Raw genomic sequence first — 140,977 nt, 5'->3', positions numbered from 1 at the left:
TCCCATGAACCCTCAAGCACCCTAGCAAGAGTATGGAGCTCGTCCAGTGTTCCATGGCCAGTGTTCCTCCTGGATCCGAGGTTCGACTAGCGGCCTAACTCTCCTCTCCAGCACTCTGGAATAGACTTTCCCAGGTCAGGTTCAGATCAGGGAGGCCGTTCCTCCCAATCACGCCCCTCCAGGTATCACTGTCATTGCCCACGTGAGCGTTGAAATCCCCCAGTAGGACGACAGAGTCCCCAGTCGGAGCACCTTCCAGTACCCCTTCCAGAGACCCAATGAAAGCCGGGTACTCTACACTATTTGGCCCGTAGGCACAAACAACGGTGAGAGACTTATCCCCTACCCGAAGGCGCAAGGAAACAACTCTCTCAATCACCAGGGAAAACTCCAACACATGGCAGCTGAGCTGGGGGGCTATAAGCAAGCCCACACCTACCCGCCGCCTCTCACCATGGGCAACTCCAGAGTAGAAGAGAGTCCACCCTCTCTCAAGGAGTTGTGTTCCAGAGCCCAGACTGTGTGTGGAAGTGAGCCGACTATCTCTAGCCGGTACCGCTCAACCTCCAACACAAGTTCAGGCTCCTTTCCACCCAGTGAGGTGACATTCCATGTCCCAATCGCCAGGTTCCTTGTCCAGGGATTGGGTCGTCGAGGCACCTCCCCACGGCTGCCACCCAATCCACACTGCACCGGCCCCCTATGCTCCTTCCTGCGGGTGGTGGGCCTACAGGAAGTCGGTCCCACGTCGCTACTTCGGGCTGAGCCCGGCCAGGTCCCGTGGGAAAGATCCCGGCCACCAAGCGCTTGCCTACGTGCCCCAACCCCGGGCCTGGCTCCAGGGTGGGGCCCCGGTGATGCTGATCGGGCAACGTAACAGTCCTTGATTTCATTTTCATCGTAAGGGGTTTGTGAACTGCTCTTAGTCTGGCCCGTCGCCTAGGACCTGTTTGCCTTGGACCCTACCAGGGGCTTAAGCCCCCGGCAACATAGCTCCTAGGGTCATTCGGACACGCAAACCCCTCCACCACAGTAAGTTGGCAGTTCGAGGAGGGGCCTTTCATATTCTCCACCCAGTATTAGTATGTGAAGGGGATTGACTATTAGGTACCGGCTTTTGTTATGTAGTTACAGGATTTATTTTTGGGATGTTATGTGAGAGTTTTATATAGATGCATGCCAAGTATTAGTTCATTGTGTCATTGCTAGGTTTAAGATACCATTATCAATGGTGTTCAGGGGCTTGAACCTGAACCTTGTTGGTTTGGAAGTACAGACCACAGAACCAGGTTTTGAATCAACTGCATGACCAATCTAGAGACTTTAATATGTGCTGCTGTTGGTACTGTCATACAGTGTTTCTGGTATTCATCCTACCTTGACTGACATAAATGTTTGACACCATGCAATTCAACATCTGACACTACATCTCCACAAAGTACTTTGGTATCTCTCTGCAAATGTATGAGATTCTGATATTATGTAGGGTGTCTTGAGATACTTTTGTTGTCATTTGGTGCTATATAAATTCAACTGTATTGAGAATGTCCTACCACAGTGTCATGCCTTGTTTTTTCTTACACAATTACTTTCTACACGGGACAGATTATTCCTAGTATGATAGAGGCCGTGGACCCAACAAGGGGTCACTAGTCAAATAGGGACTTCGGTATTTGCTGTTGGTCACTTCCCATTCAACTCTCTGTTGCACGACACGTTTAGTCTACTCGAAATGAAATTAAGGCAGGAATCCAATATGTACTGACAATATAGGGACAGTGAGACTGAGAACAGCTAATGTCTCGTTAGTTTTGCGAACGATGCTACATTGTGATAAATATGCTGAAAAGGTGGAGGTGCTGGCTGAGTGGTTTAACTCACTGCAAGTCCAACATTTTTTGAGGGTGACTGGTTTGTGATTTTCATGAGGACAGAGCGGTGAAATATACAGGACTAGTTCCTCATTACAACAGACCTCACAACAACAACGGAACTCCGAACAACGTTTGAGATTTATTTATTGTACTTTTCGGACATGACACATTAATGTAGTGAAACCCAGACCAACCCTGAAGGAGAAACACTGTCAGTGTTCAATAGAGACATTAAAAGAAGCTGAAGTTGTGTGGCTGCTGCTGCTGTTCAGAGGGACATGTGTCTGGATGCTGTGGAGGTTGAAGATGGACAATCAGACGATAAGCATCGGTCATCTACTGGATCAGTTGTTTTCATCTCTCCCCCTGAACATTTTCCTACAATGAGAAGCGGGTTTGAATCCCGAAAAACCATTTTTTCTTAATTTGTTATTGTAATGAAGTGCGACAGAATATTTGTGTAGTTGACATTTATTCACTTAAACAATGCTCCAAAGACGAAACGCACAGGTTTGATGTTTGAGTGAACACAGAAGAGTCACGAAGAGATTTCTTCAGTCCACCTAGGATCCTCTGATTTCAGACACTCCCGTAACACAGTACAAGCAATGATCAAGCTGCGTCGGACTAGTGCTGCACGTTCTCGTCGAAATACTCGTTAGCGTTGTGTTAGGTTTAATGAAACAACGATAAACAATCAAAGCGGCATTGACAAGGACAGCTAACGAGCTCTCTTCTCATTTCCAACAGCTGCGAGCGATGCCTTCGGAAGTTGGTTACCAGTTAACGTGGTCACTCGTAAATTTGGAACACTGGCTAGTTAGCTGGATAGCTGCATCGGGGATCAGCGGGTTTAGGGATTGTGTGTTGGTGAAGAACATACTCGAAAGAGGAGACCTGTGGGAGTCTTTCCTCAGTCTTGCTAGCAGGCCTAAGCGACAACCTGACTTCTGCTTCCTGTCTCTCCTCTGTCTCTGTCTCCTGCTGGCACCGACAACAAACCAGGGGGCACCCGATGCTCTTACAATCTCTGTAGGAATGCTGGGGGAACAGCGAAACTCGTCAGTGACAGTTGACTGCGTTGTAAAACCCATGTCCAATAATGTCTGTCAACTGTAGTGGTTATTAACGTGCATAGAAAAGCACAAACGGCACAGAAAACACAAAAGTAACACCACAGTCCGGGAATGCTCTCACTTGTACTTCTACTCCTAGTGAGTCCAGTATGGACATAATTGCTGGAGATTTTAATCTTCACTTTGTGAATTTGCAGATTTCCTCTCAAACCTAATCGTTTCTGTAGACAAAGCGTTAAATGCTGTTCTCAGAGGGTCTTCTGGATTCTCAAAGAAATTCAGAGTAGGGCCCTGGGGGTCTGTAAATGATAATTAGCGGGATCGGCTGAGCAGACTTTATTTGTATCTATACATGTTATGTTACTATAGAGACATTCAAAAGCTTTAAATTTGTGTACATGTTTTTGTATGATATTCAGATTATCATTGTAAATAACTGCGACACCTCCTCCTCTACCAGTCAGACGAGGCTGGTGAATGTAGCTGTATCCAGGAGGAGTTGCTTCATTTAAAGCTACATACTCGTCCTGTTTAATCCAGGTTTCTGTTAAACAGAGTATATCAAACTCCTGATCTGTGATAGTTTCATTAACAGTAAGAGCTTTAAATGTAAGATCTAATATTTAACAGTCCGAGCTTCAGATCAGAGGTGCTGGCTGCACAATCAGTGTGCTCTGAATTTGAGGTCTCTATGTTAATTAAATTACTAAAACAGACTTTCTGGGTTTTTCTAACTTTTTGTTTAGCTCGGGGAACAGAGTCTCAATATGTTGAACCCTGAGTGACGACTCTGTGCAGCTAGCAGACGCTTGGTTTAGCCTGTTTGTCTGCTCCCTGGCCTGGGATCTAGGTAGTCACCGACTAACTAGGCCTGTTCTCAGACTATGTGCTATGCTGCAAGAAATGAGAGCAGCATCTTCCCAAGTGGGATGGACATGGTCAACAAGCCAGGTTTGCCCTTGAAGGTACTCCAATTGTCTATAAAGCCCACATTATTTTCGGAGCACCACATGGGCATCCAGCGGTTCAGCGACCATAACCTGCTGGGCCAGAGCATATTACATCTATGGCCTCCTTCGCTAATTTAAACATGTCTTTAAAGTTATTCTTGGTAACCTCAGACTGACGAAGGCGTATATCGTTAGCTCCAGCATGTACCACTATCTTTGAAAACCTATGCTGCCCTAAGGCCCTGAGATTACCTTCTATGTCCGGTGCTCTGGCTCCCGGGATAGACCTGACCAGTGCCGCTGGAGCCCCTAATGTTACAAACTAACAACAGGAAGAGGGGGAACGAGTACAAACAAAGGGTTATTTATTAACAAGAAGTGCAGGGGACACAGGGAATTAACAAACACTAACAAAGTATCAAGGTAAAGAGACCCAAAAACATGTTGGATAAATACAAACAAAACCATAACCTGACATTGAAAGTCAAAACTGAAAACACTACAATAAGGCAGGCAAAATACGAACTTCAAAAACCAACACACACAGAGAACCGACTAACCTTACAAAGTACGACTCAGCACACACTACAACTCACTAAATAGGCAATACAAAGACAAAAAACAAAAATCACTGCCGAAGGCAGGAAAACGAGAACAAATATACAAATGAAACAATACAAAGCAACAACGAAAAAGGTACTGCAGTAGCAGGCAAAGGACAAACTCACAAAAGGGAAAAAAGATCAACGAACCAAAAGAGTCCAAGGGGATCAAACGAACACACGTGAAGAGACTTCATGGACGGACATACCTGAGTCATGGAGGGACAACAAACCATCAAAAACCAGAGGACTGAGGGGTGCTTATAAAGCAGAGGGAGGTTCAGGTGAGATGAGTCAGTAATCAGTCCTGTGAGTGGATAGTGGAGGAAAAAGAAGGCCATATACGGGCTGGCAGGAGAGTGATACAAAAAACAAGAACCGAACACAACAAAAGCCACAGACAGGGGCAAAGGGAGGAATCGTAACACCTAAAGTGTGCTAACACACACCTGTGACATATAAAATTATCACTAACGACAGAAGATGATGTCTGAACATCCTGAACTCCACACACTGAAAAAGCTGAATATTAGTCATTTAGCGTACCTGAGTTGGAGTAATGTTGTATAGAGTTAAAAAATTCCACTGTTGTTCTCAGACGAAAAAACATGCGTGCCCCTGCTGCTCCCGGTTCTGCCCCTGCTGCTCCTGTTTCTGTTCCTGCTGCTGCAGCCGTTCCTGATCTGGCTCCGGTTCCAGTTGCCAAGGCCACCTCAGCTCCTGCTCCGGCAGCTGCTCCGGCTCTAGTACCTTTCAGAGCCAGCTCTCAAGTTGCTGCCGGGCAGTCCGCCTGGGGGTCTCCTGCCTCATTTGTCGCCTCCTGGCCATCTGCCTGGGGGTCCTCAGCCAGGTCTTCATTCACAGCTGGGCTGTCCTCCTGAGGCTCCTCGGCCAGTCACAGGTTCTCCAGCTGGCTGTTCAGTCGCCGCCAGGCAGTCCGCCCAGGGGTCTCCTGCCTCGTTTGTTGTCTCCTGTCTGGCTCCCCGCTTCCGGGCCATCCACCTGAGGCTCTCCTGGTCTGCTGCGTCCAGGCCTTCAGGCCCTTCTATGGGCCCCCGCCTCCTGCCCATCCTTGTTTGCTTGTGGCCGTCTGAGATCCGGCCCTTGCCAGGGGAGTTCTGTCAGGGTTCCTGCCTCATCTCCGTCCTGTTGGGATTTTTGTCTCCCCCTGGTGTTTACCTGGTCTCACTTCCTCCACTCACCAGACTCATAATGACTGATTCCTTTCACCTGTGTTTCCTGTTCCCTTTATAAGTTCTCCTCAGTCTTTTGTTTGTTGCTGGTTTGTTGCTCGTTACACGCTACACTTTCCATGACTCTGGCTTGTTTCTTCGTCCATCAATTTGTCAATCAAGTACTTTTCCGTTCGTTTGCTGGACCCCTGGACTCTTCCTTTGTTATATGCTTTAGTTTCTTGGTTTATATTTATTGCCTGCATTATTGTGTTTTTAGTTGGTCCTTTGTGTGTCAGGTTTATGGTTTTGTTTGTACTTTTGTGTCCACTGTGTTTTCGGGTCTCTTTAAGTTGGTACTTTGTTAGCTCCCCGTGTTCCTTGCCTTTTGTTAATAAATTATAACCTTTTGTACGTTCCCGTTGGTCCCGTCAGTCAAATCCTTACATGTACGCTATATGGACATACCAGAGGGAGGGACACAATTAATTCTGTATTTATTTATTTTTATTTTTAATATTGAACAAAGCTGTGTATGTCACACAAATACGGAGATAAACAAGTTCTATGCCTTATTCAAATAAAATAATACAAATTCAATTAAAAAAATGTATAAAAAATATTTTAATTTACTCTAATTCCAATCTGTTATGTAAATTATGCACATAAGTGGCACGCTCAAATTCTTTGCACCCCCCTCACATCCACAGCCACCAGGGACCATGTCGGACAGATTTTGGAGAAAAATCACAGACATTCACTATAGGCTGAATGCCCAGTTCAGCAGGAAGAGAACTCTCTTCAGCAAAGGTAAGAAATTACTGTGCGGAATACATTAGTGTATGTTGAGGTAATATAAATGTGTATCTACGCTCATCGTTACAATAACATTCAAGGACCTCTTTCAATTATAAAATCAGGAGCTGTTAAGGTTTTTAACTATCAACTATCGTCTCCCTTTGGAATAACATTTACTCAATGTATGTAACTTTTGGAATTCCCCCCAGAATCCTAAAAGGCGAAGTGATTATTAGAGTTTCGGCGCCAAATTCCCCCATGCTCTTAACTAAATCTACAATGCCAATTTGAAGAGTTGACCCTATCAGTAACATAACATAATAGTAAAGTCCTTCAACTTAATGTTAAACATGGGAGGTAATAATGATTGTATGTTACGTGTCCACAAACAACAGGTAATCATACCTCGAAGGCTTTGATTTTACATTGTAAAATCCAACAGCGACATCTACTGCACCTCAAATAGTGATGCAAAACCAGAAAGAACTCTATCTGGGATACTGTATAAACTGCAAGCTGGAAAGAGGTTTACAAGTTAAGTTAATGTACTTCATTAAAAAGATATTGTCATATTTGCATACCTGGTATTACCTGTACAACTCCAAAAATATGTGTAGAAGTCATAATGCGTGATGTGTAACTGTATTCCATGTAATCTCTGTAATCAATTTACAGTGTGGTTACTTGAGTAATAGTACAGCCTTGGATCATCAAAAAGAGTTAGCAGAGCCTCAGGCTTCCCTAGATAAAATGGATATTTTCTTCTCTTACTATTTGTGACACAGGTTTTTTTTTTTTTCTTCAGCTGCCTTTGACGTCTTTATTACTTTGATGTTCAGTTGCTCTTTGACAATACTCATTGTCAAAGAATTGTAGACAGCAAAATATATTCCTATTGGTATTGTTATTCTGCTACAGATGCGAGATGTTCAGACAGGAGAGAGGTGAAGGGGCCCTCCGGCAGAAAAGACGTGCCAGAGGGAGGCCACGCATGGTAACATTCAAAGTTTTAAATTCAAAATATTATTATTAGTAATATTATTATATTGGTTTTCAAATTAGGCTCACGAAAGTGAGACACAGACCACCGCTGAGGGACCAGCTCTTTGGCAACCTTGGCCGAGGTTGCGGAATAAGAACTAAGTGTATTTTGTTATGGCTGTGTCCCCGGTGTAATCGTATAGTTGAGTGTGGTGGTATTTGGATGTTTTTATGTCATGTTTTATGATTCCTGATTATCTAACATAAAATATAATTCTTTCTAATTTTTGTATGTGTTGCTGTGTAAGTTTGATACGTTGGCCAGACCAACAAAGGGAACACACTATTGTTCACAGAGGTGTCCACCTACAATGAGAAAAGTGCACAGGAACAACGGAAGTAGTCAGAGCCATTTGTGTCCATTGTTTAAATACTATTCCTAGCTGCCTGTGTCTTTACAGATTGACCCTTCCTCCACCCTCACCTTTTAAATGCTAAAGTGTGTTACAGTTTTAATCTATGTAAATTTTTGTTCAGAGAGGGTAATCTGACGCGGAAGATGCATATTTTTTGTGCTGCTTCTTGTAAAAAAATATTGTTTTGTTTTATTACTTCTACTTTTATATTTATCGATTTTAAAAATAAAATTAAAATCAAATGCATCATTTTATAAATCGTAATAAAACTTGTGCTCTTCTTTGATTGTCTTTTTTATGTTTACAACTAAATATTAGTTATATAGTTATAAATACAAGCGCCCCTCCTTTTCTGTTCACAATCATTAGCATCCATGTCAAGTTGGACAAACTTAATACACCCCTCCTCAGAAAATGGCCAAATGAAAGATGTCAAGGGCACAATTCACTAAAAAAATTCAGCGTACTCCGAGTTTACTGGCGATTTGCCAACTTTGAATCCCAGAAATGCAGATTGAACTCCAGTGTAGTACCATGCTCAAGTCAATCAGCTCCATTTGGAGGTTGGTTGTTGCGCTTTCCACTTCAACTGCAAACGGATTACTGAGCAGTTCAAAAGTATGAGTCTGTGGGTGCTGCACAGTTTCCATGTTTCCTCCCCAACACACTGCACCAACTCTGTGCCCACACTGCTCAAATGCTCAGCAGCACTTATCTATGTTGATGAAGATGAACAAAACACCACTCAGGAGTCGTCTCACTGATACTGAACACCTTCACTCAATATTCAGGATTTCCTCAGCTCAGAGCCAAACCCCAGACATCTAGGAAGAGATGTCAGGTATCTGACTTGAAGCAATGTGCATCAGAGTAAATCAGAGTGTAGCAAACTGAACTTGAATGAATGCTTTGTCTCTTTGTCTTTGTCGTTGTTTTGTTGTTGGCTGTTTATTATTTACTGTACAGTATATTAAAATCTATTGCAGTTAAAGTGCAATGCAATACGGCAACTACTGAATTTTACAGTGTAAAATTGTAACTGTAATGGCGTAATTCTGGCCCTTCTTTATGATGAATGTTATGATGTTTGGATAATGAGTTTGAATAAAATCTTTCATAGATAAATTTAATGCAAGCCATTCAACATGCAAGATGTTCTGAAAGGATATCACAAAAACTTTAACGGTCAATAGGCCAGATTCACCAGAAATTCTTAAGATGAAATTTCTTCTTAAACCCCATTTACTCAGTTTTTACAAAGCCACCAATGAATGAATGATACTGTTTAATTTCATACTTCAGCTGATACTTCTTTAACATACACACACACACACAGACAAACACTAGGTTGAGATTTGCTAAGTCCTCAGTAAGTTATTTGCTGGTTTATTCATCTCAGAAAGCTCAGTACTAAAACAGAAGTGTTAGATATACATACACTTATAGATAAATATACAAACACTGTGATTTCTATTGTTTTTATCTGAATTGATTTATGACTCATTGACATACCAATATAATAATTATATAATAAAAAACCACAACATGTGAGAGTATTCCTTTCTTTCAGTGTTCGGGTTTCATAGAAAAAAGGATCAGAAGGGGATGAATCTAGTTTTCTCATTTCAATATATAATTTGAATGAATTTGATAGACATAAAATATTCACCGAAATTGCTTTGAGCAGAGACAATTGACTGTTGGTTTAGTTTCTGTATAGCGATCATTAAAAATGCTTTAACAATAGAAAACTATTAATCTTATCTTCATTGTGAAATAAACGGAAAATCCTCCAAAAAATATAGAAAATGACTTACATGTACACCCTAAGAGGTCAACTGGTTTAGAAAATAACAGATCAAACTAAGTCATATCAAGCTGCAGGTGGTCTCCTTAGGCTCTTCTTTTCTGTCCAGAAAGAAAATCTTTGCATGCTGCTTTCTCCACGTCAGCTTCGTGCTTTCACTCAGGCCTTTGCTCTTCAGTATCTGACTGAGCTACAACGAACACACACACAGTCTTTATTGGGTGCTGTACAAATGTTATATTGTGAAAATAGAGAAGATAGACAGGACGTTTAACCCGACATCTTGTGGTTTTGTAATGTGTAACTCTTACTTACTGTTGCCTACTTTTGTGTTTTGTGCTCTTGATAAATTCCACTCGCCCTCCATGATTATTTTCAGTATTATTATTCTGACAGAGCTGATAGTTAGCGACTGTTATCCTGAGGTTTTGTAAATGCGTAGTTTCCCAAGTTATCCTTTATACACACTACTGTACCCCCTGCTAACTGAGAAGCCCATTTAAAATTTCTTTACCTAACTGTTTCCAGACTTTGCCTTCTATTTATGCTCGGTAGTATCAATGTAAGTATGCTGGAGATCTACATGAATCAGTACCTAACACATTCTAATCCCACGGCCTCACATAATGACATTTCCATTTCTTGTTTTCTCAATGCCAATGCTAAATGTACTATTTAGCATCACTCCTTGATGACACGGTAAGGACGGCAGCTGCCTTCCAGACCTCAATATAATTAACATATTTCAAGTAAATGAATAATTAAAATGTATACAGTATTACTGTGCTAAACTGGCCATTATTACCTGTTGTAAGATGTCTTCCGATGCATCCTCCAGGTTCACAGGGGACTTGTTTTTAGCTACTTTTATCCTCACAACCTGTTGAGTCACTGCAACCTCTTAAGGAAAAATTTGCATTTTAATATTAGTCATGCACAATATGAAATTCTTTAACTTATTACAAAATTAAAAGTTTAAATGTTTAAACAATGTAACATATACATAACATATGTTTCTCAAATGACTCACCAGCATAACAGACATAGAATAGATTATCTTTACATGTATGGGCTTCCCACTGGTCTTGGTGTAGCACCACACAGGAGTTATTAATGTAGGAGCTTTGAGAGTAATATGGCGGTATCCACTTTGTCAATGTAATAGGGCTGCCATCTGACCATTTCCACGAGTCCCTGTGAAGGCCAATCCACGCGGAATTGTTCTGGACCAGCTGCTTTATCTCTTCATGCTCGGTTTGGTTCCTCACGCTGACCAGGTCTGTGTAAAACTGCCTGCAGTGGCTCTGAGCCTCGCTCCATGTCTTAGGCTCAGTAACTAAGACGTAGCTGTAGGATTCCACTGTTTCTCCACTGCCTTAAAAGATGTTTCAACAAAACGGAAAATTGTTAGCCATGAACCTGAAGAAATACTGTACTGTCCTTATAAAGAATTAGAAATAACACAATTGTTGTAAAACAAAAAACTAAACTAAAGGACTTCTTCTTCTCACCATTACAGCAGATAAATTGCTGTTGAATTTGGCAATAACCATCGTTCCATCCATAATTACGCATTTCTACACAGTCTTCCAGTCCCCCATAGTTATTGGGTTCTCCACCGTTCCACATCGAGAACTGTCCTCCATAAAAACCTTCGTTCTGCAGGGACCACCTCCAGCTGTTAGTATCATCATACAGTCCAATCCAAACACTGTCATTATAATTCTTTTGAACAGCCAGCAGCTTATTAGACTCATCCTCACTGCTGACTGTAGCAAGATCAGTGTAAACTGCCCTGCAGTAGCTCTGAGCTTCAGCCCAGCTCATTGCCTCTTCTAGGAGGATGTAAATATGAGGAAAACAGGCTGGTAGGAAACACAGTCCTGTGTAAAAAAAACAAACAAAAAGAAAACACCTTTTTTAATGGCTTCATTTCATCAATGTCAAAAAATTATTTTATTTCACACCCATATATGTCAGCCATAGAGACATTATTAAATGACCAATTCATTTATGTCTCAGATACAGAGATGGTTTAAAATTATTCTTCTGCAAATCACAAAAACAGTTTCATGTTTTGTCTATAAATCCCAGATCAACAACGGCAAAGTCAAGTCCGGATTCAAGAGCAACAAGTCAAAGTCCTAGACCTTATGTATTAGGTTCTATCATGTGCTACACACCAAATTGTTGCCATTTTTTAAAAGTTGTAGGAAATATGTTTGTAAATGTTCAGTTACTTGCCTCAAAATAACAGTTAAGACACATTTATCAAAAATGATTCTTGTGATTCAAGTTTGGATTCAGTAACATGTACATTTAGTGATTGGGCAGATCCTTTTATTACAAAAACGAGTGAGGTGAGGTACAAGGCCAGCAGAACATACACGCAAAGGAGAAAATCATTTCACATTTCATGGGGTGCAATTGCAAAGTTTGTTTTTTTTTAAGATTTTAAGATTTAAGTGGTGGAGGTTTGAGTTAATATTATATATTATATATTTCTCTTATATGCAGGAAGATATGTTGTTATTATAAATTTAATATTTTCCCTCAACATTTTATTATTTTTCTTATCTAAGAATTTCATATGTCTATTTTTTTCTCATAAATAGATTCATACTTTTCTGTTTGAAGGTACGCAACAGTGTTATTCAAATATTAACCTCCAGTGTTATCCAAACATTATTACCTTAACATTAATCTGCTGAAATCTAATTTTAATTTAAAATATTTAGTTTTCACAGTGATATTCGGACAACTTTATAAGCATTACTAAAATAGTTTGTTAGGTTTTAGGTAGAGCTGAAAATGACGGGTTAATATTTGCAGCACCAATCGCACGAAGGTAAATAATATTTGCAATATAGCAGGGCAAAACTAATAAAAATAAGAAATATACATTTAAAAAACAGTTTAAAACAGTTGTTAAAATAATCATATAATGTCTGAAATTAATGCCACATGTATTTTTTAAATATTTATTCATTTAAAATATCATATCATTTCATATTGTGTGATGTTTTTCCAAGACAACTCACAAAGACAAAGTTAACAACTTAACTTCTGTAACCACTTAGAAAAGTACTTAATGTGAAGTGTGTTCAAGAGAAATGTGCATGAAATCACACTAACCTGGTAAGACCACGAAGATGAAAGTGTTCCCCTTCATGGCATTTGTTGTTTTGCCTTCAATGTGCTCGTTTGCTGTCGTTGGTCTTTATTGTCTTCCCAATTTGCATTTCATGGAAATATAGACAAATAATTTGCATTGAGACAAAGACTGAGGTTAACTCATCAAGAGAAAATTCAAATAACAACCGCAGCAATATGAGTGAAGATTCTCAATCATCCATGTGAAGTTAATCTCCTTCTTCAGCAATACAACAGTTTTCTTAAAATTGTTATCATCAGTCATCACCAATATGTAAGTTAAAGTGAGGAATTTCAACAAACCAAAGCAAATCCAGTTCTGGCTACTGTAATACAAAGATTTAGTACCGTTTGGAAAAATGCCACAAATATTTGCATGCTGCAAATTTCACTTGAACAAACACACTAAGCAGGATTGTAGGTGACCAAGTGCAACTAGCAACGCAAACTGCACACCACTGAGTGCTTAACAAATCAAGAGGAAAACTATATTAGATGGTTTAGTTTGAGAAACAGACACCTCAATTGGCAGCTTAATTAAATTGTGACCGCGAAAGACCACCTTCAAGAGGTGACTCCAGTATGCTGGCCTTCTAGGCAGAGAAAAAACTACGTCTCCTTCTGGACAATACAAAGAAAATTAAGATGAGCAAAAGAACACAGAAAAGGGACAGAGAGCTTCTTTAAACTAACTTTGTCATTGACTGAACTTCCTCTTCGTTTTACTCCATTCCTTATTTAATATCATTGAGTGAAATATTGTGAATGTTTTTGTGGCAAACAAGGAAAGTGCCCAAACCCTAAACTTTTAAATGGTTTAGTTTAGCAGTGTTAGTGTGGGATCTGGAATGAAGATACATGTGTATAACCACCAGCCAATCTTAGAGAACAGTGAAGCAAAATTATTACTTTTGTTTTGAGTGAAGACAAAGATGTTATGGAGGAACATTCCATTTAAGGGGAACTCTTATTTATTCACTCATTTTTACAGTAGTGGTTAAGGACTTGGTGTTAAAGGAAGATGTTGGGGTTTTAAAATTGGTCTTCATACAAAATTCAAAAACAGCTCTCTCTCTCTCTATCCTGTTTTATTACTACAGTGTACCAGTTGTATTAAGTTCCAGTTATCTATAAATAAAATGAAACCCAACAATTAATACAAATACACAGAAAAACTGTATTACCATGTACAAAAGTAAGCTATATTTTAACACGGCTGATTGCACTACGTACTGCTCAGCACAGCAAACAGGTATTTAGAGCACAGTGCAGGTGAACTATTGCTCATAATGAATTATAATAATGCTGTTTTCTAACAAATTAGCAACTACATGACAGCACAGGTCTACTGCTGTTACTTCCCCTATTCTGTGCATTCATTGAAACCCTCGTATTATCTGCCTCTGTGCCATTAATCACATTTCACATACACAATTATAAAAAAATGTCAGAGTTATACACACAAGTTATTGAAAATGTCCAAGTAGTAGAGCATAGAGTAGAAGACTTTAGCACACAAATTCCATTTCTAAATTATATAAAACGTGAATGAACATTTCCTAAGAGAAGTCAAACACTTGCAAAAAAAAACAGGAGGTGAAGTGAAATCATTTAAAGTTGCACGTGTTCTCCTCAGGATTCTTCTTCTCCTCTTTTCGGTCCGAGTAGAAGATCTTTCCATTAGGCCGTTCCCTCCATGACAGCCGTGTGTCTTCACTCAGGCCAGTCTCCTTCAGTTTCTGGCCAAACTAAAAGAATACAATATTTATCAGGTCTTATCCAAATACAGCATGTTTGTTTCCATATCACTCCAAATGCTCAGTTTTTTTGTCATGTGTCATATTTCGGACCTGTTCTGTACATTTCGCCCCGTTTCTCTGCCTACGGCCAGTTGCTCATTCAACCACCAGATGTCCTCAATGCTTTCCATTTCCCTGGTCCACTTGTGCCTTTTCTAGTTTTTCCTAATCAAAGGGGCCAATATATGTGTAAACAGTGGATATATGGTTGGAAAACGTACCGGTTTCACTTTATCAGATTATTTCTATTCATCTGGATCGTTTGTCTGTAAACTCAATACCTGCATCTTGCCAGTATGGTAGTTTCCTGTTTTCATTCTTCCATTCTTTCCAGCTTTGTCGACTAGTTTTAAGTCTGACCACCACATGACTGCCCTGCTTGTACACTCCAATTTTTGGATCCTTTCTGTCTGCTGTTTTAAGCACACTGTGACACTTGTTGTGTTTTTTCACTCTAAGTGTTAGAGGAGTCTCCTCAACAGTTCCTAGTGTGCCAAGTTCACCTGTCACTTGCTCATAATTAACAACGGGTGAATATCTGAAATCAGTTCCACTTGTATCGCTGTCTACGACCAGGATACTAAACTTCTTTTTTTACTCGTTCACATTGCTCTCTGCACTTACAGGATTTCAACTAATTAACCTCCTATTACTGTACAAAACCAATAATTATTACCTGTTGTAAGCTGTCTTCCGATGCAACCTCCAGGTTCACAGGGGACGGCTTTTTAGCTATTTTCACTCTCAAAATCTGCTGAGTCACTGTAACTTCTTAAGGAGTAAAGATGCACTTTAATATTACTTGCCATGCAATACATGCAACATTTTAAGTTAGTGGTCCACTTGTTGAATGAAGCAGGGTTCCCATCAGACCATTTCCACGAGTCCCTGTGAAGACCAATCCATGTCCGGCGCTTCTGGCTCAGGTTCTTTATCTCTTCATGCTCAGTTTGGTTCCTCACGCTGACCAGGTCAGTGTAGAACTGCCTGCAGTAGCTCTGAGCCTCGCTCCATGTCTTAAGCTCAGTAACTAAGACGTAGCTGTAGGATTCCACTGTTTCTCCACTGCCTTCAAAGATGTTTCAACAAAACTGAAAATTGTTAGCCATGAACATGACGTTACTTAAGATTAAACTACATAATAAATATAGCCTTTTGTTAACATAGTATTTAATATTATATTGTGTTATAATGTGTCTTACCATAGTAGCATACAAACTGGAACAGTCGTTGGCAACTACAATCAGCCCATAAGCCTGCAATGTCCATTTCTACACAGTCCTCCAACCCTCCAGCATTATTGGGTTCACCAGTGCCCCACATGCGAAACTCAGGCTCTCCTTCACTATAAAAACCTTCCTTCTGCAGTGACCACCTCCAGCTGTTAATATCATCATACAGCCCAATCCAGACACTGTCATTATAATGCTTTTGAACAGCCATCACCAGCTTATTAGACTCCTCCTCGCTGCTAACCGTAGCAAGGTCATTGTAATTTCCCCTGCAGAAGCTCTGAGCTTCAGCCCAGGTCATTGCATTTTCTACGAGGAAGTAGAGATGGGCGAGACAGGCCGGTAGGAAACACAGTCCTGTGTTAATAAAGTAGGGTTTTTTTAACAGCTTTAATAGTGAATGTATGAGTATGTGACAAAAATGCATACATAAGCAACTCAATTTTTAAGTTAACAATTTCTTAATGAAAGATATAGTAGCTTTTAATTTGTATTTTGAATCAAGATTCACTCTCAGTCTAATATCTGCTGAACCCTTTGGTGTCTCTCAGCTGATTGTTTCGGATTTCAAGTCCATCCCTCCATTTTCTTAACCACTCGTCCACTGAAAATAGGCTGGAGCTTTTCCCAGCAGTCATTGGGCAAAGGGGGGGTAGACCATGGACAGGTCGCCGATCCATCACGCAGCAGACATACAGAGACAGACAACCATTCACAGCTATGGGCAATTTAGAGTCACCAATTAGTTTTACAGGCATGTCTTTGAGGTGGGAGGAAGGTTACAGGCTTTGATTCACTCTCCCTCCTCTCATTTGTACTGTTTTATGTGGAACAGTGAAAGTTGAATCAGCTGAAATGTTTTAATTAACTTAAACCCTAAAGCCCTAAACAAAATGGCGGTTGCCATCTTATATAATGGCACCAAAATGCAGTATTTTGTAAGTTGACTAACTTATTTTAGTGATTTGAAACACCTTGTTCAATCTATGCAATCTGTGTTCTTTGACTTCAATTATTTAAGGTGACTATTTCACTCAATTTTTTGTTTGAACAAGATAAATTTTACAGTGAAATAAGGAGGTGTATCCAATTAAAAAGCTTGAATAAACATGTGTATATTAGTAGTAGACAGAGCTGACAGACCCAAATGTTCCCACTCAATGTGCCAGGTTTTTAACATGAGGAATTGGTAGAGACTAAAACAGAGGTAAAAGGAGAGTGAATGTTGGAGTAAGATTCCTCAAATGACTGAGTAGTGAGGTAAAACTGATTGCTTGTGATAACGAACCAAGAGAGAATTACTATTCAACTCTGCAGTTCCCCTCAGCTATTTTTCTTTTTCAGATTATTGTTTTTCTTTTATCATTCTCACCATCCTTGTTTGCAGCAACTCACCTGTTCTCTCTAACCACATACAATGGCCTTGTTATAAAGTGGGTCAAATAAAAATGACCATTAAATCCCACTCACCTGGTAAGATCACTAAGATAACAGTTTTACCCTTCATTTCCTTAATTGTTTTGTTCTTTTTACTGTTCTGCCATTACACTGTAAGAAATGTTAAAAGCTTTACTTCAATTTACAAATAGACATTCATCATTTGGTCACATTAAACATGTTTGTGAAGTTGTGTTTTACATGGTAGACATTCTAGTAAATGAACATTATTATTGTATATTATGTTATACACAACATATGTTCTGTTAACCTTTGCTGAAATGAACTTACAAGCAAATTATCCCTCCCATGCAAAACATCAGCTTGTCATCATTACACATTTTCATGAGCAAGTATATCAACTGAGTCCAGTGAAATCAGTGTTTCAAATGTTCTTTCAAAGAAGTGATGTCTTACCCGTGATATGATAATAAACACAAACCACCGACAGATATAAAGAGTGTAGTAAGTGCAATGAAAATCTGCAGTTATATTCACTGCAGTTTCAAATGAGCTGTTAGCTGTCATGGTTCTTTATTGTCATCCCCAATTTAAATCTTATGCAAAGATATTAACAAACAATTTATTTGCATTGTGTCAACGAGTTGGGTTGACTCCACTCTCCGTCAAGGAAAAATTCAAATAACCTAATTTAAGTTACTATTTAATAAATAGTGGCACACCCTGGTAGTCTAAGGGTTCCTGGTTTGTGTCTGACCACTGATCATTGTTTATTCCCTTTCTCTCACTTCTCATTTTCCCCACTGTTGCTATAAAGTGCCCAAATAATAATATCACCTAAGAATAAATCAAACATATTGATGGAACAGTTTTTTGGTTTTATGGTCCGATGCCAAAAACATTTGCATGCTGAAAATCTGATTTGAATGAAAGTGCAAAGCAGGACTGTAGCTGATCAAGTGCAATACAATACAAATAATGATACATAGAAAACAACCTTTTACAAGCTATAGAAAACTAAAAATAATTATTGAGATGTTGAGAACATAATCTTGTTACCTTCAGTCAGCTAGATTGATAATTACCACTTTGATGTATATCTATAGTTCCTCTTATTATTATCATTATTATTATTATTATTAGTAGTAGTAGTAGTAGTAGTAGTAGTAGTAGTAGTAGTAATAATAGTAGTAGTAGTAGTATTGATAGCTGTACTGTACCATTTGAAACAAATGCGCCTTTATTCTGAAAATGTGCTTTGTACCGGTCAACAGTGTCACTTCCGGTATGTGTGAAAGGCGGAACAAGCGGCCTTACAGAGGGAACAGGGAACAAAGGACGATTGAGTGAGTGTGTTTACGTTGTTTTCAATGCATTCATTTAAAAATGTTACATTTTTACCATTTTGGCACTTTGTTGTAAACCAAAATAAGTTATATGTGATTTACTGTTGGGTAATTAGGGCAGTAAGTGGGGCTAATAATTACCTCCATGTGCATAGCAGTAGCGGGAGCTGGTTTGGGCTGTTAGCCTAACGCTAGCTTCAATGGCGATGTCTATTCAAATATCTTCCAAGAGTAACACACTTAAGACGCATAAACAAGTCTGCATTCTATTAATATGCGCTTGTTTTTGGAATAAAACAGCTTCGAAACACATTAAGCGGTTAGCTTTTGCTAATATCGTCAATGAGCGAACTGCCTCTTTGTGTTAAAGTTAGCAGGTTTGGCTAATAGGCCGGGCCGGGTGGGCAGCCATTGTTGTCATTAATAATCAGAGTTTAGTCAGCTGTTTAAATAATTTACCCCATCATTTTAATTGCTTTTTCTTATTCAGGTAAACCAGAATGGAAATTGCCTGTACTCGTTAACCGAGTCTCGAGCCACGATGTCAAGTAAGTAAATAATATTAAGGTTATTATTATCAATTGTGATATAATAGTGGAGCTCTCATTAAGGCAGGAGCATATGTGATCATTTTGTAAGTAAACAATTATGTACAGCGATGTTTGTTTTTCTTTTCTTTTTTCCCCCTGTCATTCATTCATTCATACCCCATATCCTATTTGATGGCCTTTTAAATGACCATCGTATTCTGCATAGAGAAATATTCTCATATCAAACAGTATATACAAAGTATATAAACAATGACACAGATACCGCCTATGTGACAGTTAAAAGCAAGTACACCCCCAGCCTTTGTAAACTATAGGGTTAGGCTTAGAGGCAGACTAGAGTCGAATCATTTCTGACTTCAATCTGAATTTCCTTCTTTATGAACTTTTCACCAAGGCCACCATGTCTCTATGCAAATGCATTGTTAAAAGCAGATATACCCAAGGCTGTAAAGTAGAAAGATTTCCAGTTATCAAATAGCTACACGTAAACATGATGCTTTCCAAATGATTATATACCGTTGTTCTTATCTATTCTGCACCACAATTTTATTCTGGAGCTTTACACGGAATTCCTGAGTCTTACCCGATTTTAACTGTCATAATGGACTATTAAGTGTTTATTGATGTGCACAAATAGCCGGCTTGTTTATTTAAAATCAAAGCTACAACTCAATGATAGTAAAATAATAATAATAATAATAATATAGCTGTCTAATTACCTTCTTGAAGTGGCTCTATATTCAGTGCAGTTTTAGATGTAGCCATTAACCCTGTTACTATGATTGTTTTTCATCTTCCTCTTTAATTTGAATTCTATGCAAAAACTTTTTTGAACTTATTATTTGCATTGTACAAGAGAGTGGAGTTGATGCCATCTGCAAAAATGGCACGTCCACCTATTTTGTTGGGTGCTTTGATTTATTTACTTAGTAAATGATCACCCGACTGATCTGTATGTTGGGACACTGGCTGTGAACTAAAGAGTCTCTAGTTCTTATCATGCAGCTCACCTTTGTCATTCCCTGTCCCTCTGTCCTCATATAATATCCAATTAATAATACCAGTAATAGCAAATTGAGTACAAATTACACACATTTTCATCAATACTACAATAGTCATGATTTCTACCCAGTTACATTGTATCCAGTCGTGATTATAGCCTATACCTATAACTTTGTTTTAGTGAATTTGAACATATGAAAACATCCAATTTACATACAGTCAAGGAAATACAAATTGTGAGGTTTTCGATCATTATTATTAGGATGCAGCTCAAGTCTTCATTATATAGCAGTATTATGAACAAAAAACAACTGTGTGTAAATCATAGTTTTAGTACAGTTTTCCAAATGTTTTGCAGAGTTATTACTTCAACTGTGTGGTCATTATAAATGTTTTAGTTTGGGCCGTTGCTGAACTGTACAGCATTATACTAAGAGGTGTTTTAGTTATTTAATCCATGTATCTGTAGCATCAGTGATTTCAATGGGAATTATTAATAGAAACACTTGACTGTATACTGCAGTACAAGGAAACAGCACTCACACATTTGACAGAGTGTATGTAGAGTGTATTAACTGTACGCAAGAAGTTGTTTGAATAACTGTTAATTTCTCTCTTCTCTTTTGGACAGAACGACCATCCTACGCCCCTCCCCCTCCCCCAGCCCCAACAACAGTAAGTGTCCAGCTGTCAGTTTCTTTCTTAGGGCCCACATTAGCTCACACTCTTTTTGCTTCCTGTCTTTCTGTCTCCCTCTTTCTAAACATTTTCTGTTGCTTTCACTTTACTTCTCTCTCTTTGTCTGAACACATGGAGGTTGCCACAAACCTTGTTCAGCTCTCCATAATCACTGTCACTCCTGCTTTTTCCTGTCACTCCACCACTTATTTAAAGTCTTGCACAGAGATGGTCTGTTCGGCCACGGCATCAAATCTCTCACTTTAGCACGGCTATTGTTAGTAGACATATAGAGTTTAGATTTAGCATGCTTGCTTTGATGCTTTTATTTCCTTATGTTGAGTAACAGGGCACAACATTGTGCAATGATGCAGTAGTTTAATAAATGTAACTTGTGAGTAATATGAGTTGATTTGAGCTTGTTTGAAGGTCCTGATGTACATGTAACATTCACATGTTGTGCACTCATTCTGAATGTCAGCTTGCCGGCCGGTTACCTTTTTTACCTTGCATGATGATGTCATGAAAAACAAACAAGTAAAAATATTTTTTTTTCATGTTTTCCCCCCTTTTCACTTATTTATGTTTATCCCTCTTCCTCCTCTTGTTTGTGAACCATTTCTCATTCGTGTTTTGTCTCATTTGTCTTCCATCAGCAAATGCCTTCCACCCCAGGGTTTGTGGGCTACAACCCTTACAGCCATCTGGCGTACAACAACCTCCGGCTGGGAGGGAGCTCCGGAGGCTCCAGCAGGGTAATGAATTGATGGAGGGATCTGGAAAAAAAGAAATAGAAAAAGGGTTTGGTTTGTTTTATGATGAGAGGGGTGGGAATAAGAACATGTCTTGGACTAAAAATTGGCCTCAGATATGAGAAGAAGTGAAAAGACAAGAGTTGGTAAATTTGCACAAGGATAGAAGGTAGCTTGCAGTAACTGGCTGCTGGCAAATTTGTCGTTCTGGGGGGTTTAGTGAAATAATAAGTAGAAGTGTAAATAATGAGTACAACAGGGACATTTAAGTTGGACATGAATTTGTAGTGGTCACAGCAACAACACCATTCAGAAATACATGGTAAAATAGTTTGGTCTAAACATTTAGTTACAATAACCAGAATGAAATGTTTTCTGGTGTATTTTTTTAAATGGCCAAAATAAGCTGTCAGAGCTCTGTGGATAATCTCATGGTGTTACTGGACAGAGCATCGTCATTGCTTTCCCATTTACAAATTGCAGCACACACTGGCCAAGTCATGTAGTGTCATGCCATTTGCTGCATATGCACTTATCAGTCACAACATGAACACCACTTGGTGGGCAGCCATGTACACAGCATATTGCTCTGTTTGTTTTCCAACCATCCCTGGCCTACCCACTGCTCACTGCAAGCATTGAGTTCAGTTGAGGGTACAGTTGGGGGACACAAAGTGAACTGGTATCATCTACCTTCTAATTGATGGAATATACCTTGTCATGGTAATCTGCAGGGATAGTTGGAAAAACAAGCAGAACTGTGGGCTAGAGTTGGGTTTCTTTGCACTACAGTATGTGTTCTGATGCCTGTCAGTCACGGCCAGCATGGTATTTTTTCCCTTGCTGATCCCTGTGCACCACAACATTAAAACCCATCAGACAGAAATCAATAAAAGCTCGATTTTTTGCACATATACAGTGAGGGAAAAAATTATTTGAACCCCAGCTGATTTTGTAAGTTTGCCCACTAACAAAGAAATGATCAGTCTATAATTTCAATGGTAGGTTTATTTGAACAGTGAGAGACAACAATGACAAAAAAAATTCCAGAAAAATGCGTTTCAAAAAGAGTTATAAATTTATTTACATTTCCATGAAGGAAATAAGTATTTGATCCCCTATCCGTCAGCAAGATCTCTAGCTCCCAGGTGGATCTTATACAGGTAACGAGCTGACATTGGCAGCCCTCTCAGCTCGTTACCTGTATAAAAGAGACCTGTCCACAGAAGCAATCAATCAATCCAGATTCCAAACTCTTCACCATGGCCAAGACCAAAGAGCTTTCCAAGGATGTCAGGGACAAGATTGTGGACCTACACAAGGCTGGAATGGGCTACAAGACAATCGCCAAGCAGCTGGGTGAGAAGGTGACAACAGTTGGTGCAATTATTCGCAAATGGAAGAAACATAAATTAACTGCCAATCTCCCTCGGTCTGGAGCTCCATGCAAGATCTCACCTCGTGGAGTTTCAATGATAATGAGAACGGTGAGGAATCAGCCCAGAACCACTCGGGAGGAACTTGTCAATGATCTCAAAGCAGCTGGGACCATAGTCACCCAAAAAACAGTTGGTAACACACTACGCCGTGAAGGACTGAAATCCTGCTGTGCCCGCAAGGTCCCCCTGCTCAAGAAAGCCCATCTACAGGCCTGTTTGAAGTTTGCCACTGAACATCTGACTGATTCAGAGGAAGACTGGGTGAAAGTGTTGTGGTCAGATAAGACCAAAATCGAGCTCTTTGGCATCAACTCAACTCGCCGTGTTTGGAGGAGGAGGAATGCTGCCTATGACTCCAAAAACACCGTCCCCACTGTCAAATATGGAGGTGGAAACATTTTGCTTTGGGGGTGTTTTTCTGCCAAGGGGACAGGACAATTGCACCGCATCAAAGGGAGGATGGATGGGGCCATGTACCGTCAAATTTTGGTTGAGAACCTCCTTCCCTCAGTCAGGGCTTTGAAAATGGGTCGTGGTTGGGTATTCCAGCATGACAATGATCCAAAACACACGGCCAAGGTAACAAATGACTGGCTCAAGAAGAAGCATATTAAGGTCATGGAGTGGCCTAGTCAGTCTCCAGACCTTAATCCCATAGAAAATCTGTGGAGGGAGCTGAAGGTTCGAGTTGCCAAACGTTGGAGAGGATCTGCAAAGAGGAGTGGGCCAAAATCCCCCCTGAGATGTGTGCAAACCTTGTGGCCAACTACAAGAAACGGCTGACCTCTGTGATTGCCAACAAAGGTTTTGCCACCAAGTACTAAAGCACGTTTTTCAAAGGGATCAAATACTTATTTCCTTCATGGAAATGCAAATTAATTTATAACTCTTTTTGAAACGCATTTTTCTGGATTTGTTTTGTCATTGTTGTCTCTCACCGTTCACATAAACCTACCATTGAAATTATAGACTGATCATTTCTTTGTTAGTGGGCAAACTTACAAAATCAGCTGGGGTTCAAATAATTTTTTCCCTCACTGTACTTGTGACAGAGTTCAGCCAGGTCAGAGCCAATCAGGACCATCTTCATTCCAGCGGAAACCAACTGAGTCTGTTTATTTCCTGACATAAATGGAACTTAAACAAAACAGCGGAAAAGGTTAACGCTGCAGTCTCTGTTTCCCGATTAGTTAGTATGTGTCCTTAACACGTTACGTTGTGTTACTTGTTGACATAGTTGCAGCTTCTCCACAGCCAAGCAATAAGTCGCTGTAAGTGTGAACTTCTCTGGTAAATGTTTTGGCTTCAGTCTCTGACACTACAGGCATTGGAAAAATATGGAGGCAGCTATATACTCAGAACAAAGGAGGGAAATAAGTTATCTGTTTAAAGTATCCAAATGTTGAAATAAGGACACACGACGTTCGTGATAACTTAAGAAGGACTTGTGTTTAGCCTCAGTTGGGAAGTGATGCCCTATTGGATTATTTGATCCAAATTCGCCTTTAGCTGACAAAAATAAAACAGTAAATTAAGTCAACAGTCTCTGTTGACTTAATGAATGTATTACTTCTGGGCTCAGAAAACAGACTCTGCACCTGAGAAATATGATTGACTAATTTCTTATTGTAAACTGTAGTAGATAAATGAACAATAGCGATAGTAAATGATACAGTTTCTTTCTGTAATCTTTGATTACATTTTTGGCTGTATGAAAAACTAGGAATTTCATTGTAAAATGTAAATCAGGGCACAACATTTGTGAAACCTAAACTGCAAAACTACAAACGTCCACTGTCTCTTGATTAGTTCCAACTGATTCTGATTACTGGTTTAGATCTGGATCCAGTTTCAAGTGTTGGGTGTTCATGCTTACTGCAATACTTCAGTGGACCAGAGCTTCCAAAAAATGTGTGGCATGCCTGTTTTAGTTCCTGGTATTTCAGCCACAGAACTCACATGGCTGTCAACTAAAAATGGATGTACATCAGCACATTCATGTAAATGAATTGATGTGCAACATAGATGCTAACAGTTTGTTGGCATTCAGGGCCATTTAAGTGTATTGTCATTTATACATGTACACCTTTTATTTTACCTTTACATAATCCCCACAATCATCAGATCATTATCTGCCGATGTTCTATGTTGTTTTCTGTCTCTAAAGCTTTTTGTTCCTCCCCCATTTTCATCTACATGGCGTTCATCTTCTCATTCACACTTTTCTCCCTTTCTTTGTCCCCCTTCCTTCCACAGAACTCCTCAGGCATCACCGTCCCCAAGCCTCCAAAACCTCCAGACAAGCCACTGATGCCTTACATGCGGTACAGCCGGAAGGTAAGCAGGAAGGTAAGACACCCATCCACGGTGTCTGCTTTTACTGCTTGTCCTCCCACCCTCTGAAAAGCTGCAAGGGTGGGAAACAGCCGAGCCATGACGCCTTCACCACCACCTCTCAACCACCTAGTGGAGACTCTCGTTGGCAGCAGCCTCCTGTTTTCAGTGCTAAAGAGCAATTACAACATGCCCTTGTTTTGCCTCTTTATTTCCCTCATTTTGTGCCTGTCCTTTCTCTGCTTCTCCAATTCCAGAGCTGGACATTTTAACATTGAATGCTGCATAAAAACTAAACTTACATTATGTATTTTTACTGACATAAAACTGGTGGTTCTGTCTCTTCAGAAATACTCCATTCCATTTCCATTTAGGCTTTTTGCAGAACTTTGTATGCTACCTTTATAATAAATTCCTTGCACTTTATCTTCTTTTATTTCCTTCATTGTCTTAACAGCTCTTTCCTTGTAGTGACCATCTGTTACTTTTGTGTGTGGTGTGATGCTCCTCTCTGTGCACGTGTGGTAAGGTATGGGACCAAGTAAAGGCTTCCAACCCGGACCTGAAGCTGTGGGAGATCGGGAAGATCATCGGTGGGATGTGGAGGGACCTGACAGACGAAGAGAAACAGGACTACCTGAATGAGTATGAAGCTGAGAAGGTAAGTCACCTAAAGACTAAAACGGCTGTTGCATCTCCTCCTGCCGAATCGACCTCACTATGTTTGTCAGTGGGCTACGGCCAACACTACTCTTCATGAGCCAATGAGAGGAGCACAGTGACATGATTTACTGACTTACTTCAACTCAAATCAGGAATGCAGTCATGAACTATTAGAACCCTGTAATGGAAGTCAAAAGCTCATCTGAAAGAGGTTGAGGGTTTGACACAAATTAATTTGGGTGGGTTATTCTTTTTAATGTAAGGTTGTGCTTGTTCTCCCCCCTCGTAGATTGAGTACAATGACTCGCTGAAGGCCTACCACAACTCACCAGCCTACCTGGCCTACGTCAATGCTAAGAACAGGGCTGAGGCCGCCATGGAGGAGGAGAGCAGGCAGAGGCAGAGTCGAATGGACAAAGGAGAGCCGTACATGAGCATTCAGCCTGCTGAGGACCCTGATGGTAAGTCTTACATGTATACCTCTGAAAATCCTTTTGAAACATCAGATCATTATTATTGGATTAAAACAAGTACTAAAGTCGTTCATCATTTAACATGAGAACGGTAAAAACAAATGTCTTCCAGACTACGACGATGGTTTCTCAGTGAAGCACACAGCAGCCGCTCGCTTTCAAAGGAATCACCGGCTCATCAGTGATATCCTCAGCGAAATCGTGGTTCCCGATGTCCGCTCAGTGGTCACCACAGCCCGGATGCAGGTTCTCAAGAGGCAGGTTCAGTCTCTTATGGTGCACCAGGTAGGTCGACAGGCACTGGAGAGCATTAATGTCCTTTTGCTCTGTATATGGAGAATAAACACACTTCACAGACTCACTTACGTGTGTGTGTTCTGTATTTCAGAGGAAGCTGGAGGCAGAACTGCTGCAAATTGAGGATCGGCACCAGGACAAGAAAAGACGATTCTTGGAGACCACAGACTCATTCAACACCGAACTGAAGCGGGTACATCAGCACTCACCCACACAATCAGAAGACAATAAGTTGTAATCATGTGCAACTGCAGTGAAGTAAATTCAGTTCTGTAAATTTAAAGTTCTTACTTCCTGTGTTTCCTAGCTGTGCAGTCAGAAGGTGGAGGTGGACATGGAGAAGCTCGCAGCAGAGATGGCTGCTGCTGAAGAGGCCGCACGGCGCCGGGCGGAGGAGAGGGAGCGTGAGGCAGCTGAGCAGGCCGAGAAGGCTGTTCAGGAGGCGCAGCAGCAGCAGCAGGAGGCTGCAGGAAACAAAACTGCTGAACAGGGCAGTGCTCACGCCAACAGCACAACTACCCCCACCTCAGGGACCAAGGAGGAGGACAAGCCCACTCCCATGGAGACAGGTGCCTAGACAGTCACACTTTAAAAATGTTACATTTGTGAACAGTGCTGGGTTTTATCCAGCATCATGGAGCTGGACCAAATGAGAGCCTGTAGGAAAGTTAGGAATGCTGTTTTATTAATTTTTGGACTGCAGGACGTCCTGTGGGTGACGGTAAGGAAAGCTAGAGGTGAAACATCTTGAATTTGATCTCTTTTTTTTTTTTTGTCTTCCAGACGAAGCACCCACAGAGGCCTCGTCTGATCCCCAGTCTGCTCCGCCTCCTTCATCTGACCCCCCCTCTTCTGCCTCTGACAAAGCAGTTGCTAGCCCCGAGCCGCCCAGGGAGAGCAGCACTCCCAGCAGCAGCGCCCCCAGCGATGATGGCAGCAACAGTAGCATGCCTCCGCCAACCTCCGAGAGCGCCCCCGGAGCGGCTGCCCCTGAGACTCCAGTGGCCCAGGAAGGCAACCCCAGCGCAGCTAACCCTAATGCAGCCCCACCACCACTTCCCCCTGCCTCAGAAGAACCAGCCCCACGACCACTACTGCCCCCCACCCAGAGCAGCCAACAGTATGATATGTAACAGTCAGGTTGTTAGTTGACAGTGGTAGCTGTAGAGGTCCTCGCTGTGCTACAGCTCTCCTCATGTGGAACACAATGCTCCATCGTAACAGTCTGTTAGTAAGGTCAATAAATAGCTAAACATATATTTCATGAGAGTTCACGTAGGGTTTCATCCAGCCTCATGTAGCTGGACCAAACAAGATACTGTAGGGGAGTTATTATGTTGGGATATTGGAATAATCTGTGTATGCTTCCTTTAACTGTACTCCACATGCCTGGTTTGATGTGAGCGAATGAAGTGTCACCAAAGAGTCCGATATTTACCCCGACCGAGTTTGTGCTCCAGGTGTCAAAAACAAGCCATTCCACTTTTTCAAATCATGTCCTTTAATATTTTGTTTGTATGTCTTTAACACACAGATCAGTCACAACCTTAACAACAACTGGTGGTGTTAATGTTGTGGCTAGACTTTACTACAGAGCTGTAAAATGGAAAATGTTCAGCAGTAACCGTCAGGTCCAAGCATCCAGTTAGGTAAGCTAGTATCATGTAACATCACTGTTACTACTGCACACTGCTATTGTCCAAAATCAACCATAATCCACCTGTTAATCCTCACACACATTTTCAGTTGGCAGCGACATTAGCACTAAAGCCGACCTCTGACACAGATCACCAGAAGTCATTTCTGAGCTTCATCAGGATGGAACTGAATCTTTTTTTTTTTTTTCTTTCATTTAACAGTTCTTGTATTTGACCATCAATCCAAAACCCAAAGATGCTGATTTTATATAACACAGAAAAACAGCTCAGTCTCACATTACACAGACCTGAACTAACTTTTTTTTTTTTTCCTATTGATTGATAATTGGAGTTAAATGTTTCATCGCCGTGCTACTGTGAGAAGAGCACATGTTTCACTGGGATGAATGGATTCCACAAGTTGACGTATATTTTCATACTCACATAGTCCAGATGTAAACCTCAGATAACTTCACTGTGTAGAATTTGTACCGACGGACTTGTATGTCAGCTCATGTACATATACCTCCCTTCACCCCCTTCACAATTTTGTAGTTTATCAATTTGCGATGTATCCGACTACTACTGTTACTTAGTGGTTTTTAGACGTAGAGGAACCTTTTTAGATAAGTATAATCAACTTCAGCCTACGTATTAAAGCTGTACTCTTGACCCAGATGCTATTTCTAATGTTTCAGCGTGGCTTGGGGGATAACACACATGCTAGTGCAAATGATCATTTCCAGGAAATCAGGAGAGGGAGGGGAGGGGAGGGGCAGCCACGTTTGAATTACTTGTGCACTGACGTTCTGCATGCTCAATACTAACCCGTAATCCTGCAAGTATCTGCTGAGGCTGAAAGTTTAAGATAAAAGAAATACAGAAACAAAAAATGAAACGACAGGCACGTGTCCATGGTGCTTTTTAAAGAATCTATAGATGAAATGACTTGGATTAATTATCAGAACAGATGTTTATTGTTCCCGTGTTCATCAGTTGGCATTTCATCTGGAAGCCTCTGTCCAACATGAGGCTCCTGTTCTTTTACCGTTCCTCCTTCAGACTGCATGTTCCTGTTGACGCTGCAGGCATTTAGCTAGAGCAGAGAAATGCACATGCTACCTTCATCCCAACGTAACCTCAGTCTCTTATGCATTTAAAGGACTGTTTGTTACTTGAATCAGACTGTTTTTAGGAATATGCTTGTTTGTTTTCTTTTTGTTTGTTTTTTTTTTTTCATCTTTTTTTTTGTACTGTCTGAACTGATCTATCGAAATAAAGATGATTTCTCAGTCCGTCTGTGGCTCTGGTGAGGTTTTGAAACCTGCTAATATTTCCCTTTAATTTATATTTATGGTTATTTTAATATTTCTTGTAGCATCATTTAAACAAGGTTGCTGTATCCGAGCTGCAACAGGCTTTGAATGTAGAGCAAAAAAAGGAATTATAGGAAGTGATGTACAATTAAGTATAATTAGAAAAGTAGAGGAGATCAGGGTAGTCTGAAAATCATCTAACCCTCTTCTCTCTCCATAACCTGCATTAAAAGTACAGTAACCAAAAACAAACGTCCCTTTGTGTGGAGGAATCCACCTCACAGTAGAATAAAATCACAAGTCCTAATGGAGAAGTTGCTGCAAAGTCCTGCTGCTTAAAACGTACGTTAAAAAAAAGCACGATAATTCATTTGTACCTAAAACCTGTCATCAGCTGGACTTTAGCTTCTGTCAAAGGGCTTTGTAGCCATCTGGTGGCTGCATGACATGAGGAATAAAGTAAGAACCTGGTACAATTAATGCACCACACTTCATCCCTAATGTCTCTTTATTCATAGCTCTTAGTTGTGTAGAAGGAAGAAATGAGTGAGTCAGAAGAAGTCTTCAGCTCTGAAAACTCTGGGGTTGGTTTTAGATTGTCCAGTGAATGCATATGAATAGATTAAACATCCCTCTGTCTTCCCTGTATTCAAATATTACTCTGCTTCTGACTTGAAGTGTCCAGATGACATCATCTGATTCATTTCATACAGTACATACAGCTGATTGAGTGGAACTGCCCTTTAAACATCATTCCCCCCCAGTTTTATCTATAATAATAATAATAATAATATTAAAGTAGCTGCTTCAGTGGGAACTAGACAGGTCCAGATAAACTCCTAGAGACCTGATGAAGTGTTACGGACTCAGACAGGTTCATCCTGACCAGCTCGTCTCACTCCCATGAAGACACTCGGACCTCAGGGACCTGACGCGCACTCATGCGCGTCACCGGCGCCACTCGCGGTGGGAGAAGAAGCAGCGCGGACGCATAACACGCATCGTGTCGGTGCAGGTCACCCGTCACCATGAGGCACCCGCACCGGGCGCTCAGCTGCCTCCCCATCGCTCTGGTCCTGATGCTGCGTCCGGCGGCGGCGGAGTACTCGTCCAAAAGCGAGCTGGACTACGAGTTCGGGGACTACCGGGGGAAGTGGTGCATCGACGACCACGGCTTCGTGTACGGCATCGGAGAGGTTTACTACCCGAGCCCCACGGCGTGTCCGTGCACGTGCACCGTGGACGGTCCCGTGTGCGTTCGGCCCAAGTGTCCGCGCATCCACCCGCGCTGCACGCGCATCACCTACAGGGCATGTTGTCCGGTGTGCGAGGCGGTGGCCCGGGTCTGTGTCTACGGGGGGAAAACGTACCGGCTCCTAGAGGAGTTCAGGGTGAGAGAGATCTAAACTTCTACACCCACACCCCCACCCCACCCCCACCCCGCTGTCCCAGTCCACACACCTCCACATGTAGACAGATCACCTGTGCAGCATCAGCACATTGGTCCTTATGGATTCACGCAGGTATTTAGCTGTAACTGACACATAAACTTAGTGATGTTGTGTCTCCTGTTACACTCTGGATTCATATTTTCACATTTGGGATTTATAATATTTGTATACTGTTCTGTTTTTACACAGTTGTACTTTTTAAACTTCTACGTTGACCAAACTCTTCTGAAATACACTAGAAATTATGCTGCTGATTATTTCTTAGTACAAACCTTATATTTAATATTTGTATATTACCAAAGGAAAAAACTAATGTAATGGAGAGATTTCTGACTGTTCTGGTTTTCAGGACTTTATCACTGTTACTGATCAGCTTTGTTTCCAGCTGTTGCTGCCAGGCGGCAGATTTAGGGAGAAGTGACGTGAAGAAGTTGCCACAAACTTATAGAAATCATCATATATTCTGCAATAATTTCAAAATGAGTTAGTGTTTATTATATATTATACAGATATTTGAGTTTAGGTTTAAATGATGTGATGAACATTTGGCTACATTTGAACAACATTAAGTAGAACGTAGTATCAAATCATCTAAATTTTAACGGAGCAAACGTAGTGAAACACAGTTTTAAAGTAGATAAAAGTAATATTTGGTTGAATATATTAAGAATGTGACTCTGTTGGTTTCTTCCTTGTCTTGCTGGATGATGAAACTAATCCTCTTTGGGTTTGATGCATTTCCATGTAAATCTATGTCAAATGATCGCGACACCTTCAGCCCTGCTCTGCAAAGAATATTGGTAACATCTTGTGTCTGGGTTGTTGTTTTTTTTCACACCTCTTTCATCAGCTGCTGTCGTTTTTTTCTCTGCTCAATCTTTCCGTGTATGAACAGTACACCAGTGGTTTCTTTCTTTTTCGGGATGTTCCACATTGTTTCCTTTTCTTTTCCATTTCTCCTGCTCTCGTGTGTTTTGCTGCATACTTTTTACCTTTTTCAACAAATGCAGGTAAAATCCCAAAAAAACCAGAGGGGCAATTTTAAAGTCACAGGTCACCTGGGCAACACAAACCAACTGTCAGTACTACTTCAGTACTGAAATGAGGGTCCTTTTTTCTTGTGCTGTCAACAGTTTCCATGCTGACGCGCAGCCGTGTGCTCATTGGGGGAGCATGAGGACAGGCGTTGGCTGGGTTTTATGTAACTGATGGTGTATTAGACAGCAGTAGTGTGTGTTTGTTGGACACACACACGGCATGTGCAGGTCTAGTCGCATCCTTATCAGAGGGAGCCCGCGACTAACTGGCTACATTCAAAACTGCATGTGTGTGTTTCAGTTGTCGAGGTGTGAGCGATGTCGCTGCGAGGCCAACAGAGAGGTCTACTGCAGCATTTCAGACTGCCCGGCCCCTCACTGCGTCAACCCCACCTACGAACTCAACCACTGCTGCCCCATCTGCAAGACTGGTAAGATGAAGTCTGAAATGTCTGACACCATCTGAGTAGCAGTCTGAATCTGGCGTTCATCGTCCAAACCTCTTTAAGGCAGGTCATCCACTCCCAGCCGTGCTGCTACAGCCAGGTCGTAGAAGGATCATAACCCCGTGTGTTGTCATATCCCATCTCACTGACTCTCCAAACACACACACACACACACACACACACACACACACGCACACACACATTTTTAAGCCGGTGCCCCCTGTCATTGTTGACTGTGTGTGTCTTCACCCTGCAGCTCTCATCAGCAGCGCGGTTACATCACCTCACACACCCTACAGCTTACAGAGCCGTGGTCGTTATGTCACACATGCTTTCAGTGCCAGTGGCATTAATGCCCCTCTCTGACATTGGTGAGATGTGTGTGTGTGTGTGTGTGTGTGTGTGTGAGAGAGAGGTGAGACAGTATTGGACAGTCAGAGTCTAAAGCATTCATTCCATATAAACATCAACATGAATGTTTTTCTATCTGCTCTATAACAGTTGTAGTTTCTATTTTTACACCTCCTCTGCTGGACAGACAGTGGGGCAGATGGTTTGGTTTGTTGCGTCATTGATGATGCCCCCCCCCCCCCCCCCCCCCCCCCACCCTTCATGTGGCTGCCAAATTCCCCAACGTCAGCTGTGCTTTATCAAACGCGGCTGGATCTGGCATCAGACGAGCTGAGCTTCCTGTCGTCCCGCTGACAGCCGGTGGTAATTGTTTAACAGGTAGCAGCCAAATAAAGGAACCCCCATCTGTGAGGGAGGGATGGAAATAACATGAAGGGAAGCAGTTTGAGGGCCCAGACAACATCTGAACGCTCTACTGACAAAACCATGCAGAGTCTTAGCACGTTGTAGAGGGGGGACACTTTAATTTGACCTTAACGTCCCTTTGTCCTCAGACAAGAGGAATTCTTATTTCTGTTTATTAAGTTTTGTAGCCTCCTGTTTATTGTAAGTCTAATTATCTGAAGTGAAGTGTAGCAGAGCATGGAGAGGGGGGGCTGGGTGGAGCAGAGTAGATTGATTTCTAGTTACTTCAGTTCCCAGCTGAGGCTGAAGGGAAGATAAAAATTACACACGACAATTACAGCATCCATGCAATGCCACCTTTCTTTGAGTGTAGGCTTTATCCTCTGGGGACCACGAATCCCCGTGCTCCATGTCACGGGTGCTAATGTGAGCCTCTTCTTCCTCGCCGCCTTTTCTTGTCCCCTGTAGGTCCCAACTGCTTTGCTGGGGACAAGGTGATCCCAGCAGGGGAGCGCGTGAACATCGACGAGCGCACCGTGTGCTACTGCACCTACCGGGACGGCACGTGGCACACCCACCCCCACGCCACCTGCGAGCAGCGCCCCCAGCCCAGCCCGACACCTGGTGCTGGCACCGAGTCCCCCGGCGACGAGGGCGCCAGGGAGAGAGCGGGGAGGCCGTTTATCCCCAGGCTGGATGTGATACCGTAACGTTCGCAGCAGACACGTTTGATTTGTGGTTTTACAGTTGTAAAAACATAAAAACCCACTGAGATATGATGTAGTATAGAGGAGGGTCCACACAGGTGATCTGAACAGTCCCATTAGTGCCACTTTCCTATTCCATGTTTCATCCAGTGAACCTTTTTCTAACCCAGGGAGCAGACTCAGTGTTGCCAATCACACAGTATTTACCAGTGTTTATTTCAACACATGATGCTGTGAAGGTGCAACAGCTTTGGAATAACTGGTCAGCACAGTTTTTCTAAGCTGCTGTTAAATCATCTATTTTTGACAATAGAAACAATGATAATCGGATCCTGTCGTGATTTCAGCAGCAGTGTGTCAGCTGGTTTGCTTCATATTCAAGTCTTATTAAATCCTAAATCCTTATTTTAAAGAACATCTTTGCCCATAAGTCTTTCTTATAGTCAGCTAAATGACAGCAACACCAAGTAAACAAATACGAAAAAGGAGAGTAGAGTTTTATGGCAACGGACTAAACACAAGCTGATGAGTTGAACACCCACACTGCCAACCTGTAGGAAGTTTTTTAAATGTTTGTGTTCACAAACTAGTGAATTTTCATTTTCGTGTTTTAAAAACACAGCTTCATAGCACACATGAAGCACTAACACCAGACTGAGAATCAATCCAATGGTTCCACCTTCCCCCTGCTCTCCTGAGTCTGACTTCATGATGAGCCTAGTTCTACAAATAAAAGAAAAAAGGGACATTCTGTAGCTTTAAAGAGCTACTTGAACAAACTGTCTGTCAAGTGTATGTCTAAGAAATAAATATTTCAAAATGGATCCTTACTGTATATATATTGTATAGAAGACTGTAATAAATAATCAGGTTGTCAGAGATGGGCATTAGCTGCAGCTCCTGCATGCGTAAAAATGAAATTCGGCACGTTTTTGAAAGTTGACAGTGTCTAGAGGTCGGGAGGTCGTATTAAAGTGCCACGGTGGGAGACAGAGGAGAAAACAAGTGTTGGATGCAGGTGGTGGCCTTGAATTTCTCTAAGGTCCTTCTGTGAGCGGAGGGAGGCAGGAAAAGTCTAAAAGTCTAAGTAGAACGCGCACACACACACACACACACTGTACATAGTCTTAAAATGAGTGTATAAGCAGAAAACTGGTGATTTGCCACTATGTGGAGCAGCAGACTGGTCTGCAGTCTTAAGTGTTTGGACAGTTACATGTTTGTTTGGTTTTTTTTGTTTTCAGCTCATTTAATATGAAATAAAAGAAAGAAAAATGCATCTAAGAGCCTCATTATTATCGTGAATTGCACGGTCAGCCATCTCTCCCGTCCTCTTGTCTACTCTAACTCCCTCCCTCAGGGGTCTGTTGAGTACTCAGGTTTACAATACTTCCTCCCCAGTTCTGTCTTACTAAGGTCTGGATGCTCCCCTCTAAACGTCCATCTGTACGTGGTTCCAGTTAGTGTAACTGCACAGAAACTAAACTGTTGAACTGCAGCTTGTGAAATAAAACTTACAGCTCATTTGTTCCAGGTCCCGTCAATTCAGTTCGCCCTCTAGTGGGGATTTCATGAAGTACATTACCAGTACCACACCTGATGACCTACGATTAGTGTTCCCAAGTGAAAGTATGAACTGCAACATCCATGTCTTCAGGATTTACATTCAATCTGCAACCAGCTCACTATGTTGCTCTTCTGAAACTTCACATATCAAAGTGCTAATTAAGAGCTCATGAAGTGAGTCCAATGCATGCTCACAGAAAGTTGAGCTTGTATCAACTCCTGTTCCTTCATTTTCACTGTTTCCTCTACATAACTGAAAACAAAGACGCCGTGTAATTTGATTAACAACAGTTTTTATTCAAAACAAACAGGTGCAGGGTCCAGCTCAGGCTATGCTGCCGGCGTTGGAGGCGATCCTGGGCCACAGGTCAGCGCACTCCTTGGCCACTGGGCCTGTGATGGCTGAACCTGTAGATACAAACAATGAAAGAGTTCCTTTAGTTCCAACACGGCATCAGCTTCATTTAAATTCTAATTACACTGAGACTCTCAATCATTACCACTGTGAGAATAAAAAACATAGGCAAGATCAAAGTCCAGGTAGTGTCGCTTTAGTGTAGCTTCATTAGTGAATACACTGCATGTTAACTGGTTGGGGATAAATCCAGAAATCAGTCAGTGGTTGTAATTTGTCTCGTCACTGATTGAGATCAGTCAGCTACAGTTGGTCGCTGCCGTCTCACCCACAGTGACGAGCTTGATATTCCCTTCTACGACAACTCACCGAGCCACTGAGCAGACAAAGCAAGTGCTTTTGGAAGGGGAATGAGTTCCTGCTAACCCACCACTTCGAGAGCATACAGAGGTAAAATTGTAATTTACTGTGAAGTGATTAAATTCTACTCACATAGAAAGAACTTTGCTATTAAACTGCTGAGAATCAAAGTTTCACCATCACTGCAGCACATGAGGGGCTGAGGCAGCTGCATTAACACAGTAAATTACAAGTCTACTAATAATCACTGAAAAGTATTAAAACACTAAAACCAGCATCAAAGCAAAAAAAAAAAAAAAAAAGATGCTCTCAATTCCATTTTCAGGTGATTTCACACCAACACATCAAACTACTATTTCCTGTTTAATTACCCTGTTGTCAAAGACGAGATACAGAGAGGATGACAAGAACAAAACCCACCCTTCATTTCTCCTTTGTTGTTTACTATGACGCCTGCATTGTCTTCAAAGTAGAGGAACACGCCATCTTTTCGCCGATACGACTTCCGCTGCCGTATCACAACCGCAGGATGCACTGTGGACAGAAGACACACACACTGTTAACTATGATTTGACTCTAAGTGACTCTGTGGTCACCAACTATTGTGCTTGTTACCGCCCGTGACTATTCAATTACTTGACACCAACTACTACAGTGAACACATCAGGCTGGACAGTCCCGCTGGTTCCACTCACCCTTCTTCCTGAGCTCTGGTTTGCCTTTCTTGACTGTGGCCATGACCATGTCACCCACTCCTGCAGCAGGCAGACGGTTCAGACGCCCCTTGATGCCCTTCACAGAGATGATGTAAAGGTTCTTGGCACCTGGAGAACAAGGAGACCACAAACATTAAAGTCAACAGCAAATTGGGAAGAAATTCTAGAGGATGCTGTGTTCAGGATTATTTTGTCTCGTCACTGATTGAGATCAGTCAGCTACAGTTGGTCGCTGCCGTCTCACCCACAGTGACGAGCTTGATATTCCCTTCTACGACAACTCACCGAGCCACCGAGCAGACAAAGCAAGTGCTTTTGGAAGGGGTGCAACATCAATAGATGTGCCACAATTTTACTTATGACAGCAAGTCTGAATTAGTAAAAACACAACTGTGAGTAGTCTTTAAAAGAAATGTGTTTTGCACAAAAGTTACATCTTTAAGAACTGTACATTTCTCCACATGTCCATTTATACCTAGATGAAAAAAGGTAACATTTCCATACAGGAAATAGCATTTCACCAAAAGTTAAGCGACACCACTCAGACCTATGTGACTGATGCATCCAGAAACAGGATGGCAAAAAACTAAACTTGTTTACTTCCCCGTTTACTGATTTTCTTCAGTAATCTGCACAGGTTTTCAGCACTAACATTGTTTACTTTGTTCAACTATGAGAAAATATCACCTGCACAACACCTAGATTGCATATTTATGCCATGACATTACGATAGGTTAATTAAGTCATACCTGTGTTGTCAGCGCAGTTGATGACCGCTCCCACTGGGAGACCCAGTGAGATGCGGAACTTGGCTCCAGATGAACCACCACGTCCTGTAGGAAGACACAGTTAAACACTGACTTGTTTAAGGCATTAAATAACCCTCTGTATGTAATATTTAAATACATGTTCCGTCTGGTTTATTATAAACTAACACTGAAAATGTTTCATTAAGCTGTTGCCAGGTTCATCTGATCACACTATGTTTTACACATTTCAGTAACAAAAACAACACTATAAGTGGACAAGTAGTAATCAGCATCTTGACACAAGGTCCTAATGAACAACATGTAGTGTCTGTGGAATCAAACTGTAGATCTACATCTGGGTCAAAAGTCAATCAAGCTGCTCAACCAGTTGCATCTTGCATTTCATTAAACCCCTGTCTTCTGATGTTACTAGTATAATGAACCCACAAAGAATTGGATGAGACAGTGCAAATAAAATAGCTAAAAATGCAGCAGCACACAAGAAATTTAACATTTAGATTGAGCTGCTCAATTAAAGTTACTTCATTTAGCAAAACCCAGTGAACAGTATTTCAAATGTGAGCGAATCCAGCTCCTGACTCAGTCACTGTTCCGCTATTCAAACAAATAAACACACTTCTGGATGAGAACAAGTCTGTAACCACAGTAACTGAAAGCTACACAACTAGATGCTGACAGCTGTTAGTGCTAAATACCAAGATCAGGTATTTAATACATAGAAATATTACATTTATAGGACAATGAGAAACAAAAACATGACTAAAATCAAATTTAAAATCAACTTAGTCTGATTCTAATGTGCCCTATCCACAAGTCTGTGTCCAAATACCCCCTAGCAGCAGACAACGCTCTACCTATCGATGGGTGCACCATTTCTGAAACGTTAACAAGCAGTCCCTGTTAGGTGAAACCTTACAGCAGCTCCAAAACACACTTATCCTCGGTTTAGAAATAGCAACTACATGTTACATGCTGGTTTCAGTGTACATGTTTGATCAATCACTACAATATCAAAATGTATACATGCCACATTGAAAGACCTTTATTTTCAGATTTATGGTCTTTGAGTATGTTCAGCAGCTGATAGACTTACTGAGAAATGTGACTGCTTTAAACAAACTGCTGGTTAAACTCTTTAACCATTTGGTAAAAGCACTGTTTGATGTTACCTCCCTAGATGAACCAGGAGGATTCACAGGTGATTGCTAACATGCTACGTGCTCCAGTCGAGAATGAGAAAAACGGATCGTTAACCCTTTCTTTCTCACCCCACTTCTATTAACTGAATAAGAGGGTAGCGTTACCCAAAATTAAGTTCCACTCAAAATCTTAAATATTTTTCTGCTGCTGTACATTCACAAGTCAACTTCCACCACCAGTTGCTATTTCACGATCACTATCCACGTTGACCTAAGAGTAACGTTACCGGCTCTGACTAGCTGCCTCTGCTAGCCTTAGCTAGCTCGGGCCGCAACATTAAAAGTTCACAACATGCGACCTATCGTTTACTTACTTTAATTCATGCGACGCTACGTGCATCGCAATTAAACCGGTTAGAAGCTAACACAGAGCAGCAAACGCCAATTATTGGCCTCAAACGCCATTTACTTCACGCCTTCATGGCGCTGGCAGCGAAACATGGCTACCGCCAACTACCCAGCAAAAGTGCTATCGTTCAGAAATAGTGGACTGTTTTCATCTTTTAAAAAAACTAATCGCACATATATGTTGTCTTCCCCACACTGTCTCATATTAACAATTATATAGCAGCTGGCGTGGCATAAAAACGACAGATGAATGTTGATTGTACAAGTGGGATTTTCATACCTCTCTTAGACATTGCTGCAGTAGGGAAAGAGGAAGACAGAGAAAGGAATTGTGGGATATAAAGTTGAACAGAACTTCCGGGTCACGGCGCCGTGGCGTGCTGCGTTCAGGGGCTATGGAAACGCTGTAAACAAAGCAAAAAAAAATAAATAAAAGGCGTTTAACGTTGTAATCAAGCTCATTTCAAACATGTTTCAGGAAAATAGACCCCACAGTTTAAAATCTACCAAACAATTGCATTGATTTTAAAAGAAAAAAACATTTGATCTATTTAAATAACATCAAATCCAATAGAAATTCTGCTTTAAAAAAAAAAATGACATAGATACACATAGATTTATCTCTCGACATTGCAATTCAAACGTTTTGCAGCATTTCTTTGATCAGTGACTATATTCCTATTAATTTTCCAAAATGTATCATTTAATTTGTGTTTTCATGGAGTACAAGAAAATGAGAAATGAGAAACTTACTACAAAATAGTATTGTATATTTTAACATTTAATGAATCCAGGCAGTACATGATCTCACATTTAAATAATTTGGACTTACATTTTACATCCTAAAGCCCATGTTATTAGTAATTATGCACGCTGGCCTATTTTTAATAATAAAATGAAAATTAGAGTTTGTCAATGGGTAGTTATATTATCAGTATTGTGATTTTTGGTTTATGTATGACATGAACAAGTTGATTTTTTGTGATAAACTCAAGTGGCATTATTTGCTGACTTTTTTATATTATATCTTGTTTTGAATTTTTGTTATTTTGTTATTGTTCACAAAATAGTTAGACCTACTTTTTCTACATATTTTAACTGGCTTCATCACTAATGTAGCTATGCTGCAATTTAACTACTGCCAGTGTATAGTAGCTTCCCCAACACCACAATTAGAAAGTTGTTGGGGTTAGGGGGCATCCTATGTTTGTATGGTTGTATCCCATGAGGTCAATGGTTATCAGGGTTCAGGAAGATGGGTGACAAAATATTCTAGTAATAGGAGAATAATAAGTTTAGGTTTAAGTTCTTGTGAAAGTACGTTTCTTCCATGTCATTGATCTTCTTGTGGCGTCCATTGAAAAAGTCTCTAAAACAGATTCCTTTCTCTTCCTGCAACATTTGATTTGATAAGATTATAGGGCTGAACTGGACTAGCTGCAGATTTGTCATCCAGTTGTTGCCTTCTTGTGGTACATGTTAGAATGAGGAATGAGTAACACTGCTGACCACAGGGCCTAAATTGCAAAAGACTCCATAATGGTACACTGAACTCTGCACCTCACCCTGTTCAACAGACTGAACAAATGGCAGCTGGATACATCTGCACCAGTCTTGAGCCTGACAGTAAACAGCTTTTTCACCTGCATGTGCAAAAGGAAGATGAATTCACCTTAGTCCACTAATGACTCTAAATGTTCAGATTTTGTTACTGTTGCATAATGTAGATTTAAATAATCATGTCTGAAGAAACATAGCATTTTGAAAGTGACAACAAAATGGTGGATGTAAAGACTTTATTAGACAAAGCTAAATGTTACTGCTTTTACAAGAATAAAACTGAATTTAATTAATTTAAACAAAATTAATTTAATAATAATTTTTCATAGAGCTGTTCTTGTGTTGTTGGCTTCAGATCAATGTTATTAATAACACATCTATTAAACAGTTATAAACTACAGAGACTGGATCTTCTCCTATTAGATTTTTTTCCTTCATTTTATGTTCATGAAACTTTATCCAGTTCCTACAATACATCCAGGGTCAGGGAGCAGCCTCCCAACGACTGTGTCGATTGTAGAGGTCAAAGGTTGAGTGGTGGGGCCAGGTTGATGGGTGTAGCTTGTAGCCAACAGGGTCCTCCATTGGTGGGAATGGCACCTGCCTGAACAGGTCAGAGGTCATAAAGTGGAGGAGTGTCGGGCCTTCTGCTGTCTTATCACGGCAGTGTGGGGATGGAGCCAGCAGCAGCCTCTCCTGCAGTGCCTGGCTGATGAGCTCATCCTGCTGCACGCTGACACTGACCAGTGAGGTGAAGAGTTGTTGAGAGCGAGAGACATTCACTACTACATACAGAGAGAGAGAGAGAGAGAGAGAGAGAGAGAGAGAGAGACTCATACTTAAACAAGGTTGTGAAATACAATAGATATTTGGATCTACTGAAACTGTAAGTGTAACCTCCAAACACAAAGTAAATATGAATAAAAACAGAATTCTGTGTATGTGGAGTAGCCAGGTATCCTAGAATGCACTGCATTCCCACCACCAGTCATGTTACACTAGACTTTAGTACATTTACCTTTGTCCAGGGCAGAACACTGTGAGGCCATGTGGTAATTTACTGCTGTATTTGTTGTCTGTAGTTTAATTGATTTTGGAAGATAAATGCTGGTGTCAGAGTTGATTTATGGTATGCTGTATGTTTAACTGACGAAAAGATGAAAATAAACATTTATTGGACATTGTCCAACTTTGAGGACTCTCCAAATCTATATATATAGATAGAAATATGCAAAAGGGCTGTGTATTATCAAGAATATGGCAATACAATAAGTATCATGATACAGGGATTAATTAACAAATATATTGCAATACATATATTACAATTTCTAATTTAAGATCTATTTTTAGGAATACTGTCATAGTGTAAATAGCATACATGAAGTCTGAGTAAAAAACCAAAAACAAAACTCATATATACATAACACTAATCGTCCAGTGGTCTGGGACTGTCTGCCATGAATCTTTACATGTACATTCTGAATTAAAAATCAAAACACTATCACACAACACAAGATCTTGAGTCAAGTATATCAATTTTTTTTATATATCCTTACTATAAAGGTCTATGAAATTGAAAGTGAACAGGAGCAGTGCTGTGTACATTCAATTTTCTTCAAGTTCTTACTTGCCAGGAGACAAATCATTGTATGGAAACAAGATGTTTTTTCCCACTGAACCAACACTGGAAGCGACTGCAGCTCAGCTGGATCAGTCTGCAGGTGTTGAAATAAGCCCTGGAGTTTGCATTTTATCTCTGCATTTCCATTTACAACAACAGTCTGACAGCATCTGCACATACATTAGGAAGCCCTATATTTTTTGTTTATAATGCGAACAGATCTGCTTAGACAAGAAATGAGCCAGCAAAGATGCATTTATTTATTTATTTATTTGCTGTGTCTGCTTTTACTAATATTCTGTTCGCAATATTGATATATAATGATGAACATGTTGTTGCTGTGCGTGTGCGTGTGTGTGTGTGTACGCGTGAGAGTGCGTTACCTTCAGTAGCTTTGGTATTGATCAGGTTTTTAGTCCTCTCTGACCTCTGCAGTGTCTCCTGAATGGCCTTCTGGGTGTTAAACTCCACTCCCTAAAAGTCAACAGACAGCCAGGTTATCATGGTAATCAACTAAACAACTGTTAAATGCTGTTGCGATGAGTTATTGATAACCCTAGTGATTAACCTGCAGTGACTGAAGCTCTGCCTTTAGAGCCAGAGTGGTGTGCAGCTCTGCATTTTTCAGACAGACTGGATCTTGAATGGCTGCTGCAGCAGGAGGCTTCACTGATTGTCCCAGGGCGCACCAAATAGCAGAGAGGAAGAAAAAAATGCTTTATTTTATTATCAGCAACCACTGAGACAGAGAATATAAAAACAATAACAAGCCTGAGATTACTGTAAGAATCTTTATGTCAGGTTAATGAACAGAGTAAAAGCGTGATTTATTCAAACACTGTCAGACTCTGGTTACCACAGGGACGTCCTCTGCTGCTCCTCTGACCTCTGACCGGCTGCTGAGATGAGGCATCTCTGCTGAGAGTGATGTGAGGCTCTGGTGTGACAGTGATGGCCACTGGCTCTTCAAAACACACCTTCAGGAGATCACACACATGATAATGCCATCATGCACATGCTCAAACACCAGGACTACAGGATGAAGTCATCACACATGTATTACATACACACTGTATGTGGAGGCAAAACATTACTCCTTATGGACTATTAGTTCAAGCAGAGAAGGATTTTCACATGGAGCTTTTGATCATGGTTATCACTTACCCTTCTCACAAGTGCTCTAGAACAGTGGTGCCCAACCTTTATTGCACCATGAAGCAGTTTAATGTCAGACAATATTCTCACGGACCGGCCATTAAGGTGTGGCGGATAAAAACAACAAAATAAAATGATATGACCAGCATAAAAACTGGTAATTTCTAAATTTATAGGGGCGAAGCAGTTTTGAAAGGCTTCCTTGCCTCATTAGACAGCCGGCTTAGTGCGTGGGAACAACTTGTTGCAATAAATCCATATTCCAAGTAGGACTCCTGGTACTGTCTGTTAAATGCAGCTTTTCTCTCTGGTTCTTTTACCCTGTGCAAAGAAACTTGTTCTTTGTTCATTTTGCTAGTTTGGGGGGTTTCATATGTGTTACCAGCCGGACCAGCCCCTTTAAGAAGGTAGCGGATGTAGGTAATGTGACCGAGGCAAGCATCTTGACATGCATAAAGAGTGAATCATAGACAGATGTGGCGGAGAGAATCCGGTAATTTTCCAACATAACCATCGTTCATTAGAATCAGATAATAAATAAAATGAAAATAATGTAAGTTATGTATTCTTTCTATGCGACTCGGTATCAATTGACCCACGGACCGGTGCCGGGCCACGGCCGGGGGTTGGGAACCACTGCTCTAGAAAACACGCATATGCAGAAGACTGAGACACTGACACAAAGACACAGCAGCACTACAGGATGATCACCTGTGTGTTCCTCGTTCTTCCAGTGTGTCTTCTCGGGTGGGACTTCCGCTGTGATTGGTCACTCTTCTCACCTGTCCTCGGTGGCCGGGGCTTCAGGTGCTCACGACCTGTCTTGGGTGCAGGGCTAAGTGTGACGGAGAGGTCGAGTTCAGGACAGTGCGTGAGAGAGGAGGAGGAGGTGAGGGGGACGGGGGCTGGGTGAGGAGAGGGGGGAGGAGAGAGGACGGAGGAGGAACTCATCCTGAATGGAAACAACCCAAAAATGAGAAATGTTTATAACTTTCTGTGGAATACTCCTTTAAATCACAGTCTCTGCTGTAAACATCAACATCATAGCTTCATAAATAACCAATACAAGCATAAACTGTTCGGTATATGAAATTATGTTTCTATTCAATGATGAAAAACTATATAATATTCTTGTATTGTGATATTTAGCTAAGTCAATATGCAAACTATTTGCTGTTAGCTGCATGTAAATTAAGAGAGGTGTACAAAGTACACAAACTCAATACTCGTGTAAAAGTACAAGTACTTGCCCAGAAAGTATTTCTTTAATTTTCAAGTAGCTAAAAGTACTTAAGGGAAAACTGTAAATGTTACATAAAGTACAAAAGTAAAAATAGATGTAGTAGAGTAAAAGTACAATATTTTTAGTGGGGTAACAGTAAAGAACTAATCAAACCTTTAACTACTAAGAAACCTATTAGCACTACAAACAGCACCGGCTTACCTGAACTCCCTCATTCTGGTCTACAATCGATTTTGCTTGCTTTGTACCTTACTTGTAAGTCCCTTTGGATAAAAGCATTTGCCAAACAACATTTAACTTAATAAGTTAAATGTACATATATATGAAGATGCTAACGGGCAGCTTACAGTTACATATATTAGCGGTAGCAGTGGCTACAGCTAGCTGATGTTACCATGGTAACAAGTGAGCGAAGGCGGTTTCTACTAACAAGTTAACGCTATAACAAAACACCGTCCTGCGTCAAATAAAAGTTAACATCAGCTCAGTTCAGTGGGTCTGTTTGGTTTGCCACTGTCCCACAGAGTTAAACATTAAAACCATAGCTAATGTTAACCGCTAACGCATCTTGTATATATGTTACCTGATTTAATCCAGTCAGAAACAATCCTCAGCAACAAGGCCAGTCCCTCCCATACAAATCACACCACTGTCTATCGAGCCCTGAAGATGTTGTACACGTTTTTATTATCCCAAGCTTTCAGAACAATAATCAACTACTTCTCTTTTAAATTCCCCTCCTTCCACCTTATCTACTTCCGCCTTCTACTCATTGCCGTTCTTCTTCCGCTTTTTCTTCTTCTTCTGTTTTTGGTGGTTGTCAAACGACCTCTGGTTCATTACCGCCACCTTCCTCTTTACATCCGCAACATACCCTTAATGCTAAAGTCTTTTTTTTAATTTTCTACAATTGTGTCTGAATTGTGTTGACCTATGTTACTCATTATTATACATTTTGCCTTGGCTTTGCTAATTGTTATCTCCCAGTTTGAAGTTATGAAAAAAATGTTGATGTTATTGACAACTATGTGGACACAGACATTTTTATTATTACTGTCAATTGTTGATAAAAGTTCAATATTATTCTGATACAACGTGACATTATTTTCTCCTTGAATACAGTATTTTCTTTTATTATATCTAGTATTTAAAGGTGTAAGGTTTTTACTTCAGCCTAGAAACTATGTTTAGCTTATATCAGTCTCAAATCTCTTAAAGTTTGTGTTTTAGTAGATATGTCAGTTGCCACATATGTAAAGTCAATGCATCATGTCACCTTTTTGAGACTAGCAGGGTGATGTAATACTGTTACCTTTGAGAAGGTTTCATGTCTACTTTTATTGACCAGATGACTGACCATCCTTGAATAAATGACATTGCTGTGTGTTCCTGTTGACTGCTTTACTGTTATGATCCATGAACATTTTTGTATATATATTCTCAGATAAAGAAAACTGTATGAATACTATATTTTATTGAGCTGTGTAATTCTTACACACTTCACATTTAGAAAAGATGAACTTACAGTGAATAACAAAGATCTGTGACATGATACATAATGTACACTATGTGAAGTTCTGGGTGTGTACTTGGTTTCAACTGTGATGTTTAATAATGTTTCAGAAAAAAAAGAAGTTACTAGCAGTAAAGCTCCTCCACTTTTGACGGTCGACTCTGCAGTACACATAATATGATATGAGATCACACCAAATCAAAAACAGAAGACTCAGAGATCTGGTGCTGCATGGACTTCCTGGAAGGGAGAGGGAAAAAGAAGAACATATCAGATTTCTGACTGAGTCATTTATCCATTAACCATCACGTTTACACACCTAGACATCTGTTACATGCTCTGTAATGTTAGGTTCGTGTTTGACCTTCAATGCTGGAGGATCATCTCTGATTATTTCATGTCCCTGTCTCACTTTATCCCCCCACACACACACCTCTTGTTCTGCCGACGGAGAACAGCCTTGTTAATCTCCCTCAGCAGAGTTTCCTTGTTGTTCCTTATGTTAGCTTTTGCTGTTTCCACCAAAACATTTATCTTCTCCTGGTTGAAGGGACGCTGGAAAGTGGAGAACTCCTCCATCTTTGCTTTGAACTCCTCTGCATCTGTAGAATCATGTGTGAACACAAACAGTAGGAAGAAGTCAAGTTGTTTTCTTTTCATTCATTTGTAACTAGTTAGAGCATGGGGTAAATGTGGACACACGCCTGTGTAACTTCATTAAGATAGACAGTGCACTATTCAGCTGAATCCATGAAATCTGTGAACGTTTGTATGAGTGGAACAGACCTTCGCAGTTCTGTCTGTTGAACAGTGGCATGTAAATGATTGTGGGCTCCTTCCCTTTCCCCTCGAACACATAGCAGTCCTTTGGCCAGTCTCGGTCCTCCAGGACTTGGTTGTCTATCTCTGGGAAAGGCCTCTTCAACTCTGCTGCATAGTCTCTGGCAAGAGTCAGAGTCTGTGAAGGATTTACAGGTCAATATTATTGGAGATCATTTTTTGTAAAGATCAGGAGATGTGTAAAAATCCTCACTTTTCTTAACCACTACTGCTAAACTAGAGTCATGTGTGGAGCGATCTCAAGTCTGAGAAAATACTCTGAACGATTTAATAGGAAATGGACAGAAAACCTGCACTGATGACATGGACTATAACAGAACATTGTAATAAGCAGAGACGTTCTAACGCAGTTGCATTATGGGAAAGCTAGTTCTTCAGTTCTGTTTTTTGCAAACGCGTTTATTTTTCAGCTAAATTTTTTTGACATTAAGTCTGTTTGAGCAGCACCTGCTACAAACTAGGTTTAGTGCATATTCTCTAATGTTTTAAAAAGTAACTGGTTAATAGTTACAGTAACTAAGTTTTTCTGAAGGAGAATATAGGACCTTGGAAACCTAAGGACTTACTGCACTCCTGATTTTGATGGACTTACTGTACTCCTGATTTTGTTAAACTTAGTATAGGGAAAATAATAATGCATTATAAACCTTCAATCCAATCAAGCAAATCTAACATAAATAAACTCCATCTAATGAAATCAATGTAGTTTCAGTCTACACTGAGGTTTTTTCCACACTCTTTACGGTACCTCGAACATGTTTCCAGCACTGTACTCGGGTGCGATGATGAGGTCGATGTCTCTCTTGTCTCCCAGAAATGAAGGGTAGGCGACATTGATCAGCAGTCCAGCATCTACCAGGTGGAATTTATCTTTAGAGTGAAGGCAGGGTGGCACCGTGGAATCTGCCGAGCAACAGAATTGTATTTCTTTTATTTTCCTCATTTAGCAAAACATTTGAATGTGAATTATAATTAATAAAGTTTTTCCTATTAACTGGATTTACGCTCCACTGTGTTATAGGTGCCACTTCATTTGTGTTCATTCTGTATCTTCAGACAGGCCACTAAGACACTGCGTGTAGTCTGGAAATTGTTTGGTGATCACAGTTAACAGCTGTAGAGCTGTTTGGATGAGCAACTGTTATTTGTGGACAGAGGCTGCCTTGGTCTTTGTGTTAGGATACTAATGTAGCATCATATTTGCTAGAAGCATAGTTGTGGAACTAGAAAAACTGGGAGCCTTGCCCCCTCTTGTCACCCTTGTAGATTCGCCCCTACATGCATGCAGCCATGAGAGCAGTCAGTTAATCTGAACATCTGCTGCCACTCTCTGGTAAAAAGAATAATATCCATATTGAAAAAAACAACGACTGGTAAATGTAGAACTTACAGAATCAAAATTAAATGTTTACTAAATGTCTTTTTCTTCCTGTTGCTGTCTGCTCACCTTGGTATTGATAGAGGAAGTTTGTGGTTGTTCCCCACTCCCATTTCATAATCAATGGAAGAACCTGTTTAGTGAGTAGAGAGACTGGGAGAAACAACACATCACATCTAATTTAAAACTGTGTCTCTTGCATGTTAATGTAGACCAGTCTACCTGTCATATTTTACACTCACTGTGTGTTTTAAAAGGCCCCTCTGCCAGGCTTTGGCTCCAGGTTTGTACCTCAGACACCAGCTCCAGACTCCACTGCTGGAACAGACTTCTTCTTTCCTCTGGACTCTTTGACTCCAGCAGTGTGGACTCATTTTGATTTACCTTGTCTGAGGAAGATACAGATCTAATGGGAGTTGTGCCGTTTTCAATAATCGGTGCCATTACAGAACTGGGAAGAAAGTGTAAACACTGGTGGTATTCCTGTCTGTGTATCAGCAGCTGTGGGTTCATACCTTTCAGTATTTTCTGCAGGTTATCCAGGTCAGACAGAGCAGCAGGATCTTGAATGGTGCTTTTGGTCAGGTCCACCAGCTTAGCGAGCAGGTTGTACACGCGCAGGTACTGTTCAGCAGCATGGTCTACAAGCCCAGGCACTGAAACACAGACAGACAGACAGACAGACACACACACACACACACACACACACAGTGTATAAGTGTGTAAGACAAAAAATTATGTGCTGTCTGTGGAGATGTAAAAAAACACGACAATTTTTTCTACGACAATGAGAGTTTGCTCATAAAAATACATTTAGCATGTAATGAAAGAAATGTCAGATTGTGATTACCATTCAACCAGGGAGGGATGAAATCTGCAATAATTTCCTCATGAGCCAATGCACAACCTAGAACCCCTGCAAAATATGACACACACACACACACACAGTTATGAAATGAAAATAAAAATAAAGGTCTAACATGCATGCATGAGTCTGATCAGGGGATCATTTAATAAGATGCAGTCACAAAAACACCCCTTAAATCCTGAGTGGATCAGTGGGACATATTTTATGTCATATAATAGAAGTCAACCTAAACCTTGAGTTCACAGCAGACTTTGTTTGAGGAATTTAACCAAAAACCCCCATTTAGAAAAAGACTTCGGGATGTGAAAGTGGAAAAATGGATTTGGATCTCTTTTTTTAAACAGATCATAAATACATACATCATTTCAGATCTTTGCTTATGACCAGCACACATATACACACACACAGCAAACACACACACCAACACACAAACCTTGTAGTTTGACCATGTCCATCTCTGGCTTCTTCTCCAGCAGCTCTCCGTTTTCAAACTTGCTTCCCAGGAGGGACGTCTGGACAAAGAGACCCATCTCTGTGAATCCAGCCTCATGAGGGCTCACCTCAAACCATTTCCCTAAGAGTCACAGCTGTTTTTACATACAGTACAGTAATACAAATCGATTGCTTAAACTGTATTGTGGCATGTGCACCTTCTATGGGTCCATTTGAGTAGCAGTGCTTCTCTATGGCGCTGTAGACAGGATAAGGGTTGGTAGCATTCCTGCTGGCCTCATCAGAAAGTCGCCGTAAGTCCATCTGATGAAAGATAGTTCTCACAGTGTGTTACATTTTAAACAGGAAGAGCAGGAGAGAGAAGTGTGTGTGTACCTGTTTCATGATCCCAGCAGAGGTCAAGACCCCCCAGATGTCGGTGAGAGAGAAGTCCTCTTCTTTTGCCCTCTCAGTTAACCAGGCCAGAGCCTTCTCCAGGTCGACCCCAGGTCCTGACAGCCTGGACAATGTTCTGTCCATGTTGGTGCTCCACTCAGGGTCACTGTACAGTGAGGCCATGGACCTATCAGAGAGAAGAGGGAGACAAACGCAAGTCAAGAGAAATAAAGTCTTTTTTCTGTAATTAATTTGTTTTTAAAGCAGTTCAACAAATATAATGTAGTGTGTTTATAGTAATGACAAACATTAATTCTGCTGCAGCATCTTCATCTAATCCTCTTCCATATTAGTGTGATTGTTACCATGTTGACCCAGAGACTCCTCCCAGGTAGAGCACAGTGTCCAGCAAACCTTCCTTTTCCATCTGATAGACGGATCCTACCAGAGCAACAGCTGCCCTCTGACCACCACCTGACGCCAACAGAGCAATGTGGGGAACAGAATCCTGGTTGAAGAGGTGAAGGAGACGTGGTGAATTTGACTGAATTGAAATGGACGCTCAAGATGAATTGTAAAGCAGATAGATTTACTGGTTATTGGCAACAAGAGACACTAAAAGACGTGTAACCCTGAGTGGGTCTCTGAGAAACCTGGGCTCTCATTCCCTACTGATGAGTCCAGAAGGGGAAAAAATAGTCATCTAAACCATGTCACACAGGACCTAACGGAGCATCTAACAGTATTTGAAGTTGGGTTTCATTAATAGAAGCCAACGTAAAAGTGGAGTCATGTTGAACACTGGAATGCAGCAAATAGCCCATTCCTGGACACAGTATTTACCAGTGGAAACTTAATATGTAATCAAAAATACAAAAGTAGCACTGGAAACTGGAAACGATCAGTTTGTTCTCTTCTGCCACCACTGTTTACTGTTCTGCTCAACGGTGAACGGTTTTCTTATTTTCATGTCCCTGCGAGCAGGCAGCTCATTTCTTTCAAGTTTTTGGGGTTCGGTGTCTGGCCAAGGATAACTTCCACATGTGGCCAGGACTCCTTAGGAGCCTTAGGGTTCGTTTAACCCCTATTGGTTTATTCTTATAAAGCCTCCCTGTTTGGAAAAGGTTGTTAATAAAAACAACACATGGGGTTACAAAACAGACAGCGCAGGCTCAACTACTTTTTTTGCCCCGAGGATCCGTGACTGTTAAGACGTTAATACTTGAACGTGTTGTGTAAAGTGAAACTAACATTTGTGAAGGTCATGTAAGTCAAGTCTGACAGAGAGAGGTTATTGTATTCGGGTCTAAAGACCTCAGAGATATTCTAACCATAGTTACTCTAGATGGTATAGCTGATGAAACCTTTGAAAGGATATGTCCTTTGTCTCACATATAAAATAAATTCTACCTGAGGAATTTTGATAAAATTCAGAGAATTAGTTACTTTTAATACTTAAATTTCTCCTACATTGGCTTCTGCCCATTCTGTCTCCTGTAAAATGCTTCCCACACATAATTGAGCTCCATCGTATCTCAAAAACCCCACAGTACCATATTTTCAACTATCAAGCACCCCAACCTGTTGAGGCGGATGGCCGCCCTCGCTGAGCCTGCTTCTACTGGAGCTTCCCTCTCCTTTGGCACTTAGTGCTGCCGTAGTGGGATTGTTTGGCTTTCTATGTAATTTTCTAAGGTCATGGCTTTACTACGCAAAGTGCTTTGAGATGGTTTTATTGTGATTTGGTTCTATATAAATTAACTGGATTGAAAAGAGTTGTGTTTCCACAAGAACAGTGAAAGACACAGAGAAATGACTTTCTTACTTGAGTGCAGTTCATTTCCAAGCTGTTGAGGGACTCCAGAACTACTCGTTTCCGCCTGTTAACATAATCCTGTTCACCAGCACACAGAGACTGGGACTGACGGATGAGTTTCTGGAAAAAAGAAACAAACCAACTCATGTAAACTGAAAACAACATGGAAACTGTGAACTTTCCATTTTTACTTTTAATTATAAATATAATACACACAATTGTGAATTAAACTGCTGCTGCAAAATCAGATATTGAATACTTGAAATAAATACTTTTACAGTTCCTGTCACCTTGTTGGTTAGTTTTTTGTATGTCAGCAGACATACAGTGCATTGTAAGCATCTAATAGAAATGTCTCACCTCTGAAGCTGCTTCTTTTCCCTCCATGTTGTCCACTGCTATTGTCAGAGTTCTTGAAGCCCCAAGACACAGGAAAATGAATGAGATTGACAAACTTGCTTTTCCAGCCAGCATATTTGGCTGTGGAACCAACATATGATGCTAAGTGAAATACTAAGGTTACATCCACATCATAGTGGAAGCTCTGACTTCTTGGTTAAGTTAGATTCCTCTGATCTGCTTTTTCAAAGTGGATTCTTCTCAAGCGAGTGGAAACCAGTCACCCTCAGTGATGCGCACACACAAAGGTATGTACACGCACGCACACACACGCAAACACATAGCTGGGCTGGAGCAGGTACCAGAAACAATTGCATTAGCTCTCAGATATGCCTGAAAATGCGCGCACACACTCTCACACACACACACACTAACACTTGCTGATCTCTATCATGTGTTGTCTACTGGGAGAAGAATTTCTCAACACACACCAGATGTTGAGGAGGAATGAAACTAGTTCTCAACCAATCACACCAATGCAAATGCAGGACAATTTCAAGACTTTAAAGAATCAGCTGGCATCCTATCATGGTTTAGTTTATTGTGGCCATATTTGTTATTTTAACTAATATAAAAGCCTCCCAAAGGACCTAGACACCTGAGGACTAAATGTCAGCGCTCAACAGAAGAGGAAGTTCCAGGAGTTAGTAGAGGGGCTGCAGTTGGCAGGACAGAGAAAACTGAATGCGGTAGATAAGTTTGTAGTAAGCAGGCAACTGGAGTGCAATTACAAAGCAGTAAATGTAGAAACCTTGTTAGATTATGTAATTTGTGTAGAAGACAATGCAACTCTGTTCCATCATCCAATACTTACTGCATACATTAAGGGGGAAGCTCCCCCTTCTTAAAGGTTAACAGGCACGTGCAGAGGGGTGGCTTTGGAGACTCAAGGCCTTTTACCAAATGAATCAAAGTTGCCCCTCTCAACACGAATTAACTTGACCTTAGCTGTTTTTTTGTATTACTGATGCTGTGACTCTGTAAAACTTGGATGGATAGTCATGATGGGTGCATCACCCACATCTCTTCTTACCCTGATCCTCCCATCACTCTGGAACAAAGTAAATCTGGACTCATCAGACCACATGACCTCCTTCCATTGCTCCAGAGTTGAATGTTTATGCTCACTAGCAAATTGAATTTTTTCCCCATTAGCCTCACTGTCAAGTGGTTTTCTTAGGGCTATATAGCTGTTTACTCTCAACCCCTTAAGCTCCCTTTGTATTTTCTGTGTGAAAATGCTTTTACTTTCACAATTAAACATGCCCTGATTTCTACTATTTTTTTTCTTGCTTTACAATTTGATTTGACCAGATATTAAGTGATCACAATCATTCAAATATTTTTCCAATCACATTTCTTCCTTGAAGATGATGGTTCCCCCCTTTCCTTCCAGTTTTTAATAACGTGTTGGACAGTTTTTAACCCAGTTCTAGCAGTAGGTAGTTCGTCAGTACAGAGCAATTTTCTTTAATTTTGGAATTATTCAATATTCAATGTTTAGATATTTTCTCTGTTTGATACACGCCAGAAATTTGACCCCTCTAAAATTTGCTGCAGTGACAAGACATTATACAACACCAACAAAACCTTTTTCAGCATTTCATCCTTTTCTGTCAAAGTAGAAATAATATATATTAGCAATCCTATTTTCATAACTGTAACTGTGAAACAAAGACTGTTTGAAAAGTCTACCATGGAGATGATGTGTATTTATTTTGAATAATTCCAAAATTAAAGAAAATCTGCTCTGTACTTATTAAGCTGCCCTTTTTTTAAATGTAAGCCCCTGTCCCTCTGTACACATCCTTGAATGTTATGTTAACTGACTTCTGAGTAGAGTGGTGACTTATAAATGATGCCAATGGCTGTGTGATAGTTTACTTACATGACTTTACATAAAGGACAATATGCAGTTCTGCTCAGCTCTGTAGAGCTTTTTAGCTTCTCTCAGTTCAGCGTTTTGGTTTTTTATGATGATGGGTTTTATAATTCACTTTTATAGTTCACTCTCATGGCCTTGTCAGCCTTGTTTTCAGCAGCAGCAGCTGTATTTCAGGGAAAAAGCTCTGGTTAATCCCCTGCATGCTCAATATCATGAGAAGACAGACAGACAGCAGTCAGCTGGTGAACACAGTGGAGTATTTAATAGCTCAGGAGGTGATGGGTAACGAACCAGAGCTAAAACTAGACTCAAAATAGGAGAGTACATTCATAATACATAAGCCAAACACCATGCTCACTGTTACTGAATGTTTACAGCAACTCCCATTTACCAGTACTTTTCCTCTAATAGAGAAATTAGAATGCAGAAGCGAACATTTCTGTTACACTATGTTGAAACAGGTTGTAATGTAATGTTTCCTCTGGAATCAAACTGAAAACCTCATGTTGAATTACACTGTATGTGCCTAAAGCACTGCCTTCAAATCAAAGCTTTCATAAAATGTAGAAATTCACAAACTACTGTAGTAGTAGTGTTTTAGTGCCACCATATTGTCAAAATATGTAAATACGCAAGTACTACTGTTAGCAATTAGATCCACACTATTTATTATTAAAATGATAACAGTTACACGTCTTTATAAAAGTCCGTTCCATCTGCCCACTAACGCTCTTTGTGTGCTTCCAGCTAGAAAACAATGCCAAAAATGTGTGGGATCCCATTGAAGCTCTGGGAATAGGGCCAGGATAAAGCAGAGGCCAAAAGCTACCCACCCACACCTCACACATCAAACCAGCATAAAGAGGTCAGTGTGCAAACAGAACTCACTAACAATAGATCCAAACAAACTAAGTGTTAAAACAGAAAAATATCTACCTGCTAAAGTACAGTGAAAACCAGGAAACAGCCAAAGCCAATCTGATACCAAGCAGGTTCACGACTCACTCTTCTACCTCTCAGGCTTAAATCCGGCACAACCCTCTTATAGTGTCATCCCCTGCTGCCGTCTCTCTCCAACGACAAGTAGGCCGTCTACTGACAGTAGAGCAGAGAGGGAGACGGGGCAGGACTTCACATCTTTGGTGCATTCAAAGACCACATTCCAATATATGACATTCAAAGTGAAGATCATATGTTGAGGACAACTGACAGTGGAGTGTGAGTAAACGTAACTTGACAAGTTGAGTGAAGATGGCAGAAAATACATAGTGCTGAGGTAGTTTTACAAGATAATCTGCACCATGTCCTCGCAAAGACTATAAAAATGTCTGTGAGGCTTGTGGAGAGCATGTAGCAGCTTAAGAGACTGGAAATACTTGATTTGTTTGAAAAAAAACAGAAATATGACTACAGTTGCACACTGCTTACTGACTTTACTGAGCTGATACACCCATCATATGTTCAAATTTGAATGCCAGGGGATGGACTATTCTGATTTTCTATGAAATGCCACTTTCAGGGAAAACATGACATATTTAATCTCAGGACTGGTGCAGCTTCATTCCATTCAACACTTTTATAAAATGACATGTAATGATCATTTCACCCTGTAGGGGTCAGGAGCAGGCTTTGGTCTGTTTGTCTCTGCTGCCCAGTGTTATCACTTTACATTTGAACAGGAGCAAGTTTCTAGTGAGGAATAGTGTGTACTTTAAGAATTTTAAATGCATTAAATTGAACTTTTAAATACAGTGTAAAAGTCACACTTTCCAGGCTTGGAAAGTAAATGTAGGCATTAATGTATTTTCTTTTTCTCTCTTCTATTTTCTTTATTTTACTATACACATATACATGAAGGCATGCGTGTGTTATTCCTGTTTTGAGTGAGATAGAAACATTGAGTTAAAGCTACATTGTGACATTTTTAGTATGGTTGTCAAACTATTTAAAATCTAGTAAACGATATGCTCTCTGGTTAGTTAATGTAAATCAGATTATTACATTGTTATTGCATCATTTTTTGCATTGAAGTATGTAAAAATGAGACCTCCAGGTTTTCTGGTAAATGCTCTGTATTGAGGTGATATTGCAGATTTGAAGTACTCCAATGTTATAAAAATACCTCCACAACTGTAATTGTGGAGAAAGATGCTCTCAACAATTCCATCTGGATGTTTTATAATGTAAATTTTTCATTCACGGGGCCAAGCAGCATCTTCTCATCTCCATCATGTTACAAAGCCACTGTGGCCAGGACAGGTTCAATGACACTGGATCGAAGGGCACCACAGAATCCAAACATTTTTTAAATACATTATTGTATCTGTTATTCATTAATTGAAAATAATGAAGCAAATATCCCTGTAAGGCAGTGTGGTTGCTGCATGGTGGCCACAGAGGAACCTTTTATTCTCAGCTATTCGTAATTAATTTGTTTTGTGTTTTGTGAGTATTTGTTTTTAGTTAACCCCTGTGTGTCATATGTGATCTGATCAGCCACTATATATGTCTTACTGTGTGTTTCACTGCTTCAGGTTAGTTGATCTTTGTTAGTCGGTCTATTCAGTTAAAGTTAAGTTTGCTTAGTTAACTTTTCCTGAGTTTAGTTTGTTTTGTTGACCTCTTACATGGGCTCAGAGAAATCTTAAATATGTATATATATGTCTGGTCCCTCACACAACCACTAAGAAGTCTTGTGACATGGTTAACTACTTGCCGATGCAGTTTGGCACACAATTAGAGCACGTCTTGCAAATGTAGTGCAAATGCTTATGTGTCCTGAGGCATCCCCAACAAGGATGTTACAGAAAGAATGTCATCTTTGCAGAACATTCTGGTTGTTCTGGTTAGAGTGCAATGGACTGCATGACCCCAGCCCACCCCGGTCAGATGGCAGAGAAGGTGCAGCCAGCCCTCGGGCAGATTGACAGTCTAATTATATATTGAATGTTAGCGGAAGTGATGCATTGTATAAAAATCTGAATAGAAGTGGTCTGCTGGATGCCACTGAGATACATAAATGTTCGAATGAATGGTGATGTTCACCCAGGTTGCATTTTAAAGACAGGAAGTCTTACATCAGTACCAATTAACCAAGACTAATTTCTCGTTTAGTCTTGTGAGTATGACTCACGTGGTTGAGGGCAGTTCCTTTGCTGTTAGAGACTGGCTTGACGTTCTGTGTGTAAAGAGGCTCTTTGCTCAGTGACCCTGTTGCAAAGCCTGGGGGCAATGCACACACAGACAACACATACCCAAAACCTAGAGTCAAGCTGCCTTATGTCATGTCAAATATCCGTGTTCTCTTAGTGTGTTTCTCCTTTCTTCCATTTCTTTCTTCTCCACTGTCTCCTTGTATCACTTATCTCCTATCAATCTTGACCCTTGTTTTTCTCTCCAGTACCCATTTGTCGTGCTGTGTCCACAGCTTGTTTGCACACTGTTTTGATTCGTAACCGTCTTTTATAGAAGTTACCAATTTAAATTTGGCCCCTAACAACAGCTTGTGAACTTTACGGCTAATGGCATCAACAGAAGCGAGTTAGCTGGGAGTTCAATCGATAAAACCAAATTGGAGTCGTGGGTTAGGGCTACTTGAACAACATTTTGAGTTTGCTATTAACAAGAAGGGCCTGCTGGTAAGAACCATACCTTCGACAAAAGGAAGCTCAGATGATTTAGAAGTACAAGAATGAGTGGTATTATGTTTGTTATTGTGTTATTTAAAGAAGTGTTATTAGCTTAAGCATATTTTACTCGTCTATACTTGTGGCTTAGATGAAGCTCGGATCACAGTTTAGGACCAATTTATGCAGAAAACCAGATCAAACCACTGTAAGAAAAACTACACAACAATTTCAATATGTTTCAATGTCTTTATTTATATCTTCATTTGTTTCACAAGATATTTCATGTCAAGAAAAGCACAAACATCCCATTGAGTGGCCAGATACAGATACAAATGGTCAATGCAGATGACCACAGCGGCTCCACGCACGGCCACGGCTGTCATTCATCGACCGGCAGGTTGACCACATCACCAACCCACCGACAGCGATGAATGTGAACCGGAAACCTGCAGAAGTAGATGACTATTCCATGTGATGTTTACCCCACAGAAACATAGATAGAGAACGCAGCTCTTCTGACGTAAGAAACAGATGGATACGCGCACCCATCAGGCTTTGACAAAATGTGCATGCTGTGCATGGATATTCTGCAAAAAGCTTTCCAATTTCCAAACTGGCCTTAAACAGTATTCAGCGTTTGAAATGAACATTTACAAAGTTGTCTCTTCCCACTTGCAGCATAGAAGTTACTCTTTACCAAACTAGTTTTACTTTCTATTATTTTATTTGATTATTTTATTTACCTAGCGTTAGCTAATGTTTAAATGCTAGCATTTACTACAATGCATGTATTTAAAAGAACACGTAACTGGAATTAAACATGAGTGCATGAGCCGAAATTTAGTATTATTACAGTATTTATGAATAATTTAAATTCAATTCAATATGTGAGCCGATAGTGACATCACGTTTGAATATATAAATGGTATTACGTACACTTTGGCCTACTAGAATATAAAATATGTGATCACCTTTTGATCAGATATTTGTTATTACCAAATTATAATGAATGGGAAGCAGCAAAACTAATTAAGCAGATATTGTTGAAATTCTCTGGCTCCAAAACTTCACTGCCGGGCTGGTCTGTAAGTCGGACTTCATATGTGTCGGAACATATTTGTAACAAACTGCTGGAATAAAGTTACATACTGGAGCTTTAAAAAGCTATTTTAACAAGCATGCAGACGACACCAGGCCTGAAACCTTTCCACCTAAATGGAATGCAGCCATTGCTAACATGTCAAAACAAGTGAACAAGTCCAGGTACTCTCCTATATGGTGCCTCAGTGCTGTAGAGATATGGAGGGTCATGTGTGTGTACAGTACATGCACAAGGTGTGTGTGCGTTTGCAAGGTGCAATGTGTATTTCAGGCCGGTGTCAGCACAAGTGTAAAGGTACACTCAACGTTCGATGGTTTCACTGAGTCACAAACTCACCGACAGCGTTGAATGTTCCCCAGCACTTGGAACAACTCGGGCTGATAGCGAGCTACCAACACGCCTGTCCTCCAGTGTTTCAAGGAGTGGACAGCCACCACAGAGTGGATCCAAGGGGACACCAAACAGGAAGAGGCAGGCGCTCTGCAGGTGCGTCAGTTCCCACATGTTGGGATTAGTAGACACATCTGTCTGTTTCTTACCCTCTTTTCCACAGTACTACTGTTCCCAGACATGAATCTAACCAGCCTCAGTTCCAGTACCTGTTACCTGTCTACATTCCTGAATCTGTGCTCGACTGGCCCTATTTTGAACCGTGCCTGATTTTCTGGATTATCTTCAGTCTCTGCTTCTGAATTTGGTCGCTGCTTTGAAATTCCTGCCTGATGCTGACCTCTGTGGAGACCTTTGTTTTGCTTCTGGTTTTCTTTGCCCACTCCCCGTCTGCTACCTGCTGGTATTAAAAAAAAACAAACTCCAGACCAGCCTACCTGTGTGACCTGAAGTTGGATCCCCTGTAATACATAGACACAGAGAAAAAGTATTAAACATGAGCTGAACCATGTAATTCAACTTAAATAACCTGAAGAATGCTGATTTGAGCAACCACAACACTGTCTTCCCTGTATGTTCAGCCTGTTTGTAAGCCTGCAGGAGCGTGTGTGGTCATGCAGTCAAATTTCAACACTTCTATATGTTCATAGCGCTCTTGGTTCGATCGTGTGATGACGGAGGAGGAGGGTGAGGTGCTGTGCTGGTGGGAGTGATGGAAGAGAGTCAAGGGTGAGTGGAGAGAAAAAGGAGGGTGGGCGGATGATTGGAGATGTTGGAGGGAGTGGGGGGTTGGGCTTGATGGCGGGGTCTGGGTAAGAGCAGTGTTGATCGATTCCAGGCTTGGTATTTTTTTTCCAGACAGGCTGAATGGTAAAGGTCAAAGGTCAGTCGCTCTTGTTTCCTATGAAAGACAGACTGTGTGTGTGTGTTTAAGTCCTTATATGCCTGCGCATTTCTGTGCTCATGTGCGGAGTGGCATTTATCCCCGCGTGTTTGCTTGACTTTGGGTTAAAACCGTGTTTAGTCAAATCTCCAGTTACACAAGTTAAAGAATCCATCTCTGAGCCAAGAGTGTGTGTGCAGGCAAGTGTGTGAGCATCTGAAGTAGCTTTTTGTAATTCACTCATATTGGTGCTGAACTTTTCCTGCCTTTACTTGTAATAAAACAGCCTTGGAGCCACAGATTCAGAACTCCCTTGCATTTTTGTATAATTTTTCATCTCTTTTTTGATGATATAAGCTTCATATTTTCATATTTTGATTTTAACCAATCACTGCCATTAATAAGAATCTAGGTATTTTTGTGAAGATCTGAGCAGCAGAACACTGTGAACCCAAAACAACAACTAAAGCAGAGTATGCAGGCAGGTGGTTGGCTGGTTTGCTCAAGGGCATGCTGGAAAAAGCAACAAAAAAAAAAAATCGTCTTGAGTGCTGCTGCTGGTATAAAATCTGACACATCTGCTCCACACTACCGGGTGTTTGCATGTGTGTGACTGTGACTGTCTGTTTGCATTCCGCTCCACCCAGTGTGTGCCTGCCCGCATAGCTACATTGCACTGACATGGTGATGACAACACACGCACACAGTGTCTCCTCAAATGAGATATGGATCCTTTTTACCTGTGTGGCTGAACTGAAATACATACATCACGCTCAATCCTGGACACACACAGACACCCGACTCTAGACAGGTAAAAATGCTAATTGCAGCCACACAGACAGGGATGTCGAACACTTGTGGCTCAGGTATCAGCAGCCAAAATAAACACGTGTAAGACGTGCGGTGTACATATTCATCTGTAATACACACGCAGACTTGGACACACACAGTGATTCAGTGGTGATGTGAAGGTTGCACATATATTGCATGTGCACTACTTCGCGTGTGTGCGTGTGTATGCATGGTTGCATGTGAATGCATGTGTGTCTGAATGGGAAGACATATTGTGGCTACGAGGTAAAGAAAAAGGAAGGAGGGTGAAGGGAGAGGCACAGAGACACAGGGTTGACGCCGGGGTGGGGACCAAGTAAGCAAGTGAGTGAGAGAGTGGTGGTCCTCCTCCTTCCCTCCCTCCTTTCCTTCACTCTCCCACTCGCTTACTTGGTCCCCCTCCCCCACCTGGGACTTGAACCCGTGACCCCCCGGTGAATGAGTTCATGGGAGGCACCGCCATTACTGGGGAAACTGCGGGTCTGCATGTATGTGTGTGGGAGTGTGTTACAAAGTGACCTGGGCTGAGTTCACCCGTATGTGTGTGTGTCTTTGTGAGTGTGTGTAGACAGAATTGTGTTACTGTTTCGGTATTTTTATAAAAAAGTTCTTCTTTACAACAGGAGTTCTGAATTAGATTTATGCTCCGTTCATCAATAACATTAATAATGTATATAGATATTTACGTGTGTGTGTGTGTGTGTGTGTGTGTATGTGTGTGAGATGTCAGGGGCAATGGGAATGGTGATGGCCCTTCCCCCTCTTTTGCTGCTGGGTTTGTGACCAAGTCTGCATCTTGCTACCTGGCCCAGACTGGATCAATACTTTAATCTAATTCTCATTCACTTCCACTGGGACAGACAACACACACACATCCACACACACACATACACACACACATATGCATACAACACACAAAACCCATGCATATCTGTGAGAAACCACATGCACATAAACACATATCTCCAAAAGCAACACACTTGCAAAAACACGCCCATCCTTCACGCACGCACACACACACACACACAAACACACGCACACAAGAAATCATGAATGAAAATCCTCATTGTGTGAATGCACTTACTATGTTAGCGTGCTGCCTCGGTGTCCTTTACTACATCCACTTCCATGCTCAACTCCACACTCTTTCCATGCCTGTCTGGGCGTTCCTCCGTGGCGGTTGCATCCTGCATGCACATCAGTGTCTGCAAACATCCGCTGACACACTGTCACATCGCATTCATGTCTGCCGGCAAGCAGCCTCTCCCACCAGAGTGACAATGGAAAAAAAAAAAAAAAAGATGTCAGGACTGCTCTGGGATCAGAGCCCTGCTGCTGCGTGCACAACAAGCGACCTAGGAAAAATGTAGGAAATGAAGGTGCAAACTGACTTACCCAACATCCTCTTCTGCAGGAGCAGCAGCGTCTCTGTCCCTCTTTCTCTGCATTCCTCTGTCTCTCCCTGTCCCTCCTTCTTTACCCCTCCCTTTGAAAAGCCAAGCCACCACTCTCTATCTCTTTCTTTCATCCTCTGTTCTCGTCTTTCACTCATCACCTCATCTCTTCACTCGTCCAAACCGCTTCTCTTCCCCACTTCCTTCCTTGTCCCTGGTCGCTTCCTATTCCTCCTCCTTATCTGTCATTTATCACACTCTTTCCCTTTCTTTCTTCCTCTCCACTGGCTCTTCGGTGCCTTCTTCCTCCTGTTGGAAACTGCAGACTGTCTGGCAAGAGAGAGAGAGGGAGAGGGAGAGAGAGGAAGGGAGAAAGAGAGAGAGAGAGGGGAAGAGAGAGAGGGAGAGGAAGGGAAAGAGAGCAAGGAGCAATGGGAAGTGCAAACCAGGACACACACAGCCTCTGTCAGTTTGAATGAATATTGTGCACACTTGGCTCGTCCCCTCCTGCTCACCCCCTCCTCCCTTTCTCTGTCTACCAGACACCCCTCCTCCACTCCTCTCTCGCTTTGCTCTCCTTCGCTATCTCCTCCTCCCTTGCTTCTGTCTTCAAACATGTTCACACTCCAGGACTGACTGACATTATGGAGCTGTGTGCGCGCTAACACACACACACACACACTCACACACACGTGCACACAACAGATACTTCTCACTCTCCTGGACCCAGACAGTTAACCCTTTTGATGCTGCACATCCTGTCTGTTCGTATGTGTTATCATCTTGCTGATGCTGTTTTTATACACTGAATAATTCAACATGTATTAACAGAACTTCTATAGCTCAGAATCTCAACAGTAATTCCATCACTCCTTTTGTTTGAAAAATGTATTTTCTCAACCCATGTTTGAAACTCCCATGAAAAATCACACCTCATCGCCTGTGGTGAAATTAACAGTTATGTGCACATATGGAGTATTTGAAATCCAGAAGTGAAATTGTGAAACTGATGCCTTCACGTGTGGATATATGATATGAAATTTACGTGGGTATATGAAAAACACGTGATGATATAACTTTACATGTTAGATATCACATGTAAAACTGCTGCTACTCTTGAAATAATGTGAACATCTATACTTGTGAAGCGTGTTTCAAGTGTAACTGTAAGTACAGCACATGCTAAATGTTGTTTCAGATTAGATTTTATGTGAAAACCTTTTCACGTGTAACATCTTTTCCAAATACATTTTGTTTGTCACATGTACCTGCTTCATGGGAATGTAAAGACATAGAACGAGACTAGAAACATGTGCTACTATAATACCTGAAAACAAACTTATAGATCATGATTTCCTGATATTGTTTTAAAGTTCACAAAAAGAAAATTACATAGTGGTTTGTCACATGTGGAATAAACATCACATATGTGCTTGTAGCATGTATAGAAGTATAGTTATAATTAAAGGTGTATCACATGTGATGAATTCACATGAGCTTCTATGTGCAGCTAATGTTTCCATAACCTTACAGAAAGTCAAAATCCATCTAGAAACAACGAGAAAACAGCTTTCTTTGAATTTTCTCCTAAAACAAGTTTATGGAAAGATAATTTGACCATTTCCATTCCAAATAAATGCACATGTACTCATTGGAAAACACTGTTTTCTTTCTCGTTCTGACATTTCTTGAATATAGTCTTAAAAGACACCAAAAGACAGACAAAATAAAAAACGGTTTCTTACATCCAGGCTCATGATGCTGTTTGAAACTACTGTATCAGTTCTTGGTGCATCATCAACTAATGGTTACAATGCATTTTTGAAAAATATTCCACTAAGTACATCTTCCTGTGGTTTGCATCCATCAGCACCACCCGGACCCTGCTGTATTTACTTGTATTTTCATTTACACTGCTCCTTTACCCTCCTCCATCTTCAGCAACTTATCCCCCACTCCGTCCATCATCCTCCTTCTTCCCTTAGTTACATATTGATCAGGTTGCTGAGAGACTGTGTGCCGTATTGTGTGCGTATATGTGCATGTGTATGTGAGTCGGGCCCTGCTGTGGTCAATGAGGTCAACATGACGGCCAGACAGACGTTTTTTTTTTTCCCCCCCTCCTCCTGTCACCTCCATCACCTCCTGCTCTCCATTCTCAGAGTTAGTGAGTGTAGACGAGGTAAAGGAAATGATGTAAAATACAATTTCTCAATATCATTCGTCCGTTCATCAACAGCTTGGGCGATGGTAGCCCACAGAAAATGAATGCACAGGCTTGCAGTGTGTATTACAGAATCCCACCATGAGCTTCATGTTCTCATGTAGGAAGAGGAGAGATCTGAATCTGAATCCCTACATTTTCCCGCGGAAAGTCAACACACTTAAGAGTGGAGCTCCCGTATCATAGAGGTAAAGGACATAGGACAAATAAGAACGACGGATCACTACGATGGTTTAAACGTGTGAAAATGTTTCTGACTGTTCTCTGAAATTCATCAGATGATGTTCGTCACTTCGTCCGTCTTGTGTTTGCATAGAAAGGGGCGGGAAAAAAAAGCAGTGCGTTACTCAAACACTACTTGACAGTGACCGTCCTCGCTGACCCCTACAGCCAACAGAGGCGGTGTCTCTGTGGAGGAGGGGGCAGGATGGATGGGAGCGCAGGGGTCGATAGAGGCCATAAGGCAAAGAAGGGGGGACATATAGACAAGAGGAAGCATGAAAGGATGCGATACAAGAGGAAAGCAACAGAGACCAAGCAGAAACACCATATACATGAATTTTCATACATATTAATTACAACACAGCCACCGTTAGTGTGGAGATGTTGATTATGGTTTCCAGCAACAAATAAAGCCATGCAGCAGAGGTGCAGTAAGCACGCTAAACATGCCAAAATATAATGGGAAACAGCATGTTGGTTTGCTACATGCGTTGACTGTAGCACACTGCAGTGACTCGCTGCACCCTCACAGGGCTGCATGCATGGCTGTAGACTCATGGCTTTGTTGCTGACCTGATGACAGCTAGAACATTGTATCCGTATGTGCCAAGCTATGTGCAGCAAAATGCACATTAATTAATTGAATAAAAAAAAAGCATAATTGATGGAGCTAAAACAGAATAATGTTCTGCGGTAGGACATTTGGAACAAACAATAATTTTAATTTTCCCTTCGATCATTTCTTTTAGATTAAAGAGTTGTAATAAACCTTATATATACAAGTAAGACTTTTTTTTTTTTTTGCAGTGACTGGATTGTTTACTGTCATTTAGAGTTAGCTAGTTGTCGTATTGAACAGCCAATCTCACTGGACACGTGGGCGTAAATACCTTTAAAAAAAGCTGAAATTCTTCTATTTGTCTATTGAGCTTGAACACAAACAGCAAACACTACTGAAGTGACCTTTAGAGGAGACGCTACAAAGTGCAACTGCATGAAATCCAGGTACATACGCTTGTTTTTTACTGATTTCTGATTAATGACGTTTAACCTTTGTCAAATGTCTCTCACTGTGTCTATGAACTTCAGCTGACATTGTCAAAACAACTTGTTTTATCCAATTTCTGAAACGTCCCTCACACCGAAGATATTCAATTGTTAAAGAAAAGCAGCAACTGGGAATGTCTGTGGAGAGTGTCCAGTCATCCGGGTCATGGTTATTTGAAGGCACTTGCTGGAGATTCTACAAAAGACAGCAAACAACTACAGACAAAATACAGAATGTTTGGCTTTTCTGCTTTTTTATTTAAATACTTTTGTGTTGATCAACTAAATGAATGAATCTTTTCAGCAGATTTTTCTAAATGAATACAGGAACATTCCAGTTACTCTATATCCAGCAGTAAACATCTTCTTACTGCAGTAACCATGCTCTATGTGAAACCTTTCACACATGATAGATAGTGTTGCTCAGTCAGTTGTCATGTAGGAGGCCCGGATGCATGGCTAAACAGAATTATGACTTTTATATTATGGGTTAACAACAAGATCAATAATAATCAATAATAAATAATACAGTGCGTGCAAAGAGGGGTATACTCTCAGAAGTCTTGGTATATTTATGGACTTTTGTTTCTAAGGTGAAGAATGAACTTTAAACATAAAAGATGGTTTTAAAATATTATTTCTTTAATTATTTTGGGAATATGTGCTTTCTTTCTGTGGGTTAAATGAGACGATATGTAAGTTACACATTAACCTAAAAGCTTCTCTGTGTTCAGAAACGAAGTGAGTATTATAGTGACATATACAACTCCATAATAACTAGATGATCCTGCTGAAGAACATCACGCAGGCTGCTGCATGACCTCAGGGTGATATTATTTTGTCAAATGAAACGTTATGTTTACACCAGTATGTAGATATCTGCAGCTCCTTTAGCTCAGATTGAGACTGTGACACTCATGTTAACCAAGCGTTAGACGTCGTCTTAGGCACCGTTCAGAACAATGATCTATGCTGAGGCTCCTCTGACTTGTGGCTGGGCTCCGAACTATCCTTGCACTACAGCGCCACCTGGTGACTAAACTGGATCCACCAGTTCTTAGACAGACTGATGAGAAATCCACTGACAATCAAGACTATTGAAAACCACAGAATGCCCCCTGACCTGTGACTTCCTTCAGGTGACATCTGATAGCCTCTGCCACTGAATCACATCAGTGACATCACAGTCGCCTTTAACCCCATTATGGCTCGATCTCCTTTCTGTTGCTGGGTTATCGGGGGTCACAGATGTTGTTAGACCCATGTGCACTTAATGCAGTACCTCCACTGTACAGCTGTTTACAGCAATACAAGGTTAACAGAGGTTAAAACAGTGTTAAAATCCTCATTTGTAAAAAACAACATAGAAGAACCTTAAGATATTAAGGAATTAACTAGCGTCTCACAACTCATTTTAGTTTGCTTTGTGTAGATCCAGATGATGCGTTTGATTTGTCAGCTTCTCATCTTTCAAGTGGAACCATTTAAATGGCTGTGATCAAAGGTTTACATACCTTAAGTGTTGGCCTGGTAATACAGTGTACATGTACACACCAGCAGGTTTAAATGGCTGATATAGTTAACTGTCCACACCTGTCGCCTGTTTGCTTGTAATTATGGTCTAAAAAGTCTGAGAGTCTCTGGGCTCTTGACAGACCCTGCAAATCTCATCCAGTGCTGCACTGACTTGCTAAATTCTGAGACACACAACACTTTTTTTTTTTTTTTTTTTTTTTTAAAGGAGGTGGATGCATTGTTTCAATTCTACGTAGCACATTTTACTTTCCCAACATCACAGAACCAGGATATACATTACTGCAATATTCAAAAAACACTCGATATGACATGTTGATATACTGCTACTGAAAACAAGGTACACCCACATTATGTTTGCACATTTTTCAGAAATATGAAACGAGTGACTTTAAGACATCAGAGGATTAGTGACAGATTTATTGACTTGTGAACTGTGATGTCAATACAATAGTTTCTGTGGGGATAAAAAGAATCTTGCAATAAATAAAAACAACTGAAGCTACTTTCACACCTTTGATGGGAAAAATAGGGTGAACGTTGCCATTCCTCTGTGGTTTGTGGCAGCAGTCTGGACAGTTCAGAGCTGAAAAATGTACAGTACAGTTGGGATCCAGCACTACAAACAAGTGCAGTCTATGATGTTGAAATGTGAAATGTCAGCACCACACAACACTTAAGCCTGAGTCTGTTCTTGTTTTAGTGGTTTGATTTGGCTCTCTCCACTGACCCTCTCCTCCTTCCTGTCCGCTACCTTTGTTTCCATCTCCCGGTCCTCCACTGTCAGTGTTAACCACGACTCTTTGTGCAACCTCTCATTACTCTCCACCTCCTTAACACTGGGTGGTGATGTCGCCTGCATGTGAGGAGGCAGGTGCTTGAACTCTTCTTCATTCACGTCATAGTCCTGCATCTTCGAGTTCAGGATCCACCAGTGTCCAGCGAAGCCCACATCTAGAACCCGCTGAGGGAGGTCCCTCCAGCGAACTGACAGGTTGGAGCACTGGGCTTCGTACAGTGTGGTGTTAGGGTCGTAGTCGGAATAGTAAACCAGAGATAGAAGTCCCAGGCTGATGTGGTGGAGTCTGCCCTCGTTACGAAGATTTACTAGACTCTGCACATGACGGTCTGAGGTCCCATTACGATTCCACGCTGACAGCAGGCCGAGCTCGGTGGAGCGATCCAGCAGGGCTGCCTCAAAAGACGAGTAGTCAGGTTTTGTATGGAAACAGGCCCAAGTGCCACCCAGCAGAGTCGCATACACTGACGCTTTGAGGGGACGTTCCCGGGCACCAACAACAATCTCCCTGCAGGCCTCTTTATAATCAGAGAGCAGGCTGCGACACCACGCACCTACAGAGAGCGGGAGAGAAGACATCAGTCATGCCCGCTGTCATAAACATAAACACACACACCTCACATGTGGTCCACAATATGTGCTGGCTCCTTCAACTATTTAGGGCCAATCTGCAGTTTTTATTTCAACCTACTTTATTAGGTAAGTATTTTAAATGAGGCTACGTCAAACATTGTTGTTGTTTGAAAAATAAATATGAATATGCATAAATATTTTTCCTATTTTGATGTTTTTTGAAGTTTATTTTATTTGTTACAAATACATAATACAGGAATCTGTAAAATTGTATTTCATTAGTTGAACTTTTAACAGTTTTATAGTATGGGTTTAAGCTTTTCACTTTGATTTCTGCATGCACTCTCCAAACATCTCCACTGCTTGCTCTTGTTCATATGGAGCTAATTTGTCCACAGCAGAATTAGTTTAAGGTCATTAGATCATTCATGTTAATTGATTTGATTAACGTTTGGCAGCATGGGAAACCTCCTGATTACGCCATGACATTAGCAGGTTAGGTACTTGAGTAGTTAAAGTAACAGACAACACTTCTATTACAACGTTCCACCAATGTAAACACTGCATTAGTAGTGAATTTGGGCAGTAGGATAAATATCTCGATCTGCGAGTGAACACCCAGCTAACTAGCTAAGTGTCTTTCTGGGTCTCTCACCTGCTTTGCTGCCTTTCAGCGCTTCCCAGCGGCTCTTTGTGGCCGGAGCTGATGCTCCTTCTGCCGCAGCACAGAACATCCTCCTCGCTACACGCAGCGAAGCCATTTCAGCAGATATTCAGTTGTCAGCACGGTCACCTTGATGCAGAGGAAACATTATGTCGGAGTGGAAGACAGCGCACATGCAGCCAATATGGCGTCCACTGGGTGGATCCGTTTTAATGTTCCGACGGAAACATGGACCCCGTAAACGTTCCGGTTGTTGTTACTTTTTAAAAATGCCTTTATTGAAACAAACAAACAAACAAACAAACAAACAAACAAAACAGCTATGGATTTTTAATCTTTCACAAAACATTAAGAAAACATTCATATTAAAACAAATGTCAAATGCTACAGTTACATTTTGTGGGTAAATTCGTGGTTGAACAGGAATTAAATAAAATTAAATAACAAATAAATGATCCATTAACTCCAGGAGAAAGGAGAAATAATAAATAAATCGATAAAAAGGAAAAAAAAAACTAAACACAGAAGTGCCATGTAATTATCCAGGTCGGTGGGAATATATTTTCAAATTTTATATAATGTGTGCTTTTTCCCTTCCACTAGTTTTGGGGACCTTGGGAATCATTTGAATTCATTTAGAAAAACAAATCTGGGAGAAGATCTCAGGGTTCTAACTTTTTCTATAAAACATTTAGACAGGCAAAGAATTGCATAACATAGTTCATTCATGTTTTTTTATGAGCATACCAAAGGTTATATTTTCTCTTGTGGTAGTAGCTGGAAATGTAGAAACATTTTATTTTATCCATTTATGAAAATCAAGCCAAAAAAATATAGCTACATTTATTATACATATGTTAAATATAATATACATATACTACTACTATTATATTTTCACAAAGTGAGCAGAAATTACCATCAATATTAAAACAAAGTCTGAATAACTATTTAGAGGGATAAATTGGCTTTTAAAATAACATTTTTCATATGTGTCTCTTTTGCTTTGGGAGGTATAGGGAAGGTCAGATACATTGTTCTCATTAATGTCTGTTAAATTTTTATCATATTTATGTAGGATGTCATTTTGTTTTGTTTACCAGGGAGTAACTTTTCAACAAGACAATTTTGCATTAAATAATTATTATATACCTTGTCCAGGATTGTGATCCCTTGAACTTACAGTGAGGCGAGTGGTTGGTGTGCAATAATGTTGTTGAGGTTCTGTGCACATAACATTTTCCAGTACAATAATATCTGTTTATGTTATTTTGTGATAATTGAGGAAGTTTATTAATACTACTAAGTCCAGTTTTTGTCACATGTAACCATACAGTTTATGGTAAAGACTGTGGGGTTTCGCACTAAACAGGATCACTCAGCTGTGTAATTTCTGCTGTAGCATACAGCAACTTCTCTGAACATTGTTAACAATAGCAGTAGTCAATGCTCAGATGAGGTGATGGTCCACCTTTTCCTCATCTCCCTCTCATGTATCCATTGAGTAGAATGCAAGTACATTCAAGTCACTGAAATTCTATGCAATACTTTTTCTTCTAACCACAATGCTTTATTTTGTTTCCATATTTTACACAATTAAATAAATCAAAGTATAAATGTAATTATAATATGATTTAAAATTGTTTTTTGCAGAACGTCCTTGTTAATGTTTATTTATCTGTTTATTTACTTGTGTATTTACTGTGTGTGGTTTTATTTGTCACGCCGTCAAATAAAGTTGTTTTTAAAAAAATTAATCACGTGGTAGCTTTGTTTACGTGGTGACGTGTCCGGAAGCCACGCTAATCAGACAGTCTGACAGACATGAAAGACAAGCGTTAGCAGCGTTTCATTATTATTTTTGTCAGTTTATTAAACCTATAGGCTACGTGTGGTCATACATCTACGTTAGCCACATTCTGACGTTCAAACAAATGCCAAACAAGAGAGCTAATGTGCGGTTAGCCTAGCTAGTTTCAGCTGTTCCAGCTTTTTTGTCGCCGCACGCCGTCAGCATCAGGAAGATCCTGCTGGGACAGGTTGAGTGTTTTTAACCTGTGCTTTTCTATTCACGACACATAGGCAGATTATGAAAGTGACTTTTATTTCTTCTTTTCTTCTGCTGTGAATTACTGTGTGTTTGATGTCGACTACATTTAAAGGGACGTCCTGATAAGTTAGCTCGCTGCTTATTAAATAAATTAACAGGCGTTTCATCATCTCCTAGGTCTTACCTAAGGCTGCTGTTTGTCCACTGATACAATGGCCAGTCCTAATGATCTACAATTTCAAGGTGAGTATCATGGAATTAGTAAATGTCTCTCTTATTATATTAGTATTTTTCCACCTTCCTGATTTTGAAGAGAAAGAAAATGTGAGATCTGAAGGGACACAGCTGGGTCAGCTGTCAGTCTCCTGATGTTAACAGTGCAGTAATTAGTGTCTTTTGATGCCTTTGAATTGATAACTGTCCAAATAATAGTAACAACAGAAATGACAGTTACTGCCACAGGTAGGGTTTGTTTTTGCATTTGTTTACATAGTCATTCTGCAGATGATTTCTCTAAAGCAACTTACAACACACACAACTTCAGGTTCAGTGTCAGCCTGGAGGAGTCGCAGATCGCACCGCTAATGTTGCAATAAGTGGACAACCTGCTTTAGTCTTTACAGTTCTTTATAGTGAGTACAGCTCCATCCTACCACTTTCTGTTAAACACGTCTTATGAGTTGTTTATTAGGACCACTATTTTAGGTGGCGACCCAGAAACAACTTAGTAGTTGATTAAAATACCTCAGTTAAGGAGGGTCTTGTGTGTCATAACATCACATCATTAGACATCCTTCATGACAGTGAACCCGATCAATTTCAGATTGATTGTAAAGTATGTGCTGCACTGACCTCTAGTGGTATTTGTTCAGACTAAACTGCAGAGGCTGTTGAAACCTCAGCTACTTTAGACTTTGTGATTTTATTTTGTCTTTGTCCTCTCTATGCCTCTAGAGTTTGAGGAAGCAGCAGAGCTGTTGTCTGCAGACCCAGGTGCCTCCACAGTCAGTATGTCTGCTTCAAACACCCCTACTGCAGCAGCAGGAGGAGAGGAGGTAAAACTGGACCTGTCAGAGGATGAAGACGCTCAGGAGGAGAATTCAGAGGTGAGAAAAGCATCACTATGACACTCGTTAAGAGTATTAATATTTGGAGTTGCCAGCAGCTGAGAGATGTCTCTGCTTCCAGCTGTTAGGAGGACAGAAACCATCTGGTGGCTTCTGGACCTTTGAGTACTATCAGTCGTTCTTCAATGTGGACACAGTGCAGGTATGAGCCGCTCCCTCTCAACAAATACACTCAACTGCAACTGCATGTGTACTTAAACAAGGACTACAAGTACATTTTAAAATAGTACACAGAATTCAGAGACATTGTTTAATAGTTTCCATTGTTCTTTTGTTTGACACCACCTCATGATGCAGGTCCTAGACAGAGTTAAAGGATCAGTGATGCCTTTACCTGGAAGAAACTTTATTAAACACTACCTTAGAAATAATCCAGATCTGTATGGTAAGTCAAAAGACACATCTTCAATTGTTATGTAGTATTTGATATGTGTCTTTATTGTTTTTGTTTTCATCATCTTCTAGATTTAAAATACCACACGTATAAAATCTTAATGCCTTTTTAACAATTCCACATTCTGATTACGTGTACTGTATGTGTTTGTAGAAAGAATTGACAATATTGTTTAAACCATGGGTGGGAGAATATTGTTGAAAACCATGGGTGTTTTTTCTTTATACTGTAGGTCAAGCTTGATATAAATGACTATTATAAACAAACACAACTTATTTCAGTTTAAAACGCACACATCATCACATTCTTTCTTCCTGTCCACGATGAATAATTATGAATTTGCTAAGAACCATCTAGTGATGAAACTCTCAGTTGCTGATTTATTTTAAGTTGGAAATAATTACAGAGCAACTGCAACTTGTTATATTTTTCAATCTTTAGACAAACTGTCTATTAGTGGATATATTTAGCTCTGTGTCACCCAGCTAAGGCTAAAGGCTTAAAGGAATCATTAAAGCTGGTGGATATCTCTATGTGCGAGTCATACGTGGTTTGGTGCTTTGCTTTCTCTGGGACTGAACAGTTTCATCCTCGAGGGAGAAATGAATTTCCAAGGCTATCAGTGTATCCCACAGGATAATGTCAGTTTGGCTAAAGCTCAATAGAAGTTGGTTGTTGCAACAGAAAGGATGCTAGGAAATGACAAATTAAGGAGTAAAATCCAGTCCAGGCCCCACCAGAGCCCACACTTCAACTCAGCAGACACAGCTACACTAATTGTCCAACACTACATGCATTATTATTTTTTATAACTAGAATTGACATTTTATAGTCTCTTACCATCTAAATCAGAGTTAATGATTCTGATATAAGGAATAAAAGCAGTAATTTACTGTGTGTTTGTGCATCTGTGTGTAGGTCCATTTTGGATCTGTGTTACACTGGTGTTTTCAGTTGCGATCAGTGGAGACCTGTCCACCTTCCTCAGCGAGATGAAAAACCCTGCCTATCACTACAGACCACACTTCCACAGAGGTCAGTCCTACACAGAGTCATGGTCTATGTTCAAACCTGTACTTGTGGCACTTTCATTGACTAATTTGCTTTATTTGTGTTTCCTTGCAGTACCAGTAGCTGCCATAGTAATCTTCCTGTATGCCTGGCTAGTGCCTATTGGCTTGTGGGGTTTTCTGACCTGGCGGAAAGGGGCTGAGAGACAGATCGGAGGCTATTCCTTCCTGGAAACAGTGTGTGTATATGGCTACTCCCTCTTCATCTACATCCCCACCTCTGTGAGTACATCCTGATTCCTGAGTTTTCATTCTTACTAATTAACATTACAGGTATAATGCTATTTATTTATTAGTTTATTTTTTGCAAATAAACCAACTATAACAAAAACTATAGGTAGAAACTATACATGAACATGTATGGTCAGTGACCTTGACATTTGACTTCTAGAATGTAATCTTTTCATCCTTAAGTTCAAGTAGATGTTTTTGTCAAATATGAAGATCTAAGATCTAAAGGTGTTCTTAAGGTATTGACTTTTCATGAATGAGGCAGATAGAGGATTGGGCAGGAAAACCAAGAATATAATAATGCCTCCAGCCATGACCGTCACCAGCGCAGAAGCATAAAAACACTGGTGTAGAAAGTGATTTAGCAACAAAGTAAATAATATAAATGAGCATTAAATGTTCTCATCTCCAGGTTTTGTGGCTCATACCGTTTGAGTGGTTGCGCTGGGCACTGGTTCTTGTTGCCATGGTAATATCGGGCTCAGTCCTGGTCCTCACCTTCTGGCCTGTTGTCCGTGACGACACCAAGGTGACCGCAGTGGCTACAGTTGTGACCATAGTGGTTTTGCACACGCTGCTGGCAGTCGGCTGTAAGGTTAGTGAGCTACAAGGGGGTAGTAGCCTCATATCAGTTGCACATGTTTAACCTTGACCAAGTAATAAATTACCTCTTCTTTTTTTTTTTATTTAGATGTACTTCTTCCAGACAGCAGACCACTTACCAACGCCAGTCCCTACAAGTCCTGCAAATCACATAACGCTGACCACCAAAGCCCACTGACTGGAATCAGCAGACAAAAAAACAAAAAGACTGTGTACTGTCCGGTCTAGGCAATATTGATGATTGCCATTTTATAGTCCCCCTATGTGACACTGGGATGAGTGTGTTTGTGTTAATTTATTTTGAGGGTGCTCTAAAGGAGAAGTTCACTGCAATAACTGTGCATTTCTGCTGCGCTGAATAAGGATGTTGTGTGTCTAAATGGTCTAGCATGGCTTCCTTAACACTGTGATTTCCCTCATTTCTTCAGCAAGACTCAAGCACAAGTTCAGATGAAGACGAAATTAAGAAAGAAACATCTTAGTAAAGGGTAAACCTACAAGATGACTGAGCCATAACACCATATTAAAATGAGCCATTTATTAGCATTCTCTGGGCAGCATCGTGCTGCCGTAGCTGTAGACTCTAGCCTGTGTCCTCCAAATCAAACTCTGAACTAATCACCTCAGGGCTGAATGACACCTTATCGTAATTGCACCTCAGACTCACATTTGTATGTTGTAAAGCATGGCTCTCTCCTAGAAGGTTTCATTAAATTGTATAAAATATGGCAAAATATGGTTTCCTGTGAATGTATTCCCATGATGCTTCAGTAACAGATGTGGGAAAAGAAGCCATTCCAGACTGTAGGGCAGTGTAATGGTTGTGACTACTGCTGACACACCACATCTCTTCTCTCCCTCTTAACTTGTCTTCAGTTTCATTACTTACGTATAAAATGAAGTCTATATTAATGAAAGGGTTAATGTCTGCAAGTGCTATTTAATAAATGTAGGCTCTGTACTCATTCTGTGTGTGTAGTGATGATGAAGACACGCGGGCCTCCTCAGGAAGCATGTTCAGCTATATATAATGGACATTTTGGTTTATACCCAAACCTGCAAAACATGATATAGCATTCCCATCTGCCTTAGCTGTCCTTGCTGTTATTAGTACATGTTCACATACTCTGAACTAAGATGGGGCACTGTAAACATTATATGCTGTACATAAGCCGTTCCTATTATGAGCACAATGACATGATAGGGTTAGCATTTACCCAAGTACAGCCCCAGAGAGCCACGAGCATGGCTGTAGACCAATTCCATTTTCAATTCAATTCAATTTAATTAAATTCAGTTTAATTTGTATAGCACCAATTCACACCAGTTATCACAAGGCACTTTACAGTGTAAGGTTTAAGACCTTACAAAGTATAATTATACAAAAGATTATATAGAAAACCCAACAATCCCATTTGAGCAAGCTTTAGGCAACAGTGGAGAGGAAAAACTCCCTTTAGAGGAAGAAACCTCCAGCAGAACCAGGCTCATAGTGGGCGGCCATCTGCCTCGACCGGTTGGGGTGAGTGGAAAGAGAAGAGAGAAAAGAACAGCAGGTAACAAAAACAACAACAAGCAGCAAGAACATTGGACAGGTCAACTGGATCCTGGAGATGTACAGCTCCAGGCCGAGGATACCTGAAGAAAAGTACAGAGAAAGAGAGACGGAGATCCTTATATGAAGTAACTCAACAGCGTTACAAGGGGTAAGAGTCACCAGTTACCAGTATGTCTCTGGTTAAGGCCCCCTCCATCAATTATATGGGTACTCTGGGTAGTCTATGAGGAAACACAGGAGGTGAAAGAAAGCCACACAAGCACAGAAAATTGAGCCAGTGAAAGGATAACAAACATTTGTGACAGGTTTAATGAAAAAACAACTCACATTCGTTTGCTTATTCCTTCTCCCATATTGTGGTTGATTCATTTCTCATTTCTCTGACAACCCCTACTTTGCAGGAATATGTAGTTCCATCACGTAGCCCTACCCTATTCTATTAGGCCAATAAAGTGAGTCTGAAATGTTCATTATCTTCCTGTCATTTAAGAGGGGAACCAGCAGTACTAAGCTTCTTTCATAGGAGTGAATGGGATCCACATCGACAGCCTCCCCACGCCCTATAACATCAGGCTTTTAGCACTGTCTTTGCATGAGGGCATTTGGAACAAGGGCTGTGTAAAAAAAAAAAAAAAAAAAAGAAAAAGAAAGGAAAAAAAAGATATTGACATGATTTAGAAATGGAAAGACAAGTATGCCGGGAAGTGAAGAGAGAGGGAGGAGCGAGCGGAGAAGTCATTTGCAGAGGATGCTCGCTGAGTGAGCAGCCATGCATGTGTTTGTAGAGCAGCAGATGTGTTTGCACGTGGTCATGGTCATGCATGCGTACAAGCTGATCCTGTCTCACAGTGGAAACTTGTGGCTGGGAAACACAACAGTGTTACACACCTAGAACACACTGCTAGTCAACATGAAAGCTATTTTCCAAACAGTAAGCCCAATGTTAACCCCTTCTTTTCATATACATTGACCTATTTTATGATTGAGCATTGTCTTGGTTGCATTCACTAATATTTTATGTCTAAAGATTGACAGTTTATACTTTAACAGTACTATTTACGTGCAGACTAAACTTTGAAAGCCTTGATCCTCTGTGACCGTGGATGATGCTACATGTTTGCCCTTAGACGACCTTTAGCCATGAATGACACAAGCAAAAGACAAAGTCAGGTGATGTAGTCATTGAGTGAGAGAGTTGGTGGATGTACTTTCCCTATGTGGCAGTGATAAAGTCTAAAATGCCTATAAAATAATCTGTATTTGGTACGAACAAAGCACAGTTAGCTTTTTTTTTTTTTAATCTTTTGTAAAGTACATCTGTCCAAAATCACTCCCTAATTATTTAATAGCGCACTATGTTCTGTGGGGTATTCACTATTTTGTATGCTTTGTATTTTTTGTCTTAACGCTGTCTGCACCCAAAGCTTCCACAGTGGAACAGAAGAAGTAGTGCACACTAACCTGCTAACAATCCCACAATGAGATATGAAAATGATCAGTTATTAAACCAGCAATATGAGTTACTGCTCACCATAGAGTGTACATCATACAGAGAGTAGTGGCTGAGTGAAGAGGTCTTTGCAGTAACTAATGTGGAGTTCCTCTTTAACAGCTGTTTGACTGCCCCAGTTTACCATGTGCTAAAAGCACAATGACATGTTTACAATTGTCATCATGTCAAATCTCCTTCTTTTCCCGCTTCTATCTGTCTCTCCCCCCTCCCTCCTATTGACCCTGTCTCACTCCAGTCCAAAGTCCATGCCCGGGGGAACCATGTGATCTCCCTGAATATAAAAGCACCCATTCAGTCTGCAACAGTCAGCCACACACGCACTGGTCCAATTTTTGAACATATTCAATGACCAGAAATGCTCTTTTTCTTTCCATACATCCATATGATGACATTTGACTCTGTCATCGGGGCTTAACAGACACTTACATTAAGGACTCACTTATATACACACACCCACATCAGCGGCTGCAGAGAAAGTGCTGCTGTTTGTAGCAGCACTGGATGAGAAAATTTAATTTCTAGGCAAAAGGAGGCAACACTTACAGAGATATCATTACTGAATGTTGTAAGTATCATTCTATCTAATTATATATATTTGATAATATTGAAAATGTATCTCATTAATGTCGATTTGTTTTTCAAAGCACTCCCACACTATTGTTCTCTTTCACTGTTTAACTAAAGTTTAACTTGATTCTATCGCACAGCACACACCTGAATTTGAAATTAGGACATTTTTATGTGTTTGTCTTTCATTTATAAAGTAAAAGGTCAACATTTACACCTTTGGTCATCCATCTCTTTTGCAGCAGTAATGGATTTGCTCCACAGTTCTGGTGTGAGCAGCACAACCTACTTGCAGACTCACTACAGCCACAGCCAGGGTTACTTCCTGTTAGTCTCCATGGCTACAGACCTGCGCAACACCTTCTTCCTGTTGTTCCCCATATGGTTCCACGTACAGCAAGCTGAGGCGGTCAAACTGGTGTGGGTGGCAGTGGTGGGAGACTGGGTGAACCTGATGCTGAAATGGTGAGTAGTGGAAATTGGCTGATGATGATGATGATGATGATGATGAAGATGGTGATGTTCGGTTTTTGGCCACATTTTTTTCACACAGTGTTTTCCATGATGCTGTTTATGTTCAGGCTTCTGTTTGGAGAGCGTCCCTATTGGTGGGTTCAGGAGACAGGTTTCTATGGCAACTCTTCCCAGCCAATGATAGAGCAGTTCCCCATGACCTGTGAGACTGGACCAGGTGAGATTAGTGTGAATCTAGTTTAAATGTGATAGTTATTCATGTGGATTCCTTCAAAAAGTCCACTTCCTCCTCTAACAGGAAGTCCGTCAGGCCATGCCATGGGGGCTGCTGCTGTATACTACACTATGATGTCGTCACTCCTTGCCACCTTGCTAAAGGAAGAAGGACAACGAATCAGGAGATGGTGAGCTCAACCTCTGCTGTGTTCACTGAGGCACTTAGCAAGTTAGCCAGAGCAATAACAATGAGTTTGTCTTGCCTACAGGTGTGTGCGTGTCTCACTGTGGACCCTGTTCTGGTGTGTGCAGGTATGTGTGTGCCTCTCTCGGGTCTACGTTGCTGCTCACTTCCCGCATCAGGTCATCACTGGAGTTATGATAGGTACGGACAGGCCACATCATGCTGCACTTAAGTTAAGCTGAAAACTGGAAAAACTTGAATGTAAAAATTAAGCAGAAAGTAACAAAGAAAGGTATCTTTCTTTAGATTCAATGATGTTTGCCATTTACAAACAACATTCCCTCATGCACTACTTATTTTTATTCCTTATTTTTACAACTTGTTTGTATTTATTATTGTTATACATAGGGTATAATAAAAATAAAACAGAAAAACAAAACAGAAATGTGGAAAGTCAAAAATAGAAATGTAGTTATATTTTTCATTGTATGTTTATTTTATTTACACTATGAAAACTATAGCAGGTTTCAAGGATCCATACACAATAACCCTAACACGCATCAGTGCACAAGAACACTTGTACTAGTAATAGATACTATTACTGTGCACATGTCGAAGTCAGACACACTGATTATCCTCCCACTGTAGCTGCCCACATTTCACTGGCTTTAACTTTTGAATATTCACTTACAATGCTTGTGTGATGTGACATTCTCCTGTGGACCAGACTCAGTTACGGAGATATTCACTACACTTTTTAAGAGTATCTCACTCTTCTAACCAATCAAACAAGTCCAATAACTACATAGACCAAACATGTTCTTATTTATATGAATTTAGTATTGTCAGAATATGTTGTAAAATCCTGTTACAGTAGATTTTTTAGTTAAAAAATACAACAAATGATTTGCACTGAGTGATAAAATGCTCAAGTTGTTTTAACATCTTCCAGGTATTCTGGTGGCTGAATACTTCAGCCGGACTGGGCAGATCTTCAAGGCCTGTCCTGCGTTCTTATGTTCTCACCTCCATTCTCCTCCTCTCCCTGGCTCTCCTCTTGTACCTGTGCCTCCAGTTGGTAGGCGTCAACCTCCTCTGGAGTGTGGAGAAAGCGTGGCGCTGGTGTCGCAGAGCAGAGTGGGTCAGCGTGGACACCAGCCCCTTCGCCAGCTTGTTCAGAAACACTGGGACTCTGTTGGGCCTGGGCCTGGGGCTCCACTCCCCTCTGTATGCACATGCCCACAGAACAGTGGTCAGCAGAGGGGCTGATGGCGCCACCTACAGGGTCACCTGTTTAAGTGCAACGCTGCTGTTGCTGCAGTTATTTGACTCCGCTTTTCAGCCGCCTGTCCACAGTGGAGCTCTGTTCTATCTGCTGTCATTCTGTAAAAGTGCTATAGTGCCCCTGGCTACTGTGGCTATTGTTCCCTACTGTGTGACTACAGGGCTGGGATACAAGGCGGAGAAGCTGCTATGAAGCAGGTGACCTGTCCTTACATGGACCGTTGGCTGGGTGAACCACTGTCATTTACAAGTGAAGGAGTAAGTATAAAGCTACAGCATCCAGCCACATATAGTCTATGTCTGTTTTTCCTGCTCTAGTTCACTTAGCTCCAGTGAAGCCGGTCCTGATGAAGTATACAGAGATGATTAGGGCAACTTTATATCAACAGTGTTTGTTTCTGTCCTGTTTCAATATGACAATGTGCGTCTGATCATGAGCCAAACCTTCAGACATCAAGGTCCTGGAATCAAATGGTAAATGGTAAATGTTCTGCAATTATATAGTGCTTTTCTACTCAAAGCGCTTTACACTGCGTCTCATTCACCCATTCACACACACAAGCACACACACATTCACACACCGATGGCAGAGCTGCTATGCAGCTGACCTGACTCAGTCTCTTATTATGGGTGACGGGGTCCTTCATGAGTACAGTTTTTTTAGTTATTTTACATGAAATATGTTTGTATTGTTTTTTTAATTAAACTATAAGAAAATATGCCAAACATTTCCATTGGGCCAGAAACTGAGTTAGAATACTGTATTGCAAATTGTCCAGTCAAATCACCTTGGTCAAGGCTGGAATACCTCTACTATTGATTGCTGTGACCTCCAGTACACATTTTCATGGTGCCCGGAGGATGAAACCTGCTGAATTTGATGAGCCTCTAACATTTTGACTTTTCCTGTGTGGTTTCTTTATTTAACATACTCGTGGACTGACTGCTCTATACACATGTATAATTCTTAATACTGTTTTTTTTGTACATATGCAGAATGATAAAAAAGAGCCACTACAAGCTTATTTTTCATCTTGTATTATTTCATTGTACAGTATGAAATGTGGCATACCCAAAAGGATCAGCTACAATAAAGCACTGAATACATGTAATTACCAAGTTACAGTGACAGTTGCGCCCCCAGAAACTTTCATAGGGGGCCAGTGAAAATCTTAGGGTGGCACACTAAATCCTTCACCCATCCTGCATTACTTATGTTGAGGTTTTTTTAAACTGTTTATTTAATATGGCAATGACAATTGAAGCATTAGCTACAAAACACTACAGAATCACATAAGTTTTTGTTCAGTCTCCCAAAAGATAGATATGGACAGAAGCACTGAATAGAAAAGACTTACAGACAAATAGTCTGTGGTGTTGTTATTTCAAGGTGGACGATTTAGACAGAACTGAACAGACAACATGTTTAAAGAAAGGGAAGGATCAATGGAGTAAGAAAATAATAATATCAATAATAATAATACACAATACAATTATATGTAAATTCAAGTGTTACGCAATATTCAGCAATATTGCAGTGGAAAGTAAAAGTAATGGCAGTGCAGTTTGCTGTTTTTCTGCATGTATGATCATGAAATGTGATCTGATCTTCACTAAAGTCAGAAATATCAACAAACACAATATTTCTAATCTGATAAAACACAAACAGTCATGATCTTTCATTAGTTCATCTTTCATATAGAACACACCCATTAAACACACAGAGTGATGGTGGAATAAGTAAGTGAAACAGTGTTTTAATTACCACCTTTGGCAGCAATAACCTCAACAAGCTCTTGCTGTAGCTGTGGATTAGACCTGCACAACGTTCAGGAGGAACTTTGGACCATTCTTTCTCACAGAGCTGCTTCGGCTCAGATATATTCTTAGGACGCCTGGTGTCAACAGCTCTCTTCATGTCATAACACAGCATCTCTGTTGGGTTGTGGTCTTGGCTCCGACTCCAAAAGGCAGGTTTGTGTTTCTGAAGTCATTCTGTAGAGAAATCTTTAGAGACGGTATTCTGCTGCATCATGTGGTGAAAAACAGAGCTGACTAAAGGAGGCAGCAGTACTTTCAAAGCCATGGATAATTCCTTAATCTGTGACATTGTATCTTACAAACGTGTAGAGAAATACATTGTTTTATTTATTAGCAAAAATGTTTTCAAGCCATTTATAAAAATTTAACATCAAAATCATTCTGTGAAATGTATTTTTGTTTTTCTTCTTTGTTTTCATTGTGTTTTTATGAAATCATTTAATTGTATATTGATGTGTTTTTTTTTTCTTGTCGACATATATACATTGATGTGTTATAGTATTATTTGTAGTTTACATATGTGTAAAAAGAAAAGTTAAAATAAATAAATAAACAAAAAAGCCGCAGAGTTGCGTTTTTTGCGCAGTGACGTAAGCGGACATTACGTTTGCTTTTCCGGACACATGGCGCAGGGTGGGCGTGTCCTAGACGCTGATGTAAACACAAAATACGCCTCATCCTCCGTCGGATAAGTCACGGTGGACTGAACTGGCGAGATTAACCCTAGTAACCCTCGCTGGTGCGGGAAGAACGCTCCGTGTCCGTCGTGTTTAATATGCGTTAAAGCGCAGACAGGCCGCGCCATGGACTTCTACATCAATCTGAAGCTGAATTTCAGGGGAAATTCCAAGAATGTCCTCCTGTCGGGATCCGAGACCAAGAGCTGGGAGTCGATGGAGGCCATGGTAAGCTCGCTCCCAAACACCACGATCACCGCACACAGGCCGCTGCTGTGTCTGTAGCCTAATGCTCGTACACACGCTCACTTACAGTCACCGGCTGTGAGTGATGACATTGAGTGTCGTGCCAACCTACGGATGAACAAGCTAACGTTACGTTATCACCGGAGACAGAGAGATGCTGCGGAAACACTCCGGGTTGATTTAAATGTCGCGTGTGTCCTGTCAGCTATGAACAAGAAATCAGTGAATATGAGAGCAGAGCACTGATAAGTTGTCTCAGAGGACAGGGAGGATACACGAGCTGCTACGGGGTTATTACAGTCATTTGTCGTCATGGAAACACTGTTTACCAGCACACCGTAACTGGTCTGATCAGTTAGAATCACACATCCACCATCTGAGCTCTATTCATCTGGTCTGAGCTCACTACCACTGTGACACAGGCCTGTTGAAGGTCTGACACTATTACACATTCCTATCAGTACAGTCAGATCAACGTGTTACTTCATTTTATATAGTTGATCATTATGCAGGAAGATGTCTTTCTGTTTCCGACCTGTTCTAGCACCATCACGTGTCACAGCAATATCAAACCAGTCTGTGTCAAAGATTCACGATTCACAGATCTTTTATTGTTTCTAAGGGCGAAAACATCTGTTAAAAGAAGAATTACCACCTAACAGTGGTATCCCTTTGCCAGCCAGTCAGGTCGCAGTTGGGGTTTATGTCTGTCCAGACTTGTGTTCTAATCAGTTCATCTGGGAGCCCACAGGATGTTTGCCAGATTCTTACTAGGCATTCTTGAGATATTTAGTTGATGACAGTGGGACAGACGTGAGGAGACATTTCTAAAATGTGGAGCATTGCACTGTGGGGTAGGGGTGTAGGTGGTGATGATGGTTGTGTTCAAATTCAAGGTTCTAGGAGGTCAAGCCAGGGGCCTGTACAGTGAAGCCAGATTAGGGGGTTATCCAGCTATTTGGACTACACTACAATGGTAACACATGCTGCACAGTTAACCTGCTCTAGAGCAGGCTGGCTTCACAGGACCACATGAGAATTTGTCAACAGCCTGACTACTGACTAGTCAGAGTGGTTAGTAATCTGGCTGTTGACATTTTCTTAACTGTTCCAAAGATCACTCTGTTATATTTGGTCTGAAATCCAGCAACAGAGAACCAGGAAAAATAAAACACAAACAGTTAGACTCCCCTAGATATACATCATACTGTATGTATTATGTTTGTAACAGACACCTGCATCATGGGTGTTTGTTATTATGATTATTGTTGCTAAGGGCTTGAAGGGTGAGGCACAGTGCGTACGATATAGATCAATCTGCGTCTCTTTCTTTGGCTGCCATTTAAACCATGTGACTGATGAGTCACCGTGATAACACAAGTCACAATTCCAGCAGCACTTGACCGTCATACCACTGTTGTCTGAAACTCGCACTATGTTGACTGGTACAGAGCCAACTTGGGTCATATGGCACAATACTGGTTTAATGTAGGAACTGGTGTGGAAGGATTAATAAAACAAGTAATAGGTCTGTGCTCATAGGTGAAAGAGATGTCCTAAAGTTAACAATGGCTCTGGGTATTTACACATTTCAGATATCAATAGTTAATTAGTTTATTTCATTAGCTTTACAGTTTTATTCTTTGAATCTTTTTAGTCTGATCTGTTAAATTCTTAACTGGTACATATTGTAAAACCACCTTTGCTTGAGAAGAATTATAAATTCATAAAAGTCATAAATTGGATTGAGCAACTGGGTTTTTTTTTTTGCCTATGAACATTATTCTGGCTTCAAGTTAAAACATAACTTAAAATAAAAGAACTTTTGTGGATTTCTAATAATGGAGTCATACTGAAGACCGAGGTCAAAAGTCTAAAGATGTGTGGTGGTATTGTAAACAACCATGTGCCAGGTAAGAGGGTGAAATATTGTTTTTTGAGCCCTTCACTGTTGGGATTTATGATCCGTGTCTCTTGGCCGCGGCACCCAGGAAGAGCTCATTTGCCTGAGTGCTGCTGAGTCACACACGTCAGACTTTACTTTGAGCTGTTTTTCCAATGAGAGAGATGCAAGCGGTCTGGCTGTTTAAGACTTAGCGTTGTCTGCTCTTCATTCGACATGGTTTGTTGAATAATACATAAATCTTACTGATTCGTGTCGAAGTGTAATGAATGAATGAATGAACACGGAGGGAAGATCGTTACCTGGATACAGTGTCCAGCTCTCAGCCAGTAAAGAGCCAGCAGGAGGGTGAATAGAGCCCAGTCCATGAATACAGCTTCCTGTGGCTGAGCAGGGATGGCTAGATTAAGAACAGCTGACCCATCATCCTCTGTTCTTATCAGATGTGCCTGTCTGTCTGTGTTTTGTGTGCAGGTGAAGCGCTCCTTTGGCCTCTGCAGCCTTCAGCTGACCTATTTTGATGAAGAGAATGAAGAGGTGAGAGACCCTGTCTGTCATTGTTGTCATTTGCTGATTATCCACTTTTATTTTAGCAGTCGAGCAATATAGCATTACACTTCTGTAAAGATGGAGAGCTGGAAAAATCTGATTAGAAAACAGTGGTGAATACTGGTGCATCAGAGTCAGAGTTCCTAACATAGGGTGAACGATTGGATGCATTTCCCATAGTGCAACTTGGGAGCATCTTTCTTTACGGCCTACCTAGTAATTCCCCATACCTTTTAAATACCTTTTAAATACCTTTTAAAAATTTAAAACTCCAATATTTCCCTAATGAAACTATAATTTCATGACCAAGAATCCTCCAGAGCGAAACATTTTTTACAGGCTAATAAGTATTTCTCATCACTAGTAAACTTGTCCATGTGTAAATTGGTGGAGTGAACCAGGAACTAAAGGGTCTTTAGTTCTTCGAACTCTGTTACCGAACCAGAACTAAACTGACACTGCAGTTAAAAAGTCCACATTTACATCAAAATCTTCTTCTTTCATCCTCCAGGTATCCATTAACAGCCAAGGTATGTGAACGTAATCAAATCTTTATGGAATGTAGGTTGAAGAGCATGTTAATGTCCTGTTAAAAATAAATGCTGTTTCTGCTTTTATTCTAGTCGAGTATGAGGAGGCACTGAAGGTAAGTCGATGTAAAGTGCAATTACTCTTCACATTTACAGTGTGCACTAAAAGGAAGCAAAAAAGTACAGTGCATCCGATTTTACCTTAGCTTGAGTTACTGGTATAATGGCAGTACCAGTATACAGCATCAACTTGACTCTAGCAAAGTATAAAATCAAATAAAACTCCAATCCAGTAGCTCAGTGTCATGAATCCCAACTCTGCCTGATGCGTTCAGTTTTACAGTTCATACAATCTACACAACAACAACAACCTCTGTCCTTCTGAGGAAGTGCTCCCACACAAACCTTTTTTGTCTTTTGTCTTTGAGGACAAAGGTTTGTGTGGGAGCACTTCCTTAAAGCAGCGAGTGAGACTAATCTTCCAATTTGTGTCCCAGAGTGCTTCAAGGCAGGGCAACCGACTGCACATGAACGTCTATGAGACCCGAGGCCAGCCGGCAAGGGTCTCTACCACTAAGGCCAGTGGAGCGGAGCCCAAGAGAGGCTTCAGACCCCCGCAGCACTGCCCCACCCTGGCCCAGGTGGTCAGTCGGAAAGTTCAGGCTGCAGTGCCAGAGCAGGGAATGGTAAGAACAATGTTTCCAGTTGGACACACGCGGCTTGATTCACTAAGATCCCAAATAGCAAGCAATAAATAGTTTGTGCAGTCTTGAAAATGGTGGGAGCTTTGTGAGTGATCTACTATGCCCTTTGAAGGTGTTCAGAGGAGACATAATATGTGTGTGAAATGTCTTGTGGTTTAAGATTAAGTTGTGTTTTAAGCTTGTGTTTTCTAACGTCTTCACAAGCAAGATTTTCTTTTTATCTGGTTTATTTTGCCTTAAAACTGAGCCCTGTATTTAGGCTGCTGGGAATGTTGTTTACCATATATGACAGCTAAAGACACTTGAAGAAAATACTTGTATACTTAATGAAATTACTTGTATTTCTCTATGGTAGGCGTTCTCAAACATGCACCTCAAGCCCCATTGTCGTGCTTGTTTCCTAACTATCCCTGCCCCTACCCACTGCTGGTTACCTACATTAGGTGTGTTCAGTCAGTTCGAAGCTGCTGCAAATGTAGAGTTTCTGCAGAGTGAATATTCTCTCCTTATGTTGATAAGGTGATCGTAAAAGAAGTAAAAGGAACCAAAGAAGAAGACAAGACTCCTCCAGCCTGGTTCACCTCTTACATGGAGAAGGTAAGAACCACCTGATGGAGCTGACACTGAAGTTATATGCTGGAGGAACTGATGGATTACTAAGATATTGGTTCTGCCGTTCCACATTATTCCTCCAGTTTAAGGACCAGGTGGTCCGCGAGGCGGTGGAGAAGATCTGCAGGGAGTTCTCTGGGCAGTGCTGCATTCACAAGCCTATTGGAGGAGGAGGAGGAGGAGGAGGGGGAGGAGCAGCAGGGGGAGGTAGAGGGGAAGCAGTAGGGGGAGCAGAGGCCCAGCAGGTCCCTGAGGTGTCCTCCACCTTACCTGGAGCTCCATCCTCCTCTACTCCTCCCTGCTCCTCGTGCAGGGGCCAGACTACTGGAGGGGGATACCAGTGCAGGTCTGTGTTATCATCAGCTAACCAGCTGATTGTATGTGTGTTAAAGATGTCGGTCTCATGTCTGCATGTTAAGTACAGAGCTGAAACCAGGACATGGTTAGCTTAGCATGAAATTTGGAAGCATGGCAGATGGTTTTGGTTTGTAAACTGGTCAGGATCCCGCAGACCTGGCAACCTCATTATGACATCAAGACTTAGGCGGTGCACCCAGCTGTAAACAGTCCCGCTCAAACCACAACCCGGTTTTACGATATTTAGGGGTTAGGGTTAGGCTTTACTCATCCACTTTTTAGCCATTTTAAGATATGTTTTTTATGCTTTGATATACAACTGAGGAGTCCCAGCTCTAGCATCACTTACACACAAGGAGCAGGGTGCATGGTACATTATTCATTGTGTCAGCTTTAGCTGGTATCGACTTCTCTCCTCATTTTCTGTTTCTCTTTCAATTTTCTGTCTTCTTCTGTCTCCCCCACCCTCCCTATATGTCATTTTTTGTCCTCTCTTTCTTCTCCTGGTTCCTGTCCTCCTCAGTGTGTGCACCTCCTGTACTCTATGCGAGCCCTGCAGCTTCTCTCATGATCCCAGTCACAACCTGGTGAGAGCCAGGACTCCTCTGTCCATCCCAGAGCATGGATCGCCTGCTCCTGACCACAGCAAGTATGACACAACAAAACTTCTATTACAATTACTTTAACCTAGCTTCATATTCTTATAGTCACAAGTGTTGAACTAATATATTATTGCATTGATGTTACTGATGCACTAGTATAGAAGTAGCATTAACTGTTCATATACAGTGCATTTAAACATATTTTTTTTATATAAATGTAAGTAATAGTAGAATTTGTCTGTAATTAAATTGTTCGTCACTGAGTAAATGGACTCTCAGTCTATTTACTAATGTCTAGGGCCAGGAGAGTGGCTCTGTGAGTTAGTTCTAAGTATTAAGTAGTGTTATTACTCTCTTAGTTTAGCATATTAGCATGCACATTTTTAATAATTACCAGAACCACAAGTCAGGAGATGGTTAGCTTAGCATAAAGTCTGAAAGCAAATTAGCTTGCTGACAAATTTGTACGCTGTATTCAGTTCTTTGTTCTGTACAGCAAACACAAAGTAATGCAAATCCTGGGAATAAAATCCTCTCAGTAGCTGCATGTGTCAATAAAAGTACAGCTGACTTTTACTTCTGTTAAAAAATAATTTAAGTGAAAAGGCAGAGTCACAACATATGCACTATCACGCACACTAGAATGATACAACATGATATGGATGATCATGTTATCATATCATATTAGCTTTTTGACTTTTTACACTAATATAGAAAGCCAGTTTGACTTGTAGGGTTTCTTCCTCCAGGTTCTACAGGCGAGGTGACCGCAGTTTCCGGAAGGCAGAGAAGCAGCGGTTGAAAGCAGAGAAGCGCCTGCTGAAGGCCGAGGTCAAGGAGATCCGGAAACAGCTGAGGATGGAGAGGCGGGGCATACAATGGAGCTCCTCCCACAGAGATGGAAGCTCCTCCCCCGTTCTTCTGCAGCCTCGTGCCACCCAGCACAACAGCCCAGAGTAGGTCTCCAAAAACAAACATTAGTACACGGTGCAATTCTTAGACCTATGTTACTGAGTAAAAGAGTGAATGAATGAAGTCATCGTGGAAGAATGAATTGCGAGAATTGTTACTAGCCTCTTTTACGTCATAGTGGTGAGTAGGTGTTGACCTGATTAAGGCGTCTTTGTCTATTTACGCTGCACTTTAAAACTCCACCCTAAAGATGCTCCAGTGTAGGTGTTACACAGGTAACTGGCACCCGGCCTTGGTGGCATACTGTTTAATGTGACACTACCACTCAAAAGTTTGGGATCACTTGGATATTTTATTGTTTTCCAAGGAAACACACATACAATTAGTCTAGAATAGAGTCGGAAATAATAGTTTTGATGAATATGTTTTTCAAACTTTTCCTTCATCAAAAAGCAATTACAGCCTGGCTCTTTGTAAATCTCCTATTTTACCACCTTCTGCCTCCGCCTGCTTGACTAAAAGTATTAAGCACTGTTCTAGCATCTGTGTCTCCTCCTCGCTGTTCATGCTGACACTGGTGTTTGACATGTAATATTTAGTGCAGCTGCTAGTTGAGGACCTGTGAGGCGTCTTTGTCTTAAACTACACACTCTCAGATATTTTTCTTCATGCACAGTTGTGTATCGGGGGCTCCTGAGTAGTCTTTCTTTCTAAAGACAACAATAGACTGACAGGTCTCTAATGAAAGTTCTTTCTTTTTCTCTATTGGTATCCCTTGGAACCTGTAAACAAAGAACTGCTGATGTTCAGACATTAAACTAACCTAAAGAACACCATGCTCCCTTGTTTACATCATTAGTACAACTGTTCTCAGCTGAGCAACACAGTTGCAAAAGGGTTTTCTCATAATCAGTTAACCTTGAAAATGATTAACTTGACTTAGTAGATCATTCTTTAAAAATCAGAGTAATTTTTAATTGTTTGTGAATTGCATGAAAATGTGTTTTTCTTTGGCAAACAAAGACATTTGCAAGTGATCCCAAACTTTTTAACACGCACGTTGGATATACATCACATTCCAAACATTACAGGTGAATGAACCTTCATGTGCTTTTGCTAGTTTTGCACATAATAGAAATGATTTGCTCTCAAAACACAGCTGAAGCGGGTCGAGTACAACAACAACAATTATGGTCACAGATTGAGTGTTGAGGAGCTAGGGGAGAACGCTATTCAGACCTCTACTATGTGAAGCGCTGCAGCAGGAAGGAATTAATGGATAAGGATCGATTTGCAGTAAGACTGGGGTCTAGTTAATCATAACAATACACGACTGGTTGGGCTATGTCCAAATAACTCACCATGTTTTTCTGTTGCCTTCATCCAACTCGTTACCTCTGCAGTCAGATTCATTTCTGAATAAAAACAGCAATACAGTTATATTTTAATGTTATGTTTGCTGTTACAACTGAATGCCAAAGTATGGATAAATGGTCGAAATGCATATCTACGATTGGTGGATTGATGAAACAGTTGAAGTTCAAATTCAAATATATATTCAAAGTTGTTGGAAGCGGCAACAAATAAATGTCAACTATAGAACAACTCACTGTTGTTGGAGGACAAATGGATTCTATTTCTTGCCCAGGCGTCCAAAGCGTCCCTGTCCCCTGGTGGTCCCGGCCATGACGGCCACATTTCTGGATGAGAACCTTCCTGATGGAACCCGACTGCGTCCTGGGACCAAGTTTATCAAATACTGGAAAATGAGGAACACTGGTACCATTACCTGGAGTGCTGACACCAAGGTAAAGACCTCTAGACTAGTCATCTGCTTTTTTTCCATGGATTCAGAGAAATAATAGGCTCAGTGGAAATCTGTCCCAAGAGTCAGCGAGAGAATGGCTAAAGTCAAACTGGAAGTTACACATCACAGTACATAAAGTTAAGTCAAAGTGCAGGTACTTCCCTAAAATAATTCTCAATTACAAGTAGAAGTACCACTTAAGTCAAGCATTAAGTACAAGCTCTAAAAATTTACTTCAGTAAAGTACAAATACCTCATTAAGTACCTACCTATTCTTAGCACCTGTGTGTGTGTGTGTGTGTGTGTGTGTGTGTGTGTTTGTACGAGATACTTTATGCGTTACACAAAGTTATGTGAGCATTATTCATTTAATAATGAACTTTTGATTAGTTAAGCTTCTAATAATTATTATAATAAAGTAAAATTATTGTCCCATTCACAAATGAGCATCATATTATGTCCTGTTTGCATCCTGCAGCTGAAGTTCATGTGGGGAAACCTGGCGGTGGGATCTGGGGACCGTTGGAGGGAAGTGTCCGTTCCTTTCCTCCAGCCAGGACAGGTGAGACGGCAACACGAGGAAGTTCTTTTCACTCATGTCTGTGGAAATTTGACAACTGCATCATATTTCTCTCTTTCTCTGTATAAGACTGATTCACTTGGATTTGGTCGGCACGTTACTGCTGCGGCACGTGAACTGTGCTGTATGTTCCTCCTTTCCAGGTTGGGGTAGTGAGTGTGGCACTGTGTACTCCAGCTGTGGAGGGCTCTTACACCTCCCACTGGCGTCTGGCCCACGCTGGGGAGCAGTTTGGACCAAGAGTGTGGTGCAGCATCGTAGTCGACCCTCTGGCCCCAGCACCCATGATGGCTGATGGGATATTGGTGTCACCCTGTGTCACGCCACAGGTAGGGCAAATGAGTGGATGTATGAAAACAGTAAACCTATATCAGCTTGATGGTAACTATGTTAATGAACTAAAATACACACAGAGACATATTTCAGTGCACTTAAATGTAATTAGTCATTTTTCTCTGCAGGGTAAGAACCCAGTGGCAAAGGATGGAAAAGCATGTGCGGCTTCCAGGGAGCAACCTTTAATGTCAGTGGATCAAGAAGAGTACTATATCCCCTCTGTGGACCTCCTCACTGCACAGGTAACACACAATACACAGTCATTACTCTGCTGTAGACTAATACTGCAGCTGATGTTTAGTTTTACAGATAAATGAGTTCAACCTTTTCTCCCCCTACTGATTCCAGTAGCTTTACTAGTAGTGGTGTTTGCCCTTCATCAGGATCAGTCTCCTAGCTAGTAAAGTAGCAAGGTTACACTACTACATTCTTTTAGGATAAAGAGAAAGAGGGTAAAGGCTGACTCCCCAAAGAAAGCAACAAAAGGATTAGGGTCAAACTGTCAGCCTAATATCCCAGACAGAATACTAAACATCCTTCGTCTCTATTCTAAAACAATCTTCAAATAAATAAATAAAGAAGCTCAGTACTGTCCCAAGACCCAGCTCCCTTCAAAACTAAACCAGAGTCTGTACACCCTAGAGATACCTGCTGACAGGAAGCAAAAACACTCTCAGGTACCTCAGATGCTGTGATATTTTATCACTTACCATACAGTATATCAAAGCCCTAACAATACTGCCTCCAACACCAGGATGCAGCACCAAAGCATCTTTACTTAGATATCTGTCGTCTGTTGCTCAGGATCTTCTGTCTTTCGAGTTGTTGGACATCAACATCGTCCAAGAGTTGGAAAGTGTCCCAAACAACACCCCTGCGGGTAAGAAATGTGGTCTCCAGTTGCTTGTATTTGGGTTTTAAACAATGGGTGTGGCTACATGGACATGAGTGCTATGTAATATTAATATTATGAGACATCTTCTGGTATTGGTCAAATTCACAGGAAAGGAGGGATCTGATTTCATATATATTCTCCAGGCAGACTGGCCAGGCTAATTCATTAGTGTTGAAGACAGTGATGACATTTTTAGCTTGAGATCAAAAGTTAATAATTTCAGCTTTTATTTCCTTGTCTTTATATCTATTCTGCAGCATTCAGGAAGTTGGAGGAGATGTTGACTGTACAGGCAGCGTTTTTTTGTAATATTGCACTTGTAACTGTAGGGACCTGACTGATAAACAAACACATCTATTAAGCTTTATGTCTTCATTTGTTTCATCCAGACATGACTCCCTGCATTTCCCCTCTGCCTCAAGACAGCCATCTGCAGGACAAGAGCAGTCCCTCTTTGGGTCTGATCCAGGAAGAAGCAGAGGTCATCAATAGCATCATGGGTAATGGTGTTTCCTATTCCTGCTTTTTTCCCCCTCATACTGGAGCTTTGTTGATAGATTAATATTTGAAATAAAATTCAAAGTGGAGCTGGCTCAAGTTAACAGGGAAGCACACACAGCCAATAAACAAGGTCCCTTGTCGGTATAAGACTGTCCTGTTGTTATTGGTCCACAGATGCCCCCCATGGGACAGGATCTAAGGCTGAAGGTGGTGGAGTGCCAGCCCAGGAGGAAGGGGAGGATGACATCAGCGGGACTCAGTTTGTTTGTGAGACTGTGATTCGATCAATGACTCTGGAGGAGGCCCCCGATCATGCTCCTCTGGGAGGGTCCCGTCCTGGGACAGGTAAAGGTGAGTCACGGCCACAGGCTTGAAGCTATTCTTGTAAAATAACTGTTAGTCTATTAGTTTTTACAATATCATTTTACCTTAAAGACTAGCAGGGTAAACTCCACCCCTACACAGTGACCCGACATTTCTTTTGCTGTACACTTTGATCCTCTTTTCTATGACAGTGGTGCGCCCGGCTGCTCAGGGCGGCTCCACCTCCTCGTGTGTGAAGAGTAAAACGGTGAAAACAGAGGGGAGCCCCGACAGCAGCAGCAGCAGCAGCAGCAGCAGCAGCTCAAACACAGTGAAACCCCCAGCTACCCTGAAGGCTTCCTTCCCTTCCTCTCTGACAGCTTCCCTACCTGCTCCCCTCTCAGTGGCCCTGAACCCGGGGCCTGGCCCCAGCTCAGCTCCGACCCCGCTCCACGCGTCGGCCAGGGCCGCCACACTGCAGGAGCACGAAGCCACAGGTGACAACAGAAGACAGAATAGTAGAGTTGTGGTCCTGAGGATAGGTCTTCTTACAACAAGAATAGACAGTCTGTTAAACTCTAAACAGTATTCTATCTTATTCGTTACTGCCTTGATCCCATTACAGATGAAGTTGAGGAGTCACCCATGGAAAGCATCTGTGTGGAGTCTGGGGTGAAGGAGAGTGAGAAGGAGGCAGAGAAGGACAAGGAGAAAGAGGGAGAGGAAAAAAGAGAAGGGGGGAGGAGTCGCTCTTCCTCCACCTCGTCAGAAGATTACATCATCATCCTCCCAGACTGTTTTGACACCAGTCGACCACTTGGGGAGTCTATGTACAGGTATGTCCTTCTGAGCTCGGCAGTAACGTGGCTGTTGGATGGTGCCTGTCATCCCTTTTGATGCCCCTTTCCATGTCCTGTTCCTAGCTCCGCTCTGTCCCAGCCTGGTGACATCCCAGCCAAGACCCCCACAGACCCAGACACTCCATCTTCTGACCACCCAGGCAGCACCACCCCAGAAGGGGAGCTAGGGGAAACGGATGAAGCTGCGGGGACAGAATTGTCGGGCACCAGCAGCGCCAACGACATGCTGTGCACGTCTCAAACGCTGGATGATGAGCCGCTGACACCTGAAGTGGTGGCACCACCTAAAGCCATCATCACACCAAGGTCAGTATAAAGGATAGGTTTAGTTAAGGACAGCATTAGTTAAGTAAAGCAATGACTCTGCTGCTCTGGCTTTTTTTTTTTTTTTTTTTTTTTTTATTGCATTGCTTTGAAATACTTGTCTTAACTGTCTTGGTCCTGCATTTGTACAGTCCAGAGAGCAGTGGAGAAGCAGATGTAGATCCTGCTGCTGCTGCTGGGGAAGGAGCAGAGGGCTCAGAACTGTACCAAAGTGAGGAGGGTAAGCACATATGGTGCTAACAGCTCACAGAGGAGTTACTTTCTTCTTATTCTTAAAGTTTCTTCATTTTAATGGGGGTGGAAGTACAATATTGATAAACGTCAGTATTGTGATATTGTGTTATGTGGTACCCCTTCCTTTATAATAGTTTACATGCAAAGAGTTAGGTATGTTAGGTTGTATTTAAACCCCAGCGCACTAGATGGTAGTGTTGTGTATCGTGTGAGTTTTTTTTTTTTTTTCTGAAATTAGAAAAAAATATAAAAAATTCTGAAATGCATTTCACTCACTTTTAACTTTTAATGTACTGGATCGTAATCCTTGTGTCATAATACTTATTTTATCGCCATTTCATTGCCAATATACAACCCTAATATAAAAGTGTGATTACAAATTAGATGGGTCGTTTTTTGATGTTGAGTCCAGGATAATGTGATTTTATTTGTTGTTGTTGTGTCGCAGCCTCTGGTCCTGAACAACCTTCAGCAAATGGAGCTGATTCTACAGAGGATGCTGAGGACAACCCCGAGGACCCTAGGTCTCACACACACACAGTCACCCACATATACACAAACTGGCATCAGTGTGTTACTTCAAACTAAATCATAGACAATGAAGCTCATGCAGTTAAGGAATAATGAAATGTTGGTTTTTGAAATGCAAGTGGATCAACTGTTGTGAATGAAAGAAACAACAGTATATTGTACAGGTAGATGCATAACGACGCCTTGATTACTCAATTGGGCAAATTTAACATTGTAATGCAATCACACAGTGGTATTGCAAAATTCATCTGCACCTCTGTATGGCTAATAAGCTCTGGTAGGTTCCTCTGGTTTGAATTTTCTGGCGTAGTCTCAAATATTATAGAATCGTACCACTAGTTTTCTACATCTTATTTTTAAAACATTCCAAAACACAAAAGGAAAAGTTGTGTCTACGTGTCTGAATCCACAGCCTGCTTTAGTTCATTTGTCACAGAAAATCATTGACCTTATCCTTTAAGCTCTGAATACAGCGCAGTTTCATTGATTAACCCTAACAAACAAATTAAAGAGCTTGCCGTTGTTAAATGCTGTAAATGAACGAAAATGGAACAGCGGATGTTATAACCTTCTTATTGTCTCTCCTCAGTCACCCTGGCATCACAAGCGGCCTGGTGAAGGGGGCTCTGTCTGTAGCTGCTTCGGCTTACAAAGCCCTGTTCACTGGACAAGGCCCCACACAGGTCAGCAAGCTGCTCGCTATTAATCAACTTACTGTGTCTGAGCCGTCATAGTTGCTGTTTGGTTTAGCGAGCAATTAATTGTTCACTTAGTCAATTCACATATGCTGTACACATATGTTACATTAGTTTTGATATAATCAGTAGCAGATTTCATTGAATGATCTGATGTTGTACCCCTGCAGCCTCCAGTGGATGAATCCACCCAGGACACCATGATGGCCGTGCTGGTGGAGATGGGCTTTGGAGACCGGCAGCTGAACCAGTGTCTGCTGAAGAAACACAACTACAACCTGCTAGATGTAGTGAACGAGCTTGTTCAGATGACCGACAATGACTGGTACTCAACTCGCTACTGACCAGAAGAAGTGGAGCGAAAAGGAAACAAAGCAGATAGACGAGGAAATAAAGTGATGGATGAAGAGAAAGACGGGAAAAGAAGAGTTCATTTCTGCGCATCAACCTTTTTACATTCCTCTTTCTGCCCACATCCCCTCTGACTGATCCAGTTGGATGGGGACCAGTCTGCTTTGTGAACACATAAGAGGACATCCGCAACTCTCTGGGCTCCTGTACTAGACCAACAAACACCTACTGCCTGTAGTATGACTTTGACTTTAAGCTTTGGTGGTGGCACAGTGGTAAAGCTGGCATTAGTCTGTTTATTTTGAAAAGCATAGAGAAGTACACTAAACCTAACCTGATGACTCTAGCTAACATGAGGTTTTAGTATACTAAAGAAGAGATTTATTAGCATTGACCCGCTTGCATATCTCTTTTGCCAGGGATAAAATGATAAATGATGAAGTGCAAAGCAGAAACATAATAACAAATATTCACACCTGCACTGACGACATCAAGGGGATCACATCCCATCACAGATCATTTTTATAGCTAGACAGTTATTTCAGAGAATATAGACACATGCTAATCATGCCATCCACTCTATCCATATAAAGCTCTCATATATTGGCTGGCAACAAGTAGCTCTTGTGAACTGCAGGAACTTACTGATAGAGAAATTACCCATTACCTGAACTATTCAGTGGCAAAGTTCTGGTTTGCTTTTCCACTGTTTTCCCTCTGTGTTGTGGTTGCTGTTAACGTGAGAGTGTATGTGTGCTTTCACATCATGCTTTACCTTTAACCAGAGATGAGGGACAACCCAAACAACCATCCACCCACACCCACTCTGATACAAGTTCCTGAAACCTGATTTAGTACCTCTTGAAATGGGTGGTATTCTTTGGGGTAGTACTAAATTTAGTTTCTGTAACCTGTCTCCAAAGAAAGGTGCACAAAGGCTCTGGCCAGATTACCGAGTGTGCACTTTTCTGCACATGCTCACGCAAAAATGTCCCAAGGCTAATTTATTACTTACTGTGACCGGCGAGCTAATGGCCAATGCTGTCATATGAGCTCTTCAAGCTCTCCCTGCCATTGTGCCGCCTTCTGTCGTCATGCGTTTGTGCATTTCACGTTTCCAGTAAATATGCAGTGCCCAAGTGTGGTAAATGTGTTGAATTTGCCAGACAAACTGAAGTAAGAATATATCTCTGAGACATTGAGTTATGAGACAAGTCAGTCTTTACCAACTATATCAAGTTTTTTTTGTTTGTTTGTTTAGCATTTTTTAATATTTGTGGTTTTATTAGACAGTTTATTATAGTCAGTGTTTATAAGCAGAACTCATTTGTGACAAAATTAGATTTTTATTTAGATTGTGCCCATTTTTATTATATTGTCATTTGGCTGTTAAATGTACAGTGTAAACAATCTGAAAGTTAATTCCCAGAAATTTTCCATTTTATTACAGAGCTACATAATCATCTACACTGCTGCTCAGACCTAATCGTGTTGGGCAAATATATGTGTAATTGCACTGGAGCCACTTATCTACTCGTAAATGTTGGCAAAAAGTATTTCATGAGCACCGACTGTGTTCATTTAGGTTCAGGTATCTTTTATTGTCATCTTTACTGTTTTTATTTATTACCTTTTGTCAGGATCACTGGAGGATATCTCACTCTCCTGTATTGTTGAGTGCAGTAGAAACTACTACTACTACTAGTTTCTGCTAGTAGTAGACTACTGAAAAGAGAAAAAACATTCCCATATATGACTTTAAATTTGAAGATAGTATCTGATAGCTTATAGGACAGAGGGACCATTCACTGAATAAAAACAAAGTTAATATATGTATCTTTTCCCTATTTTTCACACGATTTTCTTTTCGTGTATCTTCCCTGATCCTGTTTGTTGTCCTAAACGTGCTAACCTGCTCTCACAATAAGGACTGTCCGTGTTCCTTCTTAATCTTCATTAAAGTCAGACCAATGTATAAAGATGAAGTGTGGTAAAATGTACCTGCAGTGAATAGCTGCAGGCAATGGTGAAGTCCTCCTGGCTGCATCTTCATTATAAACTCTTCAGTTTCCAGCATTTGTGTTGCTGCACGCCTTCGTTAACATTAAAAGTTATGGAATTGGTTGAAGAATGGGGCAAAAAAAAAAAAAGTCTTTGCGAACATGTAAACCCTGCCTCCTTTAACACCTGTGTATACCTTGCTAATTGTAGCGTTAAGTGAGCATAATGAATTTGACTGCCTGTTGTTGTTTTTTTTTTCTTTCTGTTTTTTTTTTTCCAATTAATTTTTTAATTCTGTGGTGGTTCTAGACACAGTACATTTTTTTTCTTTTTTGGCTCATTTCAAACATTGTCCATTTGCTTGTTTGGTTTGTTCATGGACTGTAGGGGGTGCAACGATTCTCCAAATCCACCGTTTGGTTCAGAGCTCGATTTTTGGCTGTGGTTCAATTCAAACTTTGGTTTTTGTTTTGTTTTTTGGCGGTTTATAAAACATGTTTGACCTACACTGTAGTGTCCCTGAATGCCTCACAACACGGATGAAAGCCGGCAATAAACTGGCAAGCTGTGTCAAGTTCTAGTAGAACTCTGCTGTGTTTAATTTATTGTGAATAGGCAAAAAGGACCAACCACAGAATATTGTCATATGTGGGTTTTTAGCATGAAGTAAACTATTTGACCAGAGTAACAATTCAGCACAATAAGTTTGCGGATATCATCAAAAAAAGTTACTACTCCACGAACACAGCCTTTGATTTGCTTATAACAAGCCAGTGTGAATATATAATGGGCCACAAATCAAAAGAAACAAGTGGTAAGAATCTAGGAGCCAATTGCTGCTTCAAGTGATTGCTCCTGGTGTAATTTTGCATCCTGTCCCATGTTCTGTATCTTCAAAGGGTTCAGATGGAGCAGAGTTCTGTGGCAGAGCACATTAAAGCCTGTGTACATTACAGTCATTCCAAGCTTTAACAAAACAGTGTGTATCAATGTGAAATGTGTATTTTATTTTTCTTCACAAATGTATTAATACATACAGAACTTAGTTGGAAGCAATGACAAATGTTATGAATTGAGATTCTTTAAGGTGTTATTTTTTTCTTCTCGGATGCTTGAAGGCTGTTTGGAAATGTTAAACATTAGAGCTGTGGATGTTGCATTTTTAGGCTTATTGTGCAGTGGTTGAATTTGCTCTGCTGTATGTGTGTTGCTGTTATCCTTTGTAAGAAATGTTATCATATTGATTGAAAATTGTCTTACTGTTTGCACAAGAGAAGACTTGAAGGGTTTGGGGTTGGTGTTGACGGAGCCATTTAATAAAACAGCACTTGTTGTAAGATTATGATAAATTGTGTGTACAACTGATTTCATTATAGTATCAAACTTGCTACTGGAAAATGGTACAATATCTCTGGTCATTCCTCTAATAAAGCACGCCTTATCCAGAACAAAACGTCAAAACCCTTAATTAATAGGTCTGTATCATGCGAGGAATATGGTTGACTCAGGTCACAAAAGTCCTGTTTAAAAACATTACTACAACACGTGTGTCTATGACCGTGAATTCAGTACTGTCATTGTACGCACGGTATGTACAATTTTGTGCTAAACTAAAAGCTTATTTTGTGTGTTTGCTAGTACCGAAGACAGACCAGCCAGCATCGATACCACTGCTGAACAAGATAAAAGGAACACTTTTCAATCAGAAAACCAGGAGACAAGCAGTTATTGTCCCTATGCTGGGGCAGTGGGTCCTGGGTTCCTCCTGGTTCACAACAATGCCCGACCTCATGTGGTGACAATATGCAGGAAGTTCCTTTAGGATGAAGGAATTGATTCCATTGACTTGCCCTCATGCTCTCCTGACCTAAATCCAACAGAACACCTCTGGGACATAATGTTTTGGTCCATCCAATGCCACCGGGTGGCACTTCAGACTGTCCAGGAGTGTAGTGATGCCCTGGTCCAGATCTAGGAGGAGATACCGCAGGACACCATCCATTTCGAGTTGCTGGAATAAAATTTCCTCAGAACGGACGAACCTGCTGCATCATTTTCACTTTGGTTTTCAAGTTATCTTTGAATTCAGCCCTCTGTAGTTTGATGATTTTCATTTCCATCAAAAAATGTTTCCTCCTTTCATTCCTAACACATTACCCCGACCAGTATCAGATGTCTGGTATGATTTATTTCCACTGGGAACTGATGTGTTTTCAAAGTGCTCCTTTGATTTTTTGAGCAGTGTAGGCAGGGTAGTTAAAATAATATATAATAACTGTGCGATAACATGTCAGCTGTTCACCGGTGATATCTATCAGTCTGCAGACAAACAAATCGCTACACGTAACAAATAGTTATGTGCAGCAAATCTGAGCAGAAACAGTTGCTCCATCAGTTCCAAGTGACTAAATATCATTGCATGTGCACCATCCTGTAATAAGCTGTAACTCCTTATTAGCAGTAATCTTATAATAGCTGATGAACTGGACAACTTGACAGATACGGTCTTCCTTTTCCTCTTTAGTACTCGTCATATAATGCACCATCACTGAAGTCTTTAGGACATGATTGGTGTAAGTATGATTAAATGTGTTAGTCGGAAGATAGTGGAGTGGGGACTGGGGCAAGACAAAACCACAACATATTTTCCAAGCCCTACATACCTAATCTCCTAGTGGGTTAGTATATTTTTAAAAAATGAAATCATTAACAAACCACCTGACCAGTTCAAATCTGTGTGTCTGATAAGTCAATTCGTGGGGGTCCAAAGGTTGGAGAAGGGAGCATGTGACCTGTTAAGGAGGTCTAGATTAAAAAAAGACACACTCAATCCTTTAAAAGCCGGTGATATTTTCCATTTCTAAGTAAAAGATTGAGTGAATCTTTATTATTTATTTTTTTATTTACCTTTCCCCGTGATAATAAACACTGTAAACGCCTTCATCTCATTCTTGTCTCTGTAACAAAAAGTGACATTTTGATGACAGCTTTACTTTGAAAGTCCTCTCAGGAAGTGGTCGGTCGGTTGAGTTCCGTGTGGAGGGGTCACGACGTCTGTCGACGTGAGTTCGTCTTCGTCAGCTGAGCGAACAAGTACACGGAGCGAAAGAGGAAATGAAGACGCAGCCAGCCTGGAAACAGTGAACCCAGCTCTCAGGTAAGCTGTCAGCTGTTAGCTGTTAGCTGTTAGCTGTTAGCTGTTAGCTGTCAGCTGTTAGCTGTCAGCTGTTAGCTGTTAGCTGTTAGCTGTTAGCTGTCAGCTGTCAGCTGTCGGGGCAGATATCAGTCGAAGCGGAGCACCATCCTGAGGGCGGGACTCCCGAGCGACCAGAGCACGACATGTCTGACAGAGCTGCTTGTTTCTGCTCGCTGCGCACTTGGGGTTAAAAAACACCGACAAATCGCTCTTCAGAGGCACATTTTATCTTGTGGCCGCTGCTGAGAACAGCACACCTGTCCCGCAGGTAGTGTGAACTTTGTCTTCCTGTGTTCGTTAAAGCTAACGCTACTGTAGCTGTTGTTGTTGTTGTTGTTGTTACGGTAAATGTGCACGACAAAAAGCAAAGTGCGTAGTTCTTGCTCTTCTTGCGGGTTAATTTCCTCCGTCTTCCGTCTCGACTGTGATAATATAAGATAACGAATGACAAGAGTTTAATGACACTGCAATAACTTCACATTGCTATGGTAAAGTAAATAGCTGTTACAGAGCTACAGCCCCGTATGTTTGACTGTCTAGATACAGCTAGATAAAGAGTTGGGAGCTGACTTTCCCGGTGATAAGTAATGGAGTCGTGTTGCTGACCCGCCGTGAAGCCAGGCTGAGACACGGCTTTCTAATGTTTCCCTCTGGGCTCATGAACCCTCTTCCACTCCCACACACACCACCTGGCCTCCAGCAGTGTGGCCACGACGGAAGGACACTGCCGCGGTGGCCACTGTTGTGGCTTAAGGAGGAAATGAGGAAGAGGCCTTGTGGGCATCTGTTGGAGAGGAAGAGGGAAATCAGCCTCTCAGCCCAGGTTGAAACCATCCAACCTCAGGTTTCCATGTCAGCCCCATGTCATTTGCACTACCTGACAATGCATCACCCTCAGTCATGCCAGTAGCAGGTGGGTCCATTTCAGTCATCTCTGGACCCCTCACATGGATTATAGTGATCTAGTGCCACCTCTGTGATTGTTAAGAAAAGTATGTTTCAACCTGATATATTTCCCTTTAGTGTTGCCAGGATCAATCTGTCATTTACTTTGGGTAAAAACTCCTTGATCGGAGTTTTCATGTTTACTGGGGATGCTGTAGGAGCTGCTACTGCTTACTCTGATATACTGGATGTTGATTGTGTGAGTTTCCCTTCTCTATAACCTGCTTCTATAATACTAAGTCGAAGTTAGCACAACACGTAATCATTCAAAATATACCAGGATGTAAAGATACTCTTTTATTTACTTAACTTACTTGATTTTTCTATTTAAATACAATATTTGCTATTTATATTTGACCCACAAAATTGCCCCCCCTCAAAAAACTAAGCAATCCTAACCTGTTTCTTCAAAGACACAAGTATTGTTAGGTTTGCGTATTTCAGGTCAGTCTATCTTGCAATGCTTGCAGTTTTGTTAGAATTGAGGTTGTCAAAGGTCATTATAGTCCTCGTTTTGTAGGAGAAACAAATAATACTAGTAGAAGAGTCAAGATTTCGTTTCCAATATAACTATTATACGAAAAAACTATAACTGTGAAGTCATCATTTAAACAATTGTAAGAAAAGTCACTTTTCTTGAATTTTTATTCATTAATTAGCAAACTCAATATTGGTTACTAAGTGTATATGGATGGGTGGAAATGACATTTTATTCCATTTAAATTAATTCTATCACAAAATCCATCAAGTATAAAGCAGACATTCTGAAGCCGGTATATATTGACAGTCCACAGTGTGTGAACTAAATACTCTACCTTACACTTTGTAATATATGCTGATATTACAAATTTACTGTCAAAAGTTACTATTTTCCCACTAAATATTCTGACTTAAGACTTTCCCTGCCTAATAGTTCATTTAGGTTTTGCAGGTAGCTAGTTGCTAACATATTGTTCTTTTTTTTTTTTCAGGTATGGGGGCCGTTCCCAGCAAGTGTGATGGTGACACTGGAGAGTCGGGATTACAGCAGAGTGAGAGTGAGAGTGGTCAAGATGACAAACAGCGTATGATTGAGGAGGATGGCATCAAGAAGTGGAGCTCCAACAGAAGACAGAGCTCCGGAGGGACGGTTCACTGTCCAACTTGCCAGGGGACTGGACGTATCCCAAGAGGTAGTGAACATGAACATCTAACTCAGAACTCACTTAATTCAAACCTTCTAAAAAAACATATGGGTGATAATTAGGGTGATAATTTTGTTGCTACTATAAGAAGATTTTTAGTTTTAAGGCTTAGATGGCTGCTGATTGACAGGTGTGATTGATGGTTAGCTACCTGCTGCTTGGCATTTTCTGGACTTGCCCTGAGTCAGACCTTTGAAGAACTGTCGACAAAAATTGTACAGTTAGTCACAACATTAAAACCCCTGACAGGTGAAGTGAAAAGCTTTGATTATCTTATTAATGGCACCTGTCATGGGGTGGCATATATTAGGCAGCAGGTGAACACTTTTTGAAATTGATGTGTTGAAAGTGTATAAGATCAGTGTATACAGTAGGTAATATGCACTAAAACACAAAATGAGAAGATCCAACCTCTTACAAGAGTAAAAGTGCTCTGTTCATCACCATTATCAAACCATGTTCCATGTGTGATACAGGCCAGGAGAGCAAGTTGGTGGCTGTCATCCCCTGCAATGACCAGAGGCTGAAACCCAGACACACGTGAGGCAGCAAATACTGAACACTTCAATCAAATTTGAAAAGTTATTTATTGTTTTGAAAATTAAAACCATGAACTGGTGTCGCCTCCCTTCTCAGGAAGCTGTATGTTGCTGTGTCTGTTGGTGTGTGCCTCGTGGCCAGCGCCCTGGTGTTGTTCTTCCTGTTTCCTCGCACTGTCATTCTCTCTCCAGTAGAGGTCAAGTCATCCTATGTTCACTTCTCTGACGATGCTGTCCACATCAACATTACAGTGGGTAGAGACAGAGGGAAGGAGGGGAGAAAAATGGTTTGACAGAGAACACATGACGCTATTCGTTCACTCACCACTTTTCTTCTCTGTAGAATGTGCTGAACATCACCAACAACAACTTTGTGGCAGTGCAGGCCTATAATCTGACAGTACAGGCCCTCAACTTTAAAACAGTGGTGGGAACCGTGTCTGTTAAGAACGTCACCTCTGTCAAACCTCTGTCCACTGAAATGGTGAGAACACAACTCACAGGAACAGATAATGGAACTAGTATTCAGGAGGAGGAGTGAATGACTTCTTCTGTCTCTATTTCTTTGCAGTACTCCTTCATGATCCCTATCAAACTGACAGATCCCGGCCTGGGGTAAGTTGTCAGCATTACCAACAGTTAATTCAATAGACAGAGGACAGTAAAATTCACCAAGCACTATAGATTTCATTCAGAGCCTCTTTAACTATTAAATGTTATTTATAATTAATATATAGTTATTTCCTGTAACTAACTGGCCTTTACAGTTCATTTTGGTATAAGCTTCACATTGCACCTTTAACTCACATTCTGATACACCGACAGCTGGCATTAACTTGATCAAAGTAAAAGAAATATTTGACTTGAGAGTTTTACTTTTGACTTTTTGCCAGTCTGTATTTAAACACAGATAGAACCTGTTAGACAAGCTGACATTCTTTAAGATCTGTTGTTTGTCAAAATGTCTGAAACATGTATCTGTTATTGTTGCTGCTGCATAAATACTGTGCTTCTCTGAAACTATTACTGATTAGCAGTGTTTGCTCTTTTGCTCTGCAGTGACTACTGTAAGAAACCTTCCATAAATGTCCACATTCTGTATGTTCACCTACAGTAAGTATGATACCGTGTTCAGTAAAGTTAAGTGAACATGAATTGTGTGAGAAGAAATAGCTCTCATATCAGCAGGTTGTATTTGTCAAGGGGAAAGGAAAGTGGAAGGCCTAGGAGTGTGTATGCAGACCACAGCATTTATTACCATTTTCACAGCACTCTTGCTCACCACAGACGGTTTCAGTTTTCCTCATTCCAGGCTGCCATTTTGAATGAGAGAAGAGTTATATCTTTCTCAGTTTAACATGCTGAATCAGCTGCAAAGCTGCTAACTAGGGGTCCATTAATGCCACTGGTGTGCAACACACTGCAAAAACTACCTCTACAGATTGACACTGATGGTCTAATGTCGGCTTGGTGTGTCACAGTTTGTTACTGTTTAGTGAAAATGAAAAAATATGGGATATTTGTGTAGCTATTTGAAAATCTCAGTCTGACCTTCTGGCTCATTGAGAGCAATGTAATCTTATCTTGTTTAAATGATACAGTATTAAGTCTAGTATTAAGAAGTATAAATCACTGGACTGAATTACCCTACAAGTTCAATAAACACAGGTTATCCAGTCACATTCATTATTCACTGGTTTCACTATTTTCAGTGCTGAGAGACTAAGACAACAGCACATAGGAATAGTCACTTCCAGTGTTTCTGGTGACCTCTGGCCCCTGATGAACAGATTAAACAGTACCTTGGACATGGATTTTAGACAAAGGGAAAAGATTTAACCCCAAACAACTTCATGTAAGATCCAGGACAGAAAAGGAAAAAGGTTCTATGATTACCTAAAACAGCTCTCCACTTTAGCTTTTGATGAAGGAACTCGTTGGCCAGTGCAACAGCGTGGTGTTCATTAAGGTGTCTGTTTTCGACAACAGTGATGTTTTTTTGCATAAAGACAATATTTGGATACAATTTGGTAAAATGTTGTGGTGAATATTATAACTTGCCAAACAATTAAGTCCACAGATAAGGTAACATTTTGGGAAAATGTAGCATTTTCTTTCTTTCTGAGAGTAAGATGAGAACATATAGTAGATATTCTTCTTCTGTAAGCCTCATGTACAGAACTGGAGGCGAACCACATCCTGACTAGCTTAACAAAGACTAAAAGGGACTTTAAATGCTGTGATATTGGTGAAGAGTTTTGTTCCTACAGTTTTCAATTGAAATTGAAAATGGCTGCTTTGAGGACAAAAAAGAAGTCAGATATAATTCAGGTAATGCCAAAATCAGACTGGACACTTCGCCCAACTTAGCTACTCAATGCCTTCAGTAAAACCATTTCAGCTGATTAGATTAGATGAGATTAGATTAAACTTTGTTGTCATAACACATGTACAAGAACAAGGCAACAAAATGCAGTTTAGCATCTAACCAGAAGTGCAATAAGCAGTAAAGTGCAGAATATATGTGTCTACGATAAGCACTATTAAGGTCATAATGTACAAGTGGACGTACTATGGACATAATATATTATACATTGCATTTCTATGAACATAATATACATGTGAAAGTATTATGGAAAAAAAGATGGGACATACTGCCTGTCCAAAAAAAAGTTGCACACTCTAATATTTCATTGGACCGTCTTTAGCTTTGATTACTGCATGCATTCCCCATGGCATCATTTCAATAAGCTTCTGAAATGTATAACACCATTTATTCCCGTACAGAATTGCATTAAGTGCAACGATTTTGAGCCCGAGGAATCCTGGCATCATCTTAGAATATGCCTGCACCACCAGGGAAGAATAAATCCACTGATGTAATACCCTGTTCATTCAGTATATTCAGGTAGTCAGCTGACCTCATTCTTTGGACACCTAACGTTGCTGAACCTAGACCTGACCAACTGCAACAACCCCAGATCATAGCACTGCCCCCACAGGCTGGTACAGTAGGCACTAGACATGATGGGTGCATCACTTCATCCGCCTCTCTTCTTACCCTGATGTGCCCATCAATGTGGAACAGGGTAAATGTGGAATCATCAGACCACACGACCTTCTTATATTGGACAGTTCTTAACCTAGTTTTATTAGTTTCATCATCTCCTAGATGTTTTCTTTGCTTGATTCATGTCAATAATTTGAAATTTGACCCTTCCAAAACAGAATAACATTTTTTCCACGACCACAGGATGTGTCTTTTGACATGGTTGTGTAAGAAATGAAAAGCTACTCACTGCATCAGTTTGAGTTAAATAACTTGGTGCCAGCTGAAACATAATCATCCATGAAGTATTTATCCAATGGGAGACTGATCTATTTACTAAGTTAAATCCAGGTGGTGACTTTTTTACTTTTTTCACAGTGTGTAATATGCAGATGAAGTTGTGTTAATAGATGTAAAGTAAATTCTCAGCTGAAACTATAGACATTATTTACAAGTCAGTATGTGCAAGTGGTCCTAAGACAACATAAGTTGTAGGTTACTCATTGTAGCTGGCAACAGAAACCAAGGCCACATAAGATACAGTTGGTGAGCACAGAACCAGTGGTACCAAACCTGGTAACCTCACTGTGATAAGACTTGGTGGATGGATTAACTGTTGTTCACCAAACAAAATATCTGCACCATGAAACCACAATCTGTTAATGCTACATTTACATTTGTGAATCTATTATATTAGACAACACATGCTAGTTGGTGAGCTTCAGAAGAGTTGGTTGGCCCTGTGTATCATAGCAACCTTTTTAGCATTATCTAGTTTCCTACTTGTTTCATGTTTTGTCTTGGTTTTGCTGCAGGATGTCAATGACAGTTTATTACATGGCCCACTACGAGCAGCTCTCCCTGGAGACGTACGAGTACATCGACTGTGGTACAAACAGCACCATAGCACACAGTATGCAACCCCCACCTCCCTGATGGATGGATGGCAGATAGAGGAGCAGATGAATTGCTTTGGACATACTGTGGGACATGTTGGCTTGAATAGTTTCACTAAAATGTTCAGTAAGATATAACATGATACATGGATGGATGGGGTATGGGTTTTCTCCTTGGTCTTAAATGAACTGAACTACAGTACAGGTGTGAAAACATCTTTATGGACTCCTCCAACCCTCTTTACATTAAATGTGCATTAATAAAGGATGGAAGAAATGCTCTGTTCCAAAGCATGAATTGTACAGTGGAGGAAACCCAGAAAAAAGCTTTTGCATTGAGTTGGTGTTGGTACTGTAAGACAGAATGAAAAATGGAGTCAGAATCCCGCCGCTGTGTCTAAATTTGTTCACTACTCTAGTAATTTTAAGTTTATTGACATAAAAATGTGATTGTGTTGCTGTAGTAAGCCAACTTTTGTATGTGTAATTGTGTTAAATTGTACTTCACAGTATTTTGTATGTTTTTTTTTTTTTTTTTTTACAAAACAAGAAGTGAAAATTTATTCTAATAGATGGGATTATCTGTCACAAGTGTTGCCTAAATGAAAATTGCACTATAATTTTGTCAGTGTCCACATATAAGTTGAGAAATTCTGCAGCTTTATAAAAATGATACCACAGCTGTCACATAGCAGCAGTGGCACACTGATTCCTTCTGAGCGTTCCATATGTCATACACTTCTCTGATATTAGTCTAATCCACACGACTGTCTCCACTCCGCAGTAAAACAGACATGTTTAAACACAAATGTAACGCCTCAATGGTCAGTATATGTATATTAACAATGGATCAGATGATGATGATGTACTGTGTGAAAGTGTTGGTCATCACAAACCAATAAAAAATGAACTCTGTAACTCCTCTTAGTTCCCACTGGTTTGACTGATTAACTGTGCACAGAGAATTGTTTTTACACTTTGCTAATCTAAATTGTATTTGTAAACGGGAGAAAGCTCATGTGTTACTATTAATGAGAGGAATTTCTTTCCATAGAAGTGAAGGAGTTCTGTAAATTAGCAGGTAGTTCTCCATGACTGGATGTTTGTGATGTTGTGACCTTCTTTAGTCAGTAGGTGGCCTCATTGTGCCACACAGAGAGTTAATAACCAAACATGCTGAGTGTGTGTTAGGTGACTTAAAATGATAAACTATAAACAAATGAAATGGGGTCAACCTCCTCACATGGTGTGAGCTCGGTTTAGTGTAGAGATAAATCAAATGCGTTTATTACATTCATCTCACTGTAATGTGGGTTTGACAACTTTCAATACGGATGTTCTTTTTATTAACTTCCCAACATGGTCCTGTAATCTTCAGCTCCTTCACCACTGCTGCTTGTACTGCAAAGACTGAAAGACAAACAGGTGTTACTGTCAGAAAAAAAAAAAAAAAAAAAGACATAGGGCATTTTGTGCTGATACCTACTGAGTATCTGTTGGGGACCCTGGCACTGTGATGGACAGGTGTCGTCAGGTCGTTTTTACAGTGGGGACACTGACCTGCTGAAAACACGACAGACAGAACACATGCTTAGCGTCACTCACTGTGTGTTAGAGAAACTCTGGCTTGTGCATCCTTTAGACGCCACATGTTTAAGGCTGCCTCACACACAGCTGACAAAAGACAAAACACGCTCTGTCCAAAGGTAACACAAATCACCCAGCAGCACCTATAAAGTTCTCTGCCCACCATGTGATATCTTGTTTAAAGCTAGACTAAGTGTAACATGACACACTGTGGTTTAATGGGCGCGGTGGAGCTGACACAACTGTTTCTTAATGGGACGTGAAGTAACTTCCTGGAGTCTTGTTGGCACTAGTAGTTTTTTTTTAAACAGCAGAGACAGGTAGAAGCTCCACATGTATTCATGCTCAGCTCTAAATCAACAGTGTGCTCCCTATGTGACGTCAATCCTAAATTATTACCCCTCCCAGGAGTCAAACCCAGGTCACCTGTGAATCCTAACCACTAGACCATAGTTGACAGGCACAGGAAAGATGATAGCTGAATTTATCCTTTACACTTCACTCTCATCTGTCCTGTTGAAGATGCCTCCACTGCCAACAAAGCAGGAAATCTGTGCTCCGTGATATTGTGATATGTGAGATGCGATGTGGAGCGGCGTGTGTGGCCCTTCATGAAACATTCAGCAGCCCTCTGTCTAATGAGAACACTTCGGACCATGACGGCCTGTCTGCTCTGTGTGCCAGTGTGTGATTAAGACTTTTGTGAGATGGGTTCAAATTGCACTAAGGCCTATGGTCTGGGCTGGGAGTTGTTGCAAGCAGTCAGACTACTTAAAATTCAACCAAGCTTTATGACATACATAAAACAGCAAACAGTGGCCTCCTTTCATTTAGTTTTAACAAAGGTGCCAGTGACAAGCTTGACAAATGTATTGAGAGGAGGTCTGGTAGGGTGCAACACCTCGCCTCTGTTTGTTGGGTCTAGCAGGGAGGTGGACAGCAAACATGGGACAAGAGTCACGCAATAAAAGTCCCCAGCCACATTTGAACCAGGGACGCTGCAGGTAAGAGGCATGCACCACTCCAGCAACTCCAGTAACTCTGACATGAAAAACTGAGTGAGTGCCCATTTAAGTGACTGAGAACAAATGTTTATTTTCAGCATATATTCAGTATCATAGTGTGTAAACACAAAGCGTACGCACAGTTATGAATGAATCAGTTGCATCACACGAGGTAGCGGATGACTTGGGTTAGGGTTAGGTTCGGTTTAGATTAGGGCAAGTCGGCAGGAAGTTATGGTACGTCAAGATAATGTGTGTGTAATATGCAAATGTTGTGTGAGCACTGTTTGTGTTCTGAGTCTGACTTCACTGATAAGACCAGACCTTCAGATATCACGTGCTGTAGGTAATCATGCAGCAGAAATAGAACAAACAAAGACACTGTTATCCTGTGTTAGAGCGTGCACGGTGCGTACAGTTGACCTGCGTCAACTGTAATTAATCCTGTTGAATGCAGAATAACAGTTGTGTCTTTGTTGGTTCAAATGTGTGAAAACACAGATTCTATGACTGTGATGTGTGTAAGAGAAATGTTTGTGCTGATATCCAGCAGAGCAAACTGTGTTATATTTTTCATTTAGATACGGGCTACATTTGCATACATGTATAAAACCTATTTTAACCTTGTGTGATACTCCAAACTCCATTCATCCACAGCCCTGGGATAATGGCTTCATGTTACATTACGTTAGGCTGATGACAATCAGCTTCTCACTTGATCAGCTTTTAGAATTTGTCTTACCTTCTTGTTAATATGTCCACATTAAGCGTAATGATACCTGTTTGTTGCTGTGTTGTGTTTGATTCGGTTGCATGCTGGGTGGGTTCAGGACTGCTCTGCAGCAGCTGTAAAGAGAAAGGTAAACTGAAATAAACTGGGAAAGCTGTGGAGAAGACGTTAGTGAACATAAGCAGAATGGCTCTGCATGGACAGTGTGTCCTCTGACCCCCTGTGTTGCACACTACTAGGCTTTGATAGCAGGCCTGACATAATGTCACTACTTTTAATGGTGCACAGTGGAATTGTGTGAGTGTTCACCTATTCAGTTATTTCTACTAGTTCAGATAATAAAAAGTACAACAATTAAATCCAAATGAAAACCTGCATGTGTTTGTGTCTGTCTCCGAATGCATCCTGGAAAGGGCAACAGGATACATGCTGTTCGATTCATACAGGAAGCAGGTTTGACCCCAGCCTGGGGGGGGGTCACGCATCCCTGCTTCTTAGTTTCCAACCCACCCTGTCGCTATTTAATAATAAAGTAGCGCAGACAGAATGTCATATCTCAGTTAAGGTCCAGTTCTTAATGCAGCCTTGCTGTAATGTTGTTCACTAATTCACCACATACTGGAAATGATACAAACACCCACCAGATGTAAACAATACAGCAATATTAGAAAGGCTTATAAGGGAATTTTATTTTAGGATTTAAGGCTAGTGTGTCTACTACTGTGTATACTACTGTAATTACTCCTGCATTATTATTACAGACGCAATCACGTGAAAGCTGTATTTCATGTCCAGAAGACATGAAGAGAAGAACTAGTGTTATTTACCTGTTGTTTGTCTCGGGCCATCCTGCGGTCCAGAGCGCTCTGACGTCGTCTGGCCTCCCAGTGCATAGCAGACATCCTGATTTAGGAGCTGTAGGAGACACGTGAACGAGTGAGTCAGTGTTCACTATAGAAGGACATGGCAGCAGTTTATTAGTGCATTCAGGTAATCTCAACCAAATCGCCTTTATGGACAGTTGTTGTTCATCACTTTCTGACTGTTTAGGGTGAAAATAAATGTTACAACAGCCTCCAATGACAAATGACCTGTATGGGCCTTAAAGTAGGAGGACAAGTTGTTATTAAGTTGTGACGATCACATTAAGCAATCAGATGGGAGTACTGATCTACTCATCTAAAGAGCATGATTAAGTGTACAGTAGTTCCCCAAAATATTGAACTATTCCTTTAATTTGCATGCAGGTAGCACATGAGCATGCTAATCCACCTGCAGGAGGTTTGGAACCTTTGGGAAGGTCACAGCAGCGTGTCCAACACGGTCTCCAGAGACGAGCAGGTGGTAAATTACAGTTTGACTCAAATGTTAGTGGGATGATAGTGGCTGGTTGAACCAAGAGCAGCATCAGACCATTACATTTAAGGATTTCTGCCCTGAGTAACATTATAACGAGCTTTCACATGTTGTCCTCTCTAACTCGTCTCCATTATGGAAACTTGATCTGACAATAGAGTTATCGGATACATTCTAACTTCCAACCAGTGCCGTCAGCTACTCTCATTACTGATGTCTCTCCCTCGTACTACTGTACAACGGTCACTTCTCAAACTTACCTGCTGATTTGACAGATTTTGTTCATTTGTTGCATGCATACCTATAATCTGCACTGACTTACAATTATTATATGACGCTGTGTAACGTTCAAAAAGCCACATCAACCTTCATGTCTGAATAAACACGAAGTGATTCAGGCATGTATTGTGTCTTTTGTAAAACCATTACAGTAGCAAGTGCAGCTGAGCACGGTGGACAGAGACGTGATAAGCAAGCAAATAAGAGTGTTTACCCACCTCAGAGTCAGGCAGCAGTAGCAGCAGCAGCCTCAGCGGAGGACTGGGACGGGCCGAGGTGTCACACTCTTACCTGGCTCCTATCCCTGACCTTGTTAATGTGAGGTTTCCAGGCAACTAACTAACGCTCTCCTGTGCTGCTGCTGTAGCTGAGAAACAGAGAGCTCCAGTAAAGTGGATGTATCATGCTCATCACCTCCTGTGGCTTCTCGAACAATGGAGCCCACCCACTGTCTGTGTGTTTCTCTGTGTGGCTGTTTGTTTGTACCCGTTTTCCATACAGTAACTACTGAACCTCCAGCAGAACGCCCTGTTTGATCGATGGGGCATTTTTTTGGTCATAGTCCCTCATCAGCCAGTCAGCTCACAATATTAACCAACACCATCTTCATTCTTGGAGGTGTGACAAATCGAGATGTCAGTTCATGTCATTTGGAGGAGGTAGCAAGTAACATGACACTGATGCTGCATGGTGCTGTCACATTTCAGCCGTCACAAAGAGAACATGCTGTCGGTCTGGCGAACCAGTCACAAGAGACAGCTTGAAAAGCACCTACCCTACTCCCTGTGCAAGTTCTTGGAACTTGGTTTAGTACTACTTTTGGAGGTGGTACTGGATTTAACAGGCTGAGGGCAAGTGGAAAACTCTCTTTCATCCCTCTCGGGATGGTTTAAGTTTCCATGGTAACTTAGTTCTTTGATCCTGCTTTACAAATAGAAAATAAAAATCCAGAAAATAAGAAAACCTTGCTTTATGACACAACCCTGTGGCAACACCTGAAAAACACCCTAACGTTGATCACATCATCATCAAAAAGAGAAATAAGTCACACAAACCAAAATAGAGAAACATAGAAATTTATGTCAACTGTTTATAAGTTAACTTTACCTTATATATCGTCAGGTGCTGCTGTTCCTCCTGCAGACAACAGAGTGTGCTACTGACTCATGTAATGAGGATCAAGGCCTTGGTGGCAGACTGTCCTGGGATCAGAAGACTTCAGTCTGTGACATCAGTCTTGATAATTGACACAAGAACATCTCATTCTCTGTGTTGTTGAACCTGGAGCCGTGTTCTGAAACGGTTTGAGAGCTACTGTCTCTATCCTGAACTTTACTATGCAGCAGCTCTCTGTAGTTTAGTGTGGTTCATAATGTGTAGAGCATTTCAGGCGTGTTGTAATTGAATAGTCTGCATATTAATCTCTGCTGCCTAAGACAATGTCACTGTTTGTTAATTACTGATACTAAGCCCTAGAAAAATCTAGCTCTTATAGCCCATGAAACTGAAACAGCTCTTCCTAGAGCACTTTACTTTAAAGTCAGTCTCCTTGACTTAGATATGTTGTTTGCTTTGTACGTCCTGATCCTAAGACAGCTAACCTTCTATTGGCTGTTTCCAGAAGACATTCAATTAGGCTTGTTAAAGTTGCTGAAGTGACAATTTCCCAATCTTCACACCTCAGTGAGCTTTCATTTTTAGCATCTTTGTGTGTGTGTGTGTGTGTGTGTGTGTGTGTGTGCACAATCAGCGCCTGTACGCTCATGTCCTCCTCTTCGGCTGTTCAAACCAGACACAGCTGATAACAGCCTTTTCGATTCAGCTCGGCTCTCCACCACACACGAAGGAAGATTCCATGTTGCTGATATAATCAGTTTTACGTGGAAGCCACAGATCACCTGGCAGCGCTGTCATGATATTCAAATCAGGACCCATCTGAATTTCCACAGCAGGATGAAACAGTGCCACAGCGATGGGTTTACATTGTATATGTCATCCAAAATGTTCTCTATCTCAGACTGTCTCTTAGGATTATGTTCTGTGTCCTCCCAAACCCTTTTTACTTTTTATTAGTGCCACACATCACCACACTTCCTTAACAAGCAGTCAGTCAGCCTGGCTCCAGTCAGTCAGTCAATAGGCCTCCACTCTCTCTCACACACACACACACACACACCCACACCCACACATTTGCACACTCCCACATCATTATCATAATGAGCAGCCAGGAGAAGAAATAGTCTAGAACTATCATGCAAATCAATACAAATGACCCATTATGTCATAGATGGCTCCCACTGATCCATGAGGATCTGTTAACACTCTGAGCAGCTGTGGCCAGGCCTTTATCAGTAGGCTGTTAGAGCTCTTTTTAATGCTAATCTACAATATTTAGCTCAAATGTAAAGACACACTATTGCTTTTGTTATTATGATTATTATGTTTACTCTCTTTTTTTGCAATTTCTTGGTAGGGGCTGTGTTTTGTTCCAATTCTTCAAATCAATACAGTTCTCATTCAACATTTCTTTCATTGGTCTTTTTTGACTATATTAAGCTGGAGCTTACTGAACAGATTTCCAAATTTGTAGTTTGTAGTAGTAGTAAGACAAATGATTACCATTGTCAGGTTGTTTGCCTGTTATTTCTATTTTTCATTTTCAAATAGAACTACCATTGATCCCCAAGAAACGTTGTCGTTGGACAGTGTTTGTTACAGGGTTTCAGTGGCCACGGACACTTCAACACTTCCAATGAGGTGTTTTGCATGTGTAAACACCATATCCTGGTTTCAGGAACCTGGATGAGACTTTGGAAAACTGGATCTTCTGCCTGAAGTACCGCAATAGAAACCAGGGGACTGTGCCATGCAAACACCTAAACCTGGTTTCTCAACATTCTTACAGACAATAGTCTCAAACCTACATTAGATATTGTTATAACAGCGTATACAGGTATTACACACAAATAAACGCACAAGGCCATATTGTGAATATGATCAAAACCAGAATAAGAGTCAAACTGGGGGTTTTACAGTTTTCTAATTTAAACCTAAAAAAATAAATACAGAAAAAACTCAGTTTCACTTTCTATTGCCAACCCCCAGTTAATGTTTACAGTTTCATTAAATAATGCTGGTTCATAGAGTGAACAATTCATTTTGACTTAACTTTTATCAGTTACTGAAATCAATATGATGACAATGGAATAATCAATCCATCTCTCCTGTTTCACAGTGTCCCTAATAGGTTCTTTCTCTGTCTCTCTCTCTCTCTTACACACACACACACAGTCTATAATTACCACCAGAGCTACCACCTAATTTGGCTGCATATCCACACTGTGTACATCAAACAGTTTGATCATATTCGATCTATCGCTTTGACTTTTGTCAGTGTAATAAACTACATCTAGTCTAGAGCAGTAAGTATGGAGGCAAACAAATGTATACTTGCCTGAATTACAAATTCAGGCAAGTTTACAAATGTGTAAAAATGAATTGCAAGTGTCTAATAATGGCCACGAATGTGGGGTTGGCAATCTAGCAACAAAATCAAAATGTACAAATGTGTAAAAACAATTTTCGCATGGAGACCTTTAAAATTCATTGACAGAATGTTAGATGTGTGTACACACGTCACCTGACATGCATGATGCCCTGTGAAAATATTTTCTTGCTGTCGCGCACAAATTTATGCTATATTTAAGCAATGTTATAGTAGAAAATGCCACAAATTAAATATATATATATCTTTAAATAAAGTAAAATAATGGAGCAAAAACCAATTACATGACTTGGATTAACCTGAGATTTCTAACTGTCCTTCATTCAGCATATATTTCTCAAACCTGGCAAGCTAACATGATTTGATTACGCCAGACAGTCTGCGCGTGTACATTTAACAATCTTTTAATTATTTTATTTAAGTTTTGCATTTATAGGTATCCAGTTTTTTATATGTCATGAAGACATATTTGAAATTAGCACTGTGATTTATCTCCGCATTTCTATTTTGTTCTACACTGAACTTTGCAGGGAAAGTGTGGTATTTGTTAGATATATCTAAAAGCAGAAGTTTCTTAGTTACCTGTACCATCACAGGTTATTCATATAAAAAATAAATGACATTATCTTTAAAAAATATTATGCATTGTTACAGATTGTTTTTAAATACACTTGTTTGGCTGCTTACACTTCATAGATTTAAGACTTCACCTGGATAATGGGTCATTTTAACTTAACTTTTAACTATAATAATAATAATAATAATAATAATAATAATAATAATAATAATAATAATAATAATAATAATAATAATAATAATAATGTTGACATCCTTTCTCCTCCATTCTCCAGGAGCCTACTCTCACACTCCATGGCCACTCCCACTGCGCTTACGTCAGCAGAGCTTTATCCCGGAGCCCCTCCCCTCCTGCTGCCAGTCTTCGCCGGAGAGTCGGGAGCGGCGCGACGAGCCGCGGTGCTGAAAACCACCGTATCGGAATTATTTTGTCGTCAAAATTGGGATTTTTATCGGGAAATTCGTCGCACTGCAACAATGTGGACTAAGTTATTTAGCGTGAAATTGCTCGAAGGTGAGATATTTGAATAAGTTTACACCAAAAAATGCAAATAAGGTTTGTTTGTTGACTTAAGCTAACTTAGTTGTATCGTTACGTTAGCGACACCAGTCCTAGAAGATTTCAGTGTCCTCAAAACAGCGAGAAGGAGAAAATACAGTGCATTTAAAACTCTTAACACCTTTATACTATATTCAGACGAACATGTCTGAGAGCAACTGTTGTGTTTTTTCCTACCTTCCCATCTGTTTTTGCTCTTTTGCTCAAGCGCTATTACAAACAGAAGCCGTTTGGCTATCAGGCTAACGTAAGCGTTATGTTAACGAACATTTTCACCTAGCATTAGCTGACTTCATCTAAACTTACAGCAGGCAGGCTTTCTGTGCACTCGGTGGCTCCTCTTGATCCCTGTGTTTCCAGTCGTGTGCAGGACTGAGCTAGAAACAGTTCGCGCAGCAGCTCTACTGCTGACTGTGCTGACTCCTGCCCCGGTTACAGCGACTCATTCTTCTCTTTCTGTACAGTAGGAGTCGAGATGAAAGCTGTTTCTAACCATGTTTTTATTACACATGGCCAGTTTAGCTGTGTCTAGTGTATCATTTCAAAATGTTTTTTTTATTGCAAATGATTGTTATGCTAAATACATTTAAACCACCATCCATCTGTTACTGAACTTACGTGTATGGTTTTGTAAAGTGTATCTTAGATTTATCACAGTGTTTTTGTCGTGTTGTGAGACAGAGAGCTGCACATCTACAGTCCCTTTGTGGAAAATAGCTGACCTATGTTTCCCTCCCCCATCCCTGTTTTTCTCTCAAGGTCCTCAGTGAGTGCAGCCGGTGCTCTGCCCCCCAGTGTCCTCCACTCGCCTTTGAAGCAAGACCAGAGCTAGGTGTGAACTATTCTTCAGTCAAACAGACTCCTCATTGTCCCGTCTTCTATCTTCAAAGCATCTAGTGACGCACAAGGACAAGTGGGACCTACAAAAGGAAATAATTTGGTCATATAAACACTTAGGACTATTCCACTTTACAGTTAAAGGGCATAACATGGGGAATCAGTTAACAGAAATTGCCCCCAACACCCCATTCCTTCCCAGCTTCCAGTCATTACACGTAGTAGTGATCGGTTTGGACTCTGCAGGGAAAACGGCCCTGCTCTACAGACTCAAGCTGCGGGAGTTTGTTGAGACCATCCCCACCAAGGGATTCAACATGGAGCGGATTAAAGTGCCCATGGGGAACTCCAAAACCAACACCACCACGTTCCAGGTGTGGGATGTCGGCGGTCAGGAGAAACTGAGGCCCCTCTGGAAGTCATATACCAGGAGAACAGATGGGCTGGTGTTTGTGGTGGATGCAGCAGAGACGGAGCGCATGGAAGAGGCCAAGGTGGAGCTCCACAGGATCACCCGGTCAGCAGAGAACCAGGGGGTGCCCTTACTGGTTCTGGCAAACAAACAGGACCTGGATGGAGCCATGTCAGCTTCAGAGGTAAACATTCAAATCTTCTGCTTTTCTTGTTTACATGATCAGTCTGTTGGGTTTTGGTCAGATACCTGACAAAACGCATCTGATGTTTAATGACATAAACACACTTTTCAGTGTGTTGAACGATGATGCTTACGTAGATGAATTAGTTTTATTTCAGTTTTTATTAGTTGTATTTATATCCCTTCTTCATTTCGTGTGTTTCAGGTAGAGAAGGTGCTGGCCATACATGAACTGAGCTCGTCCACGCTGCACCACACGCAGGGTTGCTCTGCGCTGGATGGCCAGGGTCTGCAGCCTGGCCTGGAGAAGCTTTACGAGATGATCGTGAAAAGGAAGAAGATGCTCCGACACAGCAAGAAGAAGAGATGAACCGGACAATCATTGATGCTACACCCTGACTCTCTATTTGTCTGAGGAACTGTCTGCGACTCCCTTTGCAATTGCAAACCAGAGAAAAGACAATGCTCGCTCAGACGAGACAAACTTTGGCTGAGAAGTCTGTACCCAATGTTTAAAAGCTTATTTTGTCCTCCAGACATTTGGGATTGATTGTTGAGTGATCTCTTATCCTTGAATGAGAACAGAGGGAGACGCATCCCGCTCCAGAGGGACAGAAGGAAAAAAACAGTGCAATATACTATGAACACTCCTTGATGCACTCACTAACTCCAACATTGAAGGATACAGTATTTAGCTCCACTGCTTGTGAAAACACGTAGTGCCAACACCTGCTGGCCTGGCCTGAGCCTGGTTTTTGTTCGTTTCACACATTTTTCAATGTTCTATTTCATTCTAAATCGTTTTTTTAGTTGCATGATGCTCACCCAGCATTAAGCAACGCTTTTGTTGATCAAAAGACATCTGTCATTGTTCAGTGTTTGACTACAGCTACGACCTGCCACCAAGTGATGTTCACACACTGTCACTCTGAGGCTGCTCGATCCAGCTGTGTAAGTTTAGATTATTATAATTTTTTTTTGACCACTCTTCACCAAAGCAGTGCGCTTGCCACAGTTTGGTGTATTTCAGGTTTTGTGGAATGTTGCTGGGTTAGTTCAAACAAGAAATAGTTTTTACAGTGTGTACATATTGTTTTGTAAAATGTCAACAAATGAATAAATTATTGAGCAACTTTGAAATTCTTTTGTGGACACTTGTTTCTTTATCATGTGTTTGTGCTTCTGTGAAGCTTGAGCTGACACTAATGTGTAGATAGACACAGTGTTCATGTGAGTTACATAGTTATAAGACGAGGTGAGACAAATTATATTTATACAGTATTTTTCACTTACAAACGAGATGAGTCTAGAATTTGATTGAAGGATGCAAACTAAATTGATTGGACATAGTTTAGAATCACACTGCATGTCAGGATGAAAAACAAGCCTAAGATCTCTCTGTAAACTACAAAACCATTTTTTGTTGCACAGTGAACTTATGAAATGGGAGAAGTCTGGAACCACCACCAGGTAGACTTGGTGCTCCAGCCAATTTGAGTATCTGGACAAGAAGGAACTTGTGTCCAGGAGGCCAATAGTCACTCAAACAATGCTTTAGATGTCCTCTGCAGAGATGGAAGAGCCTGATAGCAGAACAGACATCTTGGTAACATCAGTCAGATCTTTATGGTGGAGGAACCCTGAAATAACTCTGAGAGCATGAGGAGAAGAGTCTCAACCTATTAGGGCAGAACTCCAAACACTATGTCTGTAAAACACCAGGCTCACATTCATCACCTGTTAACATCATCTCTACTGTGAAGCATGGTGGTGGTAGAAGAGGCAGAGTTGAGAGAAGGATGAATCCAACTGAATACAGAGATGTTCTTCAAGAAAACCTGCACCAGAGTGTATGTGACCCAAGACTGTGCTGACCCTTTAACCTTTCAGTGTGACCACAGTCCAAAGACAACAGCCAAGGCTGCTCTGGAGTAGCTTCAGGACAAGTCTCGGACTGTCCTTGAGTGGTCCAACTAAAACCCCTAATAAACATCTGTGAAGGGACCTGGGATTTCATCCAATCTGATTCATCTTGAGAGGTTAAACTCAGGTGTGAGAAGGTTGTAGAGACTTGATCAAGAAGACTCAGAACTGTGATGACAGTCCATAAACGACTGAACTAAGGGTCTGATTACTTACTAAAGAAAGTCAGTGTTTACTGAGTTAAGAGTTGACATGTAAATCAGAGTCTGCGATGCTGTGTCCATTCTCATGTAAACTACAAGAAACTGTCTGGATGTAAACAGGGATTGTGCTGAAGACACAATTCAAAGAGATCAGCCCATTTATTCACAGTTACTAGTATTTCTGCAATATGAGCTTCACTATCACACCTGACAAACATAACTTGATGACAATGAGCAGCTCTGTGGTAACTATCAGTTGTTTACCACTGTTATCGGGGCTCTAAGGTTATTATGGTGGAATTCAGGCAATGAAAATCAGTCACACAGGAATGTGAAAATGGTAAAGCCCAGCCCCCACTCACATGACTTGTCCGGGCTGTTCCCTGATACTACACTGGTACCCCCTGCCCCCACCCCACCCTTTGTAACCTCCATCACTTGACTTGTGATACCAACACCAGCTCATACCGCCTGACTCTGATCCACCCACCTGTTGTTACAGCTTATCATGTGGATAACAATGGTCATTTCAGAGGTTGTAGCAGACACTGTGACTGGTTAACCTAGATCAAAGCTTCTGAAAAAGCCAGAAAGTGATGATTACACAGGAGCCCATGAGTTTAGGCCTGAGTGTCGCAGACAGAGTAAAGAAGGCAGAAAGTACGCAGATACATATTGAAATGTTAGTTTGGGTTAGTTCATAGATTTGCTGGCCCCATCCATCCAGTCCTAGAGCTCGACGTGCTGACGGTGAGTTCACACCCCAGCACCTATTTATTTAGGTTTTGCATGGGTTCATACAAAACAAATCACATATACCATAGATATAGATCAATTGTCTTAGATCTACAGTTCGCCAGTGTTTGTACTATTCCAACAGTTGCTTCAATTGCTGGTAACATTTAATTATGGGATGGCCCCTCCACATCTTTCTCAGGTTACTGTCCAAACTGATGACACAACTTTTACACCCACTGTACTCTTTGAACGGTCAGCTGTGAGGAGGAGGGAACACATCCAAGGATTCTATCCTGTTTTTCATGCATGCAACCAAGTGGAACAATAGCTGCATTTCTAGTTTAAGAATGTAACCTGACTGTTTGGTTAAATGTTAAACATGTTAAACAAAAGTTTGGTACAATAATCTGCTGTCAACACCAATTGCATGTCTACAGGATCTTCTCCGATTTTGCATGACCTAAAACACAAGTCCCCTAACCATCACTAAATATTTCTTCAGCTTTAACCTTTTGCTAGCATGACTTGTGTTTTATTCTGGTTGTGTTGCTGCATAATCACTTCAGGTTACAGATAGAAACCATGAAATATCAATGAATCATGGCAAGCCGCCCTGGTTCAGAAGCAGCAAAGCAACCCCGAATCATGACACTGCCACCACCGCGTTTCAGAGATGGGATAAGATCCTTATGCTTTCTAAACATAACACTTCAAGTCATCTCAAGGCACTTTTAGAGTGTAAGATTTAAGACCTTGCAAAGTATAATTGTATAAAAAAGGATATAGAAAATCCTACAATCCCATTTGAAAAACTGCCTTTAAAGGAAGAAACCGCCATCAAAACCAGGCTCAGAGTGGGCGGCCATCTGCCTCGACCGGTTTGGGTGAGTGGAAAGAGAAGAGAGAAAAGAACAGCAGGAAACAAAAACACAACAACAAACAGCAAGAACATTGGGCAGGTCAACTGGATTCTGGAGATAAACTGCTCCAGGCTGAGGATACCTGCAGAAAAGTAGCGAGAGACAGAGGAGGAAACACAACTATGGAGAGAGAGAGAAGTGACAAAATTAACCATTGCATGATATGCAAGGGGAGCTGCAATGGTAATTTGAATACATAGAGGAGAGGAGGAGCATTCTACTGGTAGGGGATTGTAAATCCTGGGCCGTAATGTAAAGTAACTTAACAGTGTTTGACTCCTGCTGTTGCACCTGTAGACGCACAGTGCAGTGTTGAATTTATTTACTGTGTTGTAAGATGTTTCATTTCAAAGAGACTCTCTGCCTCATCCCCCTGTGCTCTTTAAATCAGCGGTCAAACCCTCCCATGTTCACTCACTGCTCAGTCAATCCAATTACCCTGATTGGAGGCTCCCTCCTGCTGCGACTCAGCTGTCGGAGCAATAAGTAAGTAGCAGGATTAGTGAGTCAGCAGAATGGACAGGAAAACCCTCCACATTAAAAGTCTTAAGCCAGCCAGAGCCAACTTCGATTGCTTCTGGGAACTGATTAACTAAGCCTCCTGCCATTAAATCTTTTAACTTTCTGTGGTGGTCTGCTCTCCCGCCTGTCTTCATCAGGCAGGCTGTTTTATTTTTATGTCATCTCCGTCTGCTGTCTTTCATCTTCTGCTGTTTACTCCTCTACTTAGCACCTTTCTGTCTCTGTCCCCCACACTTCTGTCAATAAGGCTATTCACACAGACGTTTGCCCTACATTAAAGCCACATATAGGTGTGTGTGTGTGGGGGGGGGGGGGGGGGGGGTGGGTGTTGTTTCATGTACTGCTGAGACAAATTTGATCTGGGAAGTACAATTTGAGGAAGTATGGGGAGTGTATTTAACTGCCTGTCTGGTTACCTGTGTCTCGCTGACCTGTTAATACAAATTCAAACACAAGTTGTTAAATTGACAACTGTCCAATCAAAATACTTGAAAGTTGCAAATTAAAAGTTTTTTTATGGAAGATCAAGCATGTTTTTTTATTACATCACAAACATAATCTTTTCTGCTGAAACATGTACACTTGAAGCTGCCATCTTGGCCTGGTCTGCCTTGTAAAAGAGGCTGATAACCATAATTAGCTGTGGAACTGCAACCAAACTAAATGTACTATATAACAAACTAAACCAGCTTAGACCGGACACTCCGACAGTCGGGGCCCACTCAGCTGTGAAAAGCTGTCTCTCATTATCTTTGGTTGAAGCTGCGTTTCTCTAGAATGACCTTGGTTAAGATTTCAGCAGGCCTCACCACACGCAGGATCGAGACCAGACCCACACACATGTCCCGCTCCAGATCTGGCTCGGTTTTACTTTTATCATACAGCCTTCTGCTACAGCTCCTTGTGCAAAGTATCAGACATTTAGGTATATTTTATCTATGTACCTCGTGTCCATTTTAATAAAGTGACTACATTTATGCTACCAGTCATAATTCCTACATAAAGGTTTCAAGTCAGGGACGTTAAACTGGACTTCTTTTTCGGTTTTTCCCTTCTCTCTGTCTCCGTGCAGGCCATGTTTGCCTCTTCGCAGCAGCACAGTAATTGCAGAAAGCTCTGTGGTTTTTGATGAGTATCTACTTGTCTTTCAGTCCACCCAGGCCTTCATGGTTAAAGGAGGGAGGCTCTGGGCTTTATGCATCGTTGCAGATGAGACGTGGCTTCCAAAATAGAACTGTGTGCTTCCAAAACATGATGTTATCACAGGCAAACCAGAAACGCTCTGTTCTCCACACAAAGGCAGCGTTCTCATGGTTCGGACTTATTTTGAATGTGTGTTGTTTTGGCTGCGCTGTGCAGGGAAAAAGGCTTCTAACATTGGTTCATGTAAAATGTGCTATGTCATTTCATCATAAAACGTCAGGTTGTATGTATGTTATCTGCAGTCCATTTAAAACCAAGAGAAGCTTTTGGGCCCCACTGGGTGATATCCTCTAAACTCATTTCCACACAGGAGGGACTGATGGGATTTGTCTGCTGGTTTGTATCTCTGTCAGACCAGACGACTCATCATCAAAGGAACATCAAATTAACACTGTTGTTGAATGCTCAGCAGAGAAAAAATGTTTTCAATGACAATTCAGATGCAATCTGGTTCTCTGTCCTACAGTGCTGTGAAAAAATATCTTCCCGTGTCCTGGTTTGTTCTCTTTTTGTGTGTATCTCATACTAAACTGTTTAGTATGTGGTGGACTTTACCTAAAACAGTCTAAAACTGTAACTGTTTTCCTTTCGAGCCATCCAAAGGTCACTTTACTCTCAGGCTTGGGAGTATTGTCTTTCATTGTCTTTCTTATTTGTGATTGTCTTCACGCAGCCACCTCCGTGCTCGACTGCAGGTTTGATGTTTGTTTGTAGGGTTCGGTGTTGGTTTCTGTCAGATGTAATAGGACCCCTGTCTTCCAAACATCACTCCATAGAACACCCTCCCGGGAGGTTTGAAGGTCATTTCTGTGTGCTGCGGTGGAGCTCAGACGAGCCGTAATGTTCCTGTGGGTTCGCTGCGATTTACTCTTCACCGCTCTCCCACAACAGTGTTTGTCCGATAGTGGAGTCATGATAACTGACCGTTACTGAGGCCAGCAGATGTTCTCCATGGATCTTTGGTGACTTCCTGGATGAATCGTCACAGTGTTTTTGGTTGATCAGTCACTCTTAAGAAGATTAACTATTGTTCCGTGTTTTCTTCATTTGTAGATAGTGTCTCTATGGATGAAGTTCACAGCTTTGTAACCCCTCCCAGACAGATCGGTGCAGTTTGATCATTTTTCTGAATGCAGTAATTAAGGGGGCAAATATAACCATTTCCATAAATACAACTGTCTCTTCAAACTTGCATTTAGATTTTTACTCAAGTTGTCTTTGACCTTCTAACAATTTGCTTTACATTTAAGCAGTATCAGTTATTTTAAATTTTGATAATACCCGTTTTGCAGTTCATAGTAAAATACTGCAACAGTATAATGAACATTTGAGGGAATCCTCCTCTGCGTCCTCAGGTTTGACCTGTCCATTAAAAGGCCTGGCTGTTTTTCAGTATGTGAGGCATGTTAAGGATTTCAGCTATGTGCCTCTCTGACATGCATCAGGCTACCAATCATACCACACGCCTACAGGGAGGAATCCATCGCCTATTATCTGACAAAGGTATTCACACATTCTTCAGTATCAGTACTTTATTTTCTCTGTTATTTCACATGCACGTGATTTAAACTTGCGAGGCCACCAATGGCATGTCTTTTATCAAAAGTAACAGACTGATAATAAAACAGGTTAAATAGAAAATGGTATATATTCATACCACTGTCTTCTCTCTGATATATATGACATTAACCCAGGTCCTTTAAACTGTGAGGCGACCGTGTTAACCACCACACCACTGTACCACTGAGTCAAACATCAGTCTTTTCAACTTGTATTAGGCCTCTTCCAAACATTCCTGACAATTGACTAAAGGTCAATGTAATATTTAGTGTGTTTAAAATGTTACCTACTGTTACCTACCAGAAATGTTGAACACCCTCATTCATCTAGTTGATCAATGCTGTGTGATTAAAAATGATAGTTTTTTTTAAAACTGTGCATGTGCGTGTCATGCAGAAGAGGGTTTTGTGTGTGCAGATGTAAAAGAGAAACCCTTTTCAGACAGATATGCTGAAAAATGTATTAGTAGAAAGTAATGTAACTGAAGGATGAAGAGTCTCTGTTATCCAGCTGAGGTTAATGGTAAGTTGCTTTGACTCACATCACAGCACATGTACTAAACCTGAAACAGAAACACCAGGTCATCCCAAATAGTTCAACAACATTCGAGTGAATTATTAAAGTGAAATTATCCACTCCTCTGTGCTTCATATTTGTTCTTTCATTCACTCCACTGGGTGTACACAGCCAGCACGTCACAGCAAGAAGAGAGGAGCTGGACTGACGTCAAAGGGTTGCTTCACCATCCCTTCCCATCCCTGCAGCACCACACCCAATCTGTCAACTGATTGCTGTTTTTAAGGTGTTAAAAACAGGCCCTTCAAGAACAGGATCAGGGCATTTTCCAGTTCCAGGTTGGACTGGCTGAACTATTTACGGGGAGTTCATACATAACCAGTGTTACGAAGGAGTACTTGTGGTCATGGTGACATTCATGTACCCAGAACAGAGTAAATGATTAATGCTGGTAATCACGAGTAAGAAAAAAAAACCTCAATCAGATTAATCCCATGAAAAACTACTGGATAATAAGAGGGCTGTGTTCTGTGGGATTAATGGATTCATTAACAGATACAAAGGGGAAAAAAGAGGAAGAAACAAAACACAATTTTTTAAAACTAAGTAATTTATTGAACCCTAAAGAGCAAACTAAACCAGTTTTTAATGTATGTAGTGTGTAGATATACATCATTGTGTTGTAACACGCAGCAAACAAACATGGTAAAATGCCTGCATGTGGCACCTATTAGATAGACGTGGCAACGCACTGTGGTTATGTTGACCTTTCTTATGACATCTTTGTCTATTTACACTGTACTTGTTGCCGGAATCCCATTATTAGAGGTGTGACAGTTAATGTGATATCCAGGGTGACATGTAACACACAGGTCGTCCATTTCTGAGTGTCCCTCTTTCTCCTCGCATGAACCCACACGTGACATGTTGTACACCATGCAGCTTGGCTGAGTGGATCAAGAGTGAATCATAAATGCTGAGGGGCTCATACGAGAAATAACCATGGTGATTGGACTCAAAAACAGGCCGACTGTTACCCAGGTGCCTCCTATGAGATTAATTGCTCGTTACAATAAAACTCGCTCTTAATGGTTGTTCTTAAGATTTAGCCTTGGGTTTTATCTCTGAAGACTGTGCTTGTTGTTGATTACAATGAAGCCCAGATAGCCACCACTCATTTAGAGCCAGAGAAAATAGAGAGAATCAGGCGGGGACACTGCACAAACTCTGGGCATAACCAATGCAATAATTTGGAATGAAATAGAAAGAAACCACTGGTGTACTTAGCATCACAGAACGTGATTGTGTTAACTGTCAAGAAAAACCTGTAAACAAGCTCCACAGAGGTTCTCCACCATCTGGAAAAGACTTCATGAGCAGAAATGTGCACGCCTTACCACAAGCTGCAAACCCCTCAGCTGCAGTTGGAATCAGCAAGCCACATTGGAATTTGAAGACGTACAGAGAGGAAACCACAAAGTCTATGGACTAATGAGACCCAGAGTCACCTCTAACTTCATGTTGAAAGGAAAAAGTGTGGATCAGGAAAGGAAGCTGTTGCAAGGGACAGAAAAACATAATCAAATGGTACCATCTCAAAACCCTCACTGTGCCATCTCTGGTGGCTGCATAAAGACATTCATGACAACATGGCAGCAAAGTGGCACGGTAATCCTGCTTTGAATCAGCAATATGAAGAGGGGCAAATGAGGGAAACAGAGGGAAGTCCTTTATGTATTTTGAAGATCCAGGCCAGATACTGCAAGTTCAAGCAAATAAGCCTCCATCTACGGCTGCCAAATACCTACAGGGAAGAAACACAGCAGAGCAAAACAAGGGTCAGCAGCACACAAAAGACCTAGAATGAACACAAGTCTGAGAAATAAAGGTCTGTAGAATGTATTTTTATTGTATGTTGTCAGTAATCATGTGTCTGGAGCAGACTGAAGGTACTGTAGGTAACACATAGTTACATAAGTAGGACCTGGGGGATATAAGAGAAATAGCAGTAGTAGTAGCAGCAGCTCAAACCCCTGCTGCTGGCTTTATGTGTGACTGCATGTGTGATGCTTAGTTTTTCACACGTGCAAAGCACACAGCAGATGGTGGATTTCCAATAGATTTCTCTCTGATTCCCGCTTCTCCCTCCGCATCAGTCGACTCATTAAAACACTGTTGTTACCAACTCCTCCGTTCGTCGGTAAATGTCTCTACGGTGTTGTCCAGCTGTTTGAAGTCTGTGTTTAGGAAGAAAGTGGTGACGTCACAGAGCTCTCTACTGAAAATGCTGATGTTTCTATGCAACTGTAAGGAGCTGTGTCTGCTGGAGGAAACCAGGGGAAGTAAAACAACACAATCTAAGTGTAGCGCTTGAATAGCACAGCGCTGTGAGCAGGATTCAACCCCACTGGATTTCAAGTCGTCCTAATCACTCTGCCATCACACACGCTGAAGCCTATACCTCTTCCAGAAAATCAAACTAAAGAGAAACTACTACTTACTCCAACGGGCTCCGACAGGCTGTGACAGGCTGTGACAGGCTTCTGCTGATAAACTGACTCATTTCTATTGTAAAAGAAAGTCAGGAGTGATGCTCTTACGGTAATAATTCATGACAAGCGACAAGGTTTCTATAAACTCTGCACCGGACTCTGTTTTTCTGTTTACTCCTGACAGAATAAATGATTCACTGCAGTTTGATTTGGGAAGTCACATGATACCGTTAAAAAACAACTAGAGGTGACGTTGTGGGTTTTTGACAGCTACAGTTGAGAGTTTACAGGAAAGACTGTTTTTGTCACTGCAACAAACTTACTGGATACTCTCCTCTTGGGTTCCAATAAATGTGCTCATCCACAGCAGCCGAGCACAAAAGATAACAGCATTTGTATGTGCGTTTGTGCCTGTGTGCATTTAGTTGAGTTTCTTTTAGTGTGGAAAGACTTTTATTATGTGAGGTAGAATTCTGGGCAGAATTGGCAGGAGGCGAGACGCAATTCAGAAAGGAACCTGCAGAATCAAAGTGTTTTGTTTACAGCACATTGAAGCAGCATCGTGACAGCCCACTTGCCCACATTACAGTAAGACCTGTTGAATGTGTGGATCAAATGCTTCGGGCATTTGCGTTCTGGCAAAAAGCTCCTCAATGTCTTAGATGCAATATCTGTAAACAGCTATAAAGTCCCGATTTAACACAAGAATTTATAAAACAAAAACAAAACAAAACATCATCCTGTTTAACAAACTGGCCCAATGGTAAGATCATTCCTCTGCTCTCTCTTTCTATAAAGTAAAAGTCCACCAGGCATCTTATTGGGATTTAAAGGTTCATTAATTATACGCAACTTTATCCACAGTCTTACGCACTAAATGCTAAATGTTGCAGGCAGTGCTCATCTCTTTCCGTAGATGTCTTGGCAAGTGCTATAAAAATGACCCACGTCTGAATGACATAAACATTTCCATGACAGCAACTAATTAGATTAACAGGGGTGGCTGGTTAAGAGACCAGTGAGTGTGTATGTGTGCGTGTGTGTGTGTGTGTGTCATTTCTAGAACTCTCAGAAAGGATGACTCAGCCCATTGACTCCGGAGCGATGCGAGGCTGAAAGAAAAGGAGAAAACAAAGAAGAAAACAAGAGATAAAATTAGACTTCTGTGTTAGGAGATAACAAAGTAAATCATTATTTCACGCCACAAAAGAAGATTGTGTGTATGTGCAGTACAGCTGAAAAATGGGATTCCTCACACCGGGCACGTGCACTCCACTATGATAAAAACAACGATGTAGTGCAAACAGACCCAGCTCTACTTTTAATAACTCATTTGAAGAGATTTGAAGTGTCCTCGCCATCACTCTGCCTCCCTCTCATCTATTTGCCCTTCAGAGTAAAACACCCAGACATGTGATGGTTACCTAACAGCTGAGTGGAGTGCCAGGATGGGTGGGGGAGTCGGGGGGGAGTCAGTATAGTTCAGTCAGGGCTGGAACAAAGGGCAACTGAGGATCCCCTGCATCTCTCCGGCTCTCATCCAGGCAACAGCAGAGTGACAATGAGGAAGCATTTCTAGGATTATAGATGTTTAACAGAATTTGAAATATTGTGGCATTTTCTTTGAGACATGGACACTTTTTGAATTTGAGTAATATGTAGAAGAGCCTGGCTTCTAGAGGAGCTGTATGTAGCAACAGTCAGCCCTATGAATTTATTTAAAGGTCTTCTTCTTCTCTTTCGGCTTTTCCCATCAGGGGTCGCCACAGCGAATCATCCTTCTCCACCTAACTCTATCAGGGGGATGATTCGCATGGTTATTTTGGCAATTTTTACGCCGGATGCCCTTCCTGACGCAACCCTCTCTATTTATCCGGGCTTGGGACCGGCACAGAAGTCACTGGCTTGCAACCCCTATGGCTAGATTGAATTTATTTAAAGGTAAAAAACAAAAATTTAAAAAGTGATACATATACTGTAAAAACAGGGGGCCAAGAATGGCTCCATGTTGAACACCCCAGCTCAGATACCCCTTTTCCACCAAGTCAGTTCCAGAGCGGGATTTGATTTCAACAGTCAAAGAATCAGTTCTTGGCCAGGAAAACTGGTTACAGGGTAGCACCAATTCTTTGCTGGTGTAGAGCTAAGAACTGCTAGAAGCAGAGGCTGGAGGTATGATTATTGTGACCAACAAGAACATCTACAATGTTGTTGAAAAGATAAAAAAAAATTGTATCATTTATTTGATTGGTTTAACTGCAGAGTGAAATGTTGTTGATGGGAATTAGCTAGCTAAAATTATGTTACAATTAGGTTCTTAGACATATTGCAAGTTGAACCAACTGTGCTTCTGGTTACATTGCTAAACTTGAATTAGAATAATAGACTAAATGATCAGATAAGGTCAGTGATTTCTCTTTTGTTATTTACCCTTAGTTGACAGATACACTGTCACGCTTGCATGACATGAAGATGGGGGACAGTGTGTGGAGCAATGACAAAGAGAGAGAAATGTACAAGGGAGAGGAGGACGGAGTAGGTAGGATGGAGAAGGAGACGTTCTCTGTTATAGTGTAATTGGTGTGGTGACTGGCAGGATGGAGGGAGTGGTGGAAGACAGAACGAAATTGGTACACGGAGAGAACACTGGTGTCAGCTTGAAAGTTTGGAGCCGCCTTCCTGCAAGTAAAGCTCTTCCCTCTTCTCAACCCAACTGAATTGTAAGTGGGCACTGAGTAACGACTTGCAGCCAAGTGTTATTATAAAAAGCTCAATATTAGCTTATTATTCAAAACAAATTACAAAACACCACCTCGTAATCTATAGCACATTTGGAGCATTTCCTGAGGAACTTGACCATAAAGTCCAAAAGAAGTAGTTCCTGATCTGGGGTCAAACTAATCAATAAAGGAAAAGGGAACTGGAACCACAGCAGCTTCAGAGTACTGCTATATTACAGTTTGTTCTCATTGTCTGCTGAGACTTCATGTTTTCAAACACGCAAACTGAATCAGAAGGTGACCGGACAGAATCACACGTATTTCTGAAATGATTTAAAACTAACGAAACATTAAAACCATGCAGCAATATATGTTCCATTAAAACAATACAACTTGTGGCAAAACTAATATTGTATGTCAGTCATTTCACAATAGACAACAAGTTACTCCACAATGATTTCAGTACAAACTGTTTCCACCCACAGTAACTCCAACCAGAGTCTACACTAAAGTATTCCAGTTAACAGTAAAGCAAAACCAAAGTGCCCCATCTCTGTTTACCAGCTGTCTGGAAAAATTCACACACACACACACACACACACACACACACACACACACAGTCTGCTGTATCTCTCATGTGGGAAACAGCTGTTGAGGCCTCTGGGTGATGATGTAATGACAAAAACTGCTGAGAATTAAAACTGAACCTATATGATGAGGTGTGTGTGTGTGTGTAGTGTGCTGTGCGCTTGATTGTTCTGCCAGATAGACTGATGATTTGTTTTTCTGCTGTTAGCCCTGTGGCAGTGTGTGCAATCTGTGTCTGTGACTGACTGCATGTTTTGAGGACATTGAGTTTTAAACCATGCACGTTAGCAAATTTTGGGATAATTGAGGACATTTCTGTTTGAATGATTACAACGCATTGTGTCAATGAGATGTAGGTCCATGTGCTGGACACGTGTGAGTCCGTGTGTGCATTTGGGGGAAGTTTCAGAAAAATACTTCCCACTGACTAGTCATCACACTGAGAGATCCTTATTCATGTGCATGTGTGCTTATGGTGTACGTGGCATCTGTGAGCAGGACTTTGTGTGTTTTCTGTGTTTGGACCATGGTGGTAAGGAGAGTAGGTCTGTTTTTTGGGGAAAACATGAGTCAGACTGACTGAGCAGAACAAAACAAATGGTTCCAGCCCTGTGGGCATGATAAAATGCCACACATATAAAACCACAGCATGTATACAGTCAGCGTGTTTCAAGAACACCTAGGGGAAGTCTCACAAATGTTTACTTGAACTAAAGGAACAGGAATGCCTTAAGGGAAATTCATTCAATTTTGATGGCAAAAAGGTCAAAAGTCAAGGTTACTGTGACCTCACGTGTGTCCCATTCTTGTCAACTCTAGATCTAAGAAACACCCCCGAAAACAGGGGATCTCGATCCAAAGCAATTAGTAAACTCTGGCGCTGCCCTTCTTTAGCATTCAGATCCAAAACAGGAGCAAAATCCATGAATAACAGAATTTGAGGGTTCTGGATTATATGGCAATTTTAATGTATTTTGTTTGTTCAAATATGCTGCAGGAGGAATTACAGACAAACATGAAGTTGTAGGAGGTGCGGTGCTTTACAGACATTTGGTCTAATGACAAATGATGCAATGTAATAAACAATCACCAGGAGTGTAACCAACTTATATAGGTTTGTGCTAGTATCTCTCCCATGGCAAAAATGGTAGCAAACAACCCGGTCCATAGACCAATGAGTGGAGAGCGTGTTCTCGTATGGTTTGACACATTCTGGTACGCTTGGAAAAAACTCAATTCGGACCTGAGCAAACATAGAATCTGGTCATGCAGTTGTGTCATCACCTATCCAGAGATTACCGCCTGCAGCACAATACAAAGCAGGAGACTCCAGCAGTAGCTTACAGTAAACTTTAAAACGAAACCTTTACTGATGGTTAAAACACAGAACTGACTTTTTTCTAGTTGTAGATAAAACCTTGTGTGTCATGTGGAAATACACTTTCTTGTGCTGAAAAACATCCTCGGTTCACTGTTCGCTGTTACCAACATGCTTCAGTCAGACAGATTGCACAGTGCTGAGAAGGTGGATATAGGTTCTCGAGGCATTTGCTTGGCACGGGCAGGTCTAACGGGAAGGACGGGTGAGCTTCAGTGAGTCATCAACATCATCCCTCCACCTCAAGGGTGGAGGAGCACACCCCTCTCAGAGCTAATATTGATCTTCCATCTTTTAAACTAGAGAAGTATTAACACTGTTCTGTTCCCAAATATCCATGTAGATAATCCATCACTCTTGTTTTGAGAGACAGGTCATACAGTTGCAGAACCTGAATGTTCAGGACATGCTGGATCATGGTGAACAGATCATCGGTGTATTATTCAGCTCTCCTACTTATTCTTGGAGCCACACTCAGTTGCTTCCTGCAGATATTTACCAGGGTTAGTGACGTTGTGATATTTAGGTTAGCTTTCTGGGGCTACACCTGTACTTTAGGCACAATGCCAACAACCACTGATAACACAGCTAAGCCTACAGGCCCGGCCAGTTTGGAGAGTGTGATGTTGGTGCAGCAGGTGTATGGCAGGCGGTGGAGGGAGTGTGTCTGGTATTCGGGGAATGCAGCACGACTGCTGTTGATGTCTGCACGGCTCACAGCCCTTCATCCCTCCCTCTCACACTCACACTCTGGATCGCTCTAATTCTTTCTAAGAGGTTTTCTGCTCCATAGTGAGACTGAACTAGAAGTTATTTTCTATGTGCTGTCAGTAAGAATACCCAGTTCATTTTAGTCTGCTTCAGCTCTTTGTGCAGCTAAATAAGCTAAATTGTAAAATGCAGATGTTGGTGAGTGCTGTGAGTCTGTTCTAACCACACATGGTTTGTGTTGTACCCATCGAGATGTGCTGCCCTGCAGTTATTTGCTTTAGGGGAGGTTTACCTGATTAGGTAGGACAAATCGTTATGTAATGTACTGTATGTGATATCATCACAACATGTCACATCATATCATGATGTGTATATATACAGTAAATATCCACAGATTACAGTAAAGCTTGACTATACCTCCCTTTGAATAGGATCCACAGTACCTCGTCATGAAAACCCAGCACCCTCATTAGATTCAAAGCCACACAAAAGTTGAAGGACTCCAAACTTTCACTGCAACACAATGGCTTTTGGAAAGTCACAGCGTTGGCCAATCAAGTACATGTACATACACGCTCCTGGTATTACTTTACAATGTGAATGTCATTTTTACTGTTACTACTTACCTAGTAATCAGCATGGCAAAAAACTCAACTGCTGCTGCCACAGTAACTTTCCAGTTGTCTAAGTGAGAGAATCATTCAGTCATTTGTGCAAAGGTTTAATTTAGTAATTATAGCTACAAGTTGTCAAGGACTCATATTAACATATTTTCTTTCATTATTCCATACTGTTGACTTTATTATGCTAATGTTTTTTGAGCCTTATCAACTGAATCAAACCATCAGAAATCATTTCCTCATCTATCTTATAAGCATTATTTCTTATTTTGTGTGTTTGTGGCATATACTGTAGCTCTTCCACTGGTCTGTGTGACTAGTTGCAAGTATAATGTGTAATGTATTTAGAAGGGGAAAAACAAATCCGTGTGCACTATTTTGGCATGTGATAACGTCTAAACACCTCGATCTGTTACACAAGCTCGACCTCTTGGATCATATTTCATTGTGTCATGAGTAACCAGAACTGTGTGTCTCACCAACACAGGCCACTCAAGGTGTGTTAGGGCAACACATAACTAGAGGTGATCTAGATCCACTATTTCATCTGCTCATGTTGCCTTCACGGGACTAGGAAATAAGTCTTCATGCCAGCAGGTAGCGATAGTTTGTATTTGTCAATTTGTCAAAAGGGGAAGCAGAAGAAGACCTTGGCCAACTGTGCGGGGACACATGGTAAAACCTACCATGCCACAGCCACTCTGCCAAACTAACTAATCTGTCCATCCCTAAACGAAGCTGCACTATGACCCGTACACATGACAGTGTTTGTTAGTTTGTTTTGTGCCTGTACAGCCTGATCTCTATTCCACTGGTGTTAGATGGATACAGAGAGAAACTCAGAGATTCAGAGCCGGAAAGCAGGAAGCGACTGGATCAACACTGGATGAAAGGTGAGAACGATTGATTTGCTGGAGATCAGAGGCGCGCTGCCAGCCTGCTACCCACAGAGGAACACAATGAAGAGAATGGTTTCTGTTTGATGATGCTCATTCTTTTATCTTCTTCCATCTCATTAGCACGCTTTCTGTCTTTTCTTCTTCTTCTTGTCTTCGTGTCTCTCTACATATTTATGTTCACGTGATTCAAACCTCAGATCTAACATAACTGTGGTTCGACAGAGCAGTGCCTGCACTAACATGTCAAAGGAGTTTCACATCAAATGAAACAGCGAGTAAACCTAACTCCTTCAGCTGTTTTCACATGTCGTAAGTTTAATAAAGGTCCTCAGAATCTAATAACAGCCCACGAATACAGAGGTCAATTCAACAATCACTTCATAACTTCCGCAAACAGCTGGACACTGTAGTCTGTCTCTAATGTTACTCTGTGTTACAGGAGGACACTGTGACTATTTTCAGAATCTCATTAGTCCACATTTAGATCCTCTAGTGAGTATTTGGGACAGGAGGACAGTGTATATGGGACTGAGGCAAAAGAATATGCAGAGTGTTTTTTTCTTCATGCCAACTTTGGCTGGATTTGTTTTTATTTTTATATATTTTTTATGATTTTTTTTATATATGGACAAAGTTACTCATCTCATTTTGGTTTAAAATAATAAAATTTTGTCCATCAACTGCACAACGGATTCAGACTCTTTGCTGTGGCTGCAAATTGTGGCCAGGCATATATATATATATATGTATATGTGTGTTTCTAGTTGCAAGTATAATGTGTAATATATGTGTAATAAAATGTGTAATATATATTTATATATACATTTATATATATTAGTAGATCACGCCCTTCGTTGTAAAGAAAAAAAACAGTGCATCAGTTTGATTAATTGATACCAGCATAGCAATAACAAGTAGTGCAGGAACCAGGGCTGTTTTAGATGTCAGTGATACTGTATGTGCACAAGGGCAGTATCTTCACTAAGGCCTGAAGAGGTATATATATATATATATATATTTATATATATATATATATATATATATATATATATATATATACCTCTTCAAGTGGAAGTGAAGCAGAGATTCAGCAGCATGTGAGCGACCTGTTCTTCAGCACTCCATTGCTCTGCACAATGGGAACTGGTCAGTATAGTGTTATAGTAGCTTCACTTACAATTAAACTGTGAGATTAAATATGATATTCAGCTTCAATAAATCTAACCGACCATTTGGTTCCAATCCACATCAAACTGATACCAACCCAGATTCACGCTTCATTTAAAAGGCTGGGCTCAAACTGCAGGTTATGTGACAGGGGGAGGGGACAGAGAGGATTTGGGGTCCCCTGGGACACTGTGGGGGTAGAGAAAATCCCAGCTTGGGACCTTTAAGCTAATTATATTGTTTCCGCACTGAAGCATAATTTAAAACCAGCAATATGTCAGCCTGTTCTAGCCAGTGTTTACAGTCATGTCTGCCCAATACACATGCACTAACATAAAGTAGGTACTGACCAGTGACACAATGTGACAAATCTCACCTGTTCTATATCTGTCTGCTTATGCAAATCTAAAAAATATATTTATTTAAAGAAACGTCAGAGCAGGGAGATGGGAAGGTTTCCAGAGAATAATAATAATGATAATAATAAAGCAAATGTTGTTCAGTCTGGTTACTGCTGGACAGAAACTGTGGGAGTAGATGACTGACTGATGATTCATTTAACATTATGGTCAAATTAAAGATCTGTAGCTCAGGAGATGCTCCAGTGCACATTGCTCATATCTAAAGAGTTCACTGTTAATGCAGAGCAATGCAGATCCAACATGTCAGTACACTGGAGCACTGCTGGAGAAGCAAAACACAGTAGAGGCATCAATGGCATCATCTAGTCTGAGGAAAAATTAAAAAAAAAAGCTATTTAGAATAATAAAACTGTCAAACTGTCAGTTCTAAATGTCGGCAGCTCACTCTGAGGGTGAGCTAATAGAGTTTTTTCACAGTATGGTACTGACTCAACACAATTCTACTCACTGTTTTTGGTTTTCAAATCATTTCTAAGTTGTGCACAGTACCTGGTACTGTACCTACTACGTTTTCTACATCGCCTCTGTCAGGGATCCAAGTAAGCTGATGGTACCCAAAGGTGGCATGGAAAAGACATGTAGACTGCTGATTGGTCAGAGAGAGGGTACTATATTTGCAGGGGAAAACGAAGAACCTGATATCTCGATTCAAAGCGAATCGAGGCGAGGCGATACCATGTGGTGGAAAAACACTATAAGTGGTTTAGATGTAGACATGGAATTAAGATTAAGTCGGGAATCCCCATACAGGGTCAAAACCCGCTGCAGTGTAGCAACACTTTGCTGTTATTCAGTGAGTCATCCCATCTCCTGAGGAAGTCATTAGCGTGGTTTCCTTACAGACAACAAGACCCACTAACAGAGCTGCCGACAAAAGGGGCGCTCACTGGCTTCATCCTCTTTGAGAGCTCAGCTCAGCTCAGCTCAGCCGAGTCACAGGACACACCGCCTCGCCTTGAAATGACAAAAACATCACATTAATCCTTCTCCTGTGACAGACGTGTCCATTGGCCTTTAAACGCCGCAGGTCGGAAAGTGAGGGACCCCCGACGCTGGGGTTTTATGGGCCCTCATTGAGAGGGAACACTGCCCTCTGGTCTTTGTCCCTCTCCTCTGTTGCTGTTACAATTAAAGCTCTGACATTTAATGAGCGTGCTCACAAACACACAACCTGCATTACTGCTTTGCAGACTCTGTGCAGGACTTGTTTAGTCTCCAGTTAGTCAGGGAGATCGAGACGTGGGTGCTTTCTCTAAGTGGAGGACATTTGTTTTTCACAGCTGGAGGCCCCCTATCTGTTTGTTTGTGTTGTGTGTTACACTTCAGTGCTGCTCCCTTCCACCCCCACCTTAATTTAATCTCTTGCAGCAATTGCAATCTCAGCGGGAGCTTCCCACCATGTGCAGGGCAAGAGAGGGAACAGGGAGGTGGAGGTAGAGTTTAAGAAATTCACATTTCATTAGCTTTATTCCAACATTAGTTTTTTTCTTTTGTCATTGTGTCTTCATAGGCACTGATCTTTTTTCCCTCCACACACTGACAATAAAACTGCACGGTGCTGCAGAGGCATGACTTCTTCCCGTGTGTTCGTCCCAGCACAATGTACTTTGTGTCAAATTTAGAATCAGGCTCCCAGTGTCCACAAACAAGTTGTGCTCCAGTCAAAACATGAGCCGACTGCCTTGACTCTGGAAAACAACAAAGGACACGTGGGAAAAGGCCAAAAACACAAGATACTGTACAAACACAGAGAGTCCACGAGATTTTACAGTGATAATCTACATCTCACAATAAAGAACAGTGTGTCAAAACCTACTAATCAAGCAGATATACTATAATTGAAGTCCTCTGGTTTCACAAAGACTTTCAGATGACACTCTAGGATTCTTCTTTACCTCATTCAGCATTCTGCGCTGTGCTCTTGCAGTCATCTTTACAGGACGACCACGCCTAGGGAGAGTAGCAACAGTGCTCAATGCTTTCTCCATTTGTAGACAGTCTGTCTTACCGTGGACACATGAACATCAAGGCTTTTGGAGATACTTTTAAAACTCTTTCAAGCTTCATGCAAGTCAACAATTCTTGATCGTAGGTCTTCTGAGAGG

General features: G+C 41.0%; 12 protein-coding genes across 18 annotated transcripts; 7 read left to right on the top strand and 5 right to left on the bottom strand.

Annotated features, from left to right (window-relative positions):
• The first annotated feature begins 18,540 nt into the window (after positions 1–18,540).
• Positions 18,541–29,725, top strand: LOC113160232 (SWI/SNF-related matrix-associated actin-dependent regulator of chromatin subfamily E member 1-like). 2 transcript variants are annotated; one of them, XM_026357391.1, is made up of 11 exons: positions 18,541–18,604; positions 19,095–19,152; positions 20,789–20,832; positions 21,492–21,590; positions 25,283–25,363; positions 25,890–26,021; positions 26,313–26,484; positions 26,609–26,781; positions 26,885–26,986; positions 27,101–27,362; positions 27,577–29,725. In XM_026357391.1, exons 2-11 carry the CDS (start codon positions 19,146–19,148, stop codon positions 27,924–27,926), a joined length of 1,422 nt encoding a protein of 473 aa, XP_026213176.1. In that variant the 5' UTR covers positions 18,541–18,604; positions 19,095–19,145; the 3' UTR covers positions 27,927–29,725. The 2 variants fall into 2 exon arrangements, with proteins under 2 accessions (XP_026213176.1, XP_026213167.1); XM_026357382.1 differs by having other exon boundaries at positions 25,283–25,375.
• Positions 29,726–30,774: 1,049 nt separating this feature from the next.
• si:dkey-283b1.7 (von Willebrand factor C domain-containing protein 2-like) lies at positions 30,775–34,146 on the top strand. The gene is made up of 3 exons (XM_026352308.1): positions 30,775–31,137; positions 32,536–32,665; positions 33,905–34,146. Exons 1-3 carry the CDS (start codon positions 30,775–30,777, stop codon positions 34,144–34,146), a joined length of 735 nt encoding a protein of 244 aa, XP_026208093.1.
• Positions 34,147–35,982: 1,836 nt separating this feature from the next.
• On the bottom strand, positions 35,983–39,829 carry rpl23 (ribosomal protein L23). The gene is made up of 5 exons (XM_026362162.1): positions 39,738–39,829; positions 37,890–37,973; positions 37,120–37,248; positions 36,845–36,958; positions 35,983–36,117 (listed from the first exon to the last, which is right to left on the bottom strand). The coding sequence occupies exons 1-5, from the start codon at positions 39,748–39,750 to the stop codon at positions 36,035–36,037; spliced, it is 423 nt and encodes a 140-aa protein (XP_026217947.1). The 5' UTR covers positions 39,751–39,829; the 3' UTR covers positions 35,983–36,034.
• Positions 39,830–41,243: 1,414 nt separating this feature from the next.
• ppp1r35 (protein phosphatase 1, regulatory subunit 35) lies at positions 41,244–46,369 on the bottom strand. Of its 2 annotated transcripts, XM_026358575.1 has the most exons (6): positions 45,620–46,369; positions 44,505–44,745; positions 43,495–43,615; positions 43,207–43,307; positions 43,022–43,112; positions 41,244–41,802 (listed from the first exon to the last, which is right to left on the bottom strand). In XM_026358575.1, exons 2-6 carry the CDS (start codon positions 44,742–44,744, stop codon positions 41,501–41,503), a joined length of 855 nt encoding a protein of 284 aa, XP_026214360.1. In that variant the 5' UTR covers position 44,745; positions 45,620–46,369; the 3' UTR covers positions 41,244–41,500. The 2 variants fall into 2 exon arrangements, with proteins under 2 accessions (XP_026214360.1, XP_026214368.1); XM_026358583.1 differs by lacking the exon at positions 45,620–46,369 and having other exon boundaries at positions 44,505–45,244.
• Positions 46,370–46,493: 124 nt separating this feature from the next.
• On the bottom strand, positions 46,494–55,635 carry LOC113161049 (cytosolic phospholipase A2 beta). 3 transcript variants are annotated; one of them, XM_026358555.1, is made up of 15 exons: positions 55,500–55,635; positions 52,640–52,691; positions 52,289–52,399; positions 50,829–50,971; positions 50,464–50,650; positions 50,286–50,391; positions 50,069–50,209; positions 49,618–49,683; positions 49,283–49,423; positions 49,010–49,156; positions 48,837–48,920; positions 48,138–48,292; positions 47,336–47,507; positions 46,983–47,151; positions 46,494–46,789 (listed from the first exon to the last, which is right to left on the bottom strand). In XM_026358555.1, the coding sequence occupies exons 2-15, from the start codon at positions 52,664–52,666 to the stop codon at positions 46,738–46,740; spliced, it is 1,701 nt and encodes a 566-aa protein (XP_026214340.1). In that variant the 5' UTR covers positions 52,667–52,691; positions 55,500–55,635; the 3' UTR covers positions 46,494–46,737. The 3 variants fall into 3 exon arrangements, with proteins under 3 accessions (XP_026214340.1, XP_026214332.1, XP_026214348.1); XM_026358547.1 differs by lacking the exon at positions 55,500–55,635 and having other exon boundaries at positions 52,640–52,971; XM_026358563.1 differs by lacking the exons at positions 52,289–52,399; positions 52,640–52,691; positions 55,500–55,635 and having other exon boundaries at positions 50,772–50,896.
• Positions 55,636–66,564: 10,929 nt separating this feature from the next.
• On the bottom strand, positions 66,565–70,063 carry timm29 (translocase of inner mitochondrial membrane 29). The gene is made up of 2 exons (XM_026357356.1): positions 69,846–70,063; positions 66,565–69,171 (listed from the first exon to the last, which is right to left on the bottom strand). Exons 1-2 carry the CDS (start codon positions 69,949–69,951, stop codon positions 68,495–68,497), a joined length of 783 nt encoding a protein of 260 aa, XP_026213141.1. The 5' UTR covers positions 69,952–70,063; the 3' UTR covers positions 66,565–68,494.
• Positions 70,064–71,647: 1,584 nt separating this feature from the next.
• yipf2 (Yip1 domain family, member 2) lies at positions 71,648–76,293 on the top strand. The gene is made up of 9 exons (XM_026354481.2): positions 71,648–71,890; positions 72,079–72,144; positions 72,856–73,007; positions 73,090–73,170; positions 73,326–73,413; positions 74,341–74,457; positions 74,548–74,714; positions 75,136–75,318; positions 75,415–76,293. The coding sequence occupies exons 2-9, from the start codon at positions 72,114–72,116 to the stop codon at positions 75,502–75,504; spliced, it is 909 nt and encodes a 302-aa protein (XP_026210266.1). The 5' UTR covers positions 71,648–71,890; positions 72,079–72,113; the 3' UTR covers positions 75,505–76,293.
• Positions 76,294–78,726: 2,433 nt separating this feature from the next.
• On the top strand, positions 78,727–81,631 carry g6pcb (glucose-6-phosphatase b, catalytic subunit). Its single transcript, XM_033326113.1, is given in 7 exon segments — positions 78,727–78,962; positions 79,207–79,429; positions 79,546–79,655; positions 79,737–79,842; positions 79,924–80,039; positions 80,791–80,843; positions 80,845–81,631. Coding segments are annotated over 6 exon segments (1,074 nt in total). The 5' UTR covers positions 78,727–78,962; positions 79,207–79,211; the 3' UTR covers positions 81,316–81,631.
• A 1,963-nt stretch (positions 81,632–83,594) lies between these two features.
• On the top strand, positions 83,595–100,802 carry nbr1b (NBR1 autophagy cargo receptor b). Its single transcript, XM_026353732.1, has 23 exons — positions 83,595–83,848; positions 86,244–86,306; positions 86,830–86,848; positions 86,942–86,964; positions 87,346–87,534; positions 88,072–88,149; positions 88,248–88,510; positions 89,045–89,170; positions 89,873–90,079; positions 91,684–91,843; positions 92,321–92,404; positions 92,566–92,751; positions 92,884–93,000; positions 93,563–93,638; positions 94,043–94,153; positions 94,329–94,505; positions 94,670–94,954; positions 95,083–95,293; positions 95,381–95,623; positions 95,773–95,861; positions 96,324–96,399; positions 96,996–97,089; positions 97,272–100,802. Exons 1-23 carry the CDS (start codon positions 83,747–83,749, stop codon positions 97,443–97,445), a joined length of 3,153 nt encoding a protein of 1,050 aa, XP_026209517.1. The 5' UTR covers positions 83,595–83,746; the 3' UTR covers positions 97,446–100,802.
• Positions 100,803–102,459: 1,657 nt separating this feature from the next.
• Positions 102,460–110,185, top strand: LOC113159656 (transmembrane protein 106B-like). 2 transcript variants are annotated; one of them, XM_026356477.1, is made up of 8 exons: positions 102,460–102,610; positions 104,566–104,766; positions 105,255–105,318; positions 105,415–105,568; positions 105,661–105,801; positions 105,889–105,932; positions 106,377–106,430; positions 109,182–110,185. In XM_026356477.1, the coding sequence occupies exons 2-8, from the start codon at positions 104,568–104,570 to the stop codon at positions 109,300–109,302; spliced, it is 777 nt and encodes a 258-aa protein (XP_026212262.1). In that variant the 5' UTR covers positions 102,460–102,610; positions 104,566–104,567; the 3' UTR covers positions 109,303–110,185. The 2 variants fall into 2 exon arrangements, with proteins under 2 accessions (XP_026212262.1, XP_026212271.1); XM_026356486.1 differs by lacking the exon at positions 102,460–102,610 and adding an exon at positions 102,666–102,917.
• Positions 110,186–110,627: 442 nt separating this feature from the next.
• Positions 110,628–114,539, bottom strand: LOC117152900 (coiled-coil domain-containing protein 200-like). Of its 2 annotated transcripts, none has more exons than XM_033326118.1 (5): positions 114,437–114,539; positions 113,411–113,498; positions 112,633–112,699; positions 110,749–110,825; positions 110,628–110,672 (listed from the first exon to the last, which is right to left on the bottom strand). In XM_033326118.1, the coding sequence occupies exons 2-5, from the start codon at positions 113,483–113,485 to the stop codon at positions 110,646–110,648; spliced, it is 246 nt and encodes an 81-aa protein (XP_033182009.1). In that variant the 5' UTR covers positions 113,486–113,498; positions 114,437–114,539; the 3' UTR covers positions 110,628–110,645. The 2 variants fall into 2 exon arrangements, with proteins under 2 accessions (XP_033182009.1, XP_033182010.1); XM_033326119.1 differs by having other exon boundaries at positions 110,630–110,672; positions 110,749–110,822.
• A 4,132-nt stretch (positions 114,540–118,671) lies between these two features.
• On the top strand, positions 118,672–121,430 carry LOC113163260 (ADP-ribosylation factor-like protein 4D). The gene is made up of 3 exons (XM_026361717.1): positions 118,672–118,813; positions 119,618–120,291; positions 120,496–121,430. The coding sequence occupies exons 2-3, from the start codon at positions 119,848–119,850 to the stop codon at positions 120,658–120,660; spliced, it is 609 nt and encodes a 202-aa protein (XP_026217502.1). The 5' UTR covers positions 118,672–118,813; positions 119,618–119,847; the 3' UTR covers positions 120,661–121,430.
• Positions 121,431–140,977: the final 19,547 nt, after the last annotated feature.

The sequence above is a fragment of the Anabas testudineus genome, chromosome 8 (genome assembly GCF_900324465.2).
Source record: "Anabas testudineus chromosome 8, fAnaTes1.2, whole genome shotgun sequence".
In the NCBI taxonomy this organism is placed as follows: domain Eukaryota; kingdom Metazoa; phylum Chordata; class Actinopteri; order Anabantiformes; family Anabantidae; genus Anabas; species Anabas testudineus.
Note: the sequence above shows the minus strand (reverse complement) of the source record. Positions and strands in the feature narration are given on the sequence as shown.

What these genes read in the sequence shown, in the direction of transcription:
- LOC113160232 (XM_026357382.1), top strand. An exon ending in CTCCCCCAGCCCCAACAACA is followed by an intron (nt 20,833 to 21,491) that starts GTAAGTGTCCAG and finishes GTCTTCCATCAG; the next exon opens with CAAATGCCTTCCACCCCAGG. An exon ending in GCCCACTCCCATGGAGACAG is followed by an intron (nt 27,363 to 27,576) that starts GTGCCTAGACAG and finishes TTTGTCTTCCAG; the next exon opens with ACGAAGCACCCACAGAGGCC.
- si:dkey-283b1.7 (XM_026352308.1), top strand. Translation starts at nt 30,775, where the DNA reads ATGAGGCACCCGCACCGGGCGCTCAGCTGCCTCCCCATCGCTCTGGTC. An exon ending in GGCTCCTAGAGGAGTTCAGG is followed by an intron (nt 31,138 to 32,535) that starts GTGAGAGAGATC and finishes TGTGTGTTTCAG; the next exon opens with TTGTCGAGGTGTGAGCGATG. An exon ending in CTGCCCCATCTGCAAGACTG is followed by an intron (nt 32,666 to 33,904) that starts GTAAGATGAAGT and finishes TGTCCCCTGTAG; the next exon opens with GTCCCAACTGCTTTGCTGGG.
- rpl23 (XM_026362162.1), bottom strand. An exon ending in CAACTGCGCTGACAACACAG is followed by an intron (nt 37,249 to 37,889) that starts GTATGACTTAAT and finishes CTTGTTCTCCAG; the next exon opens with GTGCCAAGAACCTTTACATC. An exon ending in CAACAAAGGAGAAATGAAGG is followed by an intron (nt 36,118 to 36,844) that starts GTGGGTTTTGTT and finishes TTGTATCTACAG; the next exon opens with GTTCAGCCATCACAGGCCCA.
- ppp1r35 (XM_026358575.1), bottom strand. Translation starts at nt 44,744, where the DNA reads ATGAGTTCCTCCTCCGTCCTCTCTCCTCCCCCCTCTCCTCACCCAGCC. An exon ending in CAGAGCTTCAGTCACTGCAG is followed by an intron (nt 43,113 to 43,206) that starts GTTAATCACTAG and finishes GTTGACTTTTAG; the next exon opens with GGAGTGGAGTTTAACACCCA. An exon ending in CAATACCAAAGCTACTGAAG is followed by an intron (nt 41,803 to 43,021) that starts GTAACGCACTCT and finishes CTCTGTATGTAG; the next exon opens with TAGTGAATGTCTCTCGCTCT.
- LOC113161049 (XM_026358547.1), bottom strand. Translation starts at nt 52,774, where the DNA reads ATGTTGGTTCCACAGCCAAATATGCTGGCTGGAAAAGCAAGTTTGTCA. An exon ending in GGAGTCTCTGGGTCAACATG is followed by an intron (nt 50,651 to 50,828) that starts GTAACAATCACA and finishes TCTCTCTGATAG; the next exon opens with GTCCATGGCCTCACTGTACA. An exon ending in GGGGCCTTTTAAAACACACA is followed by an intron (nt 48,921 to 49,009) that starts GTGAGTGTAAAA and finishes TGTTTCTCCCAG; the next exon opens with TCTCTCTACTCACTAAACAG.
- timm29 (XM_026357356.1), bottom strand. Translation starts at nt 69,951, where the DNA reads ATGGCTTCGCTGCGTGTAGCGAGGAGGATGTTCTGTGCTGCGGCAGAA. An exon ending in GCTGAAAGGCAGCAAAGCAG is followed by an intron (nt 69,172 to 69,845) that starts GTGAGAGACCCA and finishes CGCTCTCTGTAG; the next exon opens with GTGCGTGGTGTCGCAGCCTG.
- yipf2 (XM_026354481.2), top strand. Translation starts at nt 72,114, where the DNA reads ATGGCCAGTCCTAATGATCTACAATTTCAAG. An exon ending in CAGACCACACTTCCACAGAG is followed by an intron (nt 74,458 to 74,547) that starts GTCAGTCCTACA and finishes GTTTCCTTGCAG; the next exon opens with TACCAGTAGCTGCCATAGTA. An exon ending in TCATCTACATCCCCACCTCT is followed by an intron (nt 74,715 to 75,135) that starts GTGAGTACATCC and finishes TCTCATCTCCAG; the next exon opens with GTTTTGTGGCTCATACCGTT.
- nbr1b (XM_026353732.1), top strand. Translation starts at nt 83,747, where the DNA reads ATGGACTTCTACATCAATCTGAAGCTGAATTTCAGGGGAAATTCCAAG. An exon ending in ACCCAGCACAACAGCCCAGA is followed by an intron (nt 90,080 to 91,683) that starts GTAGGTCTCCAA and finishes TTTCTTGCCCAG; the next exon opens with GCGTCCAAAGCGTCCCTGTC. An exon ending in CTTTCCTCCAGCCAGGACAG is followed by an intron (nt 92,405 to 92,565) that starts GTGAGACGGCAA and finishes CCTCCTTTCCAG; the next exon opens with GTTGGGGTAGTGAGTGTGGC.
- LOC113159656 (XM_026356477.1), top strand. Translation starts at nt 104,568, where the DNA reads ATGGGGGCCGTTCCCAGCAAGTGTGATGGTGACACTGGAGAGTCGGGA. An exon ending in AACCTCTGTCCACTGAAATG is followed by an intron (nt 105,802 to 105,888) that starts GTGAGAACACAA and finishes ATTTCTTTGCAG; the next exon opens with TACTCCTTCATGATCCCTAT. An exon ending in ATTCTGTATGTTCACCTACA is followed by an intron (nt 106,431 to 109,181) that starts GTAAGTATGATA and finishes GTTTTGCTGCAG; the next exon opens with GATGTCAATGACAGTTTATT.
- LOC117152900 (XM_033326118.1), bottom strand. Translation starts at nt 113,485, where the DNA reads ATGTCTGCTATGCACTGGGAGGCCAGACGACGTCAGAGCGCTCTGGAC. An exon ending in TGGCCCGAGACAAACAACAG is followed by an intron (nt 112,700 to 113,410) that starts GTAAATAACACT and finishes TTCTCTTTACAG; the next exon opens with CTGCTGCAGAGCAGTCCTGA. An exon ending in GGGTCCCCAACAGATACTCA is followed by an intron (nt 110,673 to 110,748) that starts GTAGGTATCAGC and finishes TTTGTCTTTCAG; the next exon opens with TCTTTGCAGTACAAGCAGCA.
- LOC113163260 (XM_026361717.1), top strand. Translation starts at nt 119,848, where the DNA reads ATGGGGAATCAGTTAACAGAAATTGCCCCCAACACCCCATTCCTTCCC. An exon ending in GAGCCATGTCAGCTTCAGAG is followed by an intron (nt 120,292 to 120,495) that starts GTAAACATTCAA and finishes CGTGTGTTTCAG; the next exon opens with GTAGAGAAGGTGCTGGCCAT.